We start from the raw sequence: 144,179 nt of genomic DNA on the forward strand, positions 1-144,179 counted from the left end.
GATTTACTTTGGTCATTATAACGTACCCATATAATTAATAATGTTAACGTTAATTTTGCCGCAAATTGATTATCAGCCTACCTCATCATACTTTTTTTATATAACCTGCCTGCTTCACCATACTTTCATATAACCTGCCGCCCCTAGGGGAGCAAGGTCTTAGTCAAAAAAGGAAACAAGACAGTGTACCAGCAGGTAAATGCGACGAAAGAACACCAACGACAGTCCCTTACAAGTACAAAAAAAATCCTCAAGAAATTTCCGAAAATGTAGACTTTGTCCATGGACCCCTCGAGTTGTAACAGTACCAGGAGAATCTGTGCCTTCAATGGTTACATCAGAGGCATAACGCAAGCGGTATTTAGAGAGAGGACTGCAGTTCCTGAATAGAAACATTGATGAGGAAAATCTTGAATTATTCCGCAAAAACAACGATCCTGATCAAGATGACAAGTCACTGTTCGCACTGTGGCGAAAAGTAAAAAATGAGTTGGAAAATATCACTCCACCTGAGCCGGTCAGACTCATCGATGAGGCATTGCAAGAAGATGAATCCAATGATATGTCTTTAGCCGCCTGGAATACTACGAACTATTATGATGTTTCATCTCCAATCGCTAGGGCATCTGAGGCTGTTATAAGGATTTGTAATGATACTTCGTCTCCAATCGCCAGTGAACCCGTGGCTGGTCCATCAAATGTTCGTAGTCCATTCAAGAGACATTTTTTCTTCCCCGGTAATGGGGAAGAAAAATTCAAGAAGAAGGCGAAAAGGGAAAAAACCCCCACTATTGTTTCCGGTAAACTATGCCAGGAGTATTTCCTAAACAAAAAGAGGAAGAAAGAAGAAATAATGGAACGGTTGAAAATGAACGAGCTGCAGAGAGGCAAAGAAAGAACTGAATGAGCAAGCAAAGGAAGGGGGAAAAAATGGGGAAATTGATGAAAGCAGTGAAGAAGAAATGCGTTTTTTTTCTGAGTCTTCTAACCCAAGTGTTGACATTTCAGACTCAGCAGAGAGTGAATGGCATGAATCTAGTGATGAAAGCTTTAAGCCTAAAACTCGATGGCTGCCCGTTATGAAAGTCATTAATGAACATTATATTAAGGAGAATAATTCCTGGGAAAATCGTCCATATTTGTAAAGTAGAAGCTATTATTTCATTGATGCAAAAGTGCAGGAGACTATGGAAATGGCCAGACTGGCCCGATGTACTTAGCTATGAATGGAAGACGGTAGTATTCCACATAAATGACCCGAGACAAGACGTAAGCAAAACTCGTAATGTTTATTCAGTTCCGTAATTGGACTTTATTTGGAATATCTAAGGATTTTTATGTCAAGTTTTATTTTGGTAAGTACTGAGCCTATGCGTTACTATGTAACTAGTATGTATGTACTTACTTGCTAAAATAAATATATTTTTGTATTTTTATTTTGATGAAGTAACTAATTTTGCACCTTTGTTACCCGAACAAAGCTGATGATTGGCTGTCAAACAAAATCCTTTCCTATGTAACTTGTTCCTGAACCACCCATTGCTACCAAGTTGATTCAAGTAGCTATGGGCTAGAGTGGTCTGACAGGAAGCCATGAGGCAACTCTGATGACAGATTTGCCATGAAGCCTCCTGATTAGACATGGTCAACTACTGAAGAATATAGTAGTCAACTACTTGAACCCCTTATTAAACATGGTCAACTACTGAAAAATATATTGGTCAACTACTGAAACAACAACATGGTTTTGAAAAATTGAACACAATTTTTTTATAATAGACCCTTTCTTAATTTTTGTCTTATCATATTAATTAAGACATTTGATCCATTATAAAAAGGATTTCAAGTTATACACATTTATATTTTTTATAAAAATCGATGTTTTTTAAAATAGATATAAAAAATATTAAAACTGTGAATTAGTCAAAAATCGCTTAGGCGATGCTTAGAAAATTTTAATAATAAATATGACCATAAAATATATGTATTAATATGGTGCGGTCCGATACAACAAATTCACATTTTATTACATTTTTTACAATTGTTAGTTTGTCTTTGACTTAAAATAAAAAATATTTTTTTTTTAATGTTTCCAGATACATATTTATTCATTAATATAGTTGAAATTGTAAATTATCAAAAAATGTCTCAAATTGCAAGCTTCGTATTTTTCCGCTAGGTGCCTCTTTAAAAAAGGCTCAGTGAAGACTTTGCCTTAAACACATTAAATTACTTACATCCACTGATATCCTTAACAATTTACTTAAGAAATTAAAAATAAAATGCTTACGGCGTGATGTGTTCTTTTCAAATAGCTGCTATGACGCTCCTATGACATATGGTGATGTGTTAATTCCTCAATCCGGCCACAGATGGCTTCACTTGTCTGAACTTTACAATTTAGAACAATACCGCATCTACGTTTCTTATTTTTGGCATTTTATTGAAAAAAGGTCAACTACTGGTACATGGTCAACTACCGGTACATTTACCTTACTGTTCGGTTATCAGGAATACAGTGGAAAATACATTTTGAAAATAGCCGATAAACTGGATTATTTGTTAGGTTAGCCTAACTAAACCTAACCTAACCTAACCCAACCTAACCTAACCTAATCTAACCCAAGCTAACAAATAATCCAGTATATCGGGTATTTTCAAAATGTAATTTCCGCTGTATTCCTGATAACCGAACAATACCAAAAAAATGTATTAGGCTCTCATAAGACCCTGCAGGTAAATTATTTATGAAAAAATGGCAATGCCTTCTTGAATTTTCACATATTTTACTAAGCTTAAAATAATATAGCTATTGCATATTTAAAAAAAATGTATCATGCTCTCATAAGACCCTGCAGGTAGATTGTTTATTAAAAATGGCAATGCCAGGGAACTCAGAAATAACGGGAACTGAAATACACAACGGGTAAGGCGATAGCAGGTAACCGACTCAAGTAAGGATGAATCCGTGTTAAACTTACACACGTGTCTAGAATACGTTTAACATCGAATACTGAAAACTGTTCTCAGTTTATGCATTTACGCTCCTTTAATGTTGGTGTATTATACACACTATTGCACTTGCATAATGCGTGCTTCATTTTCGTAGGACACTCACACATTCAAAAGCTTGCTTCACCATGCGGCGTATTGAATATAGCCTATTGGTATTCTATTTATTATCTGTTCTGTGGGCAATGCCTTCTTGAATTTTCACCTATTTTATTTACTAAGCTTAAAATAATATAGATATTGAATATTTAAAAAAAATGTATTAGGCTATCATAGACCCCTGCAGGTAGATTGTTTGTGAAAAAATATAAAATTACCGTAATGTAATCTACTATTCAAATATTCACTACATTCTTATCGATGCACTGGAAAATCTATTAGGCACTCATAAACTTATGTAGGTATATTGCTTTATAATCAATTAAAGAAAATTGTTTTTGATTATTTTTTAATAGTACCTACATGGTAATGGCAATTCCTTTTAGAATTTTTGCATTCTTACTAAATTTAAATAATGAATAATGATATTTTCATACTAGGGCAACTAGGCGAATGTATTAGGTTCTCATAAAATTCCTGTAGAGTGTAGATAGTAGATGATGTAGATTTTGATAAAATATAAACTTTCTCCAATAAGCACTCATTGGGCGACATTTTGTTTATATGGAGTTTTCTGAATCTTTCTCATTTCACCATTTTTTTCATTGTCATGAAAAATAATTTCATACATTTGACTTTTTACTCTGTTACAATAATATCAATATAGATCACGTCATCATGATGGATTTCATAATGTGTAAGACGGTTTGCCCCGACAGTGGGATACGCCTACATCGTGATGACACAACCGATCTATGCGAAGAAAGACTGTGCGACTTGGAGTATGCAGACGACGCAGTCGTGTTTGACTCGACGATCGAAAGGTTGGAGGTAACCGTAAACAGGCTAGCCACGAACTCGATGCGTGTGGGTCTTCATCTGAATGCTGCTAAGACCAAATCCATGTGCAGTGCTGCATGCATCGACGCCGAAATTCCCTGGCGGGTTTCTGGTCTGCCCGTCGAGCTGGTGTCCAGATTCAAATACTTGGGTGCCACGGTTGCCGATGATGGTGGTATTTCTAGTGAGCTTGGAATCCGCATGGGTGTAGCGGGCTCTGCGTTCAACCAACTTGGAGTCGCATGGAGGTCAAGGCTGTATTCTGTGAGGACCAAATGTCGTTTGTTTAACGCGTGCGTGCTACTTATGCTCCTGTATGGCTGTGAGACATGGCATCTTACTAAGCTTCAAGAGTCTCGGCTTTTGAGCTTTGAGACTCGATGTCTCCGCCGAATCTTAGGGGTACATTGGTACGACCGCGTTACAAACACCCGAGTTCGTGAGCAGACACAACAGCCTTCGGTGATTGAAGTTATCACGAAGAGACGATTTACGTGGCTGGGACATGTATTCCGGATGCCGCCAAAGAGTGCGGCACTTCGTACACTCCCTCACCCTGCAGCGATGCTACAAAAGCCACCTACGTGCTGCAGGTCTGACATGGCGGGAGGCGCAGGAGTTGGCGATGGACCGAGGGAAGTGGCGCCAACTTGTGCTTGCCCTATGCCCCAATGATGGGACGTGACAGGGTGAAAGAAGAGAAGAAGAAGATCACGTTTTCTTAATATATAATTTTTATATAATGTCTTAGAAAACATACGTATTATAAAAAATCCTGAAAGACCAAGTGGACCTCACATCTTTTCACTGTCTATTGATTTTCCTCAAGCAAGGCACAAACAACGACAAGCAGACCAATAACGCAGTGGATAGAACAGTCACCGGGACAGTGGAAAGATATGAGGTTCCCCTTGGTCTAACCTATTTTTCTAATATCTATGTTCTTAATTTAATATTCCTAAAGCGTCAATTACATTGAGCTTCTTTACGAGCTGTTTGTTGGCGAATTTAAAAGCGGGCGATTCAGCTACTGCGATTTGATGATTACACACAAAACATTCCATTCGCTGAGAAGCCACAAGCCAGCGACTATTTTGACAGAACGTAGTTCGTTTTTTTACCAGGAGATTGCTACTGCGCTCTACTGCGCAGATGCAGTAGGCCCACACGCCGGCGTGTAGTGTGTAAAGTTGACCGGCTTTCAACTTTTCTCGGTAGAGTGTTTACAGCCTGCTTGTTAGCTTGGTCGATGATTACACTGGGCGACTTTACAGGCAGATTATAAATTCGCCAACAGACAGCTCGTAAAGAAGCTCAATGTAATTGACGTTTTAGTGTATATTCAGTATTCAAAAAGATGCTTTTAAATATGGGAGAATTGATCAACTTGCAATATTTGTGGGAGATTATAACAATTTCTCATATTGAAAATAAAATAATCGTAACATTGACTCTTGACATGGGTAAGGAGCACGGTATTTCCTCCCCACAGCCAGTCTCGGATACGAAATATGGAAAGCCCTCGACAAACTCCACACCATGGTAGAGTGCACTCGAGGTAATATGGTGATGTAGGGGATCTTTGATAAGCCACGAGTATGACCACCATAAAGAATGATGAAGAATATCATAGATTTGACTAGGCGACTTTGGTCTATTTTGATGTCCTACTTTTCCATATTTTATTGTAGCTTTTTATTACTCTCCTTGCGATCTGTGATTAATCTTTTCGCATCCTCCGATGTGTGTAATGCAAAAGCCAACATAAACAAAATCTTCAACCATTATAGGTTATAATACCAGCACTTGAAATGGAAAAGTTAACAAACCGAAGCGCTCGACAATTTTGTGAAGATAGTAGGTACATAACATAGTTATCAAATTTTATAAAAATAAATGTGATTTTTGAAGTTATACTTCTTTAGGCGCGTTTGGGAAAACAGATCACAATTTATCACAAAAGCCAATATCACGTTTCAGTTAAACCATTAATAGGCTATGTTTTACTTTTGATTTGTAATAAATTATTATTGTTAACGAAAATAGTTGTACAGTCATCTGTTTAAGCAAAGATCGGCGAAATAGCGGTTTGCTAAATTTTTCAAACACAGGTTTACAGATTTTTTTTTCCAAAGTAGGTATATTCTGCAATAATATTTTGTTTTGATACGTCAAAGAAGTATAACTTCTAACTAAAAACAAAACAATGATTCGGTTCGTGGATTGTATGAGTACGTATACGTACGAATAAGCGCTCATCAGCTGCCAGGGATTTAGTACGGCTCCCCATCCGCACATACACCATTGACCAACCAAATCATTGTTTTGTTTTTACTGCACCTATCATGACCAAAGTATGGCAAGAAGTATTGATAGGTACTTTTATTTTATTCCTTGGTTGAAGTCAATTCACTACTAGATATTACATTAGCTTGGTAAATGCTTTTCAGGTTACCGATGTAAAAGAGTTTTTGCAGTACCTACCTACCTATTTAATGAATGCACTCATCCAGAAACATTCGAGTGGGGTCCTGTGGACTTGTAGGGACTCTTGGTTTTGTTACTACTGCATGATTCTATATTTTGTTCAGTGACCATCCACCAGCTATGAATATTTCAGCCTGTTTCAAGAGCTTGGTGACATTTACTATTTTATTGTTTGTTTAGGTTCCCATTGTTAGATTGATACCCATTGGTGTGGTGTAAGCGATGCTCATGATCAAAATAGATCGAAAAGTTACCTAGCAATAGCGAGTATACTGCAACGTGGAAAGGTAGATGTGCAATAAAATAATATTTTCTAAAAATGGTTTACTAATGAAAGAACAATGGCCATAACATGTCGGCTTATAATGTCTTGAGTCTCGGATTCGAATCATGGGCAGATTCATATGTTGTGTTTTCAATGTGTGTTTGGACCCAGAACATGGACTTAGTTGAGCATGTGGTTAACCTCTATTTTTCGTGATATCCAACATCTGTTGTAGAGGCCCATATGATGTTTTCAGGGTCGAACATGGTGATGTAATGAAAAAATTCTTTAAAATAAGAATGTATTTATTGAAAATTCAAAATATGTATTAGGAAAACCATAATTATATATTGCTTTAAAATTAAAAAAAAAACACAGTACATATAACATTTTATATTATTACGTATGATTGTTTGTTTCAATTAATATTTATGTAAATATAAAAATAATAGACAGGTCGTTACATTATTTAATAAATTTTAGCATCCAAATAAAATTTGTTGATTTTCTGATGAAAACGTATTTTCTTAAAATAACACTATTTTATTCAATTGAGGGTTTGAATGAAATATTAATACAAATATATTTTTGAAGTAATAAAATGTGGATAAAAATCGGAGTAATATTGAAGAGCATAAAGAATACATCTTACTTTTTGATAATATTTATATAATATTGTTCAAATAGTAGATTTGTATATTTATATAAAATTTCCTAATGTTAATAATAATTATATTCTAACGGGTATATCTTACAAACTAGTTGAAAAACTATTATATTTACAACAGAAAATAGTAGGTGTTTATTGTAAGACAAATAAAATTGTTAATTAAAAAAAAAAACAAAAGTAATAATACTTGGTAATAAAAATTATATATCAAAATGAGAATGAAAGAAATTAATTATTATGTTAAAATGATAACTTTCTTTGAAATGATTAAAATAGGTTATGAAAAAATATACACTATGGTCAAAATAAATTCATGATAATTATTATTATAATATTTATAATTTATTATTAGAAATTCTTATACCCAATTATTGCTTTCACTCATACAGTACTTGCTCAATCACGTTGCACTTTGGTAAATAACATACCTATTTAAGTCGATATCTTATTTACAATTCAAATCTAATTAGCCAATAATCACTTGCAAGACCTATTTATACAACATAATGGAATTTTCTATCAGGAAATCGCTATTTTCCATCGTTTAATTAAAAAGTCATCGGTAAATCCTAAATTTTACATTCATAATTTTTTATTGTAATATAAAACAAAACTTCAATTAGATATTGCGTCAGTATTTATCAAGATTGAGAGATGTGACATAATCCTACATATTATAGAACACAATTATTACATTATTTTGTGCGTGCTCTCATTTAAAAGCGTTGCCAATAGAGCCCCGGCCGGTTTGGATCGGTGCAAAATTTTGTGTCTGAAGACAAAATTTCAAGGCTCGATTGCTCGATCGTCCATGCGCGGGGTTGCATTGCAATATGATGGTTACGACTCCTCGATTGTTGACCGTACGATAATAAATCGTTCATGCGTGGTAGGCCTTAGAGTTGGCACTCGATCCGTTGAATGGGCTTAAAATAATGAGTGTGAGATTCTCTCAGAATGTTAAAAATAATATTATTGTCATGATCTTATTGCAAATTTGAATTTTAAAAAAATCCTTGATTTAATATGAGACTATATTATGGCAATATTGTTAGATATTTAGATCATAATTTGCATGTATTATATTAATGCTTCAAGCTTCTTTCAGACAAACAGATTCCGGCGTCCTGATAGACCCCTAAATAGCATCAATATAGACGGTAAAGCTATGAAATGCTGAAATGACTTGGTAAGACAGAAGAAGACTGATGAGTGACAGGGATTCTCGGTGAAGCTGATATGCTCTTACTAAGGAGTGGACATTGGCTTAAATCGAATTGATGCTTCATTTTTTATTTGAATATGGCATTGTTTCTACGATTAGCTTATCGAAAGTACTGTCATGCTTTTATGAAATACAGAAAATGGCACATTGATTAACAATATATATATTATTTAACCTTCAGATTTTAAAATTACCTAGGTCAAAAGTCTCTCTTTAAGTTCTACAATCAATACTATACATCTTTCAATCAACGAGCAATATTATTATATTCATTAGCGGTTACATTTTAAAGGAACCATCCAACATGGAAAACACTGTGAGTTTGGCGCGTCTATGTTCATTATTTAAATTCAGCCTAATCATACAGCATTTAATAATATTGAAACTATTGGTCAAATGCTGGGATAGGAAAAATATTTAATTAACTAATCATCAATATAAATTTCACAATATCATAATTTGTAAGCGTATGTAAGATAGTTCCGTTAAATGTAACATTACACACAATTTCGTCTACACACTAATTATACATAGTTTAGTTTCTTATAAACATCTCGACTTAATTGACTAAAAATTATTCAGTAGATTTTTAAATATAACATTAACAATATTCGCTTAGTAGGCAGTGTATAGAGTCAAAGTTGTCTTACTTAATAATAATTATTTATTAAATATATAATCGTTGGCAGTGCTTACACTATTGCATTCATCTAAGATGCTCGTCATTAGAGACAATAACATGGACAAGAATAAAATGTTAATAACCAATACCGTGCATGAACAGCAGAAAAATCATGTAGATATTACATACACATCATATTGAATGGGAATCAAAAACGTCATATCAAAAATATTCACTCTTCTTCAACATTTCTAAATTATTCAAATTGAGATAATATAACACGTCAACATTTTTTTAATATGAATAATACAGGATTTTATAGTTTGCTCAGGACTGAACTGCATATAAACTACATAGTCAAAATGATATTTCAAATATTATACATTGCAGAATACTTCTGTACAATAAAAATGTAACGTCAACAAAAATAGTAAGTAGCTCAAAGAATCCACAGAAGGTGAAACTACAAGATTTTTCTTAATTCATAATGATGAAGACAGACATACAGTGGTATTTGGTCCTTTCGGGTTATAATTTTTAATTACTTAATTCTAGGATTGCTTCACATTGTTATAATAAGATAAGAGAATACAATAAAATTAGTCAGTGAATACAAATTGTCATAGTGTGAGTAAGCAAGGGCGGTACTAGGGTAGTACAAAAGGTGTGACAGAACTGGGCGACATCTTAGAGGGAGCGCCAAAATCAATGAATATTTAAACATCCCGCACGTACATTTTATAAAATCCATTTTCCATAATAAATGATTGAACCATTCAAAGTTATTAAACAAAATAGTTGGTTGGATATTTTCCTGAATGTGTGGATAGCGATTTGAGTCCTACTAACATCTGTCACTGTTGGGTGAATATAGTTTCAGTAAATTGAAACTCATTAAAACTTATTTACGTTCCACTATGTGCCATGAGAAACTTTTTCCAAAACCATAAAATTAGTCATCCAAAATAGAGAATTATTATGGAGACGCAATCTGGAGATCTTGAACCATCTAACCCTGTGAGTCATGAGTATAAGTGTGAGTATATTATATACTACTTTAAAATTACTGTTTTGCATGAATACATGTGCACGATTTATGAATAATGGCAATATAACTCACACTAAAACGACTGATGTTCACTAACTTAATGGATCCTATTTATCCCTTGTTATGAATGATACAATTTTAAAAAAATGGCAAATTATAATGATAGATTAATTGCAATATTGGTATGTATTTATGTTAATGACTTGTGTTTCAAGTGATTGTATTTTGAGGAAATAAAAGATGGTATTATCATGTTTTTAATATGAAAGAAGTGTAATAGTTTATTTAATTATTTATTGATAGGTAATGTCAGTCGGTATTAAATGGGTGAATGAACTGAACCTGAAAATAAAAATAATTATAAAAAAATGTCTTCTAATGTGTCTAGGAACTATAAAATTGTATTAATACAGATAAAAAATTACTCTTACAGTATTGCAGTCAAAATAATGTTTTGATACAAATAAATGGTGAATCTATGAACGAGTTTTATTAAAAATCAAAGCAGTACCTAGGTATAATTGATACAAAAATATTTTATTTCAGAATAACGTTTACCTGCACATGAATTTATTACAAAGTCAATAACAAAACTTTGCAAAAAGTATAAATTTATCGTTATATTAGATTTCCAATGAACTAGCAAAACAAAAATCTTCTTGACCAATTAAATTGCTGGAATACGTTTTTTATGATCGACTGTGATGCTTTTGATGCTAATTAATATTGGAGCAATTGTTTATACAGTAATGACTAATGAATGACATAAGAAATATACTTTTAATGACATTATGAAAATGAATACGAAGGACTTATATTAAATTTGTAGTGTAAAACTTTTGCGTCAATATTATTATGAAATATTATTTTATTGTTTTATGTGTACTTTTTATAATGCCTGAATGAAAATAATATGGAGCAATTAAATGAAAGTATCACTAGAACAATTTTGATTTATAATATTAATTGTTCACTAATACAATATTTGAGAAACAATAAAATAGCTGAATCTAATTAACTGTTAGCACAATTTCTGCGCCAATAAAAATGAAAAGTCATATGAAAAAATGACATAACAGTACGCAAAAGTTATAAAATTAATTTGGCGACATTATGGTATTGGACCTATAGCAAATTGCTAAGGAGTGCAGCGGCAAACGCAGCACGAGGGAAAGAGAAACCAGTCCATGAAGATTCCGGCGCAGTCCTGGTCGGGATCGTACGCCAGCAGTCGGTGCCACTTGTATTTCTGTTCGCAGCCGCACTCCCCTGCGCAACGATGCGTCTGCGTTTTACTGAAAAAATAATGTAAATCAATAATCATCATAGGATACAATAATATATTGTTTCTTTGCCCATTGTATGATGTTGATGTAAGGCTACGTTGTACTATAGTTTTCATAAATTTTCATTACAGTTTAATATTGGTATTTAATGCATCCCTAAGGTTATTTAGATTTCATAATATTACTTTCACAACGTGTGATTTTTATTAAGATTTTTTCCCATTTATAAGTAGGTATCTAGGTACATATTTTTCTATATCTGACAGAAGTTTACTATGGTACTGTCAATTTACTACACAATACAATTCTATGAGCAAAAGATTCAAAATTCTGTGCAGCAGATATTGTGTGAGAAGTATTATGAAAAACCCAGCACGCAAATAATATATAACAAGAAATTAAAAAAATTAAAATTATGATTTTTGTAAAATGCAGTGGTTGTAAGTGTAAACCATTTTCTAACGAAATGTTACAAATCAAATTCACCTGGATTACCTAGCTTATTTTGTTTAAAATATTGTGATTTTTTGGCAAAGTTAAAATGAAAGGTGCCATAAAGTGAGATGGTAGATTGATTGGTTTCATCGTCCTTATTATTGAGAGTGTATTGCTAATGAAGAGAACTCACGAGCAAACTTCCTGATGAATAGCTTGCTCGAAGTGCATCGTGTTGACAACGGCTCGCACTTTCCCAGCAGAGTTGAGTGCCCAGTATGGAGTCACTATCTCCATCTTTGATTCGCAGGCATCAATTCTGAAAACATAAATACACATTTGAATAACAAGGTAAGTACCTACTGTAAATTTTCATATTTAAATCACAGAAAGAAAAATGCAATTATGTATCATAATATTAGTTATACATAATATCAATATAATAGTAGTTATACCTATAGATACATATTCTTTTATTTTAAATTAACAAATTGGTGCTTCTTTTCAGTACGACTCTCATGTGACTCTCGCAGTGACGTCCCTAGACAAAATGCCGCCCCTGGGCTGCGCCAAAATGTCACCCCATTTTTTATACAGTAGGTATTTTGTATCATCCGTGGATGGTGTCGTTTCTCGTCACCATGGACGTCGAAGGGCAATGGAAGTAAACTAGACATCGCGAACTCGACAAAAAAATTACAGTCCTGTTAAACCTTTTATGTCAATTAATACATTTTGATTCCAACCAGTGAGCTCATTTTTTAATGGAAATATATTTTCGTTATTACTAAGTTTAGGTAGCTATTTCTATATATTCCAAATGATTCTCTTCGATTTGCCGCCCTTCGAGTAACTGCCGCCCCCAAGCGACGCTTAATCTGCCTACCCCCACGGGACGTCACTGGACGTGAGTTAGAAATACTGTCATCAGTTTGCGTACTCAAGTCTCGGCATGTACTACCCATACTCAGTACGTGTGGCCCAATAAAGTTGTTCAAGGAAACTTGATGAGATCATCGATGACTCGCTTTGTTGGTAGACTTACAATACTATTGACATTAAATGCGCGTGAGCGAGACAGTATAATACACGTATGTCTAGCCGTGATATACTCAACTGTCATTGCTCTTCCTTTCTCCCCAGTTGTAAAGTTGGTATAGTGAAGGACAGAAATGGTGACATGTTCATTTTATAGTAATAATTTATGGAGTTAGTTTTAGTTTCTGTTGTGTATGAGACTTATATCGAGTTGACGTCAGTCTCAAGTCCCGGAATAGGTACTAGTGCTCGAGTTCTGATAAGTGATAAGTATTTACGCGTTTATCTGGTTTTTTATGGGATCTCCTAAAACTAACTCTTTTGTTTAACGATATCGATTAACGACAGACGGTTTCGCGATAGACATGTACAAAAATATGGGTTTCGTCGATTTACTTTTTGAGATGATGGAAATTAGCACGGAAATGCACTAATGAGCATTGTAAATAGTACCTATGCACCCTCAACATTCTAGTCTGTGGTGATCACTGCATGGAATCCGGAGTGCTTTCAAATTAATTTACCAAACTAAATATTACCTACATAGACACTTCGAAAGGTATGAACAGTTCTACGTAGGTATGTCATCTGTCCCTGGCGCGTGAGTATACACTCACGCTATTACGTAAGTCCTATGCCATGGGCCTCAAAATAAATGAAAACTTCGCGGCGTCTTTAGAATTTTTTCATTGTTTTTTTTTTTAATTTTTCTAATGTTCTGAAATTATACCTTCCGCTGGAGTTCCCCTGGTTGGGGTTCAAAAATGGTGGTGTCGGCTGCGACTGCTTTCCATTGGCCTGTCGCGTCTGGCGGGAGCTCCTGTCGATGTGCTCCTCGAAGCTGATGGGCGAGTCGGGCTTGTCGCTAGCGTGCGAGTGCCCACCGAAGTCGTCCTCGTGCAGGCCGATGGGATCGGGCACTCCGGGGGCCATGCGGCGGGCGCGGCCTCCCGCCACTGGGGGCCCGTACTCGGTGTACACCGTGAAGTCGCCATACATCCTCTTCATCAGCGCCTTGTTCTCGTCGATGAAGTGGTCGATGCGATCGCTGTGGACAGGTTGACACGATTCATTTTAATTTATTACTATATCGTGTAGGGATATTTGAATAAATAGGTAGATATTTATAGTTGTCCCGTGGAAGTAGGTAGATCACAAACAAATAAATACAAACTTTGAAAGGACGAAAGAATGTTTTCATCTAAAGCGGTGACAAAATGTATCTACTCTAACTGTTAATACATGAATATGTAGGTATGAATGTTAGAAATTGAAAGATTTGAATTGCATTTGTCCATTAACTATGAAAATAATACTAAAAGCGAAACAATAAAATATTTTCATAATAACATGTGTATACTGCCATGGAAGACGACCGTACGCAAACAAAGGCGCAGCTAAGATCAAATTTTAGGTAGGTAATGGAAGTTTAACGTAGGGCGTCTATTTACAAGAAATGGAATATAACTACTGCATGTTGGGTATTTATTTATTATGGCAGGGCATATGCATTTTGAGGTAGGTCATTGCCAGTGCCATTCACAATAATAAACCAGATAGGGTAAAAAAAACTAAGCCGGCTAAGATGGCTAGAGGCAAAAAAAAAAATGTCAGCTTTTCCAAAAATAAAAAATGGCTAGAAACTAACATTTCACAAGCCATAGGTAATAATTATTAACATGTTTTGTTTTCGACAAACCAATAAATAAATCAAACAGCTAAAAACCATTGAATGTACAATTTTTTGTCATCACTACAATATTGTACTTATATAACATTTATTTTATTGGTAAGATATGAGAGTTAGGTATAAAAGGCAATCATGTTAATTTTCAAGCAATTCAAGTTTTTCTATGAGAAGCTTGAAGCTATTTTCGATGTCATGAAGACGCTAGATTTAACGCAGTATACCAGATAAAATTTCGCAAGCTAGATGCCTATACAATACAAAAATTCTCAATTAAATTTTTAATTCTTTAATAATAATGGTAAGATTTAATGCGTGTACCTTTCATACCACGTTTCCTCTGAGACTTATTAATGTTACGACGTCTAATAGGAAAAATTGAAAAGGTGAAGTCGAAATAAATAAGTTTATTTAAAAAATCACTTATTTTAAAGCGAACCAGTTGATTTATTTGTATTTAAATATTATGACCTTATAATAAAATTACTTAATTGTAAAAGTAATAGAGAGAAGCGTTGTTCTATGACATCATAATCTATATTTAAATATTGGTTCAGTTTATTTTTTTTTACGAAAAGATTTAAAATAAAATATCGTTATACTGAGTAATTCCAAGTAATACTGCAAACTACTGAGAATTTTTATGAGATCTATGGTTTTTTAAGGCAATCTACATTCAATTTACATATAATATAACAACTATCGGTATGTATAGACTAGGCTCTCATAGACTTTTCGTATACATAATATGCGGAACGCATTCTGACAATTGATATAGGTTCTAAGGGTCACAAAGATATTAATATAATATCGATGTTATCGTTCCGAGTACTTCAATAAAAGTAAGACCGAAGCACGGTCGCAGGACGGTTCGTCCACTTTGGAAAAATTAAAATAGTCGGTAGTACAATGTGTTCAAAATTATCGATTTTTGTTATGTTTGTGTTTGTGTTTTATTTAATGTTTTAAATTTTTTTTTTTTTTTTTTTAAATTTTAAATTAATATTAATAATTTTTATTTAATTGTAATGTTTTGGTTAACCATCTTACTAAAACTAATGTCATATTTATAGATGTGGTATAAAAAACCAAATTGAGTGATTATATACACATACTACTAAATTAGGCAATCGAATTCAAGAATGATCCCAAGAATCGATAATTTTGAACACATTCTACTATCGTATATTTTCATTTTTCCAAAGGGAATGAATGTCCTGCGACCGTGCTGATGTTATAGTAAGAATTATCGCATTTCCAATCGATCCTCGACTTACTTTTCTTGAAGAAATCAGAACAATTTTTGGTTGGTTTTTTTTATTACCTCAATAAAAAAAATGACCACTAATATTCCTGGCAACATCGATATTATATAACTTTGTGACCCCTAGAACCTATATCAATTGTCAGAATGCGTTCCGCATATTATGCATACGAAAAGTCTATGGAAGCCTGGACTAGTAGGTACATATTGGAAGAAAAGTATTTTTATTAAATGATCTTTGTTCATGGGAAATTATTTTTATGTCCATTTGGCAAAACTATTGCAAGAGACAAAGAAAAGTATCGATCATTAATAATCGATACCTACTTCAAAGCGATACCTATATTTTAACATCCCTATGTTCTTATTGCAATATGATGCGTATATCATTGTTAACTATGTACTTGTCTTATTTAAAAAAATATAATATCTAACAGTATTAATAGATCTCTTATGGATAAGGAAAAATAGTGGTTATTTATAATTTGATCTTTGAATAGTCGAAATTATTGTTTATAACACGGTCAGACCCGCGTTGCCATTGATAACCATTGTTTCACCATATTTATAAGAATCTATAAATGCATAACAGAGGTGTGTGAAATTATCAACTACAAATTAGTTTTGATTAAAATGTGCAAAACTTACGTAGGGTACGTATTTCCTCCTGTAGGACAGAAAAGTTGGTGAAAGCGCTTGACGCAAGGAACTCCTCTTATCAGCTGGCCTCGGACTTCCAGTCCCAGCGCCACTGAGAGTGCGCTCCACAGAATCTGGAACAACAGAATACTGATATTAGAAATTTATTGGTTTACATTCTGCTCGTTCTTCCGTTTCCCTTCACCAGTTATCGACCACTCACAAGTTTCATTTGATATCATAAGATCGTGGTACCGTTTAATGAATAGGACTAATATTAAATCCTCCGTGATGCCCTGATTTTTTTTTACCGCGTCGCTATTTCTAGCAAGTTGTCGGCTATTGTTGGCCTGCTTCCTTTAGTTGTATGAGAAAGCCGATTGCTTACCTCTCTTTTAATTTAATACCTCTATGATTATACATGAAACTGTTTGTCAATGGTCATACTTCACTTAAACCTCTGGGGTCCAAATTTTAATTATTTGATCAGAACCTAATGAATATCTATAATTATGTAGTATGGAAATCAATACACAAATACATATTTGATTAAAAAAGTTGGTGTCCACTAAATTTCGGCGCTCCGAGCGGTCGCTTGGCTCGCTCAGACCCATGGGACGGCCCTGTTTGTTATGCTTCGTTTCGGCACGATAACAATTATTGGGTAGGTATACAAGATGACTACTGTCAAATTTATTAATGAAAAACTATTATACATAATCTTGACACTCCTGACGATGGCGTAAAAACTGGTATAGCCATCAGTCATCATCACGTTGTATAGATTGAATTGCAATAGGTACCTACTATACATACTACCCATTAGCCGGTGATTATTTAATACGTAGATTCCACGTGATTACCATAATAGCATACTTATTAGCGCACGATATGATCAAACATGCGAAATATAGCCCGACAGATAGGTACTTAATTATTTTAATTTATAGAAAAAAATACAATAATTTGTACAAATATAAATAAGGAGAATATTGTTCGTTAAATATACTAATTTTCAAAATTTCTCTTAGATGGTTACGTACTAGACGTTTTAAAACACATAACAAGTATTTAAATAATTTGGATAAAATTATTTCGCGTGAAAATTCAGAAGCCGTTGAACTTTTTTGATCCATGCACGCAGTCTTGCAACTTGCACGATAATACGTGTATACATTTCCATTTTATTGATATGCACATCTACTCTATATACAGGACTGCTATCGACCGCTATCGGTGGATATCAAGGGCAGTTTTTCATATTTTTGTATTGGGGTATTATAATAATTGTTACATTAAGTTAGCCGTCTAAACAGTGAAAACTGTCTATCTCGCTCTAAAAGTTAACACAGCCAAGAGAGGTGCTGAACATAACACTTATTGTAACAATTGGACATAGTTATGCAGAAAGTAGCCAGTCCACAGAAAATAAAAAAATGAGATATGATATAGAACAGATGCGAGAAGGTTTTCTCTACGTTCTGCTGAAAATAACCAAGCCGCAAAAAATTATTCTTGAAATAAAATACTATTTACAATTTTACATTTTACATACATTTTTAATATCATGTTGTTGCTAAAGTGCCATTATCTCAGCTCGACATTATTGTGGACTGGCTACATTCTGCATAACTACGTTCAATTGCAACTAGCTCATTGTACAAATTATAATACCTCAATACAAACACATGAAAAACTACCCTGGATAGCTGCCGATAGAGTCTTGTGTATAAAATAAATGCGATGGTCGGGATAATACTTACTACAAGCAGTGTATTTAAGCATCATTTTGTTGTCAATTGTTGTCAATAGGCTAATCTAATTTCTCACCAAACGTAATATGTATATTCTATACCAGGGATGGCCAGTGCGTCGATCGCAAAGGTATTTTTGGTCGATCGCGGACGTAATAATAATATTGTACTATTTCTTGTTCAAACGAGTCAAAACTACTCAATGTTCCAGCTCTTAAAATCCGCTAGTTTTTATCATTCTCTTCTCTTACATATAATTTATCAAGAAATACACTCATGAAGAACACAAGTGATGAGAACTTGGAAGAAATTCTACAGGAAAACATTAATAAAATAAATAATGTAAATTCCTGTCCTTGCAATTTAGTCGGTAGATAACACCGATATTGCATAACTATGCGTTTTTATTCGATTGGTTTTTAAAAACATGTTTGCTTCAGAAGAATTATTATTAACAGTTTTACCAATGGAGGAACGATCCAAAAGAAAAGATATATTTAATGCATTTAAGTCGAATATTAATCGTACTCGATTTCCTATTCATAAACTAGTATCGGTAACGACTGATGGAGTTCCTGCTATGGTTGGGAATCATATTGGGTTTATTACTTTATGTAAAAATGAGCCAACAGTACCCACTTTTATCAGTTATCATTGCATTATACACCAGCAGGCATGGCTCCCACAAGGGAGGGTCTGACAGGACCTAGCCTGAGGGGAGCCCGGCGTAGCGGGTCGACCAGTTAAGTAAGAAAAACACAAGCCAAAAATTTGCTCGAATAGTAAAAAATCGCCTGCGGCACTATTTCCCTCAAGGTATATTTAAATTTTAAAATACATGGCTGTGCGATGCAATTTGATGTGATATGATTGATGTAATTAAATGATAATTCATATTGTATATAATTTATTTTAAGTATGTTTCCTGGCGAAGGGTTGGGTCTAGGACGATTTGGCACCGCGAACTGGCCTCCGCCGATTGGCCTCCGGTAATTGGCCGCCGGTGCAATCGGACGCCGGCCCAATTGGACGCCGACCCAATTCGACGACGCCTTCGGGATTTCGTCCGGCACCCAGTACCTAAGTAGTTTATCAATCAAACTACTGAAACATTTATACTTAGCAGATAACTTACTTAATATTTTGTTTGTAATTTCATACTATCTTAAAATACGCATTTAAGCATAATAATATACATGTTTAAGCTTTATTATTATATTAAGTCGATAAAACGCTGAAATATAATGTAATTTTCATTCTAACATCTAACATTATTTTTAATATTTGTTGTAAATATAAATAAGTAGCCATGTATAGACAATAAATTAATTGATTATGCACATCTTTAAGTTTTAGCGAGGGAAGAATTATATTCTTTTAATAAACATCATAAGGCATAATAATTATTCTCAATCTATATTAAAAATGTGTCAAGCGCGAAATGTATAAGGTACAACAACTGAGAAGATAGAAGCATAATAAACCAACTTGCTTATTTACTCCAACAAATCGTAACGTACGTCTATTCCTTTGCGCATTTAATTCAACTGTGCGGCGTCCAATCCTCCCGGAGGCCAATTGGGTCGGCGTCAAATTGGGTCGGCGTCCAATTGTACCGGCGGCCAATTACCGGAGGCCAATCGGCGGAGGCCAGTTCGCGGTGCCAAATCGTCCCATTCCCCGAAGGGTTGCATCTTGGCCACTACAAAATTTCTAATATTTGATATACGAGTACCTTACAGGTAAATTGTGTAACTATGTCGAAATTACAGTTAATGTGTACCTACTTAATTTTTTTAGAAGTGAAAGACGTAATAATATTACTTAAGTACCTATATTATTGTCGTTAATTCGATGTTTCTATATCGGTATTTTTTATATGTATAAAATATCTGTTTTCAAAATACATATTTGAATTATAAAAAATGGGGTTTCATCGTTCTCGCATGATATAATTACAATTGATATCAGTCGATCGCCATAAATATTTTTTTCAACTAGTCGATCCCAGAAAACGAAAGTGTGGCCACCCCTGTTCTATAAACTACAAAAAATGTAGCGATAGAAAATACGTTTTAACGGGTTGTTTTCGTTGTGTTAGTCCTGGGTTAGAGTGATTTTCAACTAACCAATGACCATAAACGTTAAACATAGTTATATTATTTATGTAAGCACTAATTATTTTGGTTCACGATCGAGCCAATATGCTTTAATTTGAAATTCCTGGAAATAATTTGTATTTATTATGTTATAATGATGCGCGAGAAGTTTTGTGACGTTTTAAGAATTAATACCCCCGTCGCCATCACGAACAAATTGACGTCTTCACAGCTCAACTTTCGCTCTCCGATTGCCAGCGAGTCCAAAATTTCGTCGCACATATAGTTGAAAATTATTTGCCGTTTCACTGAAGTATGCTCTTAAACTATTCGATTTACTTATGAAGTGAATACATTATTGAAAGAAACGTTTCAAGGATAGGATGACAGCTATTAATATTATGTTTCCGCAAAAAGCTGTAAGTATTAATAATGCATTGCCAGTATATAGGTAAATGATATTGCATCGTACACAAGCAACGCAGCCTTGATACGTTTATTGGCAGAGAAAAACGTATGAAATTATAGATGCAAAATGCAAGTAAGTATATCAGATAATGGCAATTATATTTTTTCATATTTCATTCACAAAGTTTTAAACACCTAATCAATTGATGAACTGTAGGCACAAAAACGAACAAACATGATCTATCAATCGAATTCAAGTGTTTTTTTTTAAGTCATTATTAGAATATTGTTATTAAATTATGTGTATTTAAATACTGTCTATGCCTACATTGTGTTATTGTTTTAATTACTATAATAAAGTTCTATAAGAGAGTTCGTTTTTGAATGGGAATGGCTGGAGCAACATTCAACTCGATGCGAACTATCTGGGACTCACGACTGTACACTGTACTCGATCAATACCAAATGCCGCATATTCAACGCTTGCATTCTGACAGTGCTACTTTACAGTAGCGAATAATGACACCTTACGAAGGCTCAAAGCACATGATGTTTGCGAAGGATACTAGGTGTGCGGTGGTGGTATGACTTTATGAGTAACGAGAAGGTAAGAGAACGAACTAAGCAGCCTCTCATCAAGCTGAGGAAGAAGAGGAGACGTTGGACCTGGCTCGACCACGTACTGCGGATGCCAGGAGAGAAGCTTTCCTGCTTTTCAAGCCAGCCGGATTCCGGAAGGCCGCTAAATACTGTCTATATAGTGTATACGGCGGAGCTACGGGATGATGGTATGACCTGGAATGAAGCAAGAACAAGAACAAGAAAAGCACATTTGAGTGCATGGCGACCTTAGTCTTGGGTAACTAGTCCTGAGACATTCCCAGTCATAAAAAAATGATGCTTCACTTAAAACGTAGGGTTCCGTGATTCGCCCGATTAAGAGCGGGTGTGGTGCGGGGCGGCTGTGTTTTCGTAGGGCTTCAATGTCACACTAACGACATGGTTTAATTAAGTATACATATGAATTAACGATGACGTGAATAAAATAAAGAAAAATAGTGATGTACCAAAGTAGACTGATGCTTGCTTAGTCAAGTGTTTGGCAAAGGTTAGTTCAGACATAAAAAAAAGAATTGAAAAGAATTAAAACAAAAAATTGTAGCATTTGAGATGCGGTGTTGGAAGTGTACGCTAGATGCCAACGATTCCATGAACACCAAAGAGTATGAATATACTAAAGAATCGAATCTCTAAAATGCTTAAATATGTCTCCAGAGTGTTCTGTGCAGTTTTTTGTCACTTAGCTAGTAGAGGAAACAATTATTTGGAGACGCTCATCTAGAGTGAAAACATCCGGTTCGATGCGAAATAGGAAGGTCGCCTACTTGATGGTCCGTGAAGTAATGTAAGTGAAGGTCGCAACGGAACTATTAATACCAGGGCTATTCTAACACATCACTACCAAAATCAATAAAAAAGATAAAAAGGTGATAGGTATGACGAGACAGTTAATTATCCCGGGAAGTAAACTGTCAAGCGTCATATTTTTTAACACGCCCATGGTTAACAGCAAGCTGTAAAATGTTGTTGAGTAGGACAGTGAATATATCTTGATTCTAATCGGATGCATTTGGAATCAAGTAAGAGGCAGTGCCGTGTGTTAACAATTATTGTAGATAACCGTCTCGATTATGGAATTGCTCTGAGTAATATCCGTGCTTTTTTGGTGTTATATGTACTCGGAAAAGTGCGGGGGTTCGAGGGTAAAATGCGGAAGTCAATAACACCTGCGAAGCTAATATATACACAAGGTGGCTATCGGCTGCCATCGACGGTAGCTTATCATATTTACGTATTGAGGAGAATTGTTACGATAAGTTAACCGTCTAACTAAACTGTCCAAACGTGCAGCCCCTTTCTTGGCTGTGTTAACTTTTAGAGCGAGATAGACAGTTTTGACGGTTTAGACGGCTAATTTATTGTAACAATTATAATACTTATCTCAATAGATAAACAGGATAGTGTTAATATTTATCACTTTAGCCGTCGATAGCTGCCTTGTGTATAGAATAGACCCACTGTTCGATTTTGATACCCCGCCCCCTCTTGCCGCCTTAAAAAACAAAAATTAATTATAATGGATGAATTTTCGAAATGGACCCCAAAACAATTTTTCTGTATGCGTGCCTGTTCTGATATGGAACAAGGATGAATAAAAAAATGGCTATCCGTAAAACATCGTTTGGTGTCACGATGTTGTCATTCAAACACAATTTCACCCTGAATTTTATCGTCGAATCTACCCACCGCACGTTATACGGCCAGACCACATAAAAAGCGCGATGATAATAAGACGAGAAAATTATTAGCGTCTTATTTTGCAAATTACATCACAAGACATTACAAACACAATGAGTCAGAAGGATTAAAAGTCTTACAATATGTAAGCAAGTGCCTACTTATCTTTTCACAGACGAAATCAAACTTACTAAACAGGTTAGAAATTATGTAGCAATATCAATGTTAAATTCTGCGTAGACCCCAATAGAAGATAAGTCTAAAAACTAAGAACGAGAAGATAACATAATGTGCAATGGCCGGCGGTGGATGACTGGTGGTACGTGGATAAATTAAATGGTGCAAACAGCAAGTTGGTTTTGGAATGGTTGTTAAAAGAGGGTTATGAAAAGGTTAAGAGCTGTTGCTATAGTATTGCCAGCAAATATTTTAAAAGTAACCTATTACTACAATTCAGTAAGAAGACACGAGGGTATATACTTAAGGGGGGACATGCTCGTCGAAGGTCAAAATTGAGTTTTTATTGTATATTCAAACCATGATCCTGGACACTCCTTAAACGTTGTAGATGATCTATTTAAATAATTTTGAAGCCTTATTATCCTTTATAGTTATTTTAAACATTTGATAACTGCATGAAGTATTTTTGTTACATAAAATAGTATTCTTTTAAACCTCTCGCTCTAATGTTTTAGAATATAGTCATATTTCGGTACATAACTGTGCAGTGGTGTTAAGATTTTTTACATTTATTAATTTTTAAACGCATTTATAAAACCATTAGCATAATTTATTACGAGATAATTTTTGTAAAATATTCACGATAAAAAATTATATTGATAATCTCTGTGATCCCAAATTTGACAAGAATTAGGCATTTTATTATTCAAAAAATCGGCAAGATTAACACATATCAAGATGATTCTAAAGATATTTATTATAAGCTATGTCTTTGACCATTCAAGTGTGATAAACATCTTATGAATAATGATTGCTTTATAATAATTATTGACCTAAGAATAAGGTAGTGTTTTTTTGAAATACGCCATTTCTTTTGTCATTCCCTAGTGGTTAAGCTACAACATACGGCCGTAGCCATAAATTGACAAACTCTAATTAAAGTAGGGAGTAAAATGATATTGACGCGCGTATTTGAACATGAACCGTTTAAAAAAAAATAAAAAAAAATTCGGTTAGGTACATGTTCAAACACGCGCGTTAACATAATTTTACTCCCTACTTTAATTATAGTTTGTCATTTTATGGCTACGGCCGTATGTTGTAGTTTAACCACTAGGGAATGACAAAAGAAATGGCGTATTTCAAAAAAACACCACCTTCTTCTTAGGTCAATAATTATTATAAAGCAATCATTATTCATAAGATTTTTATCACACTTGAATGGTGAAAGACATAGCTTATAATAAATATCTTTAGAATCATCTTCAAATGTGTTAATCTTGCCAATTTTTTGAATAATAAAATGCCTAATTCTTGTCAAATTTGGGATCACAGAGATTATCAATATATTTTTTTATCGTGAATATTTTACAAAAATTATCTCGTAATAAATAATACTAATGATTTTATAAATGCGTTTAAAAATTAATAAATGTAAAAAATCTTAACACCGCTGCACAGTTCTGTACCGAAATATGACTATAGTCTAAAACATTAGAGCGAGAGGTTTAAAAGAATACTATTTTATGTAACAAAAATACTTTATGCAGTCATCAAATGTTTAAAATAACTATAAAGAATAATAAGGCTTCAAAATTATATTAATAGATTATCTACAACGTTTAAGGAGTGTCCAGGATCATGGTTTGAAAATACAATAAAAACTCAATTTTGACCTTCGACGAGCATGTCCCCCCTTAAGCAGTGGACGATTGTGGATTAATATTGTACCATAGACCGATATTTTACTGTATTGAAACGTTGCTATCTATTTATATAATTTAAAATCATACGATTGTTTTCTTTCTCATCTTCTTCGTTCTAACTTCTTGTATTCTGATGATGGGTGCATAACCCGAAGAAACTGTCAATGTCATTAATGTTTCAATATTGTAGGATATAACTGGACGTAGGTAGATACTGGGGAAGCTCGATACACATATAGGGTTGTTGCACCAGGAATAAAAAGAAAACATATGGGTGGATTAATAAACTAATGGTTAAATTAGAGCATTATCACAAAAACACACATCTAGTCATAAAATGGTATCCTAAAGAAACTGCAACATCATAGTGTCCGAAGGGCGGATGAAATAAGAAGTTCAACGGAAGTGCATGGTAGTTTGAAGCACAGAACTTATTAGGTTGGGAGTTGATTGAAGCGGCCTTAATTCAGTACCTACTAGATTTGCAGTGACAGATAATTATTTAACGTTTTGTAAATCCAATTTGAATAAAAAAAAAACAAATAAAAATAATGTAGGTCTTGGAAACGTGGTTATCGCAGTACAAGTTTGAAGTTAAATTTCAATTAAACTGTATATCGGTGGTTTGTAAACATAACTACACCAAAAAGTAAGACAATTCTTTGAGAATAACCGGCTTTTTCAGTTAATTTGAGTAAGTAGAGCAAGTGCTTTGATGTGAACGGAATTACGTAAATGACATTATTTTTAAAGCGTTCTACTCAATTTTATGTAAGATTAAATACCTAAAAGTTGCCGATCCACAGGTGGTGGTATGAAATACATACCTACACGTTTGTATCTTATATCCTCTGAACAATACACATCTCTCCGTTTAGGTGCATACACGGGTCACTTTGGATGATACACCCGCGCGACCAGTGCTACGTAGTAAATGCACATAACATAATACATTATCATTATTATAACTAGGTGTCTAGTTTATCAAAACATTACAACCCGATATGCGCACGGGGTTTCTGCGCGGATTTAAAACACACTTACAGATGGGGGCCAAAATTTCAATTTTCCCAAAAATACCTACAGTTTTTTGGTTTAAACATTTTGGAAATACCAGGATGGCGGCCAAAAATCAACGTTCTATAAATAATTATCGTCTGATTTGATTGACTTTCAGTTAAGACATGTACCGTATGCTGTTGAATACCAATTTTAAAGTAAACTTGATATGTTGCAATTGCAAAAGCTCGTGAAATTCCAAAATAGCAGCTGATGGATGCTGTAAATACAATTTCGAAGTTAATCTATATACCTACATTGTAATTGGAAGCAAATACAATACCAAAATGCAGTAGGGACTTCCAATGATTGCATTAAGATTAAATGTATTGTATGCTGTTGAACACCAATTTTAAAGTTGACTTGATATATTGCAATTATTGCAAAAGCTCGTGAAATACCAATATAGCAGCTGATAGATGCTGTAAATACAATTTCAATGTTAATCTATATACCTATATTGTAATTGGAAGCCAATAAAATACCAGAATGCAGTAGGGACCGGACCGACAATGAGTGCATTATTTAATTTTACCTACATACTATTTTACAATGACACAATATCAGAATAATATTTTATACCTACCCAATAATTTCATATTTAGTTGGTAGCGATTGTCCACGACTTCACCTGTGTGAAAAAAACGTAAAGAAAAAGGAGACTACGATGTCATAATTATACACAACGAAAAAAAATACTGATTCGTATTATTATTCCTTTTAATATATCGAAGAATCGAGATGAAAGTTTACTAAAAGACAAACGAAGCAGGACCAATGATGTACTCTAAAATGCTATGCAAGTTTTATCAACATTCGTTAGGTAGCTTTTGAGTTAGCCATAAGCGAACAAACAGATATACACCCTAATTTTATTGTTTCATCTAGTGATCAAGTAGAAATTACAGATAATATAAATAAATAAACCGTCTGGGATGAACAATGAATGAAAATAAAACCTGCTTTATTTGTCGTACACTCTATGTAGATGAATCCTAGGATTTTGTGTTCTTAATGAAGAAACAATATATCTAATAGCACCTGTACACACACGTGCATGGATTTACTGGCAGCAATAGCGCGTATTTTAAACTATCGTGACAATAACTGTTTACACGTAAAAGTGCTGACTGTCTCTCCAATCTCATTCTTCAAGAGTAAGCGAGACGATATGTTGTCATTTTATGGTACTGTTTGACAGGTAGTGAAAATCCATTAACCTCAAAATGAGTACAGTTCGTTTTTTTGCCAGCAGGTTTCGTCACTATCATTCTACTGCGCAGGTGCAGATCGAAAAAATCCCTGCTGTCGCATGAAATCATTTTATTGTTATGGCCGCGATTAGAGTTGGGTTTCGGGAATTTCCCGACGGTAATTCTCGATAAATTTTCGATATTTTCCATCCCGAATCTCGAGAAATGAAATTTATAACATTTCGGGAAATCCCAGATCTCGAGAATCTTTCCTCGGGATTCGGGATTTCTTATATATTATCAAATATTAATTGAAAAAACGATTTTCTATATGAAAAAAGTGGACAGAAAACACAACACGTTCAAAGACTGTTCGGGGCATTAAACACAATTAAGCTAACGTCGACTCAAAATGAGCGCAATTTTTGCGACATCAGGGAATTTTGTGTCTCAAAAACGTACATGATTGTCAGACGCAGCGATTGAGTTTTTTGAAATTCTATTTTAATAAGTAACGTTTTGAATTATTTTCCTACTTCTATTTTGTTTGTCTTCGTACATATTATATAAAAAAATCACATTTTTTTGGAATTTGTCTGTTTTTACACTGATTTTAGGATTTTTACAGTTTTTTTTTTAAATTTCCCGATATCTCGAGAATTCTCCAGAATTCTTTTCTGGAAATCCCGAATCTCGAGAATTCAAAATTTCATCATTTCGGGAAATCTCGAATCTCGAGATGAGATTTTCTCAGGAAATACCCAACTCTAGCTGCGATAATACTGACTGTCAGCAGTAAATCCATGCACGTGCAAACGGGGTATAAGCCTAAGTTGCAATTTTTTTCTAATCGACGATGCTACGAGTACTAATAAGAAGCTATTCCATTATATGTAGGTATATATTATATCAAACATGGTGACAATTCTACTCTCTATTAATATTAATTTTTATCGACAATGGCGAGTATTATGTGTAGTAGGTACCACATTGAGATCATTTACTTGTAAATGCATAAATGTATAATGCAATAAAATTAGACCCTGAGCTCTAGATTCTTCTAATCTATCCTACGTGTTATAGATAATAATTGATTATCAACAATTTAATCGTAGGTATTCAATAACACTGACTTCCTATTACACCTATCTAATATAAAAACTTATACGTTATTTTTGTTATGACATTTGAATTTATTTTGCTAAGCGAATGAAGTAATATGGTTAAGTTGATAAACTCTACAAATATTAAGATCGCTCAGTTGCCATTCCGATTTTCTTACAAACGTCACGGTGGCTATTTTTAATATTCATTCTGGTCACTTACTCGAGTGCAGTTATAAACAGTTCTATAAAAAAATTTCCAACTTACTGATAATGCCGTAATGCGTTGGCTGTTTATCTACTCATCGTAACATAACGGATTGTCTTTATGAACGCTCTACAAATTGGCAAATAAATGTCATTTTCAGTAGTGTGAAGTTCTCTTTTTTTGCTTCAATTTCATATATTTCTCTATCTCTATAGAATGAGGTTTCCAACATCTTTGATTTCAGTATATTTTGTCGTTATTAATAACTAAGAATTATTGTAGAATCTGTATTTTTTTTCAACAACTGGCAATTATTTTTTATAACAATTGAAGGCTTCTTTTAATGACATAATTATAGCCTAATTTAAACCAGTACAATAATTATTTAGTTATAGTAGGAGTATACCGAATTCAATATCGACTGTTTAATCTGCAAACCAGCCAACTGCACTTTTGACCAAAAATGAGATTTTGATGGTATTTTGTTATAAAGCATGTTTTGTATGATCACACAAAATTTAAAACTCCTAAACTAAAATAAATGCGTTTCGTACTTAAAACAAAACAGCTAAGTGCATGTGCCAAATTTCCAATATCATAAATGGAACAACTCCACTCTATAAATATATTTTCTTTGTATATAAAAGGGAAGCTAAAATATTGTATTAATTCGTAATTCAGATTATTTGTAAAAAAAAATAATCTCCAAGTGTATTTTTGGAATTGTTAAATTCCGCTCCATAGATAAATTATTATGTTTTTTTCCTTCCTGAACAATTTGCCCAATTGGAGTTGGCCGGTTTGCAGATTGCAGATTAAGTAGTATGGAACATTGGTAGGTACCCAGCGATGAAATCCATTTGGCGAAACTCTTTTGACTATTAAAATAACCTAGCATTTAAATGGTAAGTAAATGTTAGTTGATTTTGACCATCGTATATATAATAAATCTATTAATAATGACCACATTAGTTATGTTGACATTTCTACTAGCAATCCTTTTGTGCGTGTTTTTTTTTTTCAAATTTTATTGAAGGTAAGTAAGTAAAATAAGTATGTAGGTATGTAATGCCCGCTAATGGGATTTATAAAAGTGTGGACGCGGTCAATCATCAGATGAGAGAAGACATGTCAAATGGCAGCAGAATGATTGATTGTCGAAGGAAATGAGCACAGGTGAAGCAAGATGACTATATTTAATATTACAAAAAAACCGATTGTGAAATTAATATAACGATAATTTTATGTGGTCGGGTTTGAATTATTGATGTGCAGAGGTGGTTTTACATTTACAACAAGGAAAATGGTAATGCAATATAGATTCCCCATTTTAGTTGTGTTAGTACAATACATTAGTACTTTAAAGTTTAAACTACAAACAAAGTTTATCTAAATATTCTAAATTATTGTAAAAAGATGCTGGCGGTATAGACAATATTACATTAAATTATATGGTTTCTAAAAATCTTGATTTTTCTTGAAAAAACCATTTAAGTACTTAGATAATTTATTTTCTAAGGGATAAAATAGATTTTTAAATTTATAATTTAGTAATTTTGTCAGCGTTCGAACACAGTTATTTAATTATATGCATATTTTTATAAAAATAAGTGTGTTCGATTTTTTGTTATATTACCTATCTAGCTCAAATGGTCAAATTAATTTTTCCACGAGACAGAGCGATAATTTTGGGGATTTAATGTACCGGAACGACGCTCCGGTGCGTTCCGGTCCATTTTAAACCCTGAATTTTGTGTTTAAAATTATCCGGCGCATGACAGTGTCTGTCGCAGAATTAACATCATAGCATGATGATCTGACACACGATTGGACAGATGTCTCGCGGAGTATTATTTTAATTCCAAATTACCGAAATAGTCCCGGCATGTGTAATTATTTATTTATGTATTGTTCTTATATTCTTTATAACACTACAACAAGCCAAGAGGCCCAATGACAGTAGTGTAGTGAAACAGTAGTGTATTTAGTAATATATCTGAAACAATCACAAGCACCCATTCTTTGAGAAAATCACATAGGTACATATATTGTGAAGTAACTGGGAATTGAACCCGGAGGCCACGATGGCGTTCTAAATTTCGAGGTAAATCAAAAACAAAATAGCCTATCAATAGTACAATATTATTAAGATATAGGTAGCGGTAGTAGGTATATAATATAAGACGATTACCGCTTTTATTTCTTCGATATTTATATGAAAACTTTTGATATAATGTTTGTGTTGGCTCATAAAATAACCTCTGTAAATTGGAAATTGCATTGTCAGATATATATTATGTACCATCTTAAAATCTGCATTTTTTTGGAAGCGCATACTTTAATTACAACAGACTCACATCCATTTATCTAGACAATCTCCACATTATTTATGTTGGTTCGGAGCGGAAATGGCAAGAATTTTTAATTGTTAAAATGTTCCTACAATGCATTTAGATAAACAAGCATTCTGCAAAAAATGTTTTATTGACTGGGAGATAGACGAATTGTTGAAAAATACACTATTATAATAATATATACACAACAAGATTACAATACACAATAAATTGTGACAATACGCAACAACAAGCTGGCATTATTATTTATGTATTGTTGTATTTTAAAAACAGTGGCATATTGACTTAGTTAATGAGATTGTACAGTTTCCGACATTAACAAATTGAAAAGATTTATACATAAAATAAAAATTGCTTACCACCGATCTGATCCTAATTAATGCCATGACTCCTTGAATCACGTTGTCAAAATTTTGTTTATTTTTCACAAGATTAAAGAACGCACAAAATTAAAGTTATATATTTAAAACAAATTCATCTTGATGTTCCTGTTTAAAAATATAAAATTAGAATTAATATTTTCACAATTCTACATTTCGGAAGCTTCCACTTGTTCCGGATAAACGTCAAAAAACAAATGAACAAACGTAACAAAAAGTATGAAGGAAAAAAACAAAACTAAAGCCGCTAAAATCCTTTTTTCCATTCGGTGTGCTTTTGTTTTCAACACTTTCTAGTATTACACAATGCAGTATAGTATGTAAAGTCAACCGGTATGTTTAATGAATCAACATTCGCGCGTTACATATATAAAAAAGATATTAATTAATACACTGATATCTTTTCAAAAATATGCATTAAAATAAAATTAACAATGATAAAATAAACTGCAATGTTATCGATATAAAATATCGTAACTACTTGTAGATTTTATATAAATGTTACACTTTTGCATTGACTCTAATCGTCCTAAGAATATGCACATAATTTGATAATCACAGGTTCACATTATGCACATCATTTAAACGAGCACAGGTGATAAATCAAACTAGAACCTTTGCAGGCTGTGTTTAAGTGTTGAAATATTATAAGATACTAATGACAGATGGTGGAATAACATATGAAAACACGAGGCGTCAGCCTTCACTCCGCCGCGCACAATTTTCGAATGTCAAAACCATCCGAGGAGATGAGAAATGGCGGCAACCGTCCGCGAACGTGATTGGTCATCGGGCTTTGTTCGCTTTTCACAACATGCAGGTTTTCAATGATTCTACGGGGGTATATTTTTGTTACCTATCTATCGAAATCGTGGGAAATCTACCTAATTAACCATACAATTTTCTTTTTGTGCTGCAGACAATAATACTAAATAGAAATTTCATTTCGAGACTTATTTCTTGTAGTTCTTGTAATGGGTGGTAGTCAGGGCCGGTCCAAGTAAGTGCGAGGCCCTATTGTAGTATGTGGGAGTGGGGGAGAATCATCACTCATGTGATGATTGTTCTTATTGAATAAAACTATTTTTCTCGTAAGTAATATAATGATTATTATTTTTTACTAAAAAAATCTTAATAATGCAGCAATAATAAAATTATTTAAAATGCGATTCAGCCTAAATTTTGTTGAAGAATAACCTTCTTTTGCAAATAGAGCTTTTTTATTTCGGAAATCGAAGCTGAAAAGGGTTACTAAGACTGATGATTAAATTAGCTTTAAATCATTTCGGATTGAAGATTTATTTATAAAAACTTTAAAACTTGTTCGTCTGGGAAATTTGTCAGGGCCGCACTGAGATTAAATGCCTTGTATTAGTGCTGTAAGTCCATACACTGAAGCATCATTATTTAGAATCTATATGTTAAAATCATTGACTATAATCGTTTTTATGTAGAGCAATTTAAATTATTTCCTCAAATTATATTAATGTTAAAGGCACTACTTTAGTCAATTGTACGTCTCTTCAATTAATCACCAGTTGTCAATAGTTATTATTATACTACATCGACCATCTTGAATAAGTAGGAGTAGACAAAAAGCATTTTAAATTAAACACGTTTAAATCTGATAAAACTAAATAAAATTAATATGGACGCCGGTGGCGCATGCTTCATCGACAATGCATCTTGATAAAATGAATAATTATACTTTATTGTTGTTAGTTGAATCTATTATACCTACTTAACCATTAATTAGATATGTAAAATTATAATAACACGCGGCTTATAAAATTAAACGGCACTTGCTACTAATATATCATCAATTTATTGTACAAACATAATAACATTAATTATTATGGATAATGGTAAACATTATATTCTTAATCAACAATAAAATCACCATAAAAAATTTAAATTATACTAATTACCTATCAATATAATATTATCATTTGCATTTTTTACATTGACAATACGTTTAATCATAAATCTTAATTCATTTTGTGAACATGGTAATATTAATTTAAACTATAATATTTGAATTTTAGAACATACATAATCTGTTATTAGTAGATACAGACCTACAAACTTATCTGTAGAATGGCCAAAAATGGAACTACGAACTACCATAGGACGCCATTTTGAAAATGTCATTCGAATGTCAGATTTTATCCAGTTACGAGTCTTGATTGGGTAGTTTTCGACAGTGGCTTCCCCATACTATTCTTCAGATAAGTTTGTAGGTCTGTACTTACTACGTCGATAGGGAAATATAATTGTTATTTTTAGAGGTTTTCTTATGCGAAGTGTTGCAAGCATTTCCTTAATTATTATAAATACCTGGGATGGCTGTCTAAAGAACTCTACATCAAAATTATCTTCGATAATAATATGTAGGTACCTACCTAGTACCTACAGCGTTTATGATAATGTATTTGTAGACATTTATGGACCATAGATAGAAAATTGCAACACTGTTCAGATGTTTCGAGAATTTTTTTTAATATTTTGTTATTGAGCCATAGATAAGCCGATTTATTTATGGATGACAAAAAAAATATCTGACAGATGAGTTAATTTTGTAAGCCATTCTTTTCATTTACGAAACAGGACACAAATGAGTAATTTTTGATGAATTTAAACGTGTATCCGCATCGCGATGTTAAAAAATGCGATTGGGTCATTCCCCGATCATTTTATTGATAATGGCCATATAAGCTACACCTAATAGCTTAGCGCCAGACTCTGTCCTTGCCGTTAATATGTTTAAAATTTTAATTCGCGGAATAATATTTTTACATAATTAATTACGTAATGGAATGCATCGTAAACAACGCGGTTCGAGAAGATAGAGCAGAATGATATCAAAGCCTCGCGAGATGCGGCGGAGAAGATATTGATGGCCAGGGCTCGGATTGTGGGTGGGTTCCCAATTCGAGATATTCACATAGCCACCGTTTTATTCAAGCATTACCTACTTTAAATATTAAGGTAGCTAGCAGACGGCACATCAAAAGTTAAACAAGTAAACAACAAAAGTAATAATTATTCTATATCAGCGCATCTATTCTATATACAAGACTGCTTTCAGCCGCTACGGCAGCTATCTAGGGTGGGTTTGTAATGAAGTAGGTATTAACACTTATTGTAACAATTGCAATAAGTTAGCCGTCTCTAAACAGTCAAAACTGTCTATTTCGCTCTAAAATTTATCACAGCCAAAAGAAGTGCTATTAAAACCTAGCACTTATTGTAACAATTACAACTAACTTATTGTAATTGTTACAATAAGTGCTAATAATTCGATACAAATCTACCCTAGATATCTGCCATATCAGCCGAAAACTGTCTTGTATATAGAATAGATGCGCTGGCATCATAATAATAATATATCAACAGCAAAAAACAATAGACGACAAAAATTGTTTTTAACTACCTAATTATATTATCTAGGTAAGTATATAACTTTAGTTTCCATCGAAGACGTTAGAAATAATCTTCTTTTACAGATATATTATCTAAATAATAATGAAATTGTAGCTAAAAAGGACCTCTGGTCTACTGATTAAGTTAATTAAAAGTGACTTCGCATTACAGACTCATTCAAAGAGGACTTTAAACTTCTACTATGAAAGACCACTATAATTTCAGATTAACCTATTTAGTTAATTACGTACATGATTATAATATGTATGTGCAGACATTGCCAAATTATGCATTGAACATTTAAATTCAAAAGATTTGATAGTGTATAATTAAATTTGACTCCAATTTGAAATTTCATGCATCTCATTTATTCTTGTATCAATACAGACATTTGTATATAAAATTTAGCTTTAAATACCTATAAAAATACTTTCTCGACAGTTTTATGTCGGTAGCCAAAAGCAATAAATGACCATTATTTTTAGTATGAATAATCATGTAAACTCCGAGAAATGTGTACGTAGATTATATAAATAAAACGACAGACTTCAAATCAAAATGTGAGCCGCCATTTTGTTTATAGTGCTGGCACTACCGGCAAGAAGAAAATAATGAACGTGTTACCAATATAACCACTCATACAGTCGTTGGATTTGAAAATCGATCTGCCTTCAATTTTTTTAATACGGAATTCATAATATAAGATCCCTTATGTCTAGAGTCAAAATTCTTTGGTTTTAATATATAATTAACCAATTTTAGAGTGTTCCATTTCGACCACTGGGATGTTGAGATAAAAGATCCATCAGGATATTATGTCTGACCGGATCAGACCATGACGAACCATGACGCAGATTCCGTCACAATAAAATGTGACTCAATGTATTACGCGGATGACTTCCTTACGTCATTATTATCATCTTATGTGGATTTGATAAGATCGGCGAGGCAAATATTTTACAAATGGATTTTTTGATTTACATATCTACATAACTAAAATAACACAACACAATACGATTGTCGATTATATTATATTACGTTAGATCAGTGTTTCTTAACCTATGGGTCGCGACCCAAAATTGGGTCGATTGGTATATTTAGTTTGGTGGTACAAAAATATCTTTGCCAGAATTTATTTATACGTATAATTTATAGTATACACGCTGGCAAGAATATTGTGTTTAATACCAGAGGGTTGGAGCGGACCCTTTTTGAGTTGCTCCGCTCCGGAACCAAATACTTGCTCCAGCTCCGCTCCAGGGTCTGCTCCACTCTGGGTAAAAAGTTTTAATAAGTACTTATTATATTATGTATACAAATATTAAAAAAAATAAAAATAAGTAGTTTTAAAATAATCATCATTTTCATTATCAAGAAGGTAATTCTATTAAATAAAACCTCTATATAAATAGTCTCTCGTTATTTGCCTCTTCTGTCAAAAATGAGGTTATTTATCATTTGGCAGTGTTGCCGTATTTCAAATAATTCCAGTGTTGCAAAGTGTCAAAATATACTATTTTCATTGGATTTTAGAACGAAATTTTTTTAATAAAAAAACATCCGGAGCAGTGAAGCACCACACATTTTCGGTGCTCCGGCTGCGCTCCTGCTCCGGGTAAACCCCATTGCTCCACTGCTCCGTGCCCCTGCTCAGAGCTCCGCTCCAACGCTCTGTTAATACAATATTCTGGCAACACTGTTTAACGTTGGCGTTTCACGCGATCGCAGTGGTCAAAACTATTTTTTTTTTCGAAGCAACGTACTCTTCTCTGTTTCTTTATTATTATTATAATATGATATAATATAACATGAGCAGACTATATTATAGTCTGCTCATATTAAAGTTCTTAAAATTTATTCTATTCATAGTTGTAAAACTTGAATACAAAGAAGCATTTTTAGAAATAGGTCTCACCTGCATTAATCGCGGAAGCCACAGTATACGTACATTATGTTGAGAAGTATTAAGGAATGAATCATTGAGACCAAATAAACTGAGAAGACATTTTGAAACGAAACATAAAATATTTACGTTACAGGTAAAAATCGCAGTTTTTTGAGAGAAGACAAGAACAGATCAAAACACAGCGTTAGGATCAAAATGTTGTTTACCGAAACTATATTTAGTATTATTAAAATATTTTGTGTCATACAGTGCTATTTTATCTTGGGTCGCGAAACAATATTATTACCCTAAATTGGGTCGCAGATCAAAAAGATTAAGAAGCGCTGCTTTAGATGCGGATAACAAAAGACACGTTATGGTCAAGTATTTATTTCTTGGTATCGGAATATAATAAGTATACCCAACTAGATTTGGGAATAAATTCCTAAAACTGAAATATAGGTTTTGTCACAGGTAAAATGAATTAAATTATAATGTCAAATTGATTACAGAACGTAAGATGGTTATGTATAGGGATCCCGAGCTATTTTCGATACCTATGAATCCCGGGATTGATAAACATAATCCCGGGATTTCGGGATTGATTTTTTTTATCAATTTTAACGGAAAATAAAATAAAAACGAAAATATAACAGAAAAAATACGTTTAATAAAAAATAACTACATTAGAAATAAACTGAGTTTGAATAAAGTTTCATTTATACCCATGTGTAGGTAGCCGATTCATTTTATTTTTTCTCATTAATTATTAAAAATGAGAAAGATTGGAAAAAAACAATGCTTCGCACTTTTAACAAAGTAATTCCACCATGATCTCATACGTTTTACGGCAGTTTCATATTTGGCTGACTATTTAGATTTATGAAGCGGAAAGACCATAAGTACGCCATGATTATTTGCTTTTCTATTTTAAATCTCGCTAATCCATTCATTATGTCTTTACTATCAGAAACAGCAATCTCATATAAATTCACATTATTATTTATATTTCAATATTATTTACTCCATTAAACTTGTGTATTTCCAAGATTGAACGTATACAATATTAACAATAAATGACTTAAATAGAATAAATTATACTAGATTTATTTTTGACCGATTTTATCAATGTTATTTGTAAATATAAAATTTTTATATTAACAATGGAAAAAAATGCCAATCCCGGGACCAGTCCCGGGATCCCGGGATTGTCAAATTGTAATCCCGAAATCCCGGGATCAGAATTTTGGCTCGGGATTGGATTTCCTAGTTATGTAGTTACTTCTCTAACTGTGTCATAACGATATAACACCCGGAATAAGTAAGCTGTGGTCGAATTATTGGGGAGATAATGATTAAGCTGGCACAAGTGATATAAAGTTAAAGCAGCGTTTATATCATCACCACATAGGGAACATACCTATTTATTTATGCGTGAAAGAGGATTGAACTGCTTTATAAAAAAAATATGACAATAATTGGATTAATTTATTGTAATGAATTCTGTTTTCGTCTCCTGTAAAATTTACATGTTGGCGCTATATTATATCAGAAGCGGGAGGTGCGTAGATGCTGAAAAATTATTTAACAAAAAAAACATTGTGGACTTAACAAATCAAAATTTAAGACGTTCACAACACGAGATTTACATTATAACAAATATTACTCTCACAAGAGAGAATAAAAAAAAAACATAAGTAAACAATTGTATACATAAGTATACATACGTAGTACATACACAACATAAAGTATACAATAAAATAAAGTTTCAAAAACAAAATGCAAAGTACATCATTGAACATGTATATGTCTTTAGGGAGCGCATTTACCAGTCTTGCACCCCTCGTGAAGTATCCTAGGATTTATATATAATTATGTACTTATACACATATAGCGGAGAAATACGATGTTTGGAAATTGAGATATTTTTTTGGTAAGTAGGTACTAGTAATTTAATTCAATTTGATCGAATTTAATTTTGATATGGTCAGAATAATGAAGTTCGATTTGATATTAATAAAAAAGATTTCAGGTTATATCTACACATTGATATATATATATTTTTAAATGAATTAAAAAAAACATTAAAACTGAATGTTAGAGAAAACTTAATTACTTGACTAAATTTTAAAAATCAACATGTTATAAAATATTAAGTAGATGATAATAAGTTGGGATCCTTTAATGAATTCACATTTTATAACATTTTGACTTTAAATAAGTAAAAAATATTTTTAGATTTATGTACCTATGTATTTATTAAATGCCAGAACCGAACTGGCATGTGATGCATTTGGGCAGTATCTTCAAAAAAATACCTTCAAAATACCTATTTATAAAACTAAAATGATTTATAAATAGGTACTGAGAATTATAATTGAATTCCTACTCACAATTCTGTTATATTTGTTACAGTATATTACAATTAGCGTATAAGTAGTATGAAAATGAATTAATCCAATCAGGTACAGATAGTTTTGTTCGGCGAAGGTAAACAATATAGTATGAATGAATGAGTGAGTAATGACTGTGGTTGCGTGTCAGAATATAATACAACCTTGCGTAAATAATAACTGACAACTTACAATACTTACATGTTGTTCTTATGTACAATATCCAAGGGTGTGGTGTGACTAATACTAATACAATAATGTTATTTCTAATATTATGATGATCACAAAAATAATATCGCAATATGTTAAGGTGATAGGCATGGTGTAAGAATGGTGGAAACCATGGCTCCCACATCCTGAAGCAGGCCCCCAGGCTAGGATCTTTGGCGGGCCCTCCTACCTATCGCTAAGGATAAAGGCAGCGTTTTCCAAGTGGTGTACGCGGTAAAATTAATATATTTAGTGGTATATTTTAATTAAAATACATTCATTTGAATTATGGAGTTGTCGGGTATCGATACACAATTAAACCAACCACATAATTTCAAATAATAACATTATTGAAGGAATATAGCGCCGCAGGCGACTTTTTTACTATTAGAGCAAATTTATGATGTGTGTTTATCTCACTTATTTGGTCTACTTGCTACGCCGGGCCCCAGGCTAGAGCCCTGTCAGCCCCCCCCCTTGTGGGGTCCATGGTGGAAACACCCGGAAGGAAGACCCAACACAAACGTAGGATACCAAACCAACCTCCTCGCATCACACTCGGTATTAATAGAGCGTATCACGAGGTCATACTTTGGATGTGATACATCAGCAGTTTGTTACGTCTGGGAATGTCTCAGGAGCAGTCACCACACTAGTCACACTAAGAGGGCTCGCACATCAGAACTCGCCGCATGCGTCTTACGACGAATTCGTCGATGTGACGTCATCGTAAACCAAGAAACAAACGTTATCAAATGGAGCTTCGCAGATTGGCCAATGCAACTGCGACGCGAGACGATCCGCAGATGCAACATGTCGAATTTGTTACAGCCTGCATGTTGGATCTAAAAAAAGTCGACTCCGCGCAAGCGCACAGCTGCACAAACGGCCATTTCTCTCCAGACTGTCGCCGCGTTCAGAGCAGCCACGATGCGGCGAATGTCGATATCGCTAGGCAGATGTGCGAGGTTTTATCAAGGAACACCGCCTGCCCGTTCTCGGAAGCTTTGATTTATGGCGGTTAGGCACACGAGGCGAGTTGTGATGTGCGAGCCGGCTAAGGTCGCCACGCACTCAAGCATGCTTTGACTTAGTTTAAATCGACTTCTTTAATAAAAGTACCCATGACAGAGAGGAGCACGGAAAACTAATAAAAATATATAAGTAAGTAATAATAGAAAAAAATAATACCTATAAAACAGAGCAATTGATTTTTTTTAAATAAATAAAATTAGCCTTTGTAGCGACCGAGACGGCCGACCCGATGGGCCCAACAGCTGGTTGGACCGACTTTAGCATCTCTCCGCCTTAGTTGATTTATCAAATGTTCAGAGGTTTTTTTGAAAGCAATGTCAAACGAAATTTCAAAAGTTTTCGTTGACATATTGAATGGTATATTCAATATTGACATAGTGGGATGCGATTATTAGTATACCTACCTTTAAACATTGTTACTTTAGCGTTCTTTATTCATCCTTCTATTCCTTCTACCGCCTCACGTGTGCATGTGTTACCCAAGAGACTCGATTTCACTTAGACAAACACTTAGGAATATTCTGATAAACCAATTCATTGTGTATATTTTTAAAACCTAAGATTTTATTTCTAACCGGAAGTTAATTTGGTACTATAATATACAGTACCGCATTATTGTAAAGTAATAGTTTGGGCAAGAAACAAGAGAGAGTGAAGGGGGAAAACTAATGAACAGTCAGTCATGTCAACTATAGACAATAATTAAGGGGATCCTATATGCCAACAGAGAATCTAGCGGAAAAATACGAAGCTTGCAATTTGAGATTTTCTTTTTGATAATTTACAATTTCAACTGTAATAATAATGTAGCAATAAATAAAAAGGATTTCCAGTTATACACATTTATATTTTTATAAAAATTGATGTTTTTGAAAATAAATATAAAAAATATTAAAACGATGAATTAGTCGAAAATCTAAAGGTCAAAAAATTGAAAACTTAATAAACTAAATTTTAATAATAAATATGACCATAAAATATAATGTAATAGTAAGATGTGATCCTGCAACGAATTCATATTTTATTACATTTTTTACAATTGTAAGTTTATCTTTGAATTATCAAAAAAAATCTCAAATTGCAAGCTTCATATTTCTCCGCTATGTGCCTCTGGTAGAAAGGCTGAGTAAAGACATCACCTTAAGTGATTCCACCATAGGTCTCCAGTATGAACTCATACTTTAATATTAATTGATACATACAATTTGGGGCTTCATGATTATTATTATAATTAATTCTACTATGGAAAAGCCGTCATTTTTTAATCAACTTGAAACAAAATTGAAGTTCCACATATTATTATTGTCGTCAGTTTCTTATGTTTATATAATATATAAAGTAATTGTGTAAAGCGAAGAGATATTATCATAATTGATTAACTCATTAAGCAGAGTGCGTCGACTGATTTGTGGGATAAACCCAGGAGTCTTTAAATCATGATAATCACAATGCACTGGCATACAGTAAACAACAGTGGGCGGTTGGAGACGAGGAGCCGGAGGCGTCGTCCGCCCACCAGCTTCCGGAAGTCCTCCCGCCCTCGACCACCAGCCGCCGTCTCGTAAATACTAATATCGTCTATAAACTATCGCGAATTCTGATCTATCAATGCCAATTTAGCTGTCATGGGCGGTCACGTCGATGGTATATTGATTTGTAAGCGTTTAGTGTTTTGTCGTAAAAGTAGCGAAAGGTTCTGTGCAGCAGAGGAAGATACCGCATTACAAGGTTGAATAACCCATGTGATCGGAACAAGTGCAGTTCCAACGAACGCAAGTTATAAAGAGAAGATTGTCATGATGGTGGTTGACTTTCGATACGGAATCGCATAAGAAAAATAAGAATAGAATAAACACTATCATCTGCAAGGTTGCATTTACAATAGGGATAAAGGACCCCCGAATCTAGAAAATTAAATTGAAAAAAAAAATGAAATACGTGAAATTTTAGAAAATGGGAGGAGCCCAATTCTAAGTAGCTTTTCAAACGATCGAATTGGTTTCAGAATTTCTTTTATATTCACATAAGCGTGAAGTTCGATAGTTTTGACAGACAATGTGAAGTACGAGCGAGAGAAAACCATGCAATATGCTTCATGTAAAAGCAGTCGGAAATAATAACGGTAACAATAATTTAATTTACCCGCAGTTAATTTGTGGGCAGTAGAAGAAATCGCAATCTGCGCAATTTCAAGGTTAAGCTGTTCCATTATAGTAGATATACCTGCAACTGATTGACAGAATGAAAGATTGTCACGAATTAAGCACACTTGTTTTAATTTCAACAGAGCCGATTTTGATAAAATTCCAAGCAATAGATAAAAAAGCAAGAAGAATTAAAATTACGTTTTAATAAGTTAGGTTTTAAGGTCGAAAATACGTATTAGCACAGGTCCCCTTCAAGTGTAAATTCGTTCCTGATCATGTATTCCGTTTAGTAAAGAAACTGGGGAATGGGACGATTTGACACCGCGAACTGGCCTCCGCCGATTGGCCTCCGGTTATTGGCCGCCGGTACAATCGGACACCGACCCAATTGGCCTCCGGGACGATCGGACGCCGGTACAATCGGGCGCCGACCCAATTGGACACCGGCCCAACTGGCCGCCGGGAGATTGGACGCCGCACGGCTGAATTAAATGCGCAAAGGAAAAGACCTACGCAACGACTTGGTAGAGAAAGTAGATACGACACTTTAATAAATGCTTCTATCTACTTAGTGGTTGTACCTCATACATTTTTCGCTTATGATTGATAATAATTATTACTTATGCTTTATGCTGTTTATAAAAAGAGAAGAATTCTTTCCTCGTCAGAACTTGAAGATATGCATAATTAAGTAAGTAATTTATTGTGTAAGCCTACCTATTCATATTAAAAAAATATATATATTAATAATGAATTGGTTAGTGAAAATAATATCTTTTGGCGTTTTCTCGATTTCATGTTATTATAATTGAACTTTATATTTATTCATCATCCGTAAATAAGTATTTTGAAGTTTATGAAATTACAAACAATATAAGTAGGTAAAATACTTTAAAGGTACCTACATATTACATTATATATTATATTATTGTTTGAAATGTGTTGGTCAATCGATCTTTAATAATTAGGTACAATTTATATTAATCAAGGCGTTTACGTAATAAATAAAATAAGTCTATAATAATTAACAAACTATACCGTATTCAGTACCTACATGTATTCTGTACCTACATTATTATATATTATGTTGACAAAGCGAATTTGTATGTAGGTGCATATTATTATCAATAGACTATCGTTTGAAATAGGTGTTAGGTATCTTCGGCTTAAAATTGCTTATTCCATTTTTATTACTAAACGTATTTTATAAAAAACGCGCTAACTCACATTAGATAAATTTCAAGAAAAGTTGACTCAAAAAATTCAGCACGGTGCATAGGTAAATGAATATTTTTTCATAGTGTGGTATATTTTTTTACATTATTTTTAAAATAACTGGAGTTGAGTGTGCTAGATATTAATTTAAGTCGAAATGTTCATATGTTAAAAATTTGACCTTGAATTTAAAATGTGTACACATATTTTTGTTGAAAGATAAATAGTATGGCTAACATTAATACATTATTATAAACATTATTATGGACGCTAAACCAAGAGATGTTACAAAGACTTGAGCTTTCGAGATGTGGCTGTATAGATGCATCCTCAAAATTTCTTGAACTGACAGGGTGACAAATGTTGAAATTCTCAATCAAATGGGAAAGAACCAAGAAGTTCTACGTAGTATTAAAACCAGGAAACTACAGTACCTCGGCTACATTATGAGAGGACAAAAGTACAGTATTTCCCAACTTATCATTCAAGGAAAGATCAATGGTAAGCGTAGCGGCGCTGCATTTCGTGGCTTAAAAACCTCCGTGATTAGTACGAGTGCAGCTCCACTGAACTATTCCAGGTAGCAGACGACAAAGCTAATATTGCCTTGATGGTGTCCGACCTCCGCTAGGGGATGGCACAATAAGAAGAAGAAGATAAATATTTATTTCTGAAGAAAATCTCACAAATGGAAAATTCACTGTTGGAATATGAATACGTATAATATAACAAAAACAGTAAAACAAAATAGTAATAAGTAGCAGTGTAAACTTAATAATTATATATCCTCTTTGACAACAAAAGTCAATACCACCACCTGTTACTTGACCAAGGCTACTAAAAACCATCCACACATTATATATATGGTGGATACAGAATGGTGATATGACTTGGGAAGATAATAAGAAAATAAATAATCTAGGGAAAAAAATTATATTGACTGGTGAAACATTTCACCAAGCATGGATTTATATTTTATGAGTTGTATTGTTTTGTGTAACTACGTCGAAATATATAACACCTATTATATTAATCACTAGGAAGCCGATGTCTGTAATAGGGAATTATTTTTAATTTATCTGTGGAAATACCTGGGTACGTGGGAAAGCCCCAGATATTTAAAAATAATCTGATCTAACTACCTCATTAGCTCGATAAGGGGTTAAAAAATGATTGGCCTTTGTCATGAGAATTATACAAAATATTATAATAGCGTTAAAAATATTTTAAATAGGACAAGAATTTCCAAAAATGTCTAACTCATCGGTTAACAGTCTAAGACCCGGCAGTCCAGTGAATTCGTCCAAAAATATCAGCAAAATATAATATAAAACATTGGAGTGATCCTGAAATCGATAATTCAATACCTACTTTGATTTAAAATACAAAAGCCGATTGCCAATAAGTAACGCAATTTAGAAAGTGCTTCAGAGAGAATTATAAAAGCATTAGCTCACTTCAAGTAGATAGGACTCGTATAGCTTAGTGGCCAGAGCACGCATCTGGGCGCGAATCCTGTTGGATGTCGTATTTTTTTAGTTAGGTTAAATAATACTGGGTAATTATTGAGTTTGGAAGAAAATAAATCATTAAATCGACATTGACTGATTATATTGCAGCACGTATTTATAAATTAAATAATTAGTATAACACAAATTATGACTTAATAAGTAGAATTGAACAGTAAACATATTATTAAATATATCGATGACCCAATCACATGAACCTTTTTTTAACTGCAACCGGTTTCGTCCACCCAGCGGCTTGTCTAGTCAGTACGATAAAAATTGCGTTTTTTTAAATTAAATCAATAATAGAATTCATTTCCACCATGAATTTACAGTTAACATAATTAATAAAAGAAATATTATATTAAACAGAATTATACGAGTGAACACAGTTTGAAAACCCCTTTTTTTGAGAAAAATAGGTTTAATATTATTATTTCGATCAGGGTTGGCGAACCTTTTTACGTACGTGGGCCAAAATTTCCCTATTATTGTTCGACTGTCTGACATACCGAGATTCATGAGAAAAAAATGAAAAACAGTCTTTAAGAATGCTATTGAAAAAGTTTAAAGATTATAATTGAGTTCTTGAGATTCTATTTTCACTGTCTTTCTAGCCGAAGGCTAATCTTTTATTCGTTCAATAATTTTTTTCTTGTTTTCAAAATTTCAAGGAGATCGTGGAAGCATTTTAGCAACGCTTCTTTCATATTATTATATTCCCTATCACTAATTAAGCGGCTTTCCGTTTTTAGCGATTATATTTGAGGTATAATAATAAGCAGCTGTTTATATTTGAATGACTGCCGATAAATTTCACCAAGTTGTCATCATTGTTGGATGAATATTTTAATTTTTAATCTGTCATTTTTGCCTGACTTTCATTGATTGGTAAAAATAATATTAAAAACCGAAAAAAACATTGCTCTGTCGTCATCATTTTTTAATATTATATATTTACTTATAAGAACATTAATTTATTTGCAAAACTTTCTTGTATATTATTAAATTATTGTAGGTTTTTTCTCTTTTCAAAATAAAACATTCGCGTGCCATGAAAAATCATCTCGCGTGACACTAGTGTCACAGGTTCGCCATCACTGATCTAGATTCATTCAGCTGTAGGGTTATTGCTTTTAACTTTTGCATTATCTACTTAGTATTAGTATTTTGAGATGTTTAAAAAATACCTAATGATTATTTACCTTTGTATACATAGACCATAATTTCGGAGTATATTTTCGGGGCAAATTTTCATAACAGCTAAATATGGTAGAATAAAAAAATGTATAATCCTCGTCATAGACATTTTCTTTGATCATTATAAGTGGCAATATGATGCAAATCCTTACTGCTTATTTTAATAATAATTTAGTTTATATTCTAAATTTAATTAAACGTTTAATTTTTTTTCTAACAGTGCTTTAATGAATTAAATTTACAGAAAAGATGATCGCCTTTTGTTTATGTTTTTAGTTCTTATTAGTTATAGACATTCATCAAAAATATAAATTGTTTTTTTGCTCTTTGACAAAAATTGAGAATATGGCAGTTGCGCCCATCTGCTTCTAAGTTATAGATATTATTTATTTAGTAGATTATAATGTAATGAACAAAGAAAGGCCTCAGAAATACAAGCATTATTAAAGGTGCTGATAACCGAATTAAAAACCGAAGAACCGAAGTAAAAAAATGTATAAGACAACTTCCATCATTCACTATGTGCAGGCATATTACATCTCAACTTGTATTATGTACCTATTTTTCTATTATTAAAATTATTTTGTGGCATACGCTTTTTCCTATAGTATGGTTCTGTTGTTAGTAATATTACATAGGACAGATAAAAACTTTGTTAATAATAAAATATGACATAAAATAATATGTAATAATACCGAAGTTTGGGACCTTTAACGCATTCACATTGTATAACGTTTTACCAAATTGGTTACCTGCAGTAACGTCCCGTGGGGGTAGGCAGATCGAGCGTCGCTTGGGGGTGGCAGTTACGTGAAGGGCGGCAAATTGAGAAGAATCATTTGGTATATATAGAAATAGCTACCTAAACTTAGTAATAACGAAAATATCTTTCCATTAAAAAAAAAGCTAAGTGGTTGGAAACAAATGTATTAATTAATATAAAAGTTTTAACAGGACTGTAATTTTTTACCGGGTTCGCGATGTCTAGTTTACTTCCGTTGCTCTTAGAGTCCTCGGTGACCAGAAGCGACGCGTGCAGATTTGCGATTAATAATTACAGTCTGACTTCTTAACCAGTGCGCATTTAAGTTGCGTTAGCCGTCGAAACTAAAGATGCACCCCCTTCTTACAGAGAGTCCTGCTCTACGATATTAGTCTGTATTATCGAAGAGTCGCGCCGTCATTATATCGATTATCGATTCAATAATGCCAAAACTTTTACGATCTCAGGCTAAAAATATATTTACAAATGTTGCCAAGTTTTGTGAAGAAGAAAAGCGACACGTATCGCCCAATTTTGTATGTTTCAGTGGTATACATTTTGTTGGTAATGTATCCATACAACACATTTCTTCGATATTGGAGTCATGAAAGGATGATATAAATAATGTAAAAAAAAATGGAGCGGGATTTGGGCGCTGCCTAGGGGCGGCTTTTTGTCTAGGGACGTCACTGGTTACCTGCACTATACCTAATGATGGCGAAATTAACAGCTAATAGATGTGATTAGAGTTGGGTATTTCCCGAAAAAATCTCAATCTCGAGATTCGGGATTTCCCGAAATGATTAAATTTTGAATTCTCGAGATTCGGGACTTCCAGAAAAGGATTCTCGAGAATTCCTAAAACCAGTGTAAAAACAGACAAATTCCAAAAAAAATGATTTTTTTTTATTTATGTAAGAAGACAAACAAAATAGAAATATGAAAACAAAAAAATCAAAACATTACTTATTAAAATGGAATTTCAAAAAACACAGACCGTCAATCGCTGCGTCTGACAATCGCGTACGTTTTTGAGACAAAATTCCTTGATGTTGTAAAAATTACGCTCATTTTGAGTCGACGTTGGCCTCCGATCAGTCTTTGAACGTTTTGTGTTTTCTGTCCTCATTTTTCGTATAGAAAATTGTTTTTTCAATTAATATTTGATAATAAAGAAATCCCGAATCCCGAGAAAAGATTCTCGGGGTCCGGGATTTCCTGAAATGTTAAAAATTTCAATTCTCGAGATTCAGGATGGAAAATCTCGAAAATTTCTCGAGAATTCCCGATGGGAAACCCCCGAAATCCAACTCTAGATGTGGTACTAAAGTGTTAATCTTCGTTAATATTGGAGACCGACTTTTATGGTATGATCATTGGTACCTGTATTTTAAAGCTTTTTTTCTAATACGGGTGTTTCTGATGTGTTTCCGAATAAAATACATACTTATTCAATAAAAAATAATTATTTTCTTATCAATAACAATACAAATAAGTACATAGCAATAAAGTTGTGATGCAGGAGGTTTTCCGATAATTTAGTTTAGTGTGAAATATTATACAGCATATGGAATGGTTTTCATGTAGATACGTACAGTAAAAACGGAACAATGATGCGGTTCGTCGATTGTATATGTACTTATACGTACGAATACGCGGTCATCGGCTGCCAGGCTTTTATCACGGCTCCTCATACGCACGCACACTATCTACCGGCCGCATTATTGTTTCGTTTTTACTGTACATAGGTACTGTGAATTTTAATTTGTACCTCTTTAAGATGTTTTTTTTTATTACGATCCATCATATTATTATGTAGTATCTAGCAATTAAAAAATGTCAGAACATAATTTGGACATGGAAACATTAAATTAATATAAATATTTCACTTATATCATTTAGAAAAAATCTTTAATTTTCTTATGGAACGTTTTCCATTCAGAATCGAAGAGATGCATTGCACATAGGTAATTTAAAATTAAATTAGGTATCACGTAAGAAATTCCTACGAATGTGAGTCACCGTTGTTATTTATGGTACTGGTTTTAATTTAACAGTAAAAAGGTGTTAGAATAGGCTATATTATGTAGAATGAATTGATGAAAAACCCTCTAACCTCATTAAAATTCTTCACTGGATTAGTAGTCGACCGGTTTTTTCTAACAAACTAGCGCGATCTATTTCCGAATAACCAAACGTCAAACAAGTTATACTAGACGTTAGCAGATGTCACTAATAACCAACAATGTAATGAATTATTAAATTATTATTTTACAATAATATGAGATAATATTATTATTATTACCGATACATTTATAATAATAAATATTACGTGTATACGTAAATTATAGTATTATTTTGAAAAGAATAATTAATTACCTAATAAACTGCGATGTAACAGCTGAAAAGGTGGTTGACTCAATATAGGTCAAACGCCGTGATATCATATAAATAATGATTAGGATCATATCGAAAAAGTGTCGATATTTCCTATCGGTATTTTATCGAATGAAAGTATCAATACTGAAATTAAGGTTTAAAATATTAATTAGGTACCTCAGTAGAAAATGTTCTATAAAGGAATTTCACCCCATTTCACGGTAACTACGGGCTGGGAAGTCTGGATGAAGTTTGGTGATGCCTTCATCCGACAGTGGATCGACTCCGACCAATGGTGATGGCATAGGTAATTAAAATACAAACGAAAATATATTTTGTCCACCCCCTTAAATTCGACCGCATAAAGGCTCGTTTACACTGTGCTAATAATTAATAATAATAACTAATAATTTAACGCCCACGGTGGCCACGCGGCATAAGCGTTGGACTATAAAGTCGTGGAGTCCCAGGTTCGAATCCTGGGTCTGGCAAGTACACATATTGTTTTTCAATTTGTGTGTGTCAGGGTATGGACCTAATAGGTTGAGCAAGTGGCTGACATCCATTTCTCGTAAAAAACAAAAAAATCTGTCAAGATTCTCTCTGTGGAGGCCCATATTATGATCCTATCAGGATCGGGCATGGTCGGAAAAAAAAAAATAATACTCCACATTCGCACTAATCCCGCCAGGTGTAAACGTAGCGCTTGTAATGGTAAATTTTACGAACCAGAGCGCTCCTTCATTTTCTGAAAATATTAACATAGTTATCTAATTCTGTGCGTTTTAAAAAAATAAGTGTTAGATTTTTTTGTTATATGTTATATGGTCTATCTATAGCTCATACGATCAAATTAATTTTTCCACGAGCAGTAGCGATAATTTTGCCGAATTCACGAACCGGAACGGCGCTCCGGTCCATTTCAAGCCCTATGTATATTAGTAATAAAGATTAGTATTAGGCCTGTTTAAACGTGACGGTATTAGTGCGAGTAGCCAGTACTAATCGTTAGTACTGAGCCCGTGTACAAAAGCCCTTATGTAATATACATTTCGCACGTATGGACGCACGCACGAGCTTGTTATTTAAGTTAATAATAAGGCTAAATTTAATGTTAATGTTAACAAGTATTTTCAAGAATGATTTCATAAATATTTTGGCAGTATTATCCACTGGCTTACATAATTTGATTACTCGCATCGGGCGGACTTTAGACTTTTCACAAACTATCGATATTAGAAATATAATATTATTGAATGTGAACACGGTTACCGAATTATTACTGAAACCGTGCGTCAAATATTTTGAATGTTCATGATTAAATTTGCGAGCCTGTTTATGGATAATTTATGCTAATGATGGACTCCAATATTTACGATTATATCGAATTACAATCGTCCATTGCGGTTATGCCAAACATTCATTATTATTTTTATCGTTTAATGCAATTCTTGGCATTATTTGAGGACATTGTGAATGTAATAATATTTTAATATAAATGATGGGACAATCCTTTTTCTGGTTAAAATATAAGTGATGAATAAAATCAATTGCCTCGATCAGGACCGCCACGAGGGGTACAGCTAGGGACGACAAAAAATATATAAGTTAGAAATAGTCTAGACATATTTTTAATCTTTTTTATTTATCAGCGACGACGCTCAAACATTTTACTGCGGTACGTCTGCGTATACATATTCTAATATTAATTGAGATATTCTTTAATATATACCAGTTTTGCAGGTCGTCTGTGCAACAGTAAAATGTCAGATATGTAACGCGAATCTTAACACTTCATAATTTATTAATTGGGACGATGCAAAAGAAATAATCGTAAATTACCAATCATAAACGTCGCACACTTGAATAATTCACATTTTTTAATTATTTAAACTAGCGTGATAACTGATAATATATCATTGGTGAAGGATGGAGGTAGGCTGTTAAGATCTGACATAAATAATGCAAACTAAACTTAGTCAGTCAAACGTATTTCTTTTCACTGCACTAATGCTTCAAATACACTCTATGACGATCGGTCATATATATGTCGAAAAACCAGTTTCTTATGTTGGCGTCCTGTGTCACAGGGTGTCACAGAGTGTAAATACGAAGTCATAGCTGTCATACAATATGTATGTATAAATGTCAGAATGGCATAGATTTGATCATAGACACTAAAACGCTCTTAGCATATATGTGCCCGATCGTCATAATATAGTCTATTTGAACCATAAGACTACAATGTATAGACTATTATATATAGTGTTTGTTAGTTGTTAAAATTCAATTAAACCCTGCTTAACCCAAGCCATAATACTAAAAAAGTATTCGTTTACCTATTAAATATCTAAAATTATTCCATTAAACCATACATAATTTTAGATGTTTTCTAGAAAGAAGAATATTTTTTATCGTTTATGGGTTGGCTTAGGCAGAGCTTAATGAATTTAAAATAATAACCAACACCATCTGTAAATTGTATACGTAGTTCAATGAAAACAAATAACTATGACTGGAAAAGATTAGTGTGCACTATTTTTGTCGAATCTTAACAGCCTATCTCCATCCCATGCCACTGTAATATATATATAATATGTCCACTTACACACAGCCACTAAATGTAATATTTGTCTTAGAAAATGTTGTTTAAGGATTTGCATTCACTTTAATACTTATACTTGAGGAAGAAGATACCTATCTGAAATTATCAAGCCTGCGACCGCTCTTTGGTTTAGTCACCCGTCTGCGCCGCACACATTGCACATAAGTTGCAGCGGCCCTGGTATCAATTCATATAAATAATCATAGATATTATAATTTTAAACGACCGTTTAATTCGATAATAAATATAATTCTATTGTAACTGAGATAAAGAATTATATTATTAACGATAATTGTAGATGTTTTATTTGCATTATCTGCGCGTAATGCACACTTAATTATGAGCGGAATAAACTTTACAGTGAAAAATGAATATATTGTATTAGATACCTAACCATATAACCAAACATAAATTATATTTTTTTATAATTTTAAAAGAAAAAAACCAAGAAAATGTGTAAAACATGTTTAGTAAGGTACCTAATAAGCAGAGCGTTGGAGCGGGGCTCGGAGCAGGAAGGAGCACGGGGCAGTGGAGCAATGGGGTTTTACCCGGAGCACCGAAGATTTGTAGTGCTCCACTGCTCCAGATATATTTTTTTTTATTATACATTGGAATTATTTGAGATACGGCAACACTGCCGAGTGATAAATAACCTCACTTTTTATGACAGAAGAGGCAGATAATGAAAGACGATTTGGTGCTGGAATTTTGTTTAATAGAATTAATAATAAAAAGGACGAATAAAAAACTTTATGTCAAAACTAATTGTTTTTATAATTTTTTTACACTTGTATACATATAATACCTATTAACTAATAACTATTTTTACCCGGAGCAACACAGAAAAGGTCCGCTCCAACCAATGACATTAATATGGACGAAGCATCTGGAAAAAAAATGACACTCACTTTTTTTGTCGGGTCTGCCGAATGACATAACCTGTTCTAACGCCATTACAATAAAGGTGATATTGCTATAAATTCCCGAAACTTTTTGTCGGGTCTGCCGAATGGTTCGGTTCGAACAGGTTCGTTCAAACTAACATTGATACTAGAAACACTGTTCTAACGCCGTTACAATAAAGGTGATATTGCTATAAATTCCCGATGCGTGATATCGCATAATGGATATTGCGTGACGTGTACCCATGCACGTGCGAATGTCACTATGGGCGAATTTACTTGCTAGCTACTGTACTGAGTGCGTCGTCCATTAATAATGTCATTGGCTCCAACCCACTGTCTATTGGACTAAATAAACTGCCTCTTCCACGAGAAGCTAGTTATTTTAGATTCTTATTTTAGTGATAACATGCTATTAAACGTTGTATAATGTGATATTAAAAATACTAGGATAGTTGGATAAGTACGGTAAAGAAGAAGGAGGAAAAAAAGGTCTATTGAAAAAAGTCTGAACGACTATTTTTTAAAATTACATAATATGTACCTAGGTATTTAAATTTGGAATGTGTCATGTTTGTGATTGACAGTTCTTAAAAGATGACGACTATAATAATATTTTTTAAATATGGATTTACTTTGTTGGAAAATTGTGTTTTTGACAAGGAAAACGACTAAATATATCCTGTTCAAAGCTAAATTACATTCGGTTATATCAGTTATATGCAAGTATACACTATCGTATAAATTCATTTACACATACTTTTTAATTTTTAAATATGGTTGGACGAGATATTATAAAGGTGGACACCGCAGAGGATGCCCAATTGAGGTGAAAATAAAAACATCGATTTATAATGTTGGTTAGTCATAGTTCGAATACTCCACAATAATTATCATAAAGAAATGTCAAAATAGTGGACACAAAGAAGTGAGCTAGAACTGCATTAGCTAAAGTCATAACAATATTCTAGAAAGGTTATTTAAGTCATTTGCATCGACTATCTTACTAAGGGAAAAACAATCACCAGTGGGTCTATTCTATGCTTATCGACCGCTAAAGTGATAAAGTGAAAAATATTATCAAACTTAGGGTAGGTTTGTATCAAAATATTAGCACTTATTGTAACAATTACACGTAGCCGGTTTTTATTGTTGCAATAAATGCTATATTTTAACAGCACCTATCTTGCTGCTGTTAAAATATCGCACTTATTGCAACAATAAAAACCGGCTTCGTGTAATTGTTACAATAAGTGCTAATATTTTGATACAAACCTACCCTAAGTTTGATACTATTTATCAATTTAGTGTTCGATAAGTATAGAATAGACCCACAGAAAGTAGATATTTAAAAAAATCTTGCAATGTATGAGAGCAATGGAATAATGAATTCCAAGATAAAGAGAACTTTTTATATACCACGTTTTTAAATTTTCTGTTGAATCATATAAACTTGACAATTCTATGACGTATTAATAAAAACTTTTTATTGTATCGTATATTGTATTGTATATTATTTTAATGTCATTTTGACATTTCATATTGATTTCCATAGTAACGCACGTATCCTATTAATAATTTAGTTGCGAGGACCCCATTAACAACCAACAATAATAAATTTCCATACAAAACAGAATTAACTGAAAATGAATTAATTCTGCTTAAAAATGGCTAAAAGTATTTAAATAATGCATTGTCGTTGTGTTCTGATATATTCTAAAAGTTTCAAATGCCTAGCTAGTCGGGAAGTTAGTTAAAAATCTTCAATCGTCCAATACAAATCTTGGACAAACAAGAAAAAAATGTACTGGACACACAAGAAAAAATCTGTACCTACCGGACAAACAAGAATAAGAGTTAATAAAAACGTGGTAAAATCAACCGCATTTGGCCAAAAAGAATGTTTTCATGATAATATAACAGTTCATCAGTTACAATAGCTTAAATGCATGAATTGAGTTTCGAATTGATAGCGCATCTCCCGTAATTATCAGGTTTGCCCCTCAGTAACTCTGTTTATATCATACATCTAAAGCACTTTTTTGGTTATTAACGTTGAAAATATTTATTTTTAACTGTCGGAGATAACGTTCAATAAAAATGGTATAATATCATTTGAATATTGCTTGGATTAAGTGTATCGACCTAAAATTAATACTAATCTTAATAAATAAATAAAAATTCTGCCTGAACAATAATTATCGTTTTTGTTTACCTCAATTATAAAACAAACATCGTAATACCTATAACGTGTCCGTAAAATAATTATATATTGTATGCTATTAGTCGTATCACAGTTAACCGTGAGATGCTGTACCGGAAATAGACGGCCGTATAGAAATTGAGATTGCGTTGTTCGTGGAACATTTCACCCTGGAGTAAGTTGTACGCATGTTACAAAACCTCGAACAAAATGTTTTGTATAATTTGTAATTTTAATATGTAAAGCACTTCACAGGTGGAAAAACATTGTATTAATTTAAATAAAACACAATAATATGTAGTGTTCAGTACACGCCATATACCTAATAACAAACAGGACCGGTATAGTTTTTATTTATAACTTTAATTAGTGTTCTACAACAAAAAAAAATAATCTATAGGTTTGTCAGTATAAATAACAACGTGATCACAATGTTATAAGGCTATCTGTTTCCGGTGCAACAGCTCACGGTGAACTGTGATACGGTGAACTACATACGTACAATTTATATGTAACCGTAATATACATATTCACATTTTTAGTGACGATTTTGATGGTGAGGTTATAAAAATACAAAATGGATAGTACATATTTTAAAATGTCATTTCATCCACATGTTCATGAAATATCAAATACTTAAGGCTATACTTCAGTTGAGGCATGGTCTAAAAAGATTTTGGCTAGGCGATGCGCGGGTTGTGCAAATGACGCGTGCCGAACATAATTTGTCATAAAAATCCAACATGCGTCCATTTAATGTTATGTTTATTGTTATATTACTAATAATATTAGTAGGTGGCTCTCGTGGTGCAGTGCGTAAGGCGCTTGCCTTCCACCCGGGAGTTCTGGGTTCGATTCCCGGTCAGGACACAATATTAATGTGTTTTTCTCAAAACCTGGGTGTTTGTGATTGTTCAAAATTACTAACAACCACCTTGTACGAAAAAGCAAGGACATGGTTATTAATAATTCTAAAAATAAATAAATAATAATAGTAAGTATATTCATTGCAATGTTTACTTTTTTAAGTACATACCTACGTAAAGTTTTTTAGTCATCTATCTTTACACGATTTAAGAATATTTTCATCCGACGCCATGACAAAACAAATCGACGTGCGGACACCTCGACTGTCGCTCTCCGATTGGCGACTAGTGAGAAATTTCGTCGCACCTACTGTTGAAAATTATTTGCCGTTTCACTGAAGTACGCTCTTAATGAAAACGGCAATAATCCATAACTTCGATGCAAAGATTTTATCTGCGCAGGCATTGTTAAAATTATGAGCGGTTATTTCCATAATGAAATAATCATATTAACGGAATAATATAACCATATTGGGACAAAGATCAACGTCTTAAATACATAATTAAATTGCTTTAATAGTCATATCGGTAATTAACAATAATAATTAGTTTCCTTCTTTGGTAGGCCTGCAGTGAGCTAAATGTGTAGAAAATTTGACGTTTTAATTATTATTATTGTCCGTGAAGAATGCGGATATTCTACTTATATTCGCATTGACCGTAAGGAATGTCAATTTTAAAACATATAAATGTATGAAATACACTAATTTATTTACCATTTTATATGCTAAAATCTGTATTTCTGTGTAGGATGAATGTTGTGACATCTCATTCACGTAGCAAAAAGACGGAGTACGTCATTCGAAATGAATAATGAAATGAAAATAGACAATACGGAATAATATTTTCTTTTATTTATTTAGCGTAAAATTATAAACGCATTATACTAACGACAGAGGTATATTTTGTCACCTCTGCTATTTAACCTGTACTCAGAAGCTACTCGTACTTTCAAGGAAGCCTTACGAATCGGTGAGTATTTAACCAGTAAACATAACAATATACGATATGCCGATGGTACTGTGCTGATTTCTGATAGCTTATACAGTTTACATCAACTGGTAGAAAGGGTTAATAGGGTCAGTAATTCTTATGGTTTAATGAACCTCAAGAAAACAAAACTATTACTAGTATCAAAAACAGCGACACCAGACACCAACACAAATTTTGTCATTGACAGCGAACCAATCGAACGTGTGACCCATTATAAATATTTAGGTACATGGGTCAATGAGAAATGGGACCAGTCTCAGGAAATAAAAACTAGAATTGAGATCGCAATGAGCGCCTTTCTCAAAATGAGACGTCTCCTTAGCAATCGAGACCTTAACCTAGGTCTGAGACTGCGTATGGTATGTTGTTATGTTCTCTCAATTCTTTTCTATGGTATGGAAGTATGGACGCTAAACCAAGAGATTGTCACGGAGACTTGAAGCTTTCAAGATGTGGCTGTATAGACGCATCCTCAAAATTCCTTGGACTGACCGGGTGACAAATGTTGAAGTTCTCAATCGAATGGGGAAGGACCGAGAAGTTCTACGTAGTATCAAAACCAGGAAACTGCAGTACCTCGGCCACATTACGAGAGGACAAAAGTACAGTATTCCCCAACTTGTTATTCAAGGAGTAAGCGTAGCAGAAGACGGCGCCGCATTTCGTGGATTCTTAAGAACCTCCGTGATTGGTACGAGTGCAGCTCCACCGAACTGTTCCGGGTAGCAGACGACAATGCTAAGATCGCCTTGATGGTGGCAGATGGCACAACAACAAGAAGAAGATACTAACATCTATCGGCAGAAAACAAAACAAATTGTTTCGGTCGCTACTAAGTCACTTGGAACAGTTGATACAAGCAGACGCTGTCCATTCGTAAAGATGTAAAAACGAACAAAATTAATTTCATTATAAGTATTATAAAATTAGAGTTCAAAATAAAATATATTATATTGTAATGTCGTCTACGACAGCAAGTAATATAAATTAATTAATATAAAAGACGAGATAAAATAAAAATATGTGCCCATCAAAAATTTTAATTAGTGGTTGTGTGTAGTAATTTAAAAAGTAAATTACAAAAAAAACTACAAAATATGTCAGACATGAAACTACAGACGACTACAGAATACAGTAATGCACATCAGAGAAAAAGCATTACATATCTACGAGTATGAATGTAATCGTGGTTACTTTGTACACAGGTTCGCCAATGAAGGATAGTTTTTATGCATCCCCGTGACTCGGGACAATTAATATAATACAATTAGGTATAAAAAAGAACTGTCACTAGACGTAAGTGGTTTGCTATTGATACCAAATATCATAATGCCTAAATCCCCCATCAAAAATCTTCCAATCGACAGAGTTGGGAATATAATGATATTAATATTATTGTAACTGTAAATGAGCCAAGGCTAGACCAGGATGCACAGCGAAACAAACAAAAAGAAAGTTACCGTTATCTGTTTCTGGGCGGACGAAGGATTGAGAGTAGGTAGTACGGTCGGTCGATAACATACCCTTGAGTCTTGAATGTCGCCCTTAAATACGATTTGCCGCCTTTTTGCGCCAAAGCGTGCGTTTACAATTGTTATTAATAATTAATTGTTACTTGTCAAGCGAAATATACTTACATAATAATTAATGTCCCTGAATCCATGTTTTTAATAAGTGGAAGTATAAATGAACACCCTACGTAAACCCATACATATCACTATATACAAGAAAATTGATGCAAAAATACTTACACCAAAAAGACTAGCCTACGCACGTATTTTTAAATAATATAACATTTTGAACATGTACTCGGATAATGCGTCCTTCGTGAGAATAAATACATGGTGAATGCAAATACATGTGTTATTAGTTTAAATAAAATGCAAATTTTATCGTACTGATTCCGCTTATATTAAATATAACTGGACCGGTTTCGTCCGCCTCAGAGGGACATTTTCAACACGGACGAAACCGGTCCAGTTATATGTATTAAAAGTGGAATCAGTACGATAAAATTTGCGTTTTATTTAAACTAATAATATACAGGTAACCATGACTTTCACGGAAGAGATGTGTATCCCAAGATGAAGCCCCAAGAAACGATACAACCAGGGAACACAAAATGAATTCTGTTCTGTGTATAGGTACACCTCAGGGAACTCAGAAATTGTTCTGTGGTACACCTGATCGACGAATGACGATTACCTATTATGGGTATGTACCTAAGTAGGTAATGATGAGTATACATAATATAATAAACCAAAGTGTTTATGAACATGTGTTTTATATTTTAGTTGACCATACCATCTAATATTATTGTCATAATATTATTATGTAATAATTAAACTAATGATTTTCTTAGCCAAACCAAGATTATGCAAAATTGGCAGGTGTTAACTGCATTTAGAATTCGATTTTCACAAAAAAATAAAATACAAGCAAAACTAGTAAGACGTTTTAGTGTCATTTGCATGTTTGTTTAATGCATAAATTACATGTTTAATGCATAATTAGCCTGATTTATTTAACTTAAGTAACGATTATTCACAACCGGGTCTTGTAAAATGTAAACCAACAAAAAATCCGCAGCGTACTATATAGTATATATTAATTGGGACCGGAATACAGAGACACAAAAGGTGGTATGAAGCATTTGCAGATGTTTAGGTTTGGGAATGTTTCGGAAGTCATATACTATTAAGTCGTCACATAACTGCGGTCAATGAATTTAGCTGGGGCACGGTCTAAAACGATCGTGACTACGCGACGCGAAAATTGTGCAAATGACGCGTGCAGAACAAAACATAATTTGTCATAAAAAGTCAACATGCGTCCATTTAATGTTATGTTTATTGTTCTATTACTAAAAATAATAATATATTCATTGACATGTTTTCTTTTTCAAGTAAATGGGTAACGTTTTTTAGTCATCTTCACACGATTTAAGAATTAATTCCCCCGTCGGCATCACAAAACAAATTGACGTGCTCACAGTTCTACTTTCGCTCTCCGATTGCCAGCCAGTCCGAAATTTCGTCACACCTATAAGTAGTTGAAAATTATTTGCCGTTTCACTGAAGTACCGTCTTAAGACAGTAGTTTTGCAGGCCTGTGCCATAAGTCGTTACTGATCGTTTAAATACAGCTGTGCTGCAATGATTGTTTACGTTTACACTTAAAAAGTTGATTTTTTTTGAAAAATATTTAAGTATTTAAGTTCTTGGAACTTTCTGACAGTAACTGCAGTGTCCGAAATAGAACATTTTTTTACGAAACGGAGCGCTCAATAATTTTTAAATATTTATTTTTGTTTTTCTGACATGAATATAATATCTACAGAAGATTAAGACAGGGAAAGTTTGTCAGTGCCATAAATGAAAAAAACATCATTTATAAAATATACTATCACCAATAGTATTAATCTATTTTACCACGTTTTTATTAGCTCGTTTTCTTGTTTGTCCGGTACAAATCTTGCAATCAATTTTTAACTAACTTCCCGACTAGCTAGAAATTTGAAACTTTTAGAATATATCAGAACACGATGACAATGCATTCTTTTAATACTTTTAGCCATCTTTAAGCAGAATTGAATTCATTTTCAGTTAATTCTATTTTGTATGGAAAGTTAGTTCGGAAAAAATCCGCAAGGTGGCGCTTCGACCGAATTCAATGCTTGCACTTTTGCGTAACGGCGTTCGACGATTTTGAAAAAAGAATTAACTCGCTTTCTTGTTTTTTTGTTTGTTTGTACAAATTTTAAAAATCTATGTTATTCAATTAATAAATGTTTAAAAATTTCTTATAATTGCTCTCTTTATCACGCATTTGACCATTGTCTTTCAAGTTGATGGGATAATTCATCAAAAAAAAAAAGTATTTATTAATACATAGAATTGTCAAGTTTATATGATTCAATAGAGTTTAAAAACGTGGTATATAAAAAGTTCTTTTTATCTTGTAATTATTTTTCTTTTACCTGCTGCCTATAAGCAGTTTGTGGTCTGTTTAACCACACATAACGTCTTTGCATTGTACTAAATATTGTATGTCCATGTACTTTTGACCATCAAAATATATAGAATAATTAGGTACATATTATGACAATTAATATAGTGGTAGGGTATTTCGATTCTTTAAAACAAATTTAACAATTTAACAGAAACCTAAAACGCCATTATTTTTATTACCCATTGATTATTATTATTATTACTATCTACATGAATGATCCTGGATTTTTTGGATAGAAATTGGCCAAAACAATATTTGTATCAAAATAATACAAAAGCTCATTATTGCTTGTAGGCATACCTACTATTAGGACATAATATGAATGCTATTTTTTATTATACGTCCGACAAATAAAAAAAAACACGTAAAGTGAATGAATTTAATTATTTTCCTAACTCTCTTCTAGTTCGATGCAGTCCAATTTAATTCTTAGCCACTGTTCAGTGCATATTTCAGGACGCATTGTATATGATGTGGTTATAGGCATGTGCTTCACAGGCTTGCATACAAATACATAATATTATAGTAGTGAAAAGCAGTTTGGAATTCTAGTATCGTTAAAAATAATGTATAACTAGTTTGAGTGAGTGTTTTACTAAAATTCAAACAAAATCGTTGGCGGTAGACTATGCGATGCGACGATTCTTGGACGTCGTGGGAAGTGAAAGTGAGGCAACACACTCACGCGCGTATAAATTATCTCAATTTATCGATAAAAAATGACAAAAGTAAAGCATTCAGTTCTGAGCCGAGTTTAATTCCACAGTAACCGAACATATTTATTTAATTAATAATAATTGAATTAACCAGTTTTGGTGTTGTAAATTACGGCTACAGTGTTACAAAAAATGCTATCTGTCGAGCTCTTATACGATCTCCCAAGTTTCAGAGTATGTAACGCTCACCAAACTTTGCAAGTTAATAAAGGTTAATAAACAATAACCATGTAATGTGATGCAATACTTACAGAATTACTATAAATTGATAAACACAAGTGTGGGGCATCACATGGTCATAGGAGTATGGACCTACGGAGGATATCACACACAAGATGTCAATAAACTAATTAAAATGATATCACCAAAAATGTATAAAATGGACACGCACCTTGCGCGCTTCGTCTATTATTTTTAAATCTTTGTAACGCCTATATTATCTTGCTGTTGTATACGTATTCGCATTTCCGTTGAATAAACTTTAATGTTTTAACTTTCGTGACAGCTTATTGTTTCCCGATCATCTTCTCGCCATCTAGTCTAAATACGTCCTTGCAGGTAAATCACCTGACAATTACATTCAAGACGACGGCTTTAAACGTAACAGCTGTGAATACTACTCAGGAGTTGCACATAAGTCCAGTCTTTCGTAAGGAGACGAAGGAAGGATAACACCATCAAACCACATCAGATTCCTGTCAACCCAAGCTACCTTTTTTTTGCCTTCCTCCCTGAGGGACGGAACAGAGCGTTGAAACTGCATATTTGCATTTAACTGAACAAATAAATGTGTAAAAACAACCGATGTTTTCTTGTATTGCACTGTGGATAGATTACATACTGTGGATATGTAGGACTTGTGTGCTTTTAATATTTTACATATACTAATGACCCGTGGTCTTGAGGGGTGTTGATTTTTATTGATTTTGATTAAATCACACACATTTTTACGGCGAGGATTCTCAAAACTCGATTTTGTTTTGTATAAATGTTTGCAGGTATGGCCATGCGTTGAGTTTTATAGTGATGTTTGTGTATGGGAATTTATCGAGTGGTAAATGTTTACAAACAATTCGATAAATTGTTTTGATGAAAGATATTTACTTACAATTATTTATCAAGTAGTATGACACGGGGGTGAAACCTGTACCATATAATTGGTGGCAACTTCCAAGCTAACGGATATGTGCGGAAATTATATTCTGCCATGCATCAATGTTAATCGACTCTTTAATGACGAAGGAGCATGGCGATTCAGGTACAATGACGGATCATATCGTCACTGTTCTGGCAGAAGACACTAATTCGAGAAATTGACATATTGAGTTAGTTATACCAAAATGTTCCTTATTTCAAACTTTACCGTCTGGAAACCTTCTTAATAAATAAACAGTTTTTATTTTAAAGTCATCCTTTTGACGATTACTTAATAAACTCACATGATAGACCATTTCAAACATTTTAACAACTTCAAAGTCAAATTACTCAAAACTAGTATTCTCCAGTTAGTGTGTTCTGCCAGAACAGAGACGATATTATAATTAATACAAGGATCTACTCTCTTATGTATAAATATGCTCCAATTGAGAGGGGGGATGAATTTGTAGGTATTCCATTTCGATGGTGGATAGGTGTTGCAGATGAAAGACGGCAGTAGTTGTTCGTAATGATGGAGGAGGCGAAAGTTTTTTTACTGTTTCAATAATTACAAGGGTCCGCGCCAGACAATATGTCCAAAAAACCGCAGAAGGCGTCTCGGACGTATTGTCGAAAGCCGTTCCTTTATCTGTAGTCTCCGGATGATTGACTGGTTCATCCTGTCCAACAAATACGAAGTATTCGGCGCCAATACCTCATCTCGAAGGCATCAATTGCCTTCCGCTCCCTTGCCTTCAGGGTCCATGATTCGACACCGTATAAAATATGGAGAACACTAATGTTTGCACAAGCATCTGTTCAGTGATCGCCAAACGGTCGCTCGCGTATGATATTTTATTATATTTATAAATTTTCCCCTGAAATTTTATTATTGGACTCCGAAATACAGAAATATATATATTACTTATCATTTCAATTTCAATTTATTTATTTTTTTAACATATTGTTGACATTACAAATTATAAGTTTAAGGCGTTCACAATATGACATTTAGAAACGAAGATATATAAATATAAACAGTATTACATAAAAAAAGAGATAGATCAGTAGATAAATTAGATAGGTACAAGGAAGTACACCGGATGAGTTAAGTAGACCCTATTTTAAGAATTTATAAAACAGCGTCCACCTAAACTCATTCTCACGTAGGTGGAATATATCAACACCCGAAGCAATTTCGTTGAACATAGTTATCGCCCTCCCAATTGGCATTACCAGTGGCAGGTTGGTTCTGCACCTTGGGAGAATAAACGACTGATGGTCTCTATTTCTAAGATAGTTATATAAGTATATAATATTATATTCATGATTTTCTTTAATATAATTTCTTGGTAGAAGACAATAATAGTTTAAAAAATATTAACATACCTACCTACCTAATTATTATTACGTTTGTTAAATTTTTATTAATTTATTTTACCTTTCTACATTTTTTATAATAAACGAATACCTATTTCGACAAATACTCTCCAAATACTATACAATCATAAATAATAATAATTATTTATCGTAAATGTATATTATAATGGCGGGATGCGCAGGAGTTGGCGATGGACCGAGGGAAGTGGCGCCAACTTGTGCTTGCCCTATGCCCCAATGTTGGGACGTGACAGGGTGGAGGAAGAAGATAATATAATATTATCTGCCCTTCTAAGGAAGAAGGCAGTAACTGACTCTCACACACTTTCGAGATAAATGACATAATGTGTTTTTTTCAAACTTCAGTACTGTGAATTAATAAAAAAACGGTGATAATTTTTATTATTAGGATGTTAAAATACCAACAAAGTAATAATAAACGAGCAGTAACTGCAATGAATAGGTGCAATTACTGCCTTTTTGCTAAAAAAATTGTATTATTTTAGATGATGTCTATTTTGTTCACTAATGATTTTGACGGTATTTAAGTTATAATACTGATTTTAAAGTGAACAGAATATATAGCTTTCAAAATTACCTGACGGATGGCATTCATAACTCAATTTCACAATTTTTAGTTACTGCCATCTTCCTTGGAAGGGCAGTTATATACTTATATATTTTTTTTAAATAATTGGTACGTCATGTAGGTATGTCATTAAAAATATAAAATATCAATTACAATGTATCTATACCTGATTTAATTAGGCAGGTATACTTTGTGTGGAAATAGATTAATACAGTTTGTAACCATATCTATATCAAATCGTGCAGGTATAACAAAGTAAAACATTTAAATAATACAGTTAAAGTCAAGATATAGATTTATAGAGCTTTAGAAATTTAATAGACAAGAAATTCACGCTTTGAAAGCTTACAATCCAGATTATTTTACGATGCCAATTCGCTCGGTGCAATCAAAACGCAGCAGTTTGTTACTTCCATCTTCCATACAAGCAGTATATCAACTGCACAATATTATATTATATATACCTACACATATTGTTTATTGTGCACTTGGTTATTGCAATAATCTTGGTTAGGCAATCGACTGACTGAGATATAGATCACAAAGAAACTCGGTCAATTATTATTTCTCCGAATACCTGAAAGGTACTTACTAACTAGCCGCAGAGGTGGGCTGGGATATCACAGTTTAATGATCAGTTATGCAATATATCTTCAGTTTTGCTACCTATTATAGATGATACTCTATGCCTGTTATAATATCGGTATTGCTCATGTCTAAATCAAATATTTTGCTTGCCATCGCGTATTAAAAACAATATCTGAATATTGGATAAATAAACGAATTGGTAGATATTTAAAAATGTATACTTATTCACTGAAATGAATGTATCTTGCAAGAGACTCTCATTTTGCTTTATTCACAAGATGTTTGTTATAAATAATAGTAATTATACCGAAACCCTGCAATTTTTGTGTTTCATATAAGTATATAGATATATTGGTTTCGCTTTTTGCAGTGGACTGTAATTTGAAGATGCTGATGGATTACAGATCTAGTGGAGGGGGTTTAAACAGGATGCCAGACACTTATCTTTTATGTTGAGAGGGCTGGCGCGCGCTGGAGCTGGTTCGGTGTTCACGCACTCACGTTTTGGTAAACGGACGGTTCGAAATGTCACTGTCACGGTTTCACTTGGGTTTTAGGATAAATAATGATGACACCCACGGTGGCCGCGTGGCTTAAGCGTTGGACTATAACGCCGTGGGTCCCAGGTTCGAATCCTGGGTCTGGCAAGTACACATATTGTTTTTCAATTGGTGTGTGTCAGGGAATGGACCTAATAGGTTGAGCAAGTGGCTGACATCCATTTCTCGTAAAAAATAAAAACCTGTCAATACAAACCTCTACTCTGTGGAGGTCCATATGATCCTATTTGGATCGGATATGGTCGAAAGAAAAGAAAGAATGGTGATGGATGATAGACGCGACGTTCACTGTAACCGTATTAGATTTAGCGTAACAAAGAAAAAACAGATACGTTTAAGACGTGTCAGTCTGTGGTTAACGACGGCTTAGCTTTAACAAGCCTAGAGGCGTCCGCTGTTTTGACGTACTCGTGGTCGCCTGGTCTTCGACAATAATTGGGATTGGAGGTAGGTGGGAAGAAAGCAACCATAATTGGCCCAACCATATATGTTTCCACCTTGTACGAAAAAGCAAGGGCATGGTTATTAATATTTAAAAAAAACATAGATGTTTACATAATAGTATAAGTATCGTAATTATTTATAATAGCAATCGACTCACTTAGAATTGAGATTTCTACTAAATAAATTATTACAATTTGCCGGGACTATTTACATTAGGTACACAAATTGCTCCGCAAGAGGTCTATTACTAGCTACGTCGCTATATCTATCACAGAGGCAGCACGTGAATAATTATCATGGGTTTGATTGTAATCATAAAACATGTTTTAAAACTCTTTGCCTGCGTTGGAAAAAGAAAGCAATTTAATAAATATGTATCTACACGGCAATAATCATAATCACAAAAGTTATAGTGTAAAAGTTGGTGAATGAAAATTTTATTATATTTGGGATCACGGATCATTTCACGACTAGCCTCAAAATGGTGTATGAGCTTAATTTTGAAGTCGTTTAATTTATAAAAAAATATATGCGCGTATTTGTAATTTTATGAGGCTATGATAGGTAATATTGATATGGCCATTTAAAATATGACACACGACACCATAAAGAGTTAATATTTATTGTTATATTAGTGCAGTTGTAATGACTAATCACAATAAAATATAAAGAAAACGATCATTTTTAAGTTATTGCTATTATATAAAAATGCAAATGATTTTTTTCCCTCCATATTATAGTGAGTTTTTTTTATTGTTAAAGTTTAAAATAATAAACATGCATACTTAGGTATATAAATGAGTACACAATTAGTTTATCTTATCTAATAAATATTAGAAAGATTCCAAATAAAAAATATTCGGTAATAATATTATAATATGTTCATGTGTTTATAGTAATATTGTTTCAGTTGAAATAATAAAAATGCAAAGTATAAATTGTTCAATCAATGCGTGGTTCTAGTATGCATGTAACACATAGAGTCTTTATTTATAATAGACATCTGAAAATGAAGAGTGTCGTAACGCGGGACTGTTAGCCGGCTCGCACATCACAACTCGCCTTGTGTGCCTGACGGCCATAAATTAAAACCTTCGAGACTGCCGGCGAATGTTGCACGATCACAACCTCGCACATCTGCCTAGCGCTGCTAGCTCTAGCTCTACCAAACGCAGCGACAGTCTGGAGAGAAATGGCCGATTCGCCCGATTCTGCAGCTGTGTGCATGCGCGGAGTCGATATTGGCCGGACATCGACATGCAGGCTTTGGCCAATGCAACTAGACGAATGTCGCAGGGTCGCAGAGTTGCAGTTGCATCGGCCAATCTGCGAAGCTCTATTTGATAACGTTTGTTTCTTGGTTTACGATGACGTCACATCGACGAATTCGTCGTAAGACGCATGCGGCGAGTTCTGATGTGCGAGCCCTCTTAAGTGGATGTTGGGCATAACGCGGAAAGACCATAAAATAAACAAATTGATAATGAATCAAACAAACATACGCGATGTGATTTAAATCGTCAAACTGATGAAACGGCAATGGGCCTAAATGTTGCTCGACGAGTGGAAGGAGATACGGGTGGTCGTCATCTAGCAATATACCGACTTCAGCTAACGGAAATGGTGAATTAGCTAAAGGAAAAATATGCTACTCAGGGGAAAGATTTTAGGGAAGAGGAATAATATTTTTAATGATAAATTTTGACATCATAACTCAGCCTGCAAGTGCGCTGAGTAGCATTATGCTTTGTTTTCATAAGTGGCGAAGGGTGGACGTAGGCTGTCAAGATCTAACATAAATAGTACACACTAAACTTTGTCCAAAGGTACTGATTTATTTTCGTTGATCTAAGAATACCTATGCTATGGGCGATCCGACAAAAATAGTGCACACTGTTTTAGTCATATTTATTTGTTTTCGTTGAATTAAGAATGCCTACATATTACAGAGGTGTTAATTTTAAAATTCAACAAACCCTGCCTAAACCAAACCATAATCGACAAAATATCTATAGTTATGTATGGTTTAATGGCATACTTTTAGATACGAGTATTTTATAGATAAACGAATATTTTTTTTACTATTATCTACCATGGCTTGGATTAGACAGGATTTAATTGAATTTAAAAACTAACAAACACTATTCACACATTGTAGTCTGAGTTCAATGAAAATAAATACGTTTAACTGACAAAATTTAGTGTGCACTATTTATGTCGGATCTTAACAGCCTACCTCCACCCTTCGCCACTGGTTTTCATGCAGGGTATATTCACTAAAATTCCACTTGAATAAGATTCTAAAAGCTGAAAAAACTAGCGTAATCTTTATCAAAAGATACCGGCTGGTCAATGATGACCAGGAAAAAAGAAGGACACTTATCTTATTTATTGGATATCTAAATAATAAAATACTAATTCAAAATAATTTTCAGCAGAATCAGTCTAAACTTGTGACTACGTAAAACCCGGTTCATTATTATTTAAGCACACAATTTAATTCCATAGATAATATCTGAATACGCATCTGGTACTCAATATTTGAAACTTATTGTGCGCTGCGCATGCTACCTTCGCGAAAACTCGAGCATAAAGTTGACACAGGTACATACCTTAACTACCTGTGATAAAATAATATAAATAACAGACAAACGCGGTAAACACGATTCCAGACGGCCGAATGGTAAACGCACGATTCGCTTGTCTCTGGTCTCTACGACTTTAGCGCGTTACGGATTAATTACACACTGCGATTGTCAAGCGGTTGTAACGTAACAATTAAAATGGTTTTTAATAAATCATTATTAGAACTCATTAAAAAAGTGTAGTTATCCATAATAATTCTTGATTCCTACCAACGACACGACACTCAAATCTTGCTTACAAGATTTTCCTCCCTCATTCTGGGTCCCGAGCAGTTTTCAGTCGACCTGCATACCCTCAAAGTAGGCTCAAATCCTTGGTCTGGCAAGTATACATATTGCTTTTCAATTTGTGTATGAGTCAGAGTATGGACCTAATAGGCTGAGCAAGTGGCTGACATCCATTTCTCGTAAAAAGAAATACAACCTGTTGATACAAACCCCCACTCTACGGAGGCCCATATGATCCTATTAGGATCGGACATGGTCGGAGAGCGAGGTTTTACAAATATTTTTTTATTTTAACTGGGTTCTCAAGGAGGATTATTTTCAGACCCAGTGTGTTTGGCATACGGTGTTTTGTCCAACAAGATCCCTCATTCATAAACGCATCTGAGCAGTAAATAGTGTATAAAAAATAATCGCGCAAATATTCACCATTTTTTGTAGATAAACGAACTCGTTAAATTATTATGCCGCGAGAAAAAGTAACTACTTAACTAACGATGAAGTGATTACTTATATCTATAAAATTTCTATGTGGGGAAGTTTTTTTTTTAATTATTAATAACCTTGTCCTTAGTTTTTCGTACGAGGTTTACGATACGAGGTACGTACACCCAGGGTTTGGAAAATCACATAAATATATTGTGCCCTCATCGGGAATTAAGTCCAGAGCTCCTGGATGGAAGGCCAGCGCCTTACGTACTGCACCACGAGAGCCGCCTGTGTGTAGGGGAGGGGTTAGAAACATATACATGCACTTTTTAGGAGGAATATTGCTGAGTATAATATAATATGTATTGAGAGTCTGAGGTTATTGTGTATTATGTTGTAGAGCTTTTTGTTGTCCTTTTCTCCAAGATCCTATTCCTGTGTGGATCAAAAATCAACTTATTTAGATTATGAAGTCGATTAATCTATTTGTTATGATTTCTCGGATTTTTGTTGATGATTTCATATTTAGAGAATAAAATTAATATATTATAGTCTCATACAATGATCCGAAAGAAGAACTGTCCACGCGTAATTGACTGGTGATATAAATGACCGAATGATTATTTTTATAGTATTTTTATATTGTAATATCTTCATTGTTTTATAACTCTGAGATACCTATTCGACGAATCACCTCATTATAAAGAAACTGTTTAATGATTATTTCAGTTCATTGCGAGAAGAAAATACTACGTTTTGTAAGACTATTATCATTATTATTATAATGCAGGATTTTTCTATGTCAGCACGGTCATGTCAAATGAATCTCACAGTGTGAAATTTGCTACAAATGAAACTGATTTGAGAAGTGAATTTAATCATTATTAATTTACTAGAAAATACTACCAGGCGGCAGTTCCACTTATCAACATTATCATAGGTATTTTCCCTATCTCCCTATCTTTCATACGTTTACGTGTATGTTTTGGATCTGGTGTTTCTGACCCAATTATTTGTCTGTGAGCTGCTGCGTCAGCTTGGCATAGTCTTTGTAGAGTGTCTTCACTTTGCCGAGCACGTCATCGCTGAAATCGTTCATTTGTCAAACGGCAACGGTTGGCTGATAGTTCTTTCTCATACATAATGTTTCTATTTTTTATTGATTGTGAATATTGTGTAAGGTTTCGGTAGGTTACAGCACCCTATACATATTATAATTACCCGTAAATCTCTTGGATACACACTAATTTTACCGCATTGTAAGCATCTGTCAAACTATTATGAGAGTATCATTTGATTTCGTTCATGACCTGATAAAATAAACGGTTCCTTTTTTTTCAAATTTAGAATTTGCTTAACACATTTAATACGTCATCTCCCCTTTGCTCTCTCTTACATTTCCATATGTTTCTTTCATACGTTACAGATAATTCGAGACATAATATATATAAGGTGAATATTCATTTTCAGCAATAACCCCTACTTGTCTTGTATAGCAGAAGCAGGTTTTCTACAAATTATTTGATTTTTATTGACACAGGAAACTGCATCCATACATGTGCGATGTTAAAAACTTATTAAAATACCAGTACTCGCAACCATTCATACCTTGAGCATGATAATCGCACCAATTATATTAATGCATTTAAGATAATCCTTCACAATAGAAACACTTACGATGCACTCATTGATAACCTGATGGAAACACTAGATTTAAAATGATTGTAAAATTAATGTTAATAGTTATTTTTTCAAAGGTTGAGGATATGGCGCAAGGAACGTTTGATAAGAATCTATCTGTTTCCAGACATGCGCAGATAATAATATGTTGCAACTGCGTCTATTATTGCAGCTAGCAATAAATTTGCTGCACTATATTGCTATTGTATTGCAGTAACTGTTCCTTATTACGCATGAAAAGTAATACAAACTAATAGTTTATGAGGCACGAATTAGCGATTGAAAAACTGTCAAAACCTACATATTATTATTATACTATTTTATTATTAACTTAATTGATAATTCCTTTTGTGAAACTCCGCAAAAGGAACAGGAGAGCTTTGTGAATTAATTTTGATGTGGTATTTTGGTATTTAAGCCACTGTGGATTCGAGGAATTTTCTTTAAAAGTGGGGAAGCTTCATTAAAGCACAAAAAAGTGCTTGGTTTCGACACATTTTTTCCCATAAATAAAATAAAATTAATATATTTTGAATTATATATAGATTTAAATTCTTATCAGATATTTTAAAGATTTTTTTGTACATTTTGCCGATATTCAAACGATTTTTTAAAATACATCATAAATAAAGTTTACCTACGTCGAAATGTCTACACGCGCGTTAAGATCATTTTACTACCTACTTCAATTATAGTTTGTCAATTTATGGCTACGGTCGTATGTTGTAGCTTAACCACTGGGGAATGCCAGAAGAAATGGCGTATTTAAAAAAAATACTACCCTATTCTTAGGTCAATAATTATTATAAAGCAACCATTATTCGTAGGATGTTTATCACACTCAAATGGTCAAAGACATAGCTTATAATAAGTATCTTTAGAATTATCTTCAAATCTGTTAATCTTGCCCATTTTTTGAATAATAAAATGCCTAATTCTTGTAAAATTTGGGATCACAGAGATTATCAATATATTTTTTATCGTAAATATTTCACTATAATAATGTCGATATAAATTATACTGATGGTTTTATAAATGCGTTTAAAAAATAATAAATGTAAAAAATCTTAACACCACTGCACATTTATGTACTGAAATATGACTATATTCTAAAACATTAGAGCAAGAGGTTTAAAAGAATACTATTTTATATAATAAAAATTCTTTATGCAGTCATCAAATGTTTAAAATAAATATAAAGGATAATAAGGCTTCAAAATTATATAAAAAAATTATCTACAACGTTTAAGGTATGTCCAGGATCATGATTTGAAAATAGAACAAAAGTTTCATTTTGACCTACGCTGAGCATGTACCCCCTTAAATAAGATTTCATATACGTAAATCAAAAGGATCTCAAGTTATACACATTTATATTTTTATAAAAATTGATGTTTTTTAAAATAAATATAAAAATATTTAAACTATGAATTAGTCAAAAATCTTTATCATAAAAAATATGTAATAATAAGATCGGGTCCTTCGACAAATTCACATTTTATGACATTTTTTTACAATTATTGTAAGTTTATCTTTGACTTGAAATAAAAAATATTTTTCTTTTTAATGTTTTTAGATGTGTACGTACATATTTATTAATTAATACCAATTTTCCACGAGTTTCCTCTGGTAGGTAAAGACATCGTCTTAATTACAGTAAACATAATATGGCTATGGAATAAGTCTGTCAGATTCGTTTAATGCGTTACGTCTACCACAGTGATAAGCACATCGTGTATTATAATCAAACGTTTGGTTGTAGGTACTTAAAACATAAAACATGACTTATATACTGAAAATAATCAACATTATCATTTAAGAAATTCTATGATTGAATTACCGGTGAATTTAAAATTTAAAAGCTCATACCCAGGGCTCGAAACGGACCGGAGCGCACCGGAGCGACGTTCCTGTTCGTGAAATCGGTAGAATTATCGCTCCGTCTCGTGGAAAAAATAATTTGACCGTCTGAATTAGATAGGCCATTTATTTTTATGAAATACAGATAAAATTTGATAACTACGTAAATTTCTTCAGAAAACTGTCGAGCGTTCCGGTTCGTAAGCATTTCCATTTCGAGCGCTGCTCATACCCGTACTTATAAATGCTCAATCTTGCGAACAGAAGTGGTGATTACCCAAGTGTTTAAATTTACACAAAAAACAACCGTAGTTAAAACAACTGAGTTAATTTTTAATAAGTGTACCTAATAATGAAAACACCTGAGGTGCTCTATAATTAAAAGTAGCGTTACTTTTTATATTTTTCACTAATGAGAATAAAAAAAGCTTGAAATTTAATTTATCGAAAAATAATCATTTACTTTTGAAACATAATATCGCCCTCACTAAGAAATAAAAAAAACGGTGAGGAGAGCCTCGCAAGCCATTTCATTCGGTGTATAAAATAGAGGTTCAAGCAGTAACGTCCCTAGGCAAAGTGAGAGTTAGAATACCGTCCCCTTTTATTGTTAGTTTAAAATCATATGCAAATTCGTTAGACACCTAACTATCTTTTTTATTATATATTTTCGTCTATCTTAAACAGACAATTGCAACAAAAATGTTGAAAAAATGATATACCTACACCATATTATCATATACTGATGATTAAATTTGATTAGGCGTTTATAGCATTTTCAGGAAACCTATCATTCAGCGGTAGTTTTAGGTACTGACACGTTTGGAAATTGCGATGCGATTTTTTTCTTGTACGATAAACCGCCATGGAGTATTACAATAGGTAAAAGAATGGTTATGTTGACAGAATTTGTTATCGCTCATGAGAAAACAATACCTCCTATGCCACATGACACTAATTATACATGAGATGAAAAAATCTATATAATCTCTATAATTCCATCAAATTTATCTCGTATTTTACGTATTCTACTATTGATCTTAATAGTAAAATACAAAAAATGAAGAATTTTATGCATTAATAGTGACAATAATTTTTCATCTCGTATTTTGTGACATACTAGGTATTGTTTTCTCATGAGCGTTATGCGTCTGTTATTTTTAAACTAAGATATCGATACTCTCTAATGGAGCGACTGATTCGTCTGCTTCATGAAAGACCGACACAGCCTTAAAAAGTTGTAATATTTACATTAGTTCCTTCATTTGCCGCCTTTTATTGGGTGCCTACCTACCCCCACGGAACGTCACTGTGTATAATATGAGTATTACTTTGAAAGCGAAAGTAGCCACTGGTGTATAGTTCCATATTAATTATGTATTCCCTGCGTATATTTTTTAAATGTATATTCCGAGAATTAAATTGTCGCACTACGTTCATGTTAGTATATGACATAGTTTTATATTTCAAATGATATTAGCGACAATTGGCACAGTTAATCTTTAATCTTAGATTAAGCTTGACAGTTTAATAATTTAATTTCTACCTATATTATAAATTTTAAACAATTAAAACAGTTGATACCTACTAACAGTGTTATGCAATCTTTACCTGCAACACTTGCGAAAGTGTAGTAATTATAATAATGTTTCTATTTTATACAGAGTTGGATCAGTTTTTGATAAAAACACATGGTATCGATAATTTGTTAATCGTTTGATACTTGCCATTTTAATACATAATAATATTATATTTACATAAAATAATACAAACCTGATTCATCACGACGTACGTCAATTTGTTTGATAAATATGGCGAAACAAATTGATATTGAAAATAAAAAGTTTACTAATCTGCACTGCAAAAACAACACATAGATAGATATACATACGTATAATAATAATCGACACTATATATTAATATTCTTTATCTTAATCTCTAAATATAAATCTTTATATTAATATTCTAAACGCCACTTTGTTGATTTTTTAACTGAAATCCTATTTCGAATTATTTTATAATTGTATTAAAATCTAACACTATTGATTAGGACACTAAGCGTGTTGTTAGGTTTCGAATAGCAGCTGACTTTGTCTGCTGGATATTTTTACAAGGAGATTTTCAGTAATTCTGATCAAAAAAAGTATGTGTATTACAGATGGCAATGGATTTAAGTAGACAGACAGTTAATTATATATTGTCAAATACGTTTTATAGAATGTTATTCTTGTTGTCATAGGAAAATTATTAGAATTAGGTAGGTAATACATAGACGTCAATAGTGATTCAAATTAAATCGCATTGAAGTGATGGAATCAAGAATTTAAAATTTGGAAGACAATAAAATATGACATCTGACATCATATTATTCTATTATAACTATGGTAGATATTTAGCAGTACCGTATTATTAGATTACACAAAAAGTGCATAGTAATGGGGAATTGGATATTTTCAAAGGTTAGAATATATTGCATTCAATTAATATTTTAGTAGAAAAATGTTGTACTTACGTGATTTTGCAATACATAGGTCTGGAAAATGTATGACGTTGCATAGATCGTCGATAGAAGTCGATAATTGACTATATGTAAAATTTCTTTAAAAATATTAACTAATTAATCAAAAGATATCGTGGATGTGAATAAATCGAAGTGAAAGTGTTAGATGGTCAAAAAAAGTGGTGTTTAACCGATAAATTTTCGTGTTCCTGCAATATCATAATGTGTGAAAAATCACATACAAATGAAGCACAAATAACCATAGATCGTATTTTCCACAAATTTACTATAATATTATGCAAAGTATTAAATGTATCAATTTAATCGGATAGTATGGAGTATGGCCCCTACACCCTGAAGCGGGCTCTCAGGGCACGATGTTAGGTGGGCCTCCCAACCAATCGCAGTGTTATGTCCTACAGTTATGTCCAAGATTCCGCTACGTAAAATTAAGGGTATTCCGTGTATTTTATCATTTTTTTTATTATTTTTAAATAAATTCACTTAAATTATTAAGTTGTCGGCACTCTGCATGATATTATGAAGTACTGATCACTACCCACTTTTGTGGTAGCCAAGTAACATGTGACGCCTCGCCATGTTGGATAAAAAATAATCCAGCAAACACTAAAATAATTATAAAATAAAATCCTACACGTGAATTATCATTTAATTATATCAATCATCATAGCACATCAAATTGCATTGTAAAGCCAGTTTTTTAAATGTTAATTATATATATATCTCACTTAACTGGTTAACGCTAACGTAACCCTCCCCCCTCCAAGCCCAGGCCCCTAAGATTAGAGCCCTGTCAGAGCCCCATTATGAAGGCTATGAAATGGAGTCTTCGTCAGTGCTACGGGTACAAATAAAGTAAATATTGGATAGGTAAGTAAATTCTATACATAAAACAAACAAAACGTCTTTTAGTATAGTGATTTAATATAACAAAATAATTCCAAAGTTAAGTTTGTATCAAGATCAAAAGTAATAGTGCAAAATCATGTTCAGAGAGCACTGAAGGCTAAAAAGATGGTGGTGCATTTTATTATAATAATAATGTTATCAAAACTATCGCGCTTTGTTTCGGGACCCACGTTATTTATTACCGAAAAAAAAACAGAAAACCTTTTTTGGCGTAAGTGAAAAATAAACCAATCGTTATTTATTATAACGCTATGCGTGTAATTAGTTTTTTTACACATTAAAAACGAACTAATAGAAAAATAGTAGGGTCTATAATGTAGTGGACAAAAACGTCAAATCTGATATGCTTTTTTTATCAATGTTTTCGATGTAATAAATTTAATATGTGGCTTAAAGTTTTTCTTTTTTAAGTCAAACAACAGCGATATTTTATTTGATTGATACGAGTTTGTTTTTGAAAGTTATTATTATGATTATCTTAGTACAAAATGTTATTATTATATCCTCGTAAATTTATGCATGGATATAAAAAACCTCTTATTTAAGTATTGTGTTTGAGATAAGCGATATAATTTCGCGCTGCATTACGATATAATTTTATATTAAAAAAAGTGTGATCTATGACTGCTATTATCTTGTTAAAATAATGCTACAACCTGTTAAATAATGGCAGACCATTTTGATTTAATATTATGCACATATTTGTTTATTTATGTGTTGACAAACAATAAGTTAAGACAAAAAACACCGAGATTTTAACGTAATTCCTATTTGACTTATAGCAAACTGTGTTCGACTACGTAATCTATCATTATGTATCGATTATTAGCAGTACCTACATATAAATCTTAATCTCTCTTAAGGGCCCATATGCCCAACGTAGGTCAAAATGGAGTTTTTATGGTATTTTCAAAGCATTAGCCTGAACATTCCTTAAACGTTGTAGATAATCTATTTATATAATTTTGAAGTCTTATTATCCTTTATATTTATTTTAAACATTTGATGACTGAATAAAGTATTTTTATTAAATAAAATAGTATTCTTTTAAACCTCCTGATCTAATGTTTTAGAATATAGTCATATTTCAGTACATCCATGTGCAGTGGTGTTAGGATTTTTTACATTTATTAATTTTTAAACGTATTTATAAAACCATTAGTAAAATTTACGTTGACATTATTATAGTGAAATATTTACGATAAAAAACTATATTTATAATCTCTGAGATCCCAAATTTGACAAGAATTAGGCATTTTAATATTCAAAAAATGGGCTTGATTAACACATTTGAAGATAATTTAAAAGACACTGATTATAAGCTGTGTCTTTGACCATTCAAACGTCATAAAACATTCAACGAATATAAATTGTGTATAATAATTATTGCCCTAGAATAAGGTAATATTTTTTTGAAATACGCCATTTCCTTTTTTCACGTATTATATTATTATTCATACTATTCAAAGCATTAACTGACGTAGTAATACAATACTTGCAATTCAAGTACTCTTGTCCAATTAATGCTATGGACACTGTATTAAAAAAACAACCCATCTAATGTATAAGCACTTCATATTATATTAATAGTAGGATAATTATAAAAATGTAAAATAGGATAATTAGAACGCAACAATGGCAATGTTTTCGATCACCAAAAGGGTCGTAACCAGGATATTCATTATTTTGCTAAACTGTTAACAATGATTAAGGTTCATAATAAGTTGGTTTCACACAACTTCGGTAGATAACGTTGCATTTGGCTCTATATTGAGGTAGTAAACACTAAGTCTTATTGCTATATTTGTAACACGATCAAATAAGTCCAAGACTGTAAATAATACATCATATGTGAAAAATTTGACTTACCGGTATCTGGACGAAAGATCCATTATTGATGACAGGATAGGAATATAAAGGTACGACAGGTACGCTGCCATTTTTGAGGAAAATTGGCCCCTGGATGGGGGTCGCGGCTTGTTTCTGGCCGCCAGTCCCTGGATACGATGCTCCTGAAAACAGAATGAATATAATATTATTGAACTTTGTATTATTTTGTTCTTGCTATATACATCACCGGGTGGGGTATAAGTAGGCTTACCATAATAATTATTAAACTCTAAACAGGGACAGGAACTGGAGATAGGGCAAAGAAACAAATTTAAATAACAAACATTGTATATTATTATAAGTAGGTATGTAAAAAAGGAGAACGCAAAAGATCTGCTCCAGCAGAAATTAAAATTAATTAATTTATTGTATCTGTCGTACTTCTCGAAAAGTTGCACGTAGTGCTAAATAAGTTCAATTTGCAGTAGGTATAGTAGCGCCCGTACCGTAGACTCCCGCATGCGGCCTCGATCATCCGTCCAAATGTCTTTCATGATCGAGAAAACACGCTCCAAAGCTGCGGACTTTTCTGGTAGACACAACATGTATTGAATATTCTTTACTAGATCGGTTACATCGATGTGTTGCTCTTGAAAATGTTTGAATAATTAATCCTACTTATCAATATACCCGATTTAGGATTTGAACATATTTATATATTTTCACAACAATGAAAATTTCATGATAATATTTATTATTGCCAATCATTCATACGCGGAACAACAGGCGGGACAAAATGCCAAACCAGCCGGGACGCAGGGACCAATGAAACCGGGACAATCCCGGTCAAACCGGGATGTATGGTAAGCCTAGGTATTATAAGTGATCACCACAATGTTGAGGAAGTACCAGATTTTATTATGAGGATTTGTTGTGAATAATTTTACTTAGCATAATCACAATATAACGTCTAAAAATCTTTCAATTGAATCCGTGAACTACGACATTTTAAGCAGATACGTTACCGCTCGGCCATCGTGGGTATTATTAAAAATCAGATCAGTGATGCCTCTTTTGTTTGGTTGAAAAATATTAAGGTCCACATAGGAATATTACAAAATATTATACTGTCTTATAAAGCAGTAAGCAGTGATATGCCTAGTTAGTAGTTTTACAATATTTTTAGTCTACAAGTAATCAATGTAGCACCGTAGTCAAAAATTTTGACTTGATAATTATTTTGACATAAATTTGGCCAAAGTTATTGGGCAGGCCAATAAACACAAATTTAGAATGAATGTTATAGTACTAACAAATTATTTATGTTATGTTTCTGTAATATTATTATCGCGTACATTTTAAACGCTATGAATAAAATGGACAACGCGTAGCAGGCAACCATCTTCAGTACTGACAACTGAAATATTTGATTTTTACTTTAATTCATAAAATCACTTTAATGATAGATATACCTACTAGAAAAAACCACATTTGAAAAAAAAATACGATGCTCGACGGGATTTGAACTCATATATCCACTGGTATCACGCAAATATGCTTTAACCGATAATTAAGGTTATGAAATATATAGATATTTTTTTGTTCTATTACCAAATTTGATTAAAGTTGTAGCATGTGCGAATATTCGTAGAGCTCCTAACACGGTTGGGAATCACTGCATTAGACGATAATATAACTTTAAATTTACAATGACATAATCTCGAAGTCTCAGAGCAACTGTATACTGAACTTCGATAACATAATATGTATGCGACGGATACTGGGTGTGTGGTGATCTCACATTAGTAGTAACGAGCTGCGTACCATGCAGCCTCTAATCACGCTGAGAGTGAAGAGGTGGTCGACTACGTGGTGCGGATGCCAGAAGAGAACCCCAACCTGGCTTGCCTGTTCTTCAAACCAGCCGTATTCCTGGATCTGGAATGACGCATGACTGGCGAGCAACAGGGATTCTTAGAGGCGTCGTGTGGTGTCCATATGCACCAGCTAAGGGGCGGACATGGACGAAGAAGAATCTTTTAACTGGATTGATTGATTATATAGATGTAATTCAATTATAAAATAATATTAAATTGAAAAATAAATGTTTTGTCATAATTATTATTACTTAACTATTTCAAGATTAACAGGTATCGAAAATAAAATTATGTATTTAACTATAAAAGTAATTTATTAATTTGTATGTCGATATTATAAGCAATAAATTTAATTATCAATAAAATCATGACTCATAAACTGAATTAAAATTATTTTATCGTTTGGAACTACATTTATATTTTTTACCTTTGAACTAGTTCGGCTGCTAATTAAATAAATCACATTGAGTTTTGATTTATGTGTTATTTGCCGTTTGAAAAATATACCTACTTCTAAAAAGACTATGTAAGACCTCGCACACACGAGACTTACTTGACATACCAAATAAAGTCGCCGAACGTCGCAGGTTATGTGTAAAGTGTAAGTACGATATTTAGCCATTGAATTAATGTTTTGCTTTCGCGACGAAATACAAACAATTAATAATAATTTCGTATAAAAAGGTTTTACTTAAATGTTTTTATACAATTAAAGAATAATTTTATTGTTACTGAATAGCTATAATAGTTAGAGCAAATGAATAGGCACCGACCGTTTTCCGTAGAAACCCCTGTTAACGCGATATCTCTACCTCCCAGAGGCACCTAGCGGAAAAATACGAAGCTTGCAATTTGCGACATTTTTTTGATAATTTACAATCTAAACTGTATTAATTAATAAATATGTATCTGGAAACATATGAGTAAAAAGGATTTCAAGTTATTACCTACACATTTATATTTTTATAAAAATTGATGTTTTTTTAAATTAATATTAAAACTATGAATTAGACAAAAATCTCTTCGATACATTATTTACAGTTTATTAGAAAACTTAATAAACTAAATTTTAATAATAGGTACTGAAATGTGACCATAAAATAATATGTAATAATAAGTTTGGATCATTTAACGTAGGGGTCCTCAACTTTTTTATACCTACCGCCCACTTTTGTATCTTTATTAGTATTAAAATTTTCTAACCACCCACCGGTTCCACAGTAATAGTGATTTATAAAGTAAGGAAGTACCTTTACTTTATAAAATTTTAAATCAGAGTTACAGCGAGTTAAAGCATAGGTATAATAATAATTACTTACCAAATACTTTATGTCAGAATTTCGCTAAGTTTGGCAGAATAAATCTTTATAAAACAACTTACTGTATTTAAATCTATCTTTTTATTTATACTTTGTAGGTATACATAGAAGCATTAAGTCTGATGAAATATAATTTAATTAATTAAATTATTAATGAGATCCCTGAGGCTAATGCTGTGAAACAAAATACTGGATATCTGACTCAATTTTTGTGAGGAACAAACGAAGGTCTCCTATTTCGGAAATATTCAGGTGGTTTCTTTCTTTGGTCATAATATGATTAACAGCACTAAAGCCTGATTCGACATCATATGAGGTAGGGAAAGGTATCAAATGTTTTTAAAACCCCTACCGCCTACCATGAAAGCTGGAATGCCCACTAGTGGGCGGTAGGCACCAGGTTGACTACCCCTGCTTTAACGGATTCTCATTTTATAACGTTTTATCAATTTAGTCACCTGGACCATACCCAATGATGGCGAAATTAACCAATAGATGTGCTAGGTTTATCTTCGTTAATATTGGAGACTGGCTTTTACGGTATGATCATTGGTACCTGTATTTTTAAATATTTTTTTTTAATATGAGATCCTTTAATAAATTCACATTGTATAACATTTTTTTTAAAGTGTTAGTATATCTTTGACGTAAAATAAAAAGTATTTTTCTTTTTAATGTTGTCATTATCAAAAAATTGTCTCAAAATGCAAGCTTCGTATTTTCCGCTAGGTGCCTCTGATAGGTAGAGAATCGCCCTAAGAAACCTTATCAGGCAGCAAAGTAGTATAATAAAATTATAGATCCAACTACTTTTTATACATAAATATGGTACTATTTGGAAATTTAATATATTAATTCATGACAGTAAAAAATGTGTTAACATTATCGAATCATTTGAATGATGTAAAAAAGAACGTGTACGTTTTTCATTTGATGAAGTAATGAAAATATTTTTATTTATTAGGTCATAAACATATTGTCATAGAGTGATCATCAATCACTTTTTTGTCGAAATGTTATATACATCAACATTTTTGCGGAGTGACGAATCTCTGACTATTTTGGCAGAAGGGGTCAACGATCGAGAAGTGCGGTTTACGAGGAAATGGACTTAAAAACGCAAAAATGAAGGTCGACACAACTAAAACCGCACATATCATAATTTCTACTAAACGATAAGCGAACTGGATAAAGGCGTTTCAAATTATATCGACAATATGGTGCTTTTATTGTCTGTTAGATATCTGGAAGAGGCATGGAACCTATATCAGGGAATATCACGGAGATTTTAAGCTTTCGAGATGTGGCTGTATCGTTAGTTTATTTAGACTGATAATGTGACAAATGTTGACATCTCAAACAAATGGGGATTGACCGAAATGTTCAGCATGGTATCAACATCAGAAAACTACAGTACCTTGGCCACATTATGAGAGGACAGAAGTTCAGCCTTTTCCAAACTAATTATCCAAGGAAAGATAAAAAGAAAAATATAGTACAGGAGGACGTTGCATATTGTAGCTGAAGAACCATAGTAATTGGCAAGACTGCAGCTATACTGAACTGTGTAATTGTATCCGACTTCGGATAGGGGATGGCAAAAGAAGAAGATATTATAGTTGTTATCGCTACTGTACCTAAATCTCGTACTTTCGCTGTCAGGGAAAGGTGTTCTGCAGGGTGATGGTTTCTCCACATAATGATGTATAGCTCAATTCAACATAATTCTAAAAGCTTCGAGTATCGCAACGAAACGCGAATAGATTAAAGCTCAGTAAGGATTAGGGCTAGAATATTATTACTTGCTATCTATACTGCTTATCAAAAATATTAATAAACATTAGGTAGATACGTGCTTACGTTTTTTAGAACCTATTTGTATATATTTTTGACCACGTTCGAACCTTGTAAGATCATATGGACCTCTACAGGTGGAGGTTTGTAATAACATTTTTTTTTACCGGAAATGGATGTCAGCCACTTGCTCAACCTATTAGGTCTACTGACTCCAAAAACAAATTAAAAAAAACAGCTCTGGGCATAACGAGAAAGGACAAAAACAGGAATGAGTGGATAAGGAATCAGACAAGGGTTTGCGATGTAATAGAGTTCGATAAAAACCTCAAATGGAAATGGGCTGGACACATAGCTCAAAGAAGGGATAATCGTTAGACAAATTTAGTCATCCAGTGGTATTCAAGAGATACAAAACGTCCGCAAGGTAGACCTAGAGGCCGGTGGATCGATGAAATGATAAAGTTCGGCGTAAGTACGTGGCAACGTAATGCAGAGGACCGAGATAAGTGGAATCAGCTTGGAGAGGCATTCATTCAGCAGTGGATAGATTCATACTGATGATGATTATGATGATGATGATGTGTATTTATTAGACCTACAACATTTATAAGCCAACGTGTAAGCCACTCGACCACCGTGGGCAATTTCTAAAATATGTATGTTCAATAAAGAACAAATCTCAAATCTCAATCTCAAAATTCTCAAATCTTGTGAATTATTCGTTGAATAGTTTATTAGATGGAACCGTTATACTAAGTATTCGTAAATTAAAGTGTAGCTTAATCTATCTAAGAATATTTTAAATAATTAAGAAGTAGGTACGTATATTTCATTTTAAATGTAAAGTACCTAATGATTAACTCGTCTGAAATACGAAATCGTCAAAAACATTTTCTACTATATCGCAATATCTCTAAACTAACATAATATTGTGTTATTATGTACTAGCAGGTACACTAACAAATTAGATAGGGACATTAGTACGTTTTTTAACCAAACTTAATGGTTTTGATATACAATAATCAGTTGACAACATCCGTATCATTAAATTCATTTCACTTGTCTGTCAAGGCTAACAATTACAAGATGGCTGTTTGTCTTGATTCGATACGAATAAAATCTATTGTCTTTGATAGGCCGTTGCCAATTTTACAATTTCCTTATTGATTTTGTTTATTTAAATGAATAAACATTAAATATATTCATGAAACACATCGATGGCGCCAATCTAATATTGTTAAAGATTTATTCAAGAAAAGCTGTCATTGATCGAAAGAAATGATACTAAATCGTCCCATCCTAGCAAACTTTTCCAAATACAACATTGCTCAAAATTAGGTTAGACATAAAAACTTGTTTAAAAATAAAGCCTTATAAGTAGGATGTGAAATCAGAAAGTTCAATATTTCTAAGCTAAGAAAATTTGCTCATTGAGTCGATATATGATAATATATGATAACGGTATCAGAATAAAATAAATTATGATACCTACCTACATATAAAAATTATAAGTAACACAATTATTGTTTGAATAAAAAAGTGAATACAATATGCATTAATACAATAAACTGTATGATCCAGTTTCGTGTCCCTACTTTTTTTAAAAACCATATCCGATCCTAAGAAGATCATATGGGCCTCTACAGGGCGGAGGTTTTGCAGACAAAAAATTGCAACCCTTTTCACGTTGATTTTTTGAAAGCTAACTTCTCTGTTTATTCGTCAATTAACAGCAAGGATTCATTATTTTTCTAATAGTTATTCTATTGACATGTTCAATACCTCCATTCGTGAAATCAAGCATTACAATATTTATAAGCGTTTCTTGAATACTTTCATTCTGCATGCATATTCGTATGATTACTTTGTTACTAGAAAAAAATAAAAGGTGGCACTGCCACTTGTTAAAATTCTTGTCCATGCGCTTAATACTCTCAATATCTAACATAACCTAACAATAATACTATTTTTATATCGTAAGGAAAGCAAAATAAGGTATAACTAACGAACGCATCGATATTAATACCAATATGGATTGGTATTTATATATTTCGATAAATCCGGTGTATTTTACAAAACTTTTATTGGTAAAGTCTCAAACTGGGTTAAGAAGCGCGTGATTAAAATGCATATAGGTACATGACTAAACGATTAAGGGCAGCGCGAATAAGAGGGATGCAACGTGAGTGTTCTTTTTATGAGATCGCGTAACAAAGACGCAAACTCCTTTGGATGTAAATTTATGTGCATCAGAGAGAGGCAGCTTATGCGTTACAGATAGACAGATTATATAATTTAGTTATTTAAATGAAGTTCTCTCAAATGTGTAGGAGAAACTTTTTAATTAATTTTAATCATTCATGGTTGTTACTGATTTTTCTGATTTTATTTAGAGAGTTCGTTTGTTCTAAAATATAAAAATGTGTTAAAATCGAAATCGTATTATTTCACTTCATATAATAATAGTTATGTAGCATTTTATATTGCTATAAATTTGTCGATGTATCAAAAATGTGGCACATGCCACAAACCTATAATAGTAGGTAGAAAAACGTTGGTAACATATTCGTTTGATATTGAACATGATTAATTTCATTTTAAATAAACAAAAAATCAAATGACATTCAAAACTGAAGCAATAAAAATATTCAATTTTATTGCCGAATTGATGAATTGTATTTCACCTTAAATGGTTTGTGACCAACGTAAGTCATAAATAACTCAGCTGATTTATGACATTTTACGTACCATCATAATGTCCGAGAATATGTTCCAATCGTTAAATAATGGCAGAATTAAAATATTACATTTTTAGTATAAAACACGATGTAATCTATAAATTATTTTATTTATTCACATTCCGGACACTTTGCATTTCTTTAATGGCGATTTTATCAAACTGGTATGATATGAAATTAAAATAATTACTGAGTATTTTGACAACGTTTGAAATGGTGCAGTAAAAAACCATTTTTAATTAAAAAAAATATATTTACACGATTATTTTTAATGATTTTACATTCTAACGTGTCTATCATCAATAAATTTTATTTTAGCAGAAGTATTACCATACTACTACTAGGCATACATGACTAGAAAAAAAATACCAATATTTATGTTGTTGTTTGTCTATTTTTTGACACTGACGATTTATCCATTCCTGAAATGGTTGCCATCCAATAACTAAGTTGTTATTAACCGAGGAAAAGTACTGACCTGAAGTTTGGCTCGACTAAGTTTTTCTATCATGGATTTACTACCCTTAGCTCGTTCTCTCTCTATCCGATTTTGAATAGCTGGGGCAACATACAACTCGATGCAGAATGATTGTGGTTTGACGGCTGTATTGTGCATGTCCGGAAAATTATATGTATCTAGTTGGCCATATCTCAGTTCACCCTAAACTATTGTATCAGAAATCGATTGTCTATAGCGTTAAGATCAAATTCATGTGTAAATAAAACACCTTAAATACGTATTGAAATATACGAGCATTGGATAAACTTGTTTTAAATTTTGATGTTTTGACATTAAAATACCTTTCATTCAACGAATAATTCACAAGATTTAAGAAAGTAACATTATTTTATTAAAAACACTTCTGAAAAATATATAATCACTAGACAAATCTTATTGAAAAAAATACGATACCCAGCAAGATTCGAACCTGCGCCCCTCGGGATTCGCGGCGATGTACCCTGACCACTAAAATATACGTGTACTATCTAATTGGGACGAAGTTAACTACTTAATCATTTTTACAATTCTCTATGAAGCGTTATCTAGTTTGCCTTAGATACCATTAGCAATTGGATTTTGTATTTTAGTATTATAATTACCCTAATTACTAACCAGTGTAAGGATCACTCCAAATTTTTGTTATAACATACTTGCACTTGCTAATATTATTTAATAAACTATTATTTTATTCAACGAATAATTCACAAGATTTAAGAATGTAAAATTCTTTTATTGAATTTGAAAACACTGCTGAGGGGAGGGTATCGTATATTTTTCAAAAAGTTTTTTTCTAGTGGTTATATATTTGTCAGTAGTGTTTTCAAATTATGTATGTGAAATACTTAATGTTTAGTATTTATATACCAAGTAAACATTAAAATAACAGTAAAGGGTTACATTATAATATGTCAATTGTTTTTAACGTTAAGTAAATTCTCATATTTAAAGGTCAATATTATGTTCATGACCTAGTTTGTCGATTCGCAAGTAAGCTGAAGATGAGATTAAGATAATATTTAGATTGAAATCAGGTCACACCATGAGCAAATGATTTGATTTCTTCATTTGGAGAAGCAATTTGCAGCTATCATAATGGATTCTTGGATTTCCACCGCGTGTACTCCTTCCGTCTTTCCTCAACATTTCAGGCTCGTTGCAGAGGCCATTATCAAGAGATTTAATTCATACCTCCACGTTTCTACGTGAATGGAGGACCCCTTTAGAATAAAGTACGAGCGAAGATATGGATGCTACATTCATGGTTCTTATAGTCCGCCAAGCCAAAGTCCTTCTATCGCCGCTCTATGAATAAGATGCTTTGTATTAATTAACTATAAATATACTAATTACCAGATACGCGAGATAGAGGCTTATCACGCAAGATTGATATGTATAATAATTCGAAACACAATGTAATGAGTATGTATTTAAAGGACACCTAAAGAAATAATTTTTGTTTTTAAAACAATACCGTAACGCGAAAGGGTAAGTTAGGTATGTATAATATTTCGACGGCGCGGAAATTTAAATTTAAATTTTTACAAAATTTTGAATCGTAGGTACTTAGTAAACCTCCCGTCGTTATTAAGGTAAGAGAAAGCAGGTTATTTTGAAAAAAAATACCTGTGATTAGGTCCAAAGTATGCAAAGTCGATAGCCGTAGGCGCATAGGCGGGTTGGGTTAACCTGCGAAGAGCACTTCTGGGAAATGCGTTGGTGACCGGGCATCGGACGCATGTAATCTAATTATTGTAGATAAATAGTTCCGAATTTCGATCTATTAATTCTAAACGAATTATTAAAGCAACGTATCCAGCATATTAAATTATTTTTTTTAAATCGAATGGCGTAAGTCCCATTCGGGGGCCTACCTACAACTAGTCTTAAATTGATGAACAAGGTTTCTTCGCCTGATCTGATCGGCCAATCAGGGAGGTGCGAGACTCGCGCCTAATCCATCTAAGGATACGAGGGGTCGAAAAAGGGAGAAGGAAGTCGGTAAAACCGAGGCCGTTGAGTAGGATGGACAGGGTGTCTCCGCGTACCACTCCTAGTGTTTTCGCCGATTGTCAAAAATAATTTTAGAGTTCACGTGTTACGTACGTGGAAGGATTAGATCCTTAAATTTTTAATTGCCGCAGTCCACGGCGCTCATCAGTAACAAATTTAGGGCTGTTGCGAAATTATTTATGTGTATTGATATTGTGTTGTGTATGTAACTTTCTGTAAACCTAAACTGTTAGAAATAAAGCTTTGTGCTACGAACAACGTGTGTTTCATTGTGAATATCCACCATAATCAACTGTCAGGACCTAACCTTACACTGACCGTGCTCTACCCAAACACAAAACCCAGCTTTTATTGACCGCCCTAAACAATTTACATCACTGAGATAGTCGAAGGGTGGAAGCTAGTCGTGTGACTCCCACGTATCGACCGACGGCACGCTACCAGGGAGTCATTGACGCCCGGTTGACCGGAGAGTTGAGCGCGGAGGTCGGATCGGGCTGTGCGGCCCCGACTCCCCTCCCTACCCTGACTTCCGGGGTGTCATTATGATATCTGATAATGGCCTCTGCAACGAGCCCGAAACATTGAAGAAAGAAGGAAACCCAAGAATCTATTACGATAAAAACAACTGTGAAAGTCTCAAACGATTTGCAGATCTACGATAAATGTGGTGTTCAGAACGACATCGCATACATATTGGTAAGTAAATGCCCTAAATTTGATCGACACACAGTAAAGCTGCAATTTGTAGATTCCCTTGAGAATTTTGAGGAGTTCAAAAATATACCCTGACATTGGGGAGGACAAAAGTAAAATTGTAAAGTTTTTTTTAAAGATAAGGCTGACATGACAGCAGGTCGCAATCAAATCATCGGTAAAGTTATATTTATATAATATATTATCGAAAAGTAATTATTGTGTATCGAAAATTTGATACTTAGTATACGAGTGATGTAAACAGTATAACACACAATTTGTTAAAATAAAATAGAATTCCAATGAAGTTAACAGAATCTGACAATGTCTATTTGATTGTACAGAAAAAAATATTAAATAATATGGATACAATACTATACGTATCGCATAATATTGTCTTTTATTTTATGTATTATTATTATTGATTACAATTTCATTGTATCACGAATTATTAACAAGTGAACGAAAATAATAATCGTGGAAATCTCAATCAGCTAAAAGCTCACCGTTTTCCTAATGTAATAAATCATGGGTAATTATTGTTATAGTTGTTACCAGTGTAATATAGCCATAGAGACGAATTAATTTATCTGAATTGAATGAAGCCATTAAAATATCTTTTGAAAATTAGTTTAACCGTTCAAATTGCAACATCATTATTACGTAGGTATTATGCAGCAATTATTTCTCGGCATGAAATAATCTACACTAGAATTTATACGAGTAGTTACAGTGCAATGCTAAGCGGTAAAAAGATAAACATATTATAACAGATTACGTATATATAGTTTAAGGGTATTGCACAATGTACAATTAATAAATTGCAATATATGTAACGGGTGTTTTTTTATACTTAGAACTTACGAAAGGTTTAACTGCCAAAACGAACTGTAATACTGCGCTCACTTTTTCGACATTTATGATCAGTATAGTCTGGTAAATCCTTATAAATAGAGTCACGCTATCATCAAGTATCTAAGTTTACTTTGAAAATCAATCATCGATTCGTGTAATTTAGAGGGTCATTTTTGACTTGACGGGTTTTATATTGAGCAAAATTGCCGCATATGGAGTAAGGACAATCTAGAAGAGACCCTTCATACACGACTACATCTACAAAAATGCACGGTTTGGTGCAGTTTACATGCTGGTGGCATCATCGGATTTTATTTCTTAAAAATGAGGACGGTGCTCGCGTTATGCCAATGGAGGTCGTTGCCGGATTGTTTATTGTTTATAAGCTTGAGGTTTCATAGTATTAGAACGACATATGAGAGCAAGAGAAAGCGATGGAAAAGGCTTGATGTAAATACAGTCGACAATATAAACTAATTTATGCGCAATATAATAAATTAAGCTGCGCATATACATGATTATATGATTATACAGTCATATGATGTGTTGTTGCCTTTCAATTACAAAATATCAACAATATTGTGTTGTACTAAATTCCTCGTGGTAGTAATAAACTAATTTTGAATGTGTTTTCCTGAATTATTAAACCGTACCCACACTCTCGGTGAGATGTTCTCTGACAATGTTTGGCACACCAAATGGTATGAACGCGTCTACTACACTCTCACACTCAGCCTTGCTCGGGTAGTCTCGGCGAGAAAATGATACGGTATTAGAAACACGCGGAAATGTTTTCAAATAATAGGGTTGAATTTTAGAAAAGATTCTATCATTCTACAATACTTATACTGGACAACCCTCCTGCGTTTTAATTATTTTACAATCACATTATTGATTTCATTTAAAAATTAACTTATTTCTTGCCGACGTCTCATTATTTTTTATTACGTCTAAAGCAATGACATTAATATGGACGAAGCATCTAGAAAATAAAATGACACTCACTTTGTGTCGGGTCTGCCGGATGGCGAAATTCATATTTTAATATCGGTATCCTACGCTCAAATGAACATTCTGCTTGCAAGCGGTCTGGCGACACCGCTGGGTCTGCCCATACAAAATTTCTGACTGTCAAGTTTCGACTCCACTGTTATTATTGTGTTACAAAATGCCAATGTGCCTAGTTAAAAATTGTAAAAAAAATCTACTAAACACTCCAAGAAAGATGGGATATCACTTTTCATGTGTTAGTATTATTTATTATTTATAAAATGCCATTTTAAGATAATGTTTATTCAACGCAATTGAATGACAGAAACCATTGGACAGTCGCCTGTGATACGCTGGGCTCACTTGCGTCTAATCTCCGAGAAGTCGTAAGTAACCGAGAATCTGTTTCTAACGCAATGAGTCATGACACTAATACGCCATTACAATAAAGGTTATATTACTATAAATTCTCGAAGCTTGTATCGCATAATGGAAATGGATACGTCATATGGTCAGGTGACATCTACCTATACATCTGTGAATGACTTTCATGCACAATTTCTCGTGCGCGCCGGTATGAAGTGAGTTGTCCATTTAATATGTCATTGGTCTAAAGTCAAAAAGGGCGTGAGGCCCCCCTAGAGCGCGTGGCCCTGAGACCGGGCCTGTATGGTTTCACTAAACCCCAGGGAATCGAACAATGTACGTAAAATACCTGGACTATTTCATGGTAAAATAATAATTAGTAGGTAAACTTATAAAGTTTTATTCTGCTTGTAATCATAACGGAAGTATGGTGTCCTTGCGATAAGAAATGCATATGTTTTTATTATTGCAGCCGAGGATCATTTCGAAACGAGATGCATAATTTACCATAAATATTGAAATTTATCGTTCATCGGGTTATAAGTCTCAAAGGGCAATTGAATTTTGTCAGATACATCTGTAATTTTATGCATTCTGTGCGCGTGGGAGTTTCTGGGAATTCATGACAAATAACGTCATATTATAATAAATGATGTACAATACGATTTCCGCACGAGTGAATGTTGGAAAGTTTTTGAAAAGAAATTTAAATATTTTCAAAATAGTGCATGATATTAACAAAATACAGCCATCAAATTTACATAGTGTACATAGGGACGTATTCAATATTATAGTAATCTTTTCTACTAACTCCTTTAGCTAAAGATGGGAAAATAATAAAATAAAAATCTCCAAAGTCTGGATGTAACAATACAATTGACAAAAATACACTTTTCTCTAGGCCATCTAAAGTAGTATACACTCTACGTCAGCGGTTTCCAACCTGGGAGGCGCGATCTATTGCCAGGGGAGGTGCCAAAATTTTTGAATAAATTATTTTTTATACCATAATATCTACAAATAAATAAAAGTTCATATCTTAACGTAACAGTGAAAATTCAGTGCATGAATGTTTATTTAAATATATAATACATATATTTAAATCCTATTAAAAAATATTTGGAGCGGAGAAATTTAAAAATGGCGCTATTGCAAACGCTCTGTTTCGGTAATGCACAAAACGACCGCTGGTTGCATGAAAACAATAACCTCAAATTTAAATGTCACTCGTAGCTAAAGTGTCAACTGAAGCGTGTAGGCAGGGTGTGATATTTTTTTTTAAACTGTTTTTGACGTGATTTCTTTAATATAATATAACAATAATACATGTCTGCACTTTTAAATGATTTCTACGCCAGATATATTGAAGCAAACAAAAATCTATTTCCTGAGTTCTTGGTTAGTTTGCTAATGCATTTTTCATATAATTTTATTAATAGTAAAAAAAGTCACCTGCGGCGCTGCTTTGTTTCAGGGCTATTAAATATTTTTAATATATGGGTGAAAGATCCTGGCCTGTGGGCCCTATTCACTATGTGGAGCTCATGATAGAATCCATTAATTTTTGTCAATGAACGATGATGAATTTGGTTGACTTCTTTTAAAATTGATTGTGGTAATAAACAAGCTCATTCGTCGCATGAAAAAAAAATTAATTAAAAAATGAATTTGATATAAGTAAGTAGTAAAAACTTGTGTGTTAAAAAAGTGTCTGTATTATTTAATGAAATAAAGGGGGGGGAGGCGCCAAGATTAGATTTTTTTTAAAGAGAGGCGTAGTAACATAAAGGTTGGAGACCACTGCTCTACGTCATAATAATAAGATAGCAATGCGATATCTTAATATACATCTTAATGAGCGTAAGCCATTAAACATGAGAAACAAAAAGTCTCAGAATGTCCTCAAATATTACGAACTTAACGTTAAATTTGTTGATGCATATTATAATATAGGTTAATGTATTAAAGATAGCATATTTTTAACACGTGTTTAAGTTTATCACAACTGAGAATCGTATCTTCATACAACCACACCCAGAAAGTAAGAAATTTTATTTATATCCTATACTATACCAATTTTCTGCGGCAGCTTAATGAAAATTTCGTTGATAATATAGTGTATTCATGATATTTGTCATTTAAAATAATATTTGTGACACTTGGGTAATTTTCGATACCTACATACAAAATTTTTGTTTTTGAAATACCTATAGAGTTTTCCTAAGTTTTGTGAGTTCTTTAGATTGGTCATTCCAAACTATTGAAATATTGGTAAGTAAGTAGTACATTATGTTTAATTTTATAAAAAATACCATTGCAGTTTTTTCTGTTTATATATCTGAAAATTCAATGACGAAGTTTGATATTATAATACAATTATCAGTGTTCATAAATTTATAAAGAACATAAATATAAATTTTAAGTAAAAAATTTAATCAACACTTTTACTGAACGTTATTTTAAATGAACGAAATTTAAGTAATTTGAGAATGTAACATTATTTTATTGAACACATAATTTGAAAGCACCCCAGATAATTACACACTTAAAAATACCACGCCGGGCGGGACTGAAACCCGCTTCCATTGACCGAAATCTAATGGATGCGTATGTAAATTAATGTATTCATTAGATTCATGAAGATTTGTATAAACAGATTTTTGTTTTTACGAGATATAGATATTAGCCACTTACTCAACCTAGTCAATATTCCAAACACACATTGAAAAATAATATGTGTATTTGCCAGATCTAGGATTTGATCCTGGGATCCACGACATTATTACTATTGACGACCTAAAACATACCATACTTGTATTTATATGTGGCGGTTAACCATTCATTAAAAATATTATCTTTATTTTAGCGCCAAATAAATATTTCAAAATACAACAGTAGAATTTGAGTCAGGAGTTGGATTCTAACGCTGGGCGTTCTTCGAACGGTCACAAAATTGATGTTAATTAATTAATATAATAAATAGTCATTGACAATGAAAACTCACCTCCATCTGATTGCGAACCTCCATCCGTGTCGTCTTCATAGTAATCCTCATCGTAATCCAGTACGGCATGCAGCTGCGCCTTGTTACCAGGCGCTCCGTGTGTCCCTTGCACGCGCGTGTACCCTGACGGTCGGCCAGGGTACTCGCCAGGTCCTGGCGCACTCCCTTGACTACCCTGTCCACTTTGCCCACCTTCTTGCGCACTCTGAGATCCTTGGTCACCATACGAGGTAGGTTTCCTCACAGGAGGACCACTCACAGAATTACCACTAACACTTCTATCAAAATAATCCCCATTGTTATTACTTCTATCAGCGTTGTTATTTTCACCATCATAATTATTTCCGTAATAATTATTATTGTTGTTGTTATTGTAATTTCTGTCTGGCTCTCTGTAGCCAGGAGGGTCTGGACTAGGTGGAAGGTACGTGGGAGGACTGTAAGGGTTCCTCCTTGGTACCGGGGGCGGTTGCCCGTAAGTGGGCCTCGGAACGAACGGAGACCCCTGCTGCAGATACGGTGCAGCACTGCTTACAAATGGTAAGCTGTAGTTGGTGAGTGCCATCACTTCACTGCACACGGTGCATGCACTGAGCAGCACCGCTATTTTCACTAGTAACGTCATTACACTATTTGCACTTTATCATTTTGGTATCACTAAAAATTTAATATTTGGTCAATTTTTTTTAAGTTTTCAGCTCAGCGATTTAAGCCGCATATTCACTCATTGGCTATGACAATCTTTTAAATTCGTCCATCTTGTCACCGCGTTCATAAATATTGTTATGTCACTTAAGAAAAGTAAGCTTAAATAAGATTTTTTTCAACATTCTGAGCTACATATTAATATAATCACATCCTGTTTTGGCAACGTCAATATGTAAACAGAAAGGTGATTCAATGAAGCGTAGTGAAACACTACGAATACATTTTGTCTACTAATTCAGAGCTTCCTAAACGGTGTACCGCGTGTAACATAAGTGTGCCGTGATGAAAAATGTGCTGCAAGATACTGTCCTACAAACTTATCTCAAGAATGGTCAAAAATGGAACTACGAACTACCATATGGACGCCATTTTGAAAACGTCATTCGAATGTCAGATTCTGTCCAGTTGCGAGTCTTGATTGGGTAGTTTTAGACTGTGGCTCCCCAATCCATTCTTAAGATACGTTTATAGGTCTGTAGTATGGTTACATGTAAATAGTATGTATTACATTTCACCGTAGCACAGTTCGCCGTGAGCTTTCTTATTGGAAAGAGATGACGTGAAGAGATTTACGGTCATCTCTATAGCACTGAGATGAAAAAAATACGCGTTGTTCGTGGACCAGTACAGACAATAATGTTCCTTCAATAATGAAACCCTAACCAAACCTAATATCGGTTATCGGTTATTTTTAAAAATTGTTTGCTGCTGGGTTCCTGTAAACCGACAAGAACCGTGTTTTATTTAGACATACATTTTATTTCAGTACTTACAACCCAAATAAGTTGAATGGTCTTTAATATACGACCATATATTTCCGATACAACATTTCACGGTGAAGTGTCATGCGGCGAACTGCATACGTACAAATTTCTGGACACGGTGTAAAACAAGAATGCCGTGATGAAAACTGTGCTGTAAGATAGTAATGCGTACCTACAGCCAAATGTAAACATATGTTTAGATACTCAACATGTCAAGACGTTGACATAGCGACTATTTCTATCTCTAGTCCCTATTCCTGATGTCAATTCTTGCGGGGGTGTCTTATTTTTTTCAATAAGATTTTTTCTATTAATTATAATATATTTTCTCATTGTTTTCAAAATTATGTATGCTCAATAATTATTATAATGGTACATTCTTAAGTCCTGTGAATTATTCGTTGAATAAAAAAATAGTTAGTTAATTGTAGAGTTTGATACCTGTTTGGTACCTACATGGATGTATTGTACAGTAGGTACTCTGTGAAAATTATACAATTCGAATAGCGTACCGTGATGTAAAAATGGTTGGGAAGCACTGTACTAAGTTATAACGATGCAGAGGTGGGGAAAGAGAATTTCGGCGTTTCTAAAGAGAAAAAGTGTGACACGCAATGTCACCAACACTCGTACGTGATATGTTAAAAAGCAGACGATCGTGGCAAATTTCCTTTTCTACGATGACTGTGTATAATATGCTAACAGAACTGTGAATATTTAACTAGACATATATTTACGCGTCTGTTTAATAAGTAATTGATAATGAAAAGTCTTATCGTAGATACATTAAATAAAGTACATATATAATTAATAGAGAAGTAAGCAAAGAGCATATAAAATAGCGACTGGATATTATATAGCATAGCCCCCACAAGGGGGGGGGGGTGACAGGGCCCTAGCCTGGGGGACCGGGCTCAGGAGGGGCCCGACGAGGCCAGTCGACCAGATAAGTGAGATAAACACACAGCACAAATTTGCTTTAATAGTAAAAAAAATCGACTGCGGCGCTATTTTCCTTCAATAATGTTATTACTTAAAATTGTATGGTTGTACGATAAAATATTTAATTGTGTATCGACATTTGACAACTTCTTAATTCAAATGGATGTTTTAAAATATACAACAAAAAACACTAAATATACACATTAATTTTACCGCTTACACTATTTGTGAAAACGCTACTGTATAGCATCACACTGCCTTTATCCTTAGAGATAGGTAGGAGCGCCCGCCAAATGTCCTAGCATGGGGGCCCCGGTTCAGGATGTGGGGGCCATGTTACATAGAGTTCATATACATCGCGTATTTTCGGGGTGGTCACCGTATCTCTTTTGTCCCGTTTTTATTTCGCATTTTTATATTATGTTGAACCATAGGTTCTCAAACTTATTTTGACCAGCGCCCACTTTGAGATTTAAAAAAATCTATTGCCCCCCATATTTTTTAGCTCACCACATTACCATCTGTTGCGTATCTTAAAAACGTTATTGCAAATATAATTTTTAAACATGTATTATTATGTTGATAGGATATATAGGGTGTGAGCCATATCCTATTTCTGAGATCAAAGAATGTTTCGATAAGAGAGAAAATTCATACTTAATCATATTTAGAATTATTTTTAAACATTAAAAAAAGGTTTTGAATTTAAAACTTATCTAATGTGAAGGATGAATCTGATGCATTTCGACGAGTTTGTTAATATCAAGCTAGAATTCACTTAAAAACAGCCGTAAGTCGCCGCGTTCAGTAACTTGCAGCCGATTTCTCTTATTAGTTAGACACTTTGCTACAGCACTAAATCCACTTTCATACAAATACGACGATGGGAATGCTATCAGAAATCGTTGAACAACCGACCATAACTCAGGGTACAGTTGAGATTTTCGCTTCTGCAGCCAGAATTCTTGGTAGCCAATCTTGAATTTAATTTTTAATTCTTCGTTTGTTGTCAGTTATATAAGTTCTTCTAATCTTGAATTTTTGTATATATAATTTGTCTGCCGTCGACGTCTAGATTTCCTTAACGCCCCCTAATTTTATTTGAGCCTTCTACTTCCCCCCTGAAAGCCTCCAGCGCCCACAAGGGGGCGTTATCGCCCACTTTGAAAAAGACTGAACTAAACCAACATACAGTCTTCACAACGTAATACCTACTATAATAATGCTATTGAGTGTCGCTGTTAAACTATTTAACTAAAGTAGATTGATTTAAATAATTTTCCATCTACACGGTTAGAATCGAATTTTTTTTTGTCTACAGTAGATGTTTTGTAAAAAAAACCAGAGCTAGATGGTTGAAACAGATTTTGAATTGTGTGGCCTATTGAAGGACTTATTTACTGCCGAATAAAATACATATTCAAAATTAATAAACCAAAATAAATTATCGTCATTGACGAAAAGTTAAAGTATAGAAGAGATGAACTAAATTATGACTGACATCCAATGACATTAATATGGACGAAGCATCTGGAAAAAAAATGACACTCACTTCTTTGTCGGGTCTGCCGAACGGCATAATCTGTTCTAATGCCACTACAATAAAGGTGATATTGCTATAAATTCCCGATGGATTTTGTCGAGTCTGCCGAACGAGTTCGCTCAAATGAACATTGACACTAGAAACACTGTTCTAACGCCATTACAATAAAGGTGATATTGTTATAATTTCCCGATGCGTGATATCGCATAATGGAAATTGCGTGACGTCTACCTACACATGTGCGAATGTCGCTATGCGCGAATTTACTTGCTAGCTACTGTATTGAGTGCGTTGTCTATTAATAATGTCATTGCTGACATCACAAAAAGATATTTTCAAAATATATTGTGAAAATCAAAACTTCTTTGTCACCACCACAAATTAAGAAAATAGTTACATTCAAGAAATTAAAGGTCTTCTTATTTATATACTTGCCTCATATCCCACACCCCATTCTCCATTAAACCAAAACACCATCAAAATAAATCACTGTCCCATATCTTTAGTCAACATTTATGGCAGTCCTATATATGCCCTACCAACTAATAAACTAACCAGGCAATATAAAAACAACCTTTGTATGTATTAAATTATTTGAAAGTGTGAGTAGATGCGTTAGGACAAAAACTTGGAGAGGTCGTAGGAATCACATATTATTAGTACCTACCTACGGTCACTAATATTAATGTTATTGATAATTAGTTCAGTCGCAAAGCCTTTTGTTAATTTCGTCGTAATTATGTAGGGTGCAGGTGGCTAAATTAGTAAAAGCATTGGCCGGAATCCGATGTATGCCGGCTTGAACTTGTACGGTACCATATTTTTTCTAAGAGATGTTTCCAAATTATGGTGATTTTCGTTCATCGCGACCACGGCGTGTAAAAAAATATTACACTTATTTTGACATGTGCCACGTACCAGGAATGACCGTAATGAAAAATAATTTATATATATTGATACCATATGAAAGTCTCCCACAGGAGACTACCTCAAAGGGCGGACCGAACCATCATATTTCCCAAAATACCACAGCCTACGTCCACTCTTCGCGGTGATCGCAACCCTCGGCCGAGCGGAACCCGTCTCCTTGAAATTGAAATTCGTCAAATTCCCGCCAAAACAGACGCGGTCTATCAAAAACGGCCGCTCGCGCCGCCACTAGTCAATCCGTCGGTAAAACAGGGAGCTTCCCGACCGACGGATAAAACAGGACGCCGCGAATCTGGCAGTTGGATCTGGATGGGCGCGAAAGCTCTCTCTTGCCTGATACGTCGACCAGCCAGCATCTCTCTTACATCAACCGCCGAACCAACAGCATCGACCGCAAAATCTCTTCTCGCCTCGGACGCGAAGCCAAGCCAGCATTCCGGACAGCCCGCCAAAAAGACCACATCTGACATCGGCAGCACGCCAAGCCGCAAGCCCCGACCCTATCTCCCATCGGACAGCGAGCATCGCCTCGGATGCGAAGCCCCAGCAGCCAAGCCCGCGACACCACGTTGCAGCCCGCCAATTACCAACCGACCGCCAACGACGACAATAACCTGTATCGTATCTGTAACGACTACCCTGCAATACGATGAAATAAACCAGCCTTGACCAAATACCCCGTGCGTTTCTGTCCCCCACCCCCGCTTTGACCTTGACGTTATCACGGCCTGCCATCTCCGCTTCAGAGCGCGCAGAAGGCCGGTGATAAGTTGGCGCCCATAGCGTGGGGCTTGTGGGCAGGATTGTGTCCACCGGAGCCAGCATCGACCCTGAGATACGCCAGCAGAGTGAGTACAACTGTGAACTTCCTCAAACAGTGACATTTGCGAGTACTCACTCTACCGGGGGAGAAACACACGGCCGGTAGTCACAATGTCAAATTGACCTTGTTTCGCGCGTGCAATCGCGACATCGAGACACGCGGCGATGCGTTTCTCGCAGCGGAAATGACGCACGAGATCGCGCGGAACGTACTCCCGCGAGTTCATTCGATGTAGAAAGCCTAGCCAGACACTGCTGGGGGACCGCGCAAAAAACCGCGTGGTCCCGAAACCTGGAATTCAGCACACCAGTGGCGCCTGACAGAAGTAACAGCCTGGATAGCAAATCAGCATGGACATCGGCTCCATCGCAAGACGTGACAGCAGCATCGTTATGTTCCTCCGACCAGCGGTATCATCCGTCGACCCTGGCCCACGGAGGAATACGTAAGATGTCATGGCCAACGGCGTCGCGATGCTACACGGAGATGCCCCGGCTACCGACGCCGACGCTCTTCGTGACCGACGTCACCCAGCACAGCGAGGTGCCAGCCAACGGCGCTCGTACCTCAAACCCAGGCGAAACATCTGCCACCAGCGCGGATGTCTCGCCTAGCATAACCACTAGCCTTATCAAGCCTAGCGAGTCTTAACGCACTGGAAGACGACACTCCTCGCAAAGACCCAAGGTCAAGCTTCAGTACCAAACCCCATAACCAGCCGCTTACCATTTGGCACCGGCGTTATCACGGAGTGCCCCGGCGCGACGCCCGGCACCTTCGTGATATACCTTACGGCAGACCGAGGTTGGTCGCCTGGTCTCTGGTTGCCCAACCGGCGGTGACCAGCAGATACATCAGACACCGCCTCAATCGCCGACGGCCCAAGGCTACATCGGATCTGCAACCTGAGGGACCAAGAAGACTGAAGCGGAAGCCAAGATTCCAGGGACACAGCAAGACCCCCAGCATTAATCGACAAACATCCGACGCCAGCGAGGATGTCACGCCCGCCTTAAAACTACGACACCTATGGCCAAACCGCTTCGACGCCTTGGACGTGCGAGAAGACGACGCTCAAGAACTCAAAAGTCCCACTTCCAACACCAGACCCCATCACCAGACGTCTATTCTTGGAACCCGCGCTATCACGGAGTGTCCCTGACTGACATGTCTGACACCTCCGCGAAAACCTCACCAGGAAGCTGAGATTGGTGCCCTGGTCTCTAGTCACACAATGGCGGCGACTAGCAGGCGCAACAGGTCCCACCTCACTCTTCAACGGCCCAAGGATGCGATGAGCTGGTCGATTCGAGGGAACCACCATGTGGAAGTGGAAACCTCAGCAGTTTTGACACGAAAGAGCCTCAAGCACGCCAAGACCATCGGACGCGTCAAAGCCGCACAGAGGTGAACCGGCCCCCAAGGACAAGCGACGGTAGGCTGATGGAAAAGACGACGGTTCGGTCGTTTCCCGGAGAGGTCGTTTGATACCAGATGAAAGTCTCCCACAGGAGACTACCTCAAAGGGCGGACCGAACCATCATATTTCCCAAAATACCACAGCCTACGTCCACTCTTCGCGGTGATCGCAACCCTCGGCCGAGCGGAACCCGTCTCCTTGAAATTGAAATTCGTCAAATTCCCGCCAAAACAGACGCGGTCTATCAAAAACGGCCGCTCGCGCCGCCACTAGTCAATCCGTCGGTAAAACAGGGAGCTTCCCGACCGACGGATAAAACAGGACGCCGCGAATCTGGCAGTTGGATCTGGATGGGCGCGAAAGCTCTCTCTTGCCTGATACGTCGACCAGCCAGCATCTCTCTTACATCAACCGCCGAACCAACAGCATCGACCGCAAAATCTCTTCTCGCCTCGGACGCGAAGCCAAGCCAGCATTCCGGACAGCCCGCCAAAAAGACCACATCTGACATCGGCAGCACGCCAAGCCGCAAGCCCCGACCCTATCTCCCATCGGACAGCGAGCATCGCCTCGGATGCGAAGCCCCAGCAGCCAAGCCCGCGACACCACGTTGCAGCCCGCCAATTACCAACCGACCGCCAACGACGACAATAACCTGTATCGTATCTGTAACGACTACCCTGCAATACGATGAAATAAACCAGCCTTGACCAAATACCCCGTGCGTTTCTGTCCCCCACCCCCGCTTTGACCTTGACGTTATCACGGCCTGCCATCTCCGCTTCAGAGCGCGCAGAAGGCCGGTGATAATATATAATAATAAAAATAATTAAGTAGTTATCGAACATTTTACACAATAAGTGCATACAGGCATGTTTATACTATGTAGATTGCGTTTTGCAACGTGGAACAAAATTACTGCTATTTTGCAATGTTTTCATTAGCTCGTATTCTTGTTTGTCCGGTGGTTTTTTGTCCAGAACAAATCTTGCAATAGATTTTTAATTAACTTCCCGACTAGTTAGACATTTGAAACTTTTAGAATATATCAGAACACGATGCCAATTCATTGTTTTAATACTTTAAGCCATCTTTAACTAGAATTGAATTCATTTTCAGTTAATTCTGTTTTGTATAAAAAGTTATTTCGGAAGAAATCCGTAATGCAATCCACTATTATTGGTTGGTAAGGGGGTGGTCCTAGCAACTAAATTATTAATATATACGTGCGTTACTATGGAAATAAAAATGACATTTCAGTATTCTATATATTTTGTTTGTTGCAAGATAGCAAAAAAATGATTTGTTGACAATTGCCTTATTTGTCCTAAATTATTAATACATAGTTTATATGATTCAACAGAAAATTTAAAAAACGTGGTAAGTATATAAATAGTTTTTTTTATCTTATAATTTATTTCAGTTTATTACACAGTTGTATTAGGTATTTTTATTTGATGTATGGCTTTTTATTAAGCTTTTTTTAGATTATGAATAAAGTGTTTCAATATTTTAAATTGTTTTTTTTCAAAAGCTCCGCTGAAACTTCATTTATCGCGACCATGTCCGAAACGTATCCTTCGCCATCAAAGAGGTATTTAATTAAAGTTTAAATACACTGAAGTTTGTGACAATCACTTGTGGTTTTCAGGAGATCTTAAAACTTCCTAATTATTGTTGAGCAGCTGTTCAATAATCCGCCACTGTTTTTATAAAAAAATGGGCCAAACTATTCTGTATTCATTCTTCAACTCTGCTAATGGTGGTACAATATAATATGAATATATAATGATGTGTAAACACCGACGTATTATCACGTCTCGTGTCTTGTAGAAGACGCGTTCGGAGAAGAGAGGAAACAATTTTGAATATTTATGCTGATGAAAGCGAGATTAGGAGCGATGCCGAATGGCCCTGCACACATTTTATGGTAATCCACATTCCACGCTCAACACACGTGAGTTGGGCATCTTTTTTACATGTTTGACACACGCCCAGTCGTGTCTGGCATATATCACCAACTGAAAGACAACTTTCGTTTTTGAAGGATAGTAATTTTGGCTGTTTTCGCACAAAAAATTATCGCCTATTTCCTGTCATTATGTGTACCTGCGTTCACGTATGTAATTTGCAAAAGTTAAATAAAATTGCAGAATTGAGTGAATTGGGTTGTTCAGTGGTTCTCAACAGACTTTAACGTGTCTGGTGAGATTTTTCTTTTCTTTCTTTCCCTTTTTTAACAATATGATAGGCCACGAAGCCCATACAACATACAGTTGTTAATTAGTAACAGTGAAATACTCACAGAAACATAGCTTGAGAAAATTACTAAGACATATTGTGACGTCAAAAAATATTAAACATTTACAAAGGTGTACATATTTACTACATCTTAAATTAACTTATTCAGAGATCGTAATGGTACCATTCATACCCAACATTCCCTCTATTTTTCTATTCACCCGATCAGTAGATTTTGTGTGCAAATATTTCTCATTTTACGTAGATAAATGATCACGTCAAATTATTGTGTCAGTTTATTATTCTACTTAGGTTGTTCGTACCTATCAATTGAATGAGCAAGAAATATGTATTTTCTTAAAGCATTTATCTTTGTAGTTTCTTAATGTGTACATAAGAATATTTTTCAAAAGAACGTTTTTATTTATATTTCAAAATTTTAATTTAAAAATTAATTTTTCATAATTATAATAATATATATTATGTACTTACAGTTTCCTTACATAAAAAATGGTATAATGGCACGTTGACAGTATATCTGTAATGTTATAGCACGGTTTGAGTAGGCTGCTATAATTAGTCTAAAAATAGTAATTAACGATTTTATCTTATTAATATACTTTATTGGATTAATTTATTAGACAAATGTATAATAAGGCATTTAACATACATAACTAAACAGTATGACTTCTGAAAAAAGAGTCATGTTATATTGAGCATCTAGCCAATATAACAATATATTCACACATCCAAGTAAGTATTAGGGGAAGTCCACTAATCGACAGGTGTTATACAAATAATCATAACTATTGACCCCGTGATGCGTACATCACAATTTATATTATTACTTCCTACAATATATCGAACATAGTAGGTTATTAAAACTACACAACAAATCTAATCTATAATCGATATTTAATTAAATCTATTCCTTATTTTTGTTATATAAAAACATCCCTTGCAATCACATTACTGTGGAAATTGGGTCAGTTATTGACTTACATTAAATCATAAACTATATAATTATATTGATTCACATCTAATATCTAACAATATTATGTAATAGTATGTTAATTTAATAATTATATCTATATAAAAAAAAATGATTCTCAGGCACGTGTACCAATAGTTTATGATTACCGACAATCGTGGCTGTTTCTACGTGTAGTTGGTTGATACTATAGGATTTCCACCAATTCGTTTTTATATTATTATAATTCGTAATATTTTCCAACGGAACAACTCAACGGTTTACTGTACTACAGCTGATATAATAAAATACCGGATGTAGAATTAATTTTGTCAGTATGTTCTTAAAAATAATAAAATAATACACGCCGTTTGTGCACCCAAGGCGTTAATAATTTCAATATAAAGATAAGCTACAAAAAAAAATTACCAAACATTTTTGAATATTTCTACAGAACGGAAGTATTCTTATTTTTATTTCATCCCTTATTGAAGATCAGTCACCATTAGGGTGATATTATTAAATATAAATATATTTACGAAAACTGAATGTTGCCCATATAATGTTTGAGGCTTTCACGGTTGTTTTTTATCGAAGTAGATTTTTGGGTTTCCACCGTGTGTCTTTCTTCCTTCTTTACTCGACGTTTCGGGCTCGTTGCAGAGCTTGATAATGGCCTCTGCAACGAGCCCGAAACGTCGAGTAAAGAAGGAAGAAGGATCTACTTGGATCTTCTTGGAGTAGAAGGATCTACTCGGAAATCTACTTCGATGAATGTTACCCACTTGATCAAACAATGACGTTCAATTTATCCAAATACATATTAAAATGTGATTTTTTTCAAGCCTGGTTTCCGAACCCTGGATTTTCTTAGGCTCATATTTTTTGAATAATATACAAATGTATGTATGTATCATTTTTCTTCAACAATAGTGTTACAAAATCGCAAAGGTTTATCTCTATAATTAATTGAACTATAGTACCCAAAACATAGCTTGTCACTTCGCTAACATGAATATCACTGCCGCTTCCCCCCCACAGAATTATACGACATAATATTTATCGACGTAAAAATAGGATCAGTTATTTGTTCTCTCAAGGTGCCATTGGCGATGCCAATTGGGAGGGCAATAACTCTGCTTAACCAAATCACTTCGGATATTGATATATTCCACTTAGGTACGTGGGATAAGTTTTGGTGGATGTTGGATGTTGGATGGTGGATGTACAAATTCTTAAATTTTAAACAATCATAATTTTTGTATTTACTATGTATACTCGTTTTATATTGTTTTTTAATACTGCTTATATTTCTTTATTTTCTAATACCGTTTAAAAATTATTTCTTTGCATTCCATGTCATGTTGTGAACGTCTCGAATTTGTAATTTGTAAAGTTGCAGCACTCGAAGTGAAAAATTTTACGAACCGGAGCGCTTGTTAATTTTTTGAAAAAATTAACATAGTTATCTAATTTTATGTGTGTTTTATAAAATTAAGTGTTTAATTTTTTGTAATATGGCCATTCTAGCTCAAACGGTATTTTTTTCCCACGAGACGGAACGACAACATTGCCGATTTTACGACCCGGAACGGCCCTCAGGTTGATTTCGAGCCCTGTAAAGTACACTACTTATATGTGAATAAATAAATTTGGATTTGAATTTGAAACCATTTTTAGGCAAGTGACATGCTATAAAAAATATATTATAGGCCAGGGTTGGCGAACTTTTTTACGTACGCATGCCAAAATTTCCCAAATATTATTTTTCAACTGTCTGACGTGCCGAGCAGTTATGGGATAGAAATATTTTTTAAAATTCTATTTAAAATATGACGATGTTCTATATACCACTCACAGAACATAACACACTTATAGCTTTATCACTTTTTCAATCACGCCATATATTTTGGTCCACCAATCTTGAAACTGTCTGCAGGAATTACTACTGCTGGCTTCACCAGTCATTTTTTGTTGCTATAAATGAAATTGTTTGTTAATGTATTAATTAGTTTGGTTCATATCGCACAAATTGTCGCAGGAATTGCTCCGATCAGATGAGGCATTCTCTCGCTACAGTGGTCTGAAGCGTCGTAAATCGATCAAAATTATAAGTTCGCGGCGCGGCATCCTCCGCCGCCTGATGAGGTTAGTGTGATAATATTATATGTGACGCATAATTTATAAGGACGGAACTATGTAATTACATATTTAAATACAATGAAATGCTTATTCTTGAAGAGTATTTGCCTATTAATTGCTATTTTTTATACGATGTCATCTGTCATTTATTATTATTATAAGTTTTTTTTTTCAACGCGTGTCGTGCAAAATTATCTCGCGTGCCACCAGTGGCACGCGTGTCATAAGTTCACCATCCCTGCTATATACTATAGATAGGCTGTGCCTAAGAACTCTCCTATATTATATGTGAATTACAATTGTTATTCATTCAAGTGACGAACGGTGATTTAAAAAAAATAAGAAACAACTGAGTAGTGTTGCAGGTGAGCAATCCTCCGGAAGTATGAAACACAATATTATTTATAAATATAAAAAAGGTGGATATATTATATTATATTTATTATGTATATTTAATATTCCGTTTTACCTTTCGATTATGATGAATTCACTAAGGCCCCGAAATTCAATTCGCGGAGGTTGGCCTAACACTTATTTTTTTTTTGCGTTGTCAAATTAAAATAAAAGTCACGGACGAGTTGCGGTTGACGGCGCCAAAAAAAGTGATTTTTCAATTTCCAAAGAATTATTATTACTGTCATTGCCGAGGAGTCAGGATGAAATACATGCATTGAACAATACGCTATAATAAACTCGTGATACTTTGAATTATATGTCATTATACCATTATCAATGCAGGTTGGATTGAAAAATCGCCACCCATGGTGAATACACAAAAAAAATAATACTATCAAAAGAGGCTACTTGCTGGAACTTGAATTTAATTCTAATTCAGTTAGTTTTATGGCAGGGTTGCATGTAAATTGTTCGTAAAACATTTCACCGTGGGACAGTTCGCGGTGAGCTTTCTTATCGGAAAGCGACGACCGTATAGTATATGGTCTCCAATTTTATTATATTCAATATGAACATTAATTCAATTTTCATAGCTGATTTTGGCAAAATTCATGAATTATTCAAGAAAGGAAATCTAACCTAACCTAACAAATAATCCAGTATATTGGCAATTTCTTTGCTGCTGGCTTCCTGTATCGTGTTCGTGTTTTATTTAGACATGAATTTTATGTCAGTACTATACGACCCAAAAAGGTTGGACTGTCTCCATATATTTCCGATACAACATTTCACGGTAAAGTGTGAACTGCATATGTACAAGTTTCCGGACGCGTTATGGCAGTGGCGAAGACTCCATTATTCGAAGCCTACCTTAGGTAAAATACATTGTCAATAAGTAACCCAAAGACATTTCAAAAGTACTCCTACCTATAGCTGGTGTTCGACGTAAAATGAAGGGTTGGTATTCAGTGTATTTTAGCGATTTTTTGTATTTTTGAATACATCCACTTGAAATGTGCTGTTGAGCACCAACACACAATAATCAAAAATTGCATCGCACAACACACATTTAAAATGTTAATTTTCTCTCAGTCTCAGTCTATTAAAGCAAAATGGTGATGTTTATCTCATTTATTTGGTCTAACCGCCACTCCGGGCCCCAAGGCTAGAGCCATGTCAACCCCACCCTTGTGGGGGCCAAGCTTAATACTATAAGGTCATATATTTCAAATACAACATCTTACGGTGAACTATGATATTACCAACTGCATACCGTCTCTGTTCTGGCAGAACACACCAACTGGAGAATACTAGTTTTGAGTAATTTGACTTTGAAGTTGTTAACATGTTTGAAATAATGGTCTATTATGTGAGTTTATTAAGTAATTGTAAAAAGGACGACTTTGAAATAAAGACTGTTTATTTATTAAAAGGGTTTTCCGACGGTAAAGTTTGAAGTAAGGAACATTTTGGTATAACTAACTCAATATGTCATTTTTTCAAATTAGTGTCTTCTGCCAGAACAGTGACGATATTATGTACAAATTTCCGGTCACAAACTTTTGTACTATTTGGAAAAAAAATCAACCCGGGTTTCGCCTTTTGACATCTTCATGCACTATACAACTGACGCATAATATAGTTACTTATTCTGTGTCAGTTGTATTTATATTTACCATATCGAATGTACAACACTAAAATTAATTCGAATATGCCAAAAATTCATCGATCTCTATTGGTGTTAATTATTATGTACAAATCGACTATTAACTTTTTAGTATTAAAATACTTGGGTGTAAACCCAAAATTGCCGCCCCCACCGATATATAAATATTTAAAATGACAACACTAGAAATAAAAAAGTTGAAATATTAATTTAAAATTCTTTTAAAAATATTACATTCTGAGTTCCAAAGTCGTATCGGAAGTATCGGAAAGTGAAGTGATTTCAAATTATCAATATGCAAAGATTTTTAACACAAAGGAAAATCATTTTTCCAGTCTTAAGGGTTTATTGTATTTATTAGGGTTGGCTTTTAGAACAATGCTACGTATTCAACTCCACTTTAGATTTTAAGACTTGTGGGTCATTAGTTTTAATTAAAATCTTCAAATAAAATATCGTCAATATAGCTTTAAACACCCTACAGACCTACCCTACATTTTTATTTGGAAGGTATATTTTAGTCTATGAATTTCAACCGAATCAGGCGTTGTTTCCAGATCTCGTTGGTTGATTCTTGTTTTTTAACAGAATGCACGTACTTACCTAATCAATATGTCTCCTATTTCCATTTTTTAATATATAAAAACAAAAACGTAGAGACTGAGCTATTTGCGGGGTGAACTAGTAATCAAATAACATCATCTATTATGTATGCACACTTACGTTCTCGGCGTATAATCCAGATTAACGTAAAACCACCTAGCAAACGATAGCATAACATACTACATATTCCGACAAAAGTAAAGTCGTGATTATATTCAGATGCACGTCGCGTACTGTCATTGTGAAAATTTAGTCTATAGTTTCGTCATTTTGCAAAATATTTTGAACGATCACCATCTCTGTAAATTCTATGATGGAGAGTGCCAACTCTAATGCATTAGTATTTTGAATTATTATTCATGCTAATTTCAATTAATTTTAACAGTTTCTACGTGTGCGTACTTGCGATAATACATCCATAGATACTATTTTGAAGAGAACTCAATCTGCAGACCATAGATAATAGGCAAGATTCTTATAGAAAATACATAGTGATGTGTAGAACAAAATGTGTAGGCATGTAGAAAATGATAAAAAAACGTTTATTGAGTCATGCGGGTGTCTATGCAGTGCGGTACAACATGAGTTGACCTCATCGTTGTTATGGTGATTTCTGCAGAATTTTTTGACTAAAAATGTTCATTTAAAGGTTCAAAATGTGCTATGAGATGGAAGCATCAGTCTGATAACATTTTAAACACCAAGAAAAACGACATAACACACTTTTTCCCGTAGCGGTACCTTACTGTGACGTCACGTGATAGTACGCGACGTGCAGCATAATATAATCATAACTTAAGTCCCCTGACACACATGTTACGACACCAACCAAATTGGTCCAACGTCGAACAACATCGGAACGTCTCAAGGGCTTCGTACTCAGTAAGTCGACATTACATATAATAAAGTTTAAAAATGCCGGATAGTACACACTTAACGTGACTTTAATAAACTTCAAAACGAGTCAAACAACACTGAATGAAGAGATTTCATATTTTACTTTTCATCTGTGCAAACATAAAGTACCTACATTATTTATTATTTGTGTGAATTATCAGCAAACTTTGCACAACGCACGACAGCGAAGACTAACTTTTAACGCTGTTTGCACAAAAATGGCGTAACACGTCGAGCTAAGCGCAAGACAGGCGTTCTACCGTGGGAATGAACCACGAGAAAGATGGATATCAACTAATATAACAACAGAACGACTATAGAAAATATTATATTAATTAGAAATTACACTAATTAGAGCATCTGTATTTAGGTTGCTCACCGTGACCCGAAATACGCCACTAATGCAAATGTACAAATGTAAGAATTTAAAAAATTATTACGATGTGTCAAATAATATTTTCGCTGTTCTAAATTCAAACGAATTTTTATCGTTATTTTCATTAAGGGGCTCATTTAATAATAATATTGAGGTTTTAGTAATATTTTTGAAAATCTGATATCTTCTATTGAATAAACGATAATGCTAGCGTTCCATTGGCGAGCCAAAAGTCCGAGGACAATAAATCGTCCGATTTGTCTATGCTCTGCTACCGATCAACGAACGAATAAAAAAGTCGAGCTGTCAAAAGTCAAAAGTTGCGATTAACGTAATGTCTTCCGATAATCCTATAATTTTGTGTTATTTATATCTAGACTTGCATAAAATAATATAGCAGTGAAAACAGCACAAGTTTTACGTTTCATTTTATGAATTTCATAAATACAAATAAAAAAAAAAATGATAAATCTCTCATTTTCTAATGTGTAAATTAACAAATGAATCAATGAAAATGTTTAAAACAATTACAGATTTTTTTCGGTCCAAATGATCGCGTAATTATTTCAAATCGAATTTGCATAGTGATCGACGGACGAAGCCTGGCAACTCGGAGAGTAAAATATCAAACATGTTTGAAATCCAGCGAGCCTGGTCTGCGGATTAAAAAGTCCGCAGATCTGGGGTGCTCCACGCGAAAAAAAGTCCGAAGACTGTAAATCGTCTGACTTGCGTGCCAATGGAGCGCCGGCTTAAGAATTGGCACATAAATAAATGTTGCCACTATGGCCGACTTTTCCCACTGACATTATATACCATTTTCGATAAAACGAACGAAAAATTCTGACACTGAGACCAATACTTATTGCTTTTCTGAAAGACGTTTCCTGCATGCGTACCTACTGTACCTACTAATCTTACATACAAGTTATTAGTCTGTTCAAATTGCAATGACTAATATATAATTAAATACTAAAAGACTGTTTAACTTTCTTTTGACGTTCTTGAATTATAATATGAGAATGTTCGTAACCATAAGGTGAATTGATTTATTAGTCCATCCATAAGTAGGGAAATAAAGTACAATATAAGATTCTGTCAATTAGTTTAAAAACAAAAAAAAGTATTGGTTTAATATTCATATAAAAATAACAAGCGCCACTATTACTAGACATAAAATATCTTGTTTAATTATACGGCATAATATACTAAATATAAATGATGTTCAATACTCGACGCACTCAGAAAACAAGGAATCCCTGGACGCTATATAAATATGTTCAATAATATATACAGTAGCGCAACAGCATCTGTAAATCTCCATAAACCATCGCGCAGATTTCCTATCAACAAAGGAGTCCGACAAGGTGATACAATCTCACCTAAACTATTTACAGCTACCCTTGAAGACTTATTCAGGCAACTTGACTGGAATGACAAAGGGATCCCCATAAATGGAGAATACCTGAGTCATCTGCGCTTTGCCGATGACATAGTAATTTTCTCGCAAGACTCAGAAGACCTCCAAAGCAGAATGCAGGAACTCGCTGAAGTAAGCAACAAAGTAGGTTTGAAAATAAATGTAACAAAGACGAAAGTCATGTTCAACTGCTTTGCAGGACAAAAAGAGATCCTCATCAATGGCACTCAACTCGAACAGGTGAAAAGCTACATCTATCTGGGACAACAAGTATCTATAGGTGGATGTATATTTGATGAAATTGTTCGCAGAGTAAAGCTAGGCTGGAGTGCTTTTGGCCGCCTGAATAATGTCTTCAAAAGTGACCTTCCACTGTGCCTAAAGCGCAAAGTGTTCAACCAGTGTGTGCTTCCCGTGATGACATATGCGTGTGAAACATGGACCCTAAGTAAAAGAGAGATCCAGAAACTTAGAGTAGCACAACGTGGTATGGAGAGGTGCATGCTGGGCATAACGCGAAAGGACAAAAAGAGGAATGAGTGGATAAGGTAGCAGATAAGGGTTTGCGATGTAATAGAGTTTATTAAAAGCCTTAAATGGAGATGGGCTGGACACATAGCTCGAAGAAGAGACAATCGTTGGACAAATCTAGTCATCCAGTGGTATCCAAGAAGTACAAAACGTCCACAAGGTAGACCTAGAGGCCGTTGGATCGATGAAATGAAAAAGTTCTGCGGAAGTACGTGGCAACGCAATGCACAGGACCGAGAGAAGTGGAAGCAACTTGAAGAGGCCTTCATCCAGCAGTGGATAGACTCAGGCTGATGATGATGAAATGATTTAGTGTGTTTTTAAATTAAGTAGAATTCAAACATAATTGTCGGACTTAAGAGCTCTAACCACTACGCTACCGACTCGGGTTACTTACTTGTCGATATTCACTAATGCTTACGATACTTGTAGATGTTTTTAAATTCTGTCAAAAGATGGCTTCTATCTTTATATTGTATCTATGTGATACTTATTATCATTGAGGGCAGCAAGAAATTTGATATAAATTGGACAGAACAGGATTTGAACTAGAGCATGCATTATCGGTATACGGTAAACCGGTTTACAAGAAAATGTAGCAAAACCATTTTGTAATGTCTTAACGACATAACAATTGAGGGCTTTGGAAAAAAACAGCAGTTTCCAGTGTTGAAAAATGTTGGCAAGTCAATAAAATATCGTATTCCTCATTCGTATTTATAAAAAAAAATATTATACAATGTTATGTATTATTCACAGAACAGATAATAAATATAATACCGATAGGCCATATTCAATACGCCGCATGGTGAAGCATTATTTTGAATGTGTGAGTGTCCTACGAAAATGAAGCACGCATTATGCACGTGCAATGGTGTGTGTAATACACCAACATTAAATGAGCGTAAATGTATAAACCGAGAGCAGTTTTCAGTATTCGACGTAAAACGTATTATTGACACGTGTGTAAGTTTAACGCGGATTCTTCCTTACTCGAGTAGGTTACCTGCTATCGCCTTACCCGTTATGTATTTCAGTTTCCATTATTTCTGAGTTTCCTGGTATTATTAGTATATAAACTACATTAATTTAAAAAAAAATCTGAGATATACTCGTAAGAAAGATATTATAAGACATGACGTGCAAACATTTTACAAAAATGGAAATTGTCGTTTTTGTTCCTAAGCCCATCAATTACTTTTCAATAGATATCTTAATAATTTCCCGTAATTAACCGGTATTGACTAATATTTTTACCGATTTAACGGTAATGCCTTTTTTGTCTAATTTTGCATGTCCTAGTAATTCGAACATACATTATTTAAAGTATGTCTTTAAAAAAATGATTCGTACTTATTTCAGCACTATTTTATCTACGTGTAAATAAAATGGATATAATATGTAAAAGAAATTATGAAAAGCTTATCAATAAATATATGTTTTATAAATTAAACTTTTCTTGCTTCTTTTCCCCTGTCGTGTTGTTATAATTGTTTAATTAAATATTTATATACAAATGTAGAATCTAGTATTTACTAGTTCTCAAAGAACTGCCGAACATTTGGAACGGATTTTCATGATGGTAATTAAATATGTGTATTGTTTGAGGCCAACAAAGCTGTGCATCGCATAGTAAAATTTTCAATCATTGGCAACGCTATTTTGAATAAACGAATAAGGCATGACGTGTTGCAAATACCAATCGACCTTGCTTTAAATACCATTTTTGTGTAGCACTTTTTGCGAGCGGCGAAGACATACTGGAGAAGAGAGAGAATTTATAGAAAGGAAGACGAGAGAGAAGGCTTCGAGCAACCAGCTCAAAAGGAAGTCACCAAGGTCTCGAAAATAGTTTTCAGAAGAGTTATTAGGCGCGAGTCACAAGACGGATTGTTATTAATATGTTGTCAGGCTTTGAAATAATAAAATACAGATCAGAGATGAAGCAAGGCACATTTTGGAATGTATTTTTTATGTATGGTAATTATTATTGTTGAGAAATACTTGACATTAAGATTAAGCTAAACTAAATGATAATCTACCTGTTGCGTCGAACCACAAACGGTTTATATACGCATTATATAGACCAGTGGCCACTAAATCGGGGTGCGCGGAACGTTCGGTGCACGATGAGGCCAATACCATTATTATTCATGTAGCCGGGTATGAATCAAGGTACGTAAGTACACCATTATTGATACCTTGATTCAAACAAAAGCCGGTCGCCAATATTAATGCAATTTAATAAACACTTTAGTCGCCTAGTTATTATTTAATTTCGTCGTCATCAGGTATGATGTACGTGGCTATGGAACCTGATGAAGCAGGCTATTTTTTCTAATCTCTGAGAATCTTCCAAATTATGTACTTTGAAAATCCAACACTTTGAAAACAATATTTATAGTATTGATTATGAAATATAATATGTTTTGATTAATTTTAGTTAATTTATTGAAGCTTGAGGATTCAAATTTGTGCAAAGTGGACCCTATTTTAGGAATTTTACAGTGCTCATTCCACTATGTTACTAAAATTGCTTTATAGCGATTTGAATTCTGTTCCCGCAGTCCCAACGCTGGTCAGACCTTTAAGGTTAGTATGCTTGAAGGGCTAACTTGCTATATATAGTTAAAATGTTGTTGACCAACGATTAAACTAACATATTATTCAGATTCACCCGGAGGTAAAGATGTGAGTTCGACTCTCACTAGGTTCAACTTTTTTTGAGGATATTTTGTAATAAGTACCTATGTTTATGAGGTTGTCCAAAATTATTTATTTTCTACCATAAAGAATATAACATTTTTAAACCTTATTGAATAATATAAATAATTATTTAAAAAATCTTTCAAAACCATTATAATGCAGTTCTAACATGTAAACGCCAATTCATTAATATGAAAGCTGATCCAGAAATTCCTTATTACCCTAAACCGGATGAAAATTCTTAAGGGGATATGACTAAAGTGATTTTATTTTTAGCGATTTTTTTCCGTTTGACGCAAATGTGACCATGAATTTTGAAAAAAACCTTCGCATCGTTAAATGTTACATTCAATGTTTATAATCCGTATAAATGACGATCTTATTTCGTACTTTGCGAACGATTAGTTTCGCAGTCATGCATGAAATGTCATGGTGTCTATAATGTACAGTGCAATATAAGTTGACTCAACAAATTGTGAGCTATAATTTTTTCGATCCAAAAAAATAACAGAGGCACTAAATCAATTATTAAAATTATTGACGCTTAATTTTTTATAACTAAAATGAATATACGAAATGGTAATAAGCGAAGTGTGTATGAAATATTTCTTCTTCTTATTTTTGATGTTATAAACCTATGTGAATTTTTGTATTTATCCAGGTCCAATGCAAAGCCTCCATCCAAATAACGGCTGAACACTAATTCATATTTTGTTAAATATCTGATGTTAGCATAACTTCTCTATTATCGCCGTCATCGTCAGCTGGGATCGATCCACTGCTGGATGAAGGGCGCCCCTAGTTCCTAATTATTCGCTACCACGTCCATCCATATAACTTTATGGGTACGTCTATTCAGCGGGTTTTAGGGTGCCCTTGTAGCCATTTAGTGTCCCTTTATTACCACTATTAATGACGGCATTTGTCTAGAGGTTGTCTACTTGCCGAGCGACGTGTCAATATGTTATATTAATAGTTTGATACTATCTAATTAATAAAAAACAGTTGCTATAATGATGTTTTCCATCACTAGTGATTTTTGACCTTTTGACCGACACTATTTTTGATATGATACGGAAACTAAATATCAGTACCCACCAGTGGTGAGAGGTGAAGGTGGTGACATAAATAGTGCACACTAAACTTTGTCAGTTTTACTTATTTGTTTTCATTGAACTAAGAATACAAATTGCAGATGGTGCCGGATAGTTCAATTCAATAGTTTAAAATTCAATTAAATGCTGTCTAACCAAACCACTATAGTTTAAGTATGCTATAGGCGATCCGACAAAAATGGTGAATAGTCTTCTAGTGATACTTATTTGTGTTCGTTGAATTCGATAAAAAATATTCTTCTATCTATAAAATATTTCATCTATTATGGTTTAGTACGCAGTGTTTGATTGAAAATTAAAAACTTGCAATTGCTAGTCACGGTACAATGATCACAAATACGTATAACTGACAAAGTTTAGTGTGCACTGTTTATGTCGGATTTTAACAGCCTACCTCCACCCTTCATCACTCGTACCTACTATTTTGTTTCTCATTCGACTTTGGAACGATTTTTTTCGTTTGACTAAAACGGTTGTGTTAATGAATTAGTCGTAACACCCGTTGAAAACTTCATTGCATATTATTGTATGTTTATAATAGAATGCTAAATAATTAAATTCGTAAATAAATAATAACAAAATCAGGGTTAATGTAAACTGACATTTTTAATTGTGACTTCATGTAACTTAGTTATCTATATTAAAATATAACAAATATATTTAAAGCAAAGACATAACTGCTGTTATTTGCATTAACAATACAATTATATATAAATCAATATATTATGTGTATGAGCCTAGAATTTAAAAATGCTGAATACTTTAAGTCTTTAAAAATGAATACTACAAAATATATAGGTATGTACAACTCGTCTAACTGTAAAATGTTTAGTCACAGTTCGCTTTTTGCAGATATGGCTATGAAATATCATTATGGACAATATTACAAATGGTAGTTTTATTTCAGAGAATAAAAAAAATGTATTTATAATCGTGCAAGTATTTTCCTTATTGGGGTGACTTATCCGGCATCAATCTAATTTCATCAAATCAAATTATAAAATTTGAGGTTATGACAATGGAGGAAAAAAATATGACAAATACACAGTGATTATAATATTATATGAGCTTGTTATCAAGTAAAATATAACTTGTCGCGTATTTAGACTCATTATTAATGATACAAGAATTTAAGCAGAATCCGGAATTAAATCTTTGATGCAATTCTTGCTAACGTTGATTTTATGAGACCCTTGAACTTGATACATATTTATTACTTTGTTCTTAAAACAGCGCTTGTACACGTGAATGGATTTACATGCAGCAATAGCAGTGGCGAAGAATAGAGGTAGGCTGTTAAGATCCGACATAAATAGTGGACACTAAATTTTGTCAGTCAAACATAATTGTTTTCATTTAACAAATACTACAATGGGTAGATGGTTATAGTTAGTTTTTAAAATTGTATTAAACCCTGACAAAATCAAATCATAATAGTTTAGGTATGCTACGGGTGATCCGACAAAAATAGTGAACACTTCTTTAGTCATACATATTTATTTTCGTTGAATTACAACGCATAGTGTTGGTTAGCTTTTTTTAAATTCATTAAGCCCTGTCTAGACCAAACCATAGTCGATAAAAATATTCTTCTATCTATAAAATATCTAAAATTATGCATAGTTTAATGGAATAATATTAGATATTTTATAGATGAGCGAATTTTTTCTATTATTTACGATGGCTTGGATTAGGCAGGGTTTAATTGAATTTTAAAAACTAACAAACACTATCTACTTATTTCAATGAAAACAAATACGTTTGATTGACGAAGCTTAGTGTGCACTATTTGTGTCGGATTTTAATAGCCTACCTCCACCCTTCGCCACTGAGCAATAGTGTGTATTTTAAACTATCGCGATAATAACCGTTTATACATAAAAGTGCTGACTGTCTCTCCAATCTCATTCTTCAAGAGTAAGCGAAACGCGGTCAGTTTATAGTACTATTTGATAGGTAGTGAAAATTGGTTAAGCTCAAAATGAGTCTCTGCGCGGTCTAATTCATTTTTTTACCGACAGGTTCGCCACTATCGTTCTACCACGCAGGCGCAGATATCGAACAAATCCAACTGTCACGTGAAAATTCAGAAGCTTCCGAACTTTTTTGATTCATACATGCAATCTTGCAATTTGCATGGTAATAGATGTTTACACGTGCAATTTCTTGTTATGGCCGCGTAATGCGTACTGTCAGCGGTAAATCCATGCACGTGTAAACGGGGTATAGATGTAAAAATAGGCTGATATTAGTGCTGTCAATTATTAGGAGAGCAATAACCAACTTGATTCCAAATAAGGCTGATGTATTCCAAATATTAGTGAAGGGTTTATGGATGTGGAAGCCGAATGAACTGACTGATTTTGAGCCCGCCCCCTACGATAAAAAACAAAATAAAGCCATACAAATCTATTTTATCCAAGAATCACATCCTGTAACTAACAATAAATATTAGAAACGATGACAGTAATGATTTATAAAAATATGAATGTTTAATTTTTTTATGTAAAAGTACGCATTTGTTTGAGTTGTTATGTTATATGCACATTTGATGTAATATTTCATATTAAATTTGTGAGAAATATCATTTAATAAGTATTAGTTACCTATGTTCCCACCACCACCCGTCATGTATGTATTGCCGTGGATATGCATCGCCGCCTTCCATTACGCTTTAAACGTATTTGGAAAAAAGTGATTTTAAGTGCTCATTCCGTCCCGAGACGGAGCCGCACGGAACTGATGTTGCAATCATGAAAGAGCTTAAAGAAAGAATTTAAGAAAGAAAAATAGTTTTGTTCGACTGGTTTGAACTGTTTCAAGGCCCCGTTTTAAAATTTTCAGACGAATCAATTGCATCATTTGCGCCAAAGAAAATCACCACTGCCGCTTATGAGGGAATGTGTTTTGATATATGTTTAACTTATTCGATTATATTCTTTTCTGTAATCATTGATAACTGTATTATTCAGAGAATCGATTATTTATGTATGTTTGATTTGAATAAGCCAGCATAATCCAGTGAGCAGCACCAAGGAATACTCCGCACGAGTCAAAAAGCTAATATATGAATCCGGAAAGCTACTAAAAAATATATATTAATTTACTTCTTAGAGTTTAGACAACATGAAATATGTGGTATGTTAAAAAAATGGTTGGAGTTCTTCTTATAAAACGAAATACACCCTATAAAGGGTTAAGCTATAGTAAGTGCAAGATGAGGTTGATACCAACTAGAAAATAACATTATATATTTATATATATATAGAAGTGGTATCTATCGATTTTTGCGGTCAGTGTGTCTCGACCCTAAGAAGGGTGTGTAGCCATATCGGGTACTTCATCGGTGCCCTTGGAAATTTAATAAAAGTAATGTGATAGGAATGAGTTATATTGTTAGATTCGTGACCTTCTAAATAAATAAAAAACGGTAGTAAAATATGAACCACTAGGTTATATATATATTATATATACAAACAATAATTACCTTTATCTCGTTTTTCAATCTCATGATATATAATAAGTGTTATTAATGGTCTTACAATATTGATCCTGTATATTGCAATCAATTACTTTATACGAGTCTGGCATTCGCAAAAAAAATGTTAGATTTATTAAGTAATTAATGAGATCGATATCAGTCCGTGATAGTTTTTGATAAAGTAAACCGTTTTTAATGAGCTTTTATTAATCACAGTTAAATTATTATATCTAATAATAATATATCTGGATTATAATATTTATTGCGTGATCGTTATCGGTTAAACTAATTCTTGTCACGGTGCATTTTAGATTATAATATAATTATTTTCATATATTTTGTAGCATTCGGTGACTTTGGGCACACGAAGAATCAACACAGCCTCTACTTAAGCTAAAAATAGAAAAACCAACAAAATTGCGATGTAACTCATTCTATAAACAAGATTAGCGAACACTCAAAATGACAATTGCGAATACTCCTAGGCGATTATTTAAAGCCAACCTTTTTAAGAAAAATATTTTTAGTTGCCTATTCTCTCAGTGTCTACTTAGTTCACATGGTGTGCTTTCATATGATTTTTTGCTCATATTATTATCCCGCCTCCAAAAGAAACCAAGGGTAAAAGAAACAGACAAGAGTACTCGATGTAACAGAGGTCGCTAAGCAGATGAATGGACAAATGATGCCATACAGTGGTACCCAAAAGACACTAAACGTCCACAAGGACGCCCTTAAATCCGCTGGATGGGAACTAAGGACCAAGAGTGGTAGAGAGAGTTAGGGGAGGCCTTTATCTATCAGTGGATCGACCCCAGCCGATGAAAATAATGTTTATTCTGCTTATATATAAATATTTAAACACTTTTTTTGTTCGTTTTTTTTGTCATGTATGAACGCTTTCAATTTGTGGCTTGTCGTGTTCATTATATTATTATGTAAAGCAAATAAATTTAGATTCGTATTCAAGAAAAGATTACTTAATTAAGTTATTTAATATACATAATTTGAAAATATCTCATGGATATACATACTAGAAAAAAATCGTTTTTGCAGAAAAAAATACGACGACCGACGGGACTTGAACCTGTATCTGCTGGATTCGCGCCAGTATGTTGTACCATTAAACTACGGCCGCGTAAGATAATAAGGACGATTTTAACTAGTAGTTGTTACATGAAACATACAAATTATACTGGCGCGTGTATATGCATGAGATGTTTTCAAATTATGTATATATATATTCAGTATTTAGAATGTTACATTCTGAAATCTTGTGTCTTATTCGTTGAATAAAAAAAATGGTTTATTTAAGTTATTTGACTGAATATGTTGTAGTGAAAAATGAATGATTTTTCCTTAAATTTTGACACTTCTCCAATAGATTAGCTAATAAAGTGAATGATATTAGCCTGTGATCTTCAATTAGTTTAGCTGAATGTTGATTTTCTTCGAAACCAGGTTGTGTTCACAAGGTGTTATTGACAAGAGGCCAAAAGGTAAATGGTAGGCAGGTAACTTACTAGTTCCTAACCAGCGCGAGTCGGTAGAAGTGGCCGACACAGGAGAGTAAGAGTGTATCACGACTTATGCCTTGCAAATTAATTGGATCGCGGCGTGCCGAGCGCGTGGCTTGTTTTGGCTTCAGCCATTGCATTATTATTGCTCTTTGTGCATAAAGGAAAACAGAATCATATACTTATACACCAACCCATAAAGTATATAGTCTTATAAGTATACCGATTTACTTTACATACCAGACAGTATCACGGCGATAGTTCAATACATTGATACCAGAGATAAACATAAAATTACATCGTTAGTGAACGGCGTATATCCAGTACCTACCTACTTGTAGTAAAATGAAACTGAGTTTTGGAAATATGTACATATTATATACAAGTCAGATAGACAGAACTGAAAAAAGTCTCCACTGTATCGATGGAATGAAGGGGGACGCATTGAAACTACTCAGCATGCAAGACTGCTCAGAAACTTCTGGAGATCAAGAAGAATTGATTTTATTTTAAATATTGTATAGTTTATACAATGAAATAAATACACAGTCTTAATCCAAAATGTATGAAATCTGACATTGTGATATTGACATATTCATTTTTTTTTATTTTTCAGCGCATCTATTCTAAACCAAAGACTGATTTCGGCCTTTACGGCAGCTAGCTAGGAAGTATCGAAATATTAACACTTATTGTAACAATTACAATAAGTTAGCCGTCTGCGCATCTATTCTATACACAAGACTGCTTTCGGCGTTTACGGCAGCTAAATAGGGTAGGAAAGTATGGAAATATTAACACTTATTGTAACAATTATAATTAGTTAGCCATTAACTCACTCTAAAATTTATCACAGACAAGAGAAGTGCTGTTAAAACATAGCACTTATTGTAACAATTACAAATAACTTATTGTAATTGTTACAATAAGTGCTAATACTTGGATACTCTCCTACCCTAGATAGCGGCCGAAAGCAGTCTTGTGTATAGAATAGATAGCTGGAGATTGAATACAAAATATAGAATTTACTAAACATATAAAAATATGAATATAATGTTTTTTTATGCAAAGTGTCGTAGACACGCAGGGAAGGTATCTCGAGACTCGTGGTGTCAATCATTCGCTATTTTAGACTAGAGTAATGAAAGGTAAAGGCCATGTTTATGCGTTAAAAAGGGACAAATAATTACTGAAAAATATTAAAAAATGACAAAATAGCGGCCATGTTAAAATTACCTACGATTTTCATACTCTCACAATTTAAAGATTTAATATTTCGTAAATCATTCCACATACTATAATGAATTTTTTTTAGAAAGCTCTAAGAGTGCTTAAAACAGTTAAAATATTTTTTTCTTACAGATACATATGATGTCTAGACTACCTGCTATATAAAAGAAATACCTAACATGGGAGGAGGAAGCAGAGGAGGATTTACATAAGCCGAAATAAAATTTCTTTTACAGTCAACTTTTATCTTTATTTATTTATCCCTTCCCTCATGCAAGCAGTTGAAAAATTTTATCTAACATAAAAAAGGTCGTCAACCATAGATGTTATAAATCGTCAACATTCAACTTGTGGAAGTGATGTTTTACCTAAAATTTGCGATTTAGTCGTGGCTTGAACCTCGAAGATTTAATTTGGTTTGACATATATTTATGTAGAGTATCTATACGTTTTATAACGTTGTACTTTTTTCCACTTTTTACTACACTGATACGCCTCTTTGCCTGATTACATCGCATAAAATTAAATCAAATGATATTCACTTTGTAATAATACATGTAGTAATAAGAAAATATATAGATAATATAAGTAAAAAAAATGTTTTTAGAATATATTGCATCATTTTAATCCTAGAGTCGGGGTGCAAAGTTATGAAGTAGAAACTCTACCTTAGTACTTTGTAAAGAAAACACAATTATTTTGACATATTGGATTTTCCGATTCAGACAAATTTTAATGGATAACATCGATCACAGCACACTATATCAGGATCTATTAAAACATAAAAATTTGACATTTTGGTTTTTACAAATCCGTTTTGGAATGTCAGTCTTCGAAAACAACAAAACTTTTGACTGACAACATGACATTATCTCTGTTATTAACAATCTAACATAAAAGCTTTGTCACATAAAAGAATCATTATAACAAAAGAAGCATTGTAATGAGCTTTTTTGTTTTTATTTAAGTATTTTAAGCAAACATTGATAAAATCAACACATTTGGAGGTTAGAAAAAGCTACATAAAAAGTGCAGTCGAACAACTTAGATCTTGCAATTTATTCTGTACACACAAAAAATATGTAAAGTCATCGGAAAGATTACTATCTAGGCAATAACGTATACATAATGTATTTAAGTTCACTACGTGCCATTTGCACCTAATCTTTAATAAGTCAACAGTCTAATAAACAACAAAGCAAATTGCACTCGTAAGTAACTAAATATTCGACGCTGGATACAATTTGACATTTCTGCTTACCAAAGTGACGCCGTAGACCGTGATAAAAAAACGTTTTGCATAATATTGCCAAGTCGATCGGAATTAATATCTTTACTACTGCTGGCGAAAAATAATAGATTATTAGATTTAAGAAGGCGGATAGCCTAACCACTTGTAGTGGGTACTGTTAACTCTTATACAAGTATTAGGTACGTATCTGTTTAGATAAGTTTATGTATTTAAATTTCCACGGCTTCGTGGCAAGTAAGCATATGAAAATCTTTGTGGATTTACACAGTTTTTTAGTTGAATTATGATTCTCGATGGTATTGGCTTGTGTGCATCGGGGGCATCCGTTATTTGTTCTCACAAGGTGCAGAACTAACCTGCCATTAAGAATGCCAATTAGGAGGGCAATAACTTATATTGATATATTCCACTTACGTAAGGGTGAATTTAGGTAGACGTTGTTTTTTACGTTTTTAAGATAGGCCAATCAACCTAGTTCACTCTGTATGCTTCCATATATTTTTATTTTTCTTATTTCATTTTTGTATTATTTACTCACATTATCCTGTATTTTTAACACTTATTTTATGTCACGTCGTGAACGCTTTGAATTTATAATTTGTCATGAAATATGAATAAATTTGAATCGACAAGAGTGCCTTTCTCAAAGTGAGATGCCTCCTAGGTCTAAGACTGCGTTTGTTTCGATATTATGTTCTCTCAATCTTTATCTATGGTATGACGGTATGAACACTAAACCAATATAAGTAACGGAGGATTAAGGCTTTCGAGATGTGACTGGATAAACGTATCCTCAAAATGTATTGGTCTAACTGGGTGACAAATCGTCGCTATAGGATTGGTTTTCCGAATATCCGTTTTTGTCGAAATCGACCTTTTAATGCAGAATGTTTTTTTGTATCTAAATGAACCAGAACCATCCTTTTATTTAAATTACTTAGTAATGGTAATGAATACATCATTCATATGCTGTAAAAATAACAATTTAAAGATCTCCATGTATTTAAATATAGGGTTATGAATTTTGTTTTTCGTCTCCTGAACATTTGGTCTATTCGGGAAACCAATCCTACAGCGAAGAAATGTTGATGTTATCAATTTAATGGGGAAAGACCTGATAAGTTCTGCATAACATTACAACCAGAAAACTACAGTACATGGTCTGCAATTGAAACAACTGCAGAAAAGAAAAATGAACCCGTTAAAAATGCTTCGTGTATGCAAAGGAATTCTGGCATTCGAACTGTGACACATAGAACATCCCGAATGTTGACAGTAAAGAAAAATGGATTTAACTGATCAAAAATTTTGAGCACAACAATATATCAATATCAAATTTAGAGATAGTTGCGGAGTAGAAGAGTAAATATACATAGCTAAAAAAACCATTCTCATTAGAAAATTCCTAGACAACATCTTAGATCGAGTGGGATTAGAACGTCTTTCACTTTACAGTCTCCTTACCAATAAGCTACTGAGCCAAGTATTAACTTTACAGATATTACATTAGGGTTACGGAACGTGTCAAATTTGTTTATAAAATAGAATAGTTTTTTTGACATTATCTCAAATTCGATTTTTTTTAAGGGTGTTAATTTAATTTCCTATTATTATACTTACAGTTCGCAATAGCTGTGGATAGTCTGGACGATAATAACATTTCTAACTTGTTTCATAGATGCCTCAACATCACTCTGGTTTAGTTATGATATTTTTGTACGATACATTAATGCAGAATAAAGAATTTAGCATAAGAGAAACCAATTAGATAAAGCGAACCTACATAAAAATCAATTATAAAGGATTTTTATAATATGTTAAATATTTAACCTTTCTAAACGATTCGTGAATTTTCGAAATGAAATACATGGACTACGCAATGCATTATTGATTCATAATGCATTTATGGTGATTAGTGAACATGCCAGGACCAGTTTTTATACGTTTTTTTTTTGTTTTAGTATTGGCTGACTTTTGAAAAATTAACGTTTTAGCATTATCTCAATAAATTGTACTTCTTTATTAGACGCACAACCAGTTTTAAATAAACTATGAGATCATTACTGTACTCTTTTTTTATTTTTATTACTCTCAAATGTTCCAAATAAAGCCTAAATATTTATACCGTATATTCAATTTATTTCGCCACGAATTGACCTGGAGATTTATACTCGGTTTTTATATACAGATATATTATTAGACACTTGCTAAGAATGTAATACTATGCAGGAAATTGATTATTAATATTTAGAATTTATTTTAATCACGGTCCTGGGAATATGTGTTTATTTGCTAGTGAATCAATATACCCACATAATAAGTATGTATTTTCGTATTAAGTTTAATATTTCTACAATAATTCTCAATATAAAAAGTTTAACAGTTAGAAGTATACAATATATCAGTGGCGAATAAAACTCTGTCAGTTATTTATTTTCATTGAAATAAGATTACAAATTACAGATGGTGTTGGTTAGTTTTTATAATTTAATTAAACCCCGCGAAGACCAAGCCATAATAGATTATACTCAAAAAATACTCGTCTATCTATAAAATATCTAAAATTATGCAATTAAATCATACATAACTTCAGATATTATATAGATAGAATAATATTTTTATCTATTATAGTTTGGTTTAGGCAGGGCTAAATGAATTTAAAAAAAATAAACAACAATATGTGTAATATGTATTCTTAATACAATAAAAACAAATAACTTTGAATGTAAAATTGTGCACAATTTTATCGTATCTCTCAAAATCTACCAAAACTAATATGGTTTGGTTTAAGCAGGGTTTAATTGATTTTTGAAAACTAACAAACACCATATTCTGTAAATTGTAGTATTAGTTCAACAAAATCAAATATGTACCTATGACCAACAAAGTTTAATGTGCACTATTTATGGCGAATCTTAATAGCCTACCTCCACCCTTGGCTATTGCATTATATACGTCAATCTCGAAATAAATAAGAAGTTTTAAAGAAAATCTATAAGCGTTTGATTCCTACTATTTTGGTGAATATAAATATATATACGCTATGATATCTTATAATTAATAATATACAGAAAGTGGAGGTAGCTTTCTCATAATTGTTAAAACTGAAGTATTTAATTTAGAGATATATATATATATATATATGTACACTGATTTATTAAGATATACACCTTTTGGTACAGTTCGGTTATGAGGAATCCAGCGGAAAACACATTTTGAAAATACCCGATATACTGGATTATTTGTTAGTTTGGGTTAGGTTAGGTTGGATTAGGTTAGGTTAGTTTAGGTTAGGTTGGGTCTGGTTAGGTTAACCTAACAAAAAATCCAGTATATCGGGTATTTTTAAAATGTGTTTTCCGCTGTATTCCTCATAACCGAACTGTACCCACCTTTTTAGTTAAAGTTAAAACATTTGTTTTTATGGTAATCAGGTGAAAGTTAATTGCGACATCCAGGAATTTTGGAATGAAAATATTATGCGATATCCAGAGATATCGGCAGGTATAATACTCACTAAATACATACTTACTTTAAAATATTGAATTACTTAATATATTTTATAAAAAATGCATTTATACAGTTTAGATATTTATATCTAGTGGCATACAATTAAGTGTTAGAATATACAAAAAAAAGTGTTGCAATTAAAATTGATTTTTACTTACTGATACAGTTTTTCAGTTTAAAAAAAATAAAAACTATATCACTGATGAGATCTGTGATAATATTAAAGATTGACAATATAATTTGCGTACTATATAAAATGTACTAGGAAGTGTTTTATTTCATAATGCCTGTAGGCGAAATTGTTATTTACTTGCTACAAAATGTAAAATAACATTAAATATTTACAAAATGACGTCCATAAATCAGTCTCTCACAATCTTTCTTGCATTAATGAACTATTGAACATTTTATGAAAAGGCTAGACCAAAAGAGTATGCACTGAATGATATTATTTTGAAGGATTTTCGAATAATTGTATTAAGACTTACGATACACATTAAATAAATTTATATGCACTTAAAATTATCGTTATTTATTGCACTACGCTATCAATAGCTATTATAATGTTATCCACACGGTGGAATAGTGGCATAGCGCCGGTCGCTGAAGTCGTAGATGTTAGTTGGAATCCCGCTTATGGTAAAAATCAGACGTTATTTTTTAAAATGTGTTTTTGATCCATAATAATAGGCCTGGTAAAGTGCTAATAGCATACAATTCATTATAAGAAAATCTGTTAACATATATTTCCACTCTGTGGAATAAAATGGTTATTGATTCGTAAATTTTGTTTTATTTTATTGTCAATTAACAAAGCTTGTACCGAATGATAAACCTTGAGAGAGCGGTGAAAAAGTTTTGTAGAAGTACGTGGTAATGCAACGTACCTACATAATTAAGAGGAATGGAATCAGCCATTGCTGACTTAAGTAGAAAGCCGATACATTCACAACGACTGGTCCTACTTTTTCCGCCCCTCCTGTTGTTGTCTTTGGATGACCTGTCATTGCCTGTCATTGTTCTATAGAGTGCTCATACTGACGCGTCTGTTGTCTTCACACAGAGAATGTTTTGATTTGGATAGATGAATTACATGATAAATAATGCACTAGCATTAACACACCTTCTACAAATGTAATGCATAGATCAATCCTATATATTTTTTTGGAAATCGATATTACCACCTGTTTTTGTGTGAAGGACTAGTCTGACTTTGACAGCTGATGAGTAACAGGAATGTATATTATTTATAATATAGTTAATATATTTGATTTGAGAATTTTTTGTAATTCAATTTGAAACGAGCAAGGAGTCGATATGTCAAGCAATCTGGGATCTGATTTTGACAGCTGAACAGTGGACCACTCGTTGCTTGTACAAAAAGATATGCTCAGGCTATATTAATCTAAAGATGTGCGCTGAATAGGTCAGGTATGTCCAAATTCAAGTAGGCTGAGATTTACTAGCCAGTATCAAAACTAAAAATGTTTTGTCACACTTTCATATTGTCGTTCTTAAACTTCAACACACGTATTATATTTAGTTAATGACACTAAAACGTTACAAATTAAACAACAACAATTATGTTTCACCATAATAAAGCAATACTCAATTTCCCATTCGTAGTAAAGTTAGTTTTGGTCTTCTTTTGAGTACGGTACGAAGAGAGGTACAAAGAGCATACTGCGTGACGTTAATAACAAATATGCGTCAATTTAAAGCGCGGCGATGCACATATTGTCCTTCTCTTACTTCTGGAGTAGGAAAGTACAAATCCTGTGAAAACGACTTTCACGTAGGTATGTACCTAAATTGGTTAACCGTTGATTCCATGGTGTTGTTGCCTTTCAGAAACAATTTGTATTATTCTTTATATTTTTTTGTGTAAATGAAATTTTATTTAAAAATCTACAGTTTTCTGCAATGGATACAGTGTGCTGACAAAATAGTTAATTTATAATAAATATTAAACATTAATTGTGGTAGATTGTCAAAGTATTATGTACCTACATTAAATTGTTGCCATCATGTATTTAAGAGTTAAGAAAAAAACATACGAATGTCTAATGCTTTCTCTTTAAATATTTATGAAATCATTTAATATACACATGCACTGAATATACATGCTTTTTACATTTTCATGACACAATTTCTATGGTCCGATCGACCAATATACATTGCGCGATCGACGCGTTGGATATGATTGGTATAAGTATTTTATGATATGAGTAGGTAGGCAACTCAGATTAGGGAAGACCAGGACATATCGCTCTTAGAAAAAATCTTCGTTTTAAATATGCCATCATCCAGTGAAACCCAAGAGGTATTAAAATACGAATAGCCTGCTGACTACGTGACAACGAAAGACCAAAGACCGGGAATAGTAGAGACATCAATGAGAGGTTTTCAAGTTTTAAGAAAGTAGTTTTGATGGTGATCATAATTATTATGATTACGTATAGTTAGTTACTTTCTCTACGTTTCAGAACGTTAAAATTTTTGAGTTAGGGTAGTCGCGAGATCAAACCCAAGGATTCAGATGCGACGCTTTTATCAACGAGGGGATCGTTTAATTCTAGTTGTCAAATAACGACGACAACAAAAATGATATGGTGAACTATGGAACAGTGATAAAACAGAACAACGATAAATATAACTATGACCTTTCAGCAAAAATATTAATTTAATATTGAAATTGTCCTATCTCTATTATGTTGATAGATTTTTAATAGCACATATTTTCAATACGCCATAATAAATCAAATTATATACTTACCTAATATCTGCATTCTTAATCACTAGAAAGCCTCAAATAAACGGGACTTAACTCGGTGTTGCCGGCAAGCTTAGGATATCTCATCTTAATCAATATAATATGTTCAAAATGATTGGGTGACTAGGTACAACGAAATAATGACCTAACCTAACCTAAATAGATTCCACAACAATTAATGTTTCATTTTTCCTCTGGCTGTTCTGTTTTGTCATGTTCTGTTCTGTTATGTTCTGTTTTGTCATGTTCTGTTTTGTCACTGTTCTGTTTTGCCATGTTCTGTTTTGTCCAGTTACCGTTGAACTACATAGGTAAGTATTTTATTAATCAAGAAAATATCTAGAAAAATCAAAAAGTAGTAAGTAATTTTTATTAAGTGATACTAAATCGAGAGTTTAAGAATTCGTGAACCCATTGAATGGCTCACTCTTATACAGAATGAGAACCCCATAGGTGCATAATTAATACAGCTTTGATTATACAGGGAAATATATTTAGTTAAAGAGGCTTTTTCTTACATTGAGGTCGACACAAATTTAATTATTGTATTTTTCTATTAAACTACTATCCATTGTAATTGGTATATTAAAGGTATTCTATTAAAAATCGATTTGAGATACGATAGTTCAATTAACTCAAGTTCAATTATTTCAATCTAACAACATTTAGTTCAATACGGCAATACGGCTACAACTTAAAAATACCATTGCATTTTTTGTACACTTTTTTCAATGTAAAAACCCTGCTTTTTAAGGAAATGTGAATTTTTGATTTAGTTTCTAATAAAATTTAGTAATGCTCAATGAAAATGAATAGTTAGAGTAATGGGACTCTCTAAGTAGATTCACGGTGTACGGAAAATATGAAAACTGAGAGCGGCAAAATAGCTTTACAGAAACACGTTGCAGATTTTAGTATATATTATTATTTTTATAGAAGAGCTAAGATATGGAACTAACTCAGATTATCACAAATTGAAATATTGATTAACCACAGAAAGGATTATTAGATTTTTTTAAAAGTTTAATAAATTTGAGGATTCTTTCATTTGGTGATAATAGTAACTGCATAATAAAATGGTTTCCTATTATTTCTTTAGAAATTAAGAGTTCAAAATCTTTCTAAGGGTTGAAAGTTTTGAACATGATAAATTTTAAATAAATTGTCGTTTTTTTAACAATATCAATCCGAAAAAGATCATATTATGAGCCTAGGTTGTATTAACAGTATTTTTTTTATGAGAAATGGATGTAACCCACTTGCTGAACTTGTGATTTTTTACTAGAACTGGGATTCAAACTTGTGACCCACGACATTATGCCTAACCTAACTTAACATAAGGCAAAACCGCTCGGCTATCGTGGGCGTTAAATTGACTATCACATACTTATTCGTATTAGATTTTTTGGGTTGTCACCGTGTATTCTTCCTTTTTATATCCACGACGCGTTTCGACGCCTCTTGAGAATGGCCTCTGCGACGAACTCGAAACGTCAAGAAATAAAAGACTAAGAAGACACAATGACAACCTAAAAACCTATTACCATAAAGAACAACCGTGAAAGCCTCGAATAATATGACACTTATATTATTTATCAATATCCTACATCAGCCGATTATCGATAATACAACTAGATGCTCAATGTCACAGTGAATTTTTTCATTTAAATTAATTGTGTAGCTGTAAACGTAAATGTAAACATTGTATTTCTGTATCACGATGACATGTATTACTATTGTATTAATAACACGATTGCATAGACAGTATTTTATTGTAAACTGCAATTACTTATGCACTATTAAAGGTAAACGAGATAAGGCGTTAATGACGGAAGAAATTGTGCAAGGCTTTGAATTGCATTATTAATAATAATTATTTATCCACAGTGAATCAGCGTTTCAACGATCCGTGCAAACAAGTCGTAAAAAAAGCCTACGGAAAAAAATCAACACCGTTCGAACGTTTGACATATGAACGTTCGGGAGCAACCAAATAAAACATTCAATGACTTACTCCGTTTAAAATGTTACACGAAAGACACCGTCGATTACATCACTGAATCTAACCTGACGACAAAACGGACATTAATATACGCGGAGTTTTACCCAGAGTTTAAAATTTGCTCAGTTAGAAAACTGTGATTGTTTTGACACTTTGAAGTTTCGGGCTATCGCGGGACTCGCGGGTTTGATTGACGTATTCGATTGGGTTAAAGGTAACGCGCACGATTGGGCCGATGGTCGCGCTGAGACTGTGACGGATTTACCGATCGAGAGTCCGAGCGTATGGCGTTTTCTAGACGGTGGTAGGAGAGGCTGTTGGCACTCTCACGGATACGTGTGCACCTTCCGCCTGAGACCGCTGGTGAATTTGAAACGATATCGGAATCGTTTTCGCCTTAATATTTAACACCTTCGATCTGCAAAAGGATACTATTTTTTTTAGTAAATAAACATGAATGCAGCAAAAGATCGTAAGTGCAGTTGCAAAAAAAGTGAATATTTTTTTCACACTTCAGTAGTCCCATTAATCCGGTCTAAACGGTATTATGGAAGAGAGATTGACAGAAATAATCCAGACACAAAAGTCCTGTAGAAAAACATTATACATAAATATACACCATTTTGATATACGTGGTACCTAATGCAAGACTAAGAATCAGGAAGAATGGCATGGGGAGAATTTCATCCAGCAGTTAGTTGAGAGTGTTAGAGAAAGTCTGCTTTTTAAAAAATATACTGTAATAAGTATCATACGGTGTCCATCTTGAAGCAAAAGATATGAACAAAGAAGAAACAAAACATTGAAATTCGAACTGAGAAAAATAGATAGAAACATCCGTCTTAAAATTGCAAAAAGAAAATTATAATGGATTTAAGTTTTGTACTATTTCATTTGAGTCGTTTTTGCGACCCTGTTTTCGCCTTTTAGCATCTTCAGATACATGATAGCACACTCACCAATTGTAAATACACACTGACAGTCAGTGTGTATTTACGACACAAATGGAATAATACAAAACTTAAATTCATTAAAATTCCATCAAGTAGCTTTCCTTCGGTCGATAGTATTAATATATTCGAATTAATTTTTCTTTTCGACACTTTGCCCTGTTTGAACAATATTATTTTCAATAAACAATGTAGATAGTGGAATTTTTATACCATGTACTAGATATTGTTTGTATTAATTGTATGAGTATTTGTTGCGGTTAAACAGAGGCTGTGTTGTAAGTTGTCATGCGGATGGTTTAGTCACTACAAAATAGGATGCAAAAACAGCACCGATTGCGGAAATTACCAAAGAGGACAATGCTTTCAAAGGAATTCGTACAGTTAATAAGAATCATTTATATGGTATAAATTAAAATATCCTTTTATATATTTACACGGATCTCCGACGGAATTATTATTTAAGTACCCATCGTAAGTAATTTTGATAATTCGCTTGAAGATAGATTATTTCAAATTCTTAGATAGTATAATATAAGGAAGATTTAAGTATGTACCCACTTTTCAATGTTGCCCACTAATATAAAGATAATAAAAATGAATAATCATATAAATCTTCACCATTCAATGACACACAGTCTAATGGTAAATAGGTACTTTAGATTATCTGAATTTTAACGTTAGATGTAGGCACCTATCTTTAATAATATAAAAACGTTTTAATGTTGGGTTTTTCTATCATGCCCAATTTTCGTCTAATTACCCATACCATTCTGGGCAGTGTTGACCTGTATGTCCCTGATAACTATCTTAGAAATAGAGACCATCAGTTGTTCATTCTCCCAAGGTGCAGAACCAACCTGCCACTGGTAATGCCAATTGGGAAGGCGATAACTATGTTCAACGAAATTGCTTCGGGTGTCGATATATTCCACCTACGTGAGGATGAGTATAGGTGGACGTTGTTTTATAAATTCTTAAAATAGGGTCTGCTTAACTCATCTGGTGTACCTACTTCCTTGTACCTATCTTATTTATATAATACTGTTTTATATTTCATTGTTTATAAATGTCATGTTGTGAACGTCTTAAACTTATAATTTGTAATGTCCACAATATATTTAAAAATAAATTGAAATTGAAAATTGAAATTGAATACCTACTCATAGACTTGAAATTTAATACACATGTGATAATTCAGCGACAATATATTTTATTAAAAATTGGGGGCGGTTCGGTACCCAAACAATAGAATTTCCATAAGAAGTTGTTTAAAAAAAACTAACTTTTTGTGTATCGCTTTGAAACCATCACTAATAAATTCCTCATAGACAATAATTATTATAAACACGTAAAAAAACATTGGTGTCTTCTATCTGCTTTTCGAGATGATGAAAGTTAAATATTGTATTAGTACGCATTGTTGCCATATTGAGCAGATAACCAGATAAAAGGATTTGTATTTTAATTATTATTATAGCCAATACCAATTAATGGGGATTCTACAACAAAATATATGTTATATATTCTGTACGTTGGCACATTGAAAATTAATACTTACTTAATTATAAATTAATCATATTTATAATCATTATCTTAGGCGGCTTAGTTTGACATTATATTATAATGTAGGGATGAAAATATTATAACTATCTTTTGAGATTCTTTCAGTCAAATTATTAATACGAACTGGACGCTCCAACGTCCACGATAACCGAGCGGCTTACCCGTTGTCGTGGGTCCTAGGTTCGAATCATGGGTCTAGCAAATACACATATTATATTTCATTTTGTGTTGGAGTCAGAGTATGGACTTAATGGGTTGACCAAATGGCTAACATCTATTTTACGTAAAAACAAAAATCTGTTCATAAAAACCTTCACTCTGTGATTTTTCTGATTGTTCACCTAAAAACGTACCTACAATAATTAATGCGGTCTATCCATCCACAGGTGAATGTTTGGTTCATGTACAATTGTACCATGTGTCGTATTTGAAATAGTGCAATAGTGCAAAATATTTTATTTTTGTTAGTTCACTATGGTCCTCTTTCCCATTGGCACTTTTGTTAGAAACAGAAACCCACTGTAAACTCATTCAAAGCACACTTAAGTGCGTGGCGATCTTAATCTTACCTATCTGTTCCTAGGCGTAAAACAACTGCTGATGATTCACACCAAACGTAGGGCCTCGTATTAGGCTCAATTAAGTCCAAGTGCGGTACGAAGCAAGTTGGTTTGAAAGGGTCTATGTTTGTGGTGTGTAAATACGTATTTTTTGCGTTTAATATCACTTCCTTCACAGGAATAAAAATACTTGAAATTTTTGCAATGGTACCTATACACTAATATGTCATTTATACAAATCAAATTTCTAGAACTGTCACAATGGTTGACTTATTAATATGAAGGACATGATTGGAGCATACAATGACAAAGCATTAATCTACCGAGAACTATTTCCACCTTGAGACATTTTTGTACCAGCAATCAATGGTTGTTTTCCTGATCTCCATACATGCAGTGTCACTCACCATTATATTATACATCAGTCAGCCATTACCGTGAATTTTATCGAGCGACATAAAGTCTTATCGAATAACATACCACACATATCAATGATCTTAACATATTTTCGACAGCTACAACATTTTGCCATGTGTCTTTAGGCACGCATCTGACTGTCAAATTGGATTTGTACTAGGATATATTATGCAATCCTCAAAGTCCGGTAGTTTTTATTTGCTTCTTGTAATTAAATTATTTTCAATAATTCAAAATATATCCATGATTCTCAACAGGTGTGGAATATGATTCATTTCATTCACTTCATAATACGTGTAAATTCTGATAAAAAGTAATGTTAATTAACTATTTCTTTTATTCAACGAATAATTCATAGGTTTTAAGAATATATGGTTCTAATTATTATTGAACGTACAAAATTTTGAAAACACTTCTGAGAAAATATATTATAACCAATAGAAAAAATCTTAATTTGGAGAGTCCTTGTGAGCAGGTATTAAAAGGGCCAATAGTTAAAATTTGTCGCAATTAAGCATGGTAGTCGTAGCATAGTGGTAATGCATAGGGCGCGAAACCCAAGATACGCATATTCAATTCCTGCCGGGTGTCTTACTTTTTTCAAAAAAGATTTTTCCATTGGTTATAATATATTTTCTCAGAAGTGTTTTCAAAATTATGTATGTTGAAAAAGTAATATTTTTGCACAATTTTGTTCTTCTTGCATGCAGCTTACAAAAGTCGCCTGCGGAACAATTAAAAAAATCTGCTTACTTAATAGTACATATTTTTTAAGTGTTTTGACTGATTAATTATCTTTTATGTTGACAATTTTGTGGAACACTCGTGTTCTGTGACTGCTGGATATCTTGTTTCTTTTTTCCTTTAACCAATTCCGATCCTAATAGAATCATATCCTAATAGGATCGTAATAACGAATCGTCAAAATAGGTCATGAATAGGATACAACATATTTTAATACCTTAGCGTACAGTACATTAATTTTCTATGGTTATCAATAACAGAACACTCTAAATATCTTGCGGAATCGCTGACGGAAAAGCTTTTTCGTCTCTTCACATCTCGTCACACCAAGAGATTTTAAATTAAGTACACAGGTACTAATGCACTGCAAATGCATTATACAAAATTTTGGGGCAGTATCTACGCCACTCCAAACATGCGTCTCCAGATAATTAAAAAAAACTAACTGTTTGCTGATCTTTGGATCTGAAACCGTCTTTAGTAGATTTCTCATGGACAGTTTCCAGGTAGAAATGTCAACAAAAATGAAACACACGAGTGTCGTTGATTTAATTTTCATGATAATGGAATTTTCACATTGTATTAGTGAGCGTTGTTCTGTTCTGGAGTCAGGACGGGTGGCCGGGTTGTACTATTTATATTATTAAAACATATAATTTAGTATTACTTTTCAAAAAGTGTATGACCGAAAAGTTTGTATTATTTTTGCATTTTTTTAAAATCTCGTCACTTTTTAAAAGCCGCGATGAGTCGTACTCTTGTTTATCGCATTAATAAACAACACAGAGGTCATGGAAAGTAAAAATTTGGTTAAGTTCGTGATGTTTTATTCTGCAAGTGTTTGAACGAGAGTAAAATAATGTCTGTCATATTGTACCAGCTTTTTGTTCATTTTGCTCACAACTCTCCAGTCCTCGTTTATACGAAACATTTTAAAATTACCCAAACCTTTCACAAATGAGAGTAAAAGTCATTTCCTTGTTTGTATCTCTACCTTATAACCAGTGTATTGCATGTCTGAGTTTACCGAAAACGTAAAACAAAGCTTCTGTCTTTTAAATTATCATACATTTTAGGGGCAATTGATATTTTGGATATTATTTCTTAAAACTATAAAACCACGAGTATATTAATAGCAGAATGGATGAGAAAATTAATATAAACGGACACAATATGTAGCAACCATAGAACAAATTAATAAATAAAAATGTAAAAGCAATCACCATGGACCAAAGTTCTGAAGCAGGGTAGTTTATGGCGCGAACGCCATAAAACCCAAGTAAAAAAAACCGCGTCGATTGTTCGCAAAGATTGAAATTATGTTACATTAACGTGACAAACTAAAACACAGAGTATTAACTATTGAAAATAGCATATTCTTTAAAACGTGTTTAAGTTTATCCGATATTTTTCCACAGTCGAGATATTTAGCCTGTTATACAACATCCAGTAGGGTAAGTCAGTTCCCATTAGTTATCTGTTCCCTGATGGCAACACAAGACATCGTAAACAAGAGGCATCTAAGTGGTTTGATCTAAATGTAAGTCGGCTCTCACATCTAAGCTTGCCTCGTCTGCCGCACAGCCATAAATCAAACCTTCCAAAAACGTCGATCCGGTGTTGCATATAAAGACCGCGCACATCTACCTAGCGACAGTCGCACGTAACCTTAGAAACGTATAGATATTGGGATGTAGCGGTCGGCAAGCCGTTATAGGAATGTCCAATTCGTACGTGTTTGTATGTGTCCTGGTGTCTTCGATTCTCATCTCGAGAAGCGTGTAACTTGTCGATTGCAGTAGCAGATGTGTTTTTTAAACTAAACAGTCGCATACGACCATTCTGCGGAGCTTCATTTGGCAACGTGTGTTTTGTGAATAACGATGACGTCACATCGATGTACTCGACACGTTACGGCGAGACGAGTTTTGATGTGAGAGCTGGCTAATAGAATAACACGGGTAAGTGACAGGGATTTTTTGAAGTGCTGCACTGTGTCCATTTGGTCCTACTAAGAAACGAAAATGGACAAAGAAGAAATAAGAAAGAAAGTACGAAATAAAGTTGTTTTTAAATCAGAGTCTAACCAAGAAAAGTATACTATAAAATCCGTGCCAAATTTTGCTTAAACTATGATGGCTCGTTAGTTTCATAAATTTAATAATGATATAAGACATGTCAATGCAATTCACTATAGTACACTTAAAGCGGATATGATGGTATTCATTACAAGACAAAAGATGATGTCGACGCTCTTCCTGACAAATTAGGAAATTTATTTGCATCTCTTTCACACAGAATTTCATGTTTTTCTAGGCCGAACATATTGTTTATTTTTGAATAATAAATATTTTCTTATTAGGTATTGTAATCATCGCTTATTCTCAATATTTACTTAATTAGGCACCTATTTATTTTTGGTAAGAGTGTTTTAAAAATATAATTCTGGTTTTTTAATGTTACTTTTAACATAGTCCCTTGAACACCTAAACCATAAAACTAATGCTGATGTCTTTAAACGAATGGGAAAGGACCGAGAATTTGTGAGCAGTATTAAAAGTAGACTAGTACCTTGGTCACATTATAAGAATATACAAGTATAGCTTGCCATAACTCAATATCCAAGGAAAGATCAAACCATATAGGTACGGTTTAGAGACCTAACCTTTTGACTTCGGTGGGATACACTTCACAATGTGAGAAGAGGAATTCTCTTGGGCCGTACATGAACAAAAGTTGTTCTTTTTTAGCTCTTCCTGTCAAAAATTCAAATCAAAAGATTATTTTTAGCTCTTCCTTAAAAAAAATGCGTTCAGCTTTTTTATCCAACATAAAAAAATCGTCCAGAATCTTGTAAACAATTTTTTTAATAAAATACAAAAATGTGTTATCAAAAAACATTTATCCAATCTTTAGAAGTTGTTTTAAAGGTGTGTTAGACGAAATATTAAAAATTTGCGTCGAAATATTGAAGACATCGGGAATGTCTATTTCATTACCACGTTTTTCTTAGCTCGTATTCTTGTTTGTCCGGTGGTTGTTTATCCAGTACAAATCTTGTAGTCGATTTTTAACTAACTTCCCGACTAGCTAGATATTTGAAACTTTTAAAATATATCAGAACACGATGCGAATGTATTCTTTTAATACTTTTAGCCACCTTTAAATAGAATTGAATTCATTTTCAGTTAATTCTGTTTTGTATGAAAAGTTATTTCGGAAGAAATCCGTAATCCAATCCACTATTATTGGTTGCTAACGGGGTGGTCCTAGCAACTAAATTATTAATATATACGTGCATTACTATGGAAATCAAAATGACATTTCCGTATTCTATATATTTTGTTTGTTTGTTGCAAAATAGCAAAAAAAATGATTTGTTCGGATATTTGTCCTAAATTATTAATACATAGAATTGTCAAGTTTATATGATTCATCAGAAAATTTAAAAACGTGGTATATAAAAAGTTCTTTTTATATTATAATTTACTTATATTTACTATAATGTAGTAATATTGAACCAGTAGTCCTTGTGAGGAACCAGAAATTTATTACACTCGAGTGCGTAAGGCGTTCGCCTTTCATCTGGAGGCTACAAGTTTGATTCATGGTGAGATTTTCTCTAAAACTGGGTGTTTGTGATATTTTCACTTATATTACCACACTACGGTTTCACTACACTACTGTTATTGGGCCGCAAGACCTGCTATATTACTAAAATAATATATATATATATATCCTTTTTACTTATAATTGTGTTATTCTATTGACATCTAACTATATTTATTATAGCTATTTTTTGGTGCAATTAGAAGTGCGATAGTTGATATACATAATAAAAATAAATATTTACAATTTATAGGGACTATTTACAATACAAGTATAACTCCGCGAAATACCTGTCAAATTTGATAGACATGCTACATCTACTACAACAACAAAGGTAAGATTTTGACTCTGTATCACATTTTTTCACGTGTTTGATTGCAATAATAATAATATGGCCTAAAAACTCAATACTTGCACTCATTTAAAGAAAGCACTCAAATAAACATGTACTTCATTATAAAAATAGTCAATTTTTTGAAGTACCTGTAAGAAAAATCAACATTTTAGAAACTATATAATATTAAACATTTTTACAGAAATGGATTACAGACCATTTTGCTGCAAGTGGCGGTCCTTAAAAGGAATCTCCGTGATTAATACCAGTGCAGCTCTATCAAACTCTTCTTGGTAGCAGTGAGTAGATGAAAGAACACCATGATGGTAGCCGACTTCCAATAGGGGATGGGACATAACGAAGAGAAAATAAAGTTATTTTAACTATCAGTTTACTGTAATAACTATACAATAAAATAATTTCTTGTTGGCTTATTATTTTTTTGATATTAGTTGTTACGTTTTATATTGTCATGTTTTTAGTATTCGGTCAATTAATTGAAAAGAAAGAATTGAATGGGGAAGTAGTTGCCTAAAACAATTAAACATAAATACTTACTAGGAAAATGTTACAAAGGTGAAGGTTTGTTCAAATTGGTGTTTCTTTTCATTAAAAATGAGATATTTCTTATGTTATTTGTAAGTAAATTACAGTAAGCTTGACTGATGTACAAATTAGAAAAAAATAATTTCAAACCAGTTTCTGAATAGTTTGAGGATTGGTATAAAACCATTAAGTTTTCTGGTTTTCAGAGTAATCATCTTCCACCTACGCTGTCTCGTTCTATTTCATGCCCACGGTGTCATTTCATCTCACTCTATCTATTCGTGAGATATATAATTAAATATATTGAGAACCAAGCCCGAACTTAACTGTAAATGGCGATACGAATACATGATAAGAAATAAAATATACATCTAAATATCCATAATGGGTTAAGTGTACGTATTGAATATTATAACGGTAAATACCTATATTATGCATATAATAAAAAAATATTCTTCAAAAACTTAATACTTTATGTATTATAATGTACCTACTGTCACCACCTTTCCAGCCACCCTTGAAGAGGAGATCGGCAAGTGATTGTAATATATTTGCCAAGTAAATGGACATAATGAGTCATTTTTTTTAACTGGTTCTATAATTCGACGTGAATCTTAGCCGATTCACGAGGAGTTTATTTAAAGGTTTTTTTAAGAGAAATGGATATTAGTTACTTGACTATCCTATTAGTTTGATGCTCTGAGTCTAAAACACACATTGAAAAAAACAACAGTTTAATTTGTCAGACCCGAGATTCAAACACGACTTTATAAGCAGAAAACCCCTAGAATAATCGCTTTCGCATTACTATGCTTGTTTGGGGATCAGTCCTCCTTCAACCGGGTTAACAGGCATCCAATTCAAAACGTAACCTTGCCAAGCATGCTTTTGGGACAATGGAACGTGTTGTAATCTCAAGCTCCTTTCAATAAATTAAAAATCATTTCAATAACAGCGTATAATTATTAAATAAATAACGTACTTTGTCGAATGGCTAAATCAGTATTGTAATAATAATAATTTTTAACTAACTATTTTTTTATTCAACGAATAATTCACAAGATTTAAGAATGTAACATTCAAATTATTATTGAACATACATAATACAAAAGCCGATCGCAAATAGTAGTTAAATTTGGAAAGCGCTTCAGACGTAGTATGGCACCTTTAGCATAGTGGTCTATGTGCTTGGGCGCGAAACCCAAGAGATACAGGTTCGATTCCTGCGGGGCGTCTTACTTTAAAAAAAAATCTATTGGTTATATTATATTTTCTCAGAAGTTTTTTCAAAATTATATGTTTGTTCAATAATGTATTTGCTCGGATCTGATTGCATTAGTACGTATTATCAATTATCGTAATAGATTTTTGGATTTCCACCGTGTTTACTTATTCCTTCTTTCCTCGACGTTTCGGGCTCGTTGCAAAGGCAATTATCAAGAGATGATATGTGTTCTGATAAAGTATAGTGTAGGTGTATGCATGCAAACGTCGCTCGAAGAATACCAAAAGGAATCCGATTTGCTAAGAGCAAACGTTGCTCAGAGTAATGTGTCAATCGTTACAACCAGAGATACCGAATCGAATATTCTGACAGTGCCGGAAGCCATGACGTTTTTAACCGTAATCCATCATCACTATTAATATTTTCAAGGTTTCTATGGATTTCGATGGCCTCCTTTACCAATCGTGCGACATGTCCTTTATTCCGTCCGAGTATCTTGGTTTCGAAATCAAATTTGTGTCCTGTATCCATCGAGTGCTCGGCAATTGCTGACATCATGTAGTGATTAAGTCGGTATGCCCTCTCATGTTCACGTGAACATGCATTCATTCATATAACTACCTACACTACACTTCATCAGAACACATAATACCATTTTTTGATAATGGCCTCTGCAACGAGCCCGAAACCCGAGGAAAGATTGAAGAAGTACACACGGTGAAAACCCAAAAATATATTATGATCAAAAACAATCGTGAAAGTTTCAAACACTATTATCAATTACTTCCCATTCCAACGCTTCGAATCGAAATTATATCGAATTTTAATCCGTTCATCGTAAAATGCCATACGTCTTAGTGTGATTGTAACTAGGTAGATATTTAATAAAATTTAAAAAAATAATAATAAATATTTCTTAGGTATTGGTGCTATGAGATTAATGTACCGAAATGGTGAGCCAGTATTCATCACTTTCCATTTCATTGACGAAAGTGAGAATCATGCGCGTCAGGTTGTTGCGTCCTATCGAAATTATATTGAATAAATTAGTTAATCTAAGAAGCGCTCAATAACGGCTTTGAAAAAAATGGCCGAGAAATCTCAATGCACGGTTGATCTAATGTGATTTATTTTTTCAATTAGTTATTACCAACTCCTCTCGAGTAATTTTATTCGCGATGTTTCTTTGGTAAAAAAAATATATTTTTAATCACACCGGTTTATGTATTGCAATGATGGCTTCATCCGCCGAATTTCCATTTTTGAAATAGAAAGGTTTTAAAATTAGCACATATTTTTAATACCTATATTATGCATTTAAAGTGTTTCGTTGACTAATAAATTATTTATCAAAATTTGCGGCGAAACTGCGAGCTATATTTTTTATATTACGAAATTTGTTTTCGTACAAAACACTTGCACCTCTAAATGGTTCTGAGAGCGTTTCAAGAACAACTTTATAGCCAGTAGCGAAATGTGGAGGTAGGCTGTTAAGATCCGACA

General features: G+C 33.5%; 1 protein-coding gene across 1 annotated transcript; it reads right to left on the reverse strand.

The window, feature by feature from the left end:
- Positions 1 to 11,061: 11,061 nt before the first annotated feature.
- spz3 (Spaetzle domain-containing protein 3) lies at positions 11,062 to 95,392 on the reverse strand. The gene is made up of 6 exons (XM_085952990.1): positions 94,768 to 95,392; positions 78,653 to 78,780; positions 16,627 to 16,751; positions 13,758 to 14,075; positions 12,183 to 12,308; positions 11,062 to 11,563 (listed from the first exon to the last, which is right to left on the reverse strand). The coding sequence occupies exons 1-6, from the start codon at positions 95,390 to 95,392 to the stop codon at positions 11,407 to 11,409; spliced, it is 1,479 nt and encodes a 492-aa protein (XP_085809116.1). The 3' UTR covers positions 11,062 to 11,406.
- Between the last annotated feature and the right edge of the window lie 48,787 nt (positions 95,393 to 144,179).

This window comes from Rhyacophila brunnea, unplaced genomic scaffold (genome assembly GCF_057557595.1).
Source record: "Rhyacophila brunnea isolate RB1 unplaced genomic scaffold, BYU_Rbru_1.0 scaffold_3, whole genome shotgun sequence".
Lineage (NCBI taxonomy): Eukaryota > Metazoa > Arthropoda > Insecta > Trichoptera > Rhyacophilidae > Rhyacophila > Rhyacophila brunnea.

Coding starts and splice junctions, on each gene's coding strand:
- spz3 (XM_085952990.1), bottom strand. CDS start 95,392: ATGACGTTACTAGTGAAAATAGCGGTGCTGCTCAGTGCATGCACCGTG. Junction 16,752..78,652: donor GATCTTTCGTCCAGATACCG/GTAAGTCAAATT, acceptor CTGTTGTTCCAG/ATTCTGTGGAGCGCACTCTC. Junction 11,564..12,182: donor ATTCATCAGGAAGTTTGCTC/GTGAGTTCTCTT, acceptor TTATTTTTTCAG/TAAAACGCAGACGCATCGTT.